The 144179-nt window shown below is 37.9% G+C and overlaps 2 protein-coding genes across 13 annotated transcripts; one reads left to right on the forward strand and one right to left on the reverse strand.

Moving 5' to 3' along the window:
* Nucleotides 1-30407: 30407 nt before the first annotated feature.
* Nucleotides 30408-94070, forward strand: NSMAF (neutral sphingomyelinase activation associated factor; the record flags this gene model as incomplete). 8 transcript variants are annotated; one of them, XM_084230905.1, is made up of 31 exons in its annotated part: nt 30408-30466; nt 46651-46740; nt 51932-52010; nt 52093-52160; nt 52247-52283; nt 57499-57549; nt 62532-62603; nt 62931-62978; nt 63081-63133; nt 70694-70823; nt 72938-73030; nt 74503-74611; nt 76327-76503; nt 78401-78480; nt 79076-79166; nt 79261-79324; nt 80173-80224; nt 80322-80442; nt 80798-80929; nt 81934-81976; nt 82280-82443; nt 83878-83977; nt 85722-85780; nt 88537-88604; nt 89386-89453; nt 90125-90248; nt 91108-91191; nt 92121-92271; nt 92665-92767; nt 92898-93007; nt 93976-94070. In XM_084230905.1, 31 exons carry the CDS (start codon nt 30408-30410, stop codon nt 94068-94070), a joined length of 2775 nt encoding a protein of 924 aa, XP_084087031.1. The 8 variants fall into 8 exon arrangements, with proteins under 8 accessions (XP_084087031.1, XP_084087030.1, XP_084087032.1 ...); XM_084230904.1 differs by having other exon boundaries at nt 72959-73030; nt 74503-74616; nt 76305-76503; nt 83869-83977; XM_084230906.1 differs by having other exon boundaries at nt 72959-73030; nt 80322-80446; nt 80784-80929.
* A 2313-nt stretch (nt 94071-96383) lies between these two features.
* Nucleotides 96384-117396, reverse strand: SDCBP (syndecan binding protein; the record flags this gene model as incomplete). 5 transcript variants are annotated; one of them, XM_084229808.1, is made up of 8 exons in its annotated part: nt 96384-96438; nt 99051-99142; nt 101254-101425; nt 103425-103600; nt 105846-106004; nt 110472-110581; nt 112496-112574; nt 117343-117396. In XM_084229808.1, the coding sequence occupies 8 exons, from the start codon at nt 117391-117393 to the stop codon at nt 96384-96386; spliced, it is 894 nt and encodes a 297-aa protein (XP_084085934.1). The 5 variants fall into 5 exon arrangements, with proteins under 5 accessions (XP_084085934.1, XP_084085933.1, XP_084085930.1 ...); XM_084229807.1 differs by having other exon boundaries at nt 105846-106007; XM_084229804.1 differs by having other exon boundaries at nt 105846-106007; nt 117361-117393.
* Nucleotides 117397-144179: the final 26783 nt, after the last annotated feature.

Consider the following 144179-nt stretch of genomic DNA (forward strand, 5'->3'; position numbering starts at 1 on the left):
CGGGGAGCAGCCGGGGATCGAACCGGCGCCACAGAGGCCGCGGGCAGCTTCGCAACCCCGCGCTCAACAGCTGCGCCACCTGGGAGGCCCCCCTTTTAACATTTTTTAATGGGAGATCTTACTCGCAGCATCTCCTCGCCGCCATGTTGCTCCGCCCTCTCCATAATATATATTTATAATGTATAATGCATATGTTGTATAATGAGTGTCAATTAAAAATCACAGTGGAAATAAGTTCAGGTAATAGCATAATTCTCTACTGCTGAACTTCACTAAAATTTTATTTTTTATTAAAGATTTATTTACTTATGCATACAAGAACTGGGGTACAGGCCAGAGGTGTGGGGCTGAGAGGATTCACCAGTGACAGAGCGGGGAACAGAACAGGCAGTGCTGTTGAGGGGAGCAGTGGGCGAGTCAGGAGAGGTCTGCCATGACATGTGGGCAGCTCACTGGCTGGCTGGGGGATCGAACTTGTGCTACAGTGGCTGCAGACAGCCTCATAGGCTGCATCTCAACCCCTTGTGCCACAGGGGAGGCCCCTTCACTAAAATTTTAAATCAAGAAACTGGGGCATTACTAACATAGCAAAAATAAACACTTGACTTCAGTGGCCCACTTGTATTAGAATTATATGCTGCTAGCCTAAGGAAAACAAGAGGAGGGAAAGATTCAAGACCTGCTTAACTTTTTCATTCAACAAATGCTGACTCTGTGCTTTCTAGATGCTGGAACTGTCCTAGATATAAGCAGGGAAAAGATGGCTTTACTGCCACAGGCCACAGGCTACAGGCCACATTCAAGATGGGTGAAAGAGTCTCTGAAGCCCTCTTGGGACTCTCTGTCTTCTAGTTGCCACCCAGGAGAATTGGGTCACTCTTTCTCCTCTGCTTGCTTCTCAGGCAGTTCAGAAGTTTGCTGTGGCTAGTAATGTTTTCCTGTTCTAAACAGATCATTTTTTTAATTAATTGTTTATATTTTTACATCATTGTTCATTTTTAAACAATATTTGCTTCCCTCTACCCCCTCAGGTGTAGTCCCCATAGAGTCTCCTTAACCGATGCACCCGTGCACCATCACCACAGTCCCCTGTGCTCCTCCTTCCCTCCCTCTGACCCCTCTCCCACCTCCTCCCCTGCAGTATGTCTCTCATTTATAATTGTCTGTTTTTGCTTTGTTGTGTTTTGTACTGTTATTATTTTTTTACACTGATGTCTTATTTGAACTCTCTATATTCCTGCTATAAGTGAAACCATCCGATATTTTTCTTTTTCCTTATGGCTTATTTCACTGAGCATAATTCCTTCTAGCTCCATCCATGTTGCTGCAAATGGCATGAGTTTATCTTTTTGATTGCTGAATAATATTCCGTTATGTATATATACCACATCTTCTTGATCCAGTCATCTGTTTTTGGGCATTTTGGTTGCTTCCAGGTTTTACTTATTGTAAACAGTGCTGCAATAAACACAGGGGTACAGGTGGTCTATTGAATCAATGTTTTTATGTCCTTTGGGTAGCTCCCTAGGAGTGGAATTACCAGGTCATTTGGTAACTCCATTTTTAGTAGACTGAGGAAACTCCAGACAGCTTTCCAAAGTGATTGGACCAGTTTGCCCTCCCACAAGCAATATAGGAGAGTTCCTTTTTCGCCACATCCTCACCAACATTTGTTGTTGCTAGTTGTTTTGATATGTGCCATTATTACTGGTGTAAGTTGGTATCTCAATGTGGTTTTGATTTGCATTTCCCTAATTATAAGGAATGTTGAACATTTTTTCATATGCCTGTTGGCCATTTGCATTTCCTCTTTGGAGAAATGTCTTTTAAGTTCTTCTGCCCACTTCTTGACTGGATTGTTTACTTTTTTGTTGAGTTGTGTGAGTTCTTTGTATATCTTTGTGATCAGTCCCTTATCAGTTGAATGGAGAGCAAAGATTTTTTTCCCAATCAGTGAGATGTCTCTCTGTTTTGGTTATTGTCTCTTTAGCTGCACAGAAGCTTTTCAGTTTTATGTAATACCAGGTGTTTATCTTTTCCTTGACCATTTTTTCTTAGGGTGATGAGTCTTTAAAGTTGTTATTGCTATGTACCTCTTATGATGTTTTACCTATATTTTCTTCTATATATTTTATTGTTTCAGGTCTTATGTCCAATTCTCTTATCCATTTTGTGTTGATTTTTGTGCATGGTGAGAGGTAGTGGTCTAGTTTCATTTTTTTGCGTGTGGTGGTCCAGTTTTCCCAGCACCATTTATTGAACAAACTGTCCTTGTTCCATTGCATATTTTTTGCTCTTTTGTCAAAGATCAGTTGTCCATATAAGTGTGGTTTTATTTCTGGGCTCTCTATTCAGTTCCATTGGTCTGTGACTCTGTTTTTGTTCCAATACCAAACTGTTTTAATTATTATTGCTTTGTAGTATAGCTTTAAGTTTGGAAGCATGATACTTCTTTTTTCCTTTGTTTTTATCAGTAGGGCTTTGGCTATTCATGGTTTTTTTGTGGTTCCATATGAATTTCATCAGTATTTGTTCTATTTCTTTGAAGAATGTCATTGAGATTTTTATTGTAATAGCATTGAATCTGTATATTGCTTTTGGGAGGATGGACATTTTAATGATGTTAATTCTTCCAATCCATGAACACGGGATGTCTTTCCATTTCTTTGTGTCTTCTTCTATTCCTTTTAACAGTGTTTTATACTTTTCTTTGTATAGGTCTTTCACCTCTTTTGTTAGGTTTATTCCCAAGTATTTGATTTTTTTGTGTATCAATTATAAAAGGGATGGTTTTCTTGATTTCTTCTTCAAACTGTGTATAGGAAGGCTACTGATTTTTATGTGTGATTTTGTATCCTGCTATTTTACTGAACTGGTTGATTATTTTGAGTAGTTTTTCTGTGGAGTTTTTAGGGTTCTCTATGTATATTGTCATATCTTTTGCAAATAGTAATAGTTTTACTTCTTCTTTCCCTATTTGGATTCCTTGTATGTCTTTCTCTTGTCTTATAGCCCTGGCTAGGACCCCCAGTATTAAATTAAAGAACAGTGGTGAGAGAGGATATACTTGTCTTGATCCTGATCTTAAAGGAAAGGCCTTCAGCTTTTTACCATTGAAAATAATATTGGCAGTGGGTTTGTCATATATGGCTTTTATCATGTTAAGTTATGTTCCTTCTATCCCAAGAATTTCAAGGGCCTTCATCATAAGTGGATGTTGGACTTTGTCGAATGCTTTCTCAGCATCTATTGATATGAGCATATGGTTTTTGTTGATGTGTTGGATTACATCGATCAATTTTCTATGTTAAACCATCCTGTGCCCCTGGTATGAAACCCACTTGATCGTGGTGTATTATCCCTTTGATGCATTGTTGAATTCTGATGACAAGGTTTTTGTTGAGGATTTTTGAATCAGTGTTCATTAGGGAGATGGGCCTGTAATTTTCTTTTTTGTGTGTGCTCTTTGTTTGGTTTTGGTATTAGTGTAATGTTGGCTTCATAGATTTGGTAGTATTCCTTCTTTTTCAATTTTTTTTAAAGAGTTTGTGTAGGATAGGCACTAATACACTGCTGAATGTTTGGTAGAATTCATTTGTGAAGCCATCTGCTAAATAGATCATTTATTTCCTTCCTTGAAACTTGAACACCAGCCTGTGTTTTTTATCTTATTTAGTGGTATCACCATCTGCTCCAGGACATTCTATACTGATTGTGTCTGCTTTCTTCCAGTGTCCCTTTTCCATTAAGTCATCTTTTTAAAATATAGGATTGATAATTCACTTGACTCTTTTTCAATCCAAAACTATATCTAAGCTCATCATAGCCAATTACAAAAAAATGAAGTAATTATTGCACCTGCATCCATGCCCACATGCACACACCTTCACAACTGTGCTCTGCCTTCTAACCACTGTCAACTTCTCACTTCTCCCCAGAGTAGAACAAGATCTTTCATGAATCTGTCATTCTAAACTCTCTCTGTGTTTCCTCTCCTTAAGATGCCTCCCTTTCCCTCTCTAACTGGAAAATTCAACTTACTTTAAGGACTAACTTTTTGCAATCTTGACAGAAGGAAATTGCTGCTACTGCAGGTGCTGCTGCTGCTGTTGCTATGGGCTCCCACCATCCTTTGTTCTTACCTCTATTATACCACTTTCCACATTGGTCCTATTGAATCTTGTACATGTCAAATTATCTGTTACATTAGAAGTTCTTTGATGCAACAAGCAACTGTTTTTTTCTTACCTCCATAATTTTGATGTCTGGCTCAGGGTTTAGCATTATTTGTAGCACAGAGTAAGTGCTCAGCTATATCTTTTGTTGTCATGGACACTTGAGGTGTTTGAATGGACAGAACTTTGGTTTATTCAAGCCAGTACATTCTAGCCTGTTCTTTAGCAGGTTGAATTATACCAATGCACATACAGATATTTGTTTACATAGAGGTTCTTTGGGCCCAAGTGAAAACTTTGTTGTTTAAGCTAGGGTTAACTTAACCATAAAGGAATTTTTTGGAAAGAAGTCAGGAACACAGAGAATCAATGAGAAGACTAGAGAAGCAGGGTTTTTATGGTTAGAAAACAAGTAGCTCCAGGGACTAGTGAACAAGAGCAGTAGAATGGTTGGCAACAAGAACATTTCCCAGCTAGTGACTCTGGCATTTACCTGTCACTCTAGATAAGATTTAAATTTCATGAAAGGTGCATTATATCTGGGTCATGTGCCCAGCAATTAGCTTGCTGATACAAGAACATTTTATTAGCTAAGAATTCCGCTAGATTAAATCCAATAGAGAATAATCCTCACAAGGAAATTAGTATTCTATAAGAAAGGGGCATGCATGCTGGCTGCCAAAAGCCCACAAGCATCTTCTACAACTGTGCCTAAAAACACTGTGACAATTGCTACAATGCAATTATTACTTAATCACATCATTTTTTTACCTGTGGATTTTCATTCAGAGAGAATAAACTCTTAATCTAATAAAAAAACTTTATCATTCTTTCAAAAATACTAACTTATGAGACACTAGATATACTATGACAGAACTGAGGTGAATAAGCAGTCAAACAAATGGCCAGTGGGACAGCAACATCAATAAGCTCTAGTCATCATCATCCATCTGGATCACCATCAAATTGTTGTCACTGAGGCAGAACAGTGTGTAGCTGGAGCATTTCAATAGCCCTTTCGGCTTGTGCTATGTTACAGCCCATTTAGCTCCTGTGTGTAACTAGTGGAGCCTCTGTTAGGGGAATCGTTGGCTCAATTAACTAGCATTATAGTACTGCACCTCAAGAATCACAACTAGAGGAACATGATCATTTACCCTGGAAAATATCTTAGATATTTTCCTGGCTGGGTAGAAAGAGAAAATTAAATTACAAAAAATAAATTCCCAATTCTCTATATGTGGGTTGTCCATTCAAGAACTATTCTGTGTTACTATGGCCATGATCACAGCCCAGCTGGTCTGCAACATGCAGCTGAGAAATTAAATGCATAAAAATATGCTTTCTGTGGTTATTTACATTGATGGTACACTTTATAAAAACTACAGAATTAAAGAATGTTTTCTTGAGGTTTTATTTCACCTGGACTATTACTCTTCTTATTTCAAATACCTATTCAGCCAAGTTAAAAAATTCTAGTTTCTCCAGGGGCCATAAGACTTTATCATTAAATTTCTTAGTGACTAATTTTTCTAGAATGACACCAAAATTCACACCTTCTTGTTACAATTTCCATTCCTTTTTTTTCCTCCCTCTTTAATAAAGTACCACTTTTTCTTGTAGCAAAGGACCAAAATGTCTTCAAACTTTTGCAATTTTTATCTTTTATAGTAAAGTAATTCATTTAAAATTCAGTTTATTGGGAACTCCCTGGTGGCGCAAGTGTTAAAGACACAGTGCTATCAATCTATAGCCCACCACTACAGCATAAGTGCAATCTCTGGCCGCCCAGGGAACTGACCCACATGACACAGCAGACCTCTCCTGACTTGGCCGCTTCTCCCCTCAGCAGTGTATTTCAGTAGATCCACCTGTTCTGCTCCCCACTCAGTCTCTGGTGAATCCTCTCATCACCCTGGCCCCACACCTCTGGCCTATACCCCAGTTCTTATATGCATAAATAAATGATCTTAAAATAATAATAATAAAATTCAGTTTATCACAGCAATCAGAAATCTTAGCAGTCTTGTGGATAAATGTTGTTAGAATTGTGGTGTTGTTTTTTTTTTTTTTGCCAATTTTGTGCAGTTGTTCATTGTTTGCTAAATTAACATTTATTTATAGATTAAGGAAATTGTCTTTTCTATATATATTAAAACTGATTTCCATAATTTAGTTTGCTTTACAAAAGTTTTGTTAACAGTGAATCATTTAGAGTTCTTGTACCATTTAGAGTTTATTTTAAGAAAGGTAAGAATTCAGCTTTTTCCTTAAAAAATAGTTATCCTAATCCAATTTATTGTAGAATTGTGATATTTTTAACTCTTTGTGAGGTGATGTGTATCAAATAAGCAAGAAATTTCCACTTCACAATTTTTGTAATCTCACTGTCAGAGTTGTTGGATTCTGAAGCCTCCTGATAGTTTTGTTTATCTAGTAGTTCTCAAGCATTTTGGTCGTTCAAAACTGTTACACCCTTAACAATTACTGAGAACTTTTATTTATATATGCTATGTCTATTGATATCACTTCTGAAATTAATAGTAAGTTTTAAGATAGCAATGATAAAACCATTTTATAATCAAAGATAATTGATGCTCTAAAGCTGTTCCCCCCCATTTTCATCTAAATTAATTACAACTCATACAAATTTCCATTTAATTTTCTTTCTGGAAAATATTTCCACTGCCTATTAATACTCTGTTAGTTTCCTGTGACTGTTATATCAAATTACAATAAACTTAGTGGCTTAAAACAACATAATTTATTATCTTATCATTGCATAGGATCTCACTGACCTAAAATCAAGATATAAGCAGGACTCTGTTCTTTTCTGGCGGGTCTAGGAAAGAATCTTCTTTTTTGCCTTGTTCACTTTATAGAAGCTACCCACATTCTGTTTTTTATGGTTCCTTCCCTGGTCTTCAAAGCCAGGAGTTTTTGTTTGTTTGTTTGTTTTAAAGATTTATTTATTTATTTATACAAGCACTGGGTACAGTGAGAAGCCAGGAGGGTGAGAGAATTCACCAGAGCCAGAGGGGAGAGCAGAGCAGGCAGAGCGACGAAGTACACTGCTGAGGGGAGCAGCGGGCCCAGCAGGAGAGGTCTGCGCACCATGTGGGACCCTCGTTCCGCGGCTGGGGATCAAACTGGTGCCGCAGAGGCTGCGTGCAGCTTCACAACTCAGCGCTGAACTGCTGCGCCACCAGAGAGGCCCCAAAGCCAGGAGTTATTGGAGTCCTTCTCACTGCCGTCTCGCTCATTCTCTCTTCCATATCCACTTCTCCCTCTGACCACATGTAATTAAATTGGTCAGACCCAGGCAAACCAGGATAATATTAACACTCAAACTCCTAATCCCTTTAAATGAATGTATTAAGTTGGCAAGCTGCACAACCCATAGTCATTAAACGAAATGTAGTCTACTCTGCAATTAAAATGTCTTTAATGTGAATGCCCTGTATACAGAGACATTTTTCATGTCATTCACGTGGCACCAACCAGGCCTGTTTTTCATCACGTTTCCAAGTTGTTCTTCAAACTTTGTGAGACTATTTCTTCATCTTAGGGTGAAGCTAGCCCCACATTTTAAGGAAGAAAATCAAGGAAGTTTATACTGAATTGCAAGGAGAAAGGCGATCAAAGTGACTAAAAGAGAAACTTCATTACAAGAACAAGCACCTACTGTGGATTCTTCATTTCTTCAGAATATAAAGCAGAAGTATGCATACACACAAAATACATACAGTTCTAAACCACAAGATAAAGATGAAATGTGCTCGTCAGCCTCAAAACAGTAGGGTAAGTGGCATTTTCTGAACTTTTTCATTTTCAGAAATAAAAATAGGACCTCACAAAGCAGGTATTAGAGATCCTGCTCTTATTCTTTCAAGGCACAATCACAATCCTCATGTCCCATGAGGAGATATTCATACTCTGCTAATTTCTAGGATTCAGAAATGAGTAACATAATCTCTGTCCATAAGGACTCCTGTTAAAGTAAGGTAAACAAGCATGTAAACAAGTGATTACAGTATAGTATGATCTAAAATTAGACCATGGACAGGAACCGATGACAATGTTGGTGGGTATGTATTTACTTTGTTTTATTAGGGTATGAGTAGGTAAAAATTATGGTTAGGGATGGCTCAAGGAGGAAGTGAAATTTGATTTGATTTGTGAATGAGAAGTTACTGAGTCAAAAACAGTTTTGCAAAGCCTTGACTATATGAACAATTTACTATATGAACATTTGACTATATGAACATAATTTGACTATATGAACATATTTATGCAGGACCATATTTGTTCATATAGTCAAGGCTTTGCAAAACTGTTATCAGTAAATTCCTCCCTCTGAGGCTTTTGAGTCTTCAGGAGATGCAAAAATGAACAGTAACTAGAAGACATTGAGCCATGTATTTGAGAACAAAGACTACCATTTTCCTTCTATTCGCCCATTCATCATCTATTTACATGTTATGACTAGAAGCCCAGACTCCAGTCAAGCATTCCCTATCTGAGCCTGTCTCCCACTGTCCCCTTTCTTCCTAAATGCTCATTTGTAATCCTGAGTTCTTATACCCCAAGTAATTTAGTATCAAGAAATAACTACCTTCCTTGCTCCACTTTGTTGTATGCAAATGATATAATTTCCTTATTGAAACACCAGAATTCTTTGGAAGCTATGCTATCAGGCAATATTACTTAATATCCATGCTTGCTTTTATCCTCTACTGACATCTTTTGCCCTGGTCTCATTGAATTCCTCTCATCCCTATCCCACCAGTGTTCCTGATGATGACTACACACGTATAGCTGACCCATGCAACATCATGCCTACAGGGCCTTTGATTGTCACATATCCAACCGTGTTTTCCTTTACCTTATGGTAACTAGTTAATATGATCTTATCTCTTTCTTTGTAGCACTCATGCTCTACAATCATTTTATATTTTTGTTTTTTATAGTCAGTTTTACACATTAGATGCTCTTTAAGGACTGGCACCACATCTGCTTTGCTTATGCTTGTTCCTGGCCTTAGGATTGTTTTGGTGCCCAGATGTCGGCTTAAGAAATGAAATGAACAGAATGCTGGGGCAGAGAGGCTCCCTGGTGGCGCAAGAGGTTAAGCGTCAGCACTATGAAGCAATCCACAGACACTGCAGTAGGAGTTCAATCCCTGGCCAGCAAGCTTCCCATATGGCACAGCAGACCTCTCCTAACTCACCCTCAGCAGTGTATTTCAGTCAATCTGCCTGTTCTGTTCCCCACTCCATCTCTGGTGAATCCTCTCACCCCCTGCACCTCTGACCAGTACTTGTATGCTTAAATAAATAAATAAATCTTTTTTTAAAAATGAAATGAATAGACTACAAACTTTGTGTAGGAAAATATTTAGAGATACAGTGGGGAAGGTAGGCAGAGGAAGACCCTTAGAAGACATATGTGCTATGCTAAGAATAGGATTTACCTGAGGACATATTGGAACCTTAGGAGATGAGCCCCAGAAGATAGGAGAAAATATATATTCCAAAACAGACTTGAGCTCAAATGTCAACAGAAGCTTCATTCACAACAGATGAAAACACTGAACACAACTCAATTTTTGAAGACATAAATTGTGGTATGTCTATATGATGAATTACAGCTGAGCTATGAAAATGAATGAACTGCTACTCCATGTAATAATGCAGATTAGTCTCAAAAGCACTCTGCTAAGTGAAGGCAGTCATACACAAATTACTACATATTGCATGACTCCATTTATTCTAGAAACGAGATATGTATAGTGACAGAAAATAGATCACTGTTTGCCAGAGACCAGGAAATGAGGAAGGGATCCCTTACCACAGGGAGCAAGTAAAGATTTTGGGGTGTTGGAAATATCCTATATCAAAATTGTGGTGGTGATTATATTATTACATGCTTGTAAGAACTTATCCAACAGCAATTTAAAATGGATAAATTTTAAACTTTGTTGGGCCTTCCCGGTGGTGCAGCGTTTGAGCACTGGGTTGCGAAGCTGCCCACAGTCTCTGCAGTGCCAGTTCGATCCCCGGCTGCTCCCCAGCCACCGGAGGAGGGTCCCACATGGCGCGCAGACCTCTCCTGCCACCCACTACTCCCCTCAGCAGTGTACTTCGGTCCTTCTGCCTGCTCTGCTCCCCGCTCTGGCTCTGGTGAATTCTCTCACTCTCCTGTGCTTCTGACTGTACCCAGTGCTTGTATAACTAAATAAATAAATCTTTAAAAAAAAAATTTAAACTTTGTTATATTATATTATGCCTCAATAAACTTAATTGGAAATAGACTTGTGGATTTACAGCTCTACAAATGCTACAAATGGCTACTCAGAGAAACTAAGAAAAAACAAATTTTAACACTGATATCAAAAACATTGAGCTTGCCTTTCCTCTTTCCACTGTCTCCATAGGAAATCACCACTTTCAAGGAAAACTTTTGAGATAAGCTTGTTCAGGAGCAGCTCATACACATAAGTATTTTGGCATATAGGTTATGCCAAGGACCTCTCATGGGGTCCTTTTGTTAGGGGGAAAAGGATGTCCCAAAGCTAATTCCATATAGGCTTTGTGGACTCCACCCCCACCCTAGGTCAAAGTCAAAGACACTGGGAACTCCAAATCCCATCATCACCAAAGGAAGGTGGCTGGGACTGTAACAGGGTGGTCCCCAGGAAAGGGGGAGGTTCCCTGCCCCACCCAAGGGAGGGTGGAGCTGAGCAGGAAGAGGAGAAGCTGCAGAAGAGAAGGAGGAAGGAGCAGGATGGAGCCAGAAGGAGACCTGGAGGAGGCGCATGGAGCCTAGAGACACGTGAAGAAACTGCGCTTGTCTTTTGGTCGTGGACTGGGTGACACAGATGTGGGTAAGAGCCGTGGGGAGGTGACAATGGCAGCTTTTATCTTGATGTTGATTTTGCTCTTTTCCTTCCGGGCTTGTCCGGTTGTTTGTGACCCTTTTCTGTGGGTCCCCACTGGAAGATGCTTTAGACTTGAAGCAGGCTTTGGGGCCTTGTTCTGGGCCGATCCCATATGGATGGAGTTTTACCCACGAGGGGACGGGTAACTTTGGGTGCTTCATTTAGAAACTAGACTCTTTGCCTTACCTGTATTGTTTCCTAGTTTTATTAAAGTTCCTTCCCATTAAAGTCTCATGTGTTTTGTGTTGATGTGGCGGATGGCAGAACCCATTTAGAATAGGCAGGTTTGCGGGGTTTGGGCTGCCCCTCTCCCTGTCCTATAACAGGACCTGAGGGTGGGGTTAAGCAGCCAGGTGGATATAAAAGGCAGACTCGTGGGCTTTGGGGGTCCCCCATTTTGGCTCTCCGCCAGCTCGCAGCGCCCGGCCAGCTCTGAGAGTGACTTTGGGTTTCCAGGTCGTCGGATCGGGTAGGACGCATTAAAGACTTTATTTCCCTATTTTTTCCCTGAGTTGTACATTTTCCTTATTTCCTTTTGTCTTGTAAATAAACCTTTTATTAACCTTTTGTGTGTGTGTGTAGTAGAGTATTCATAAGTCCCTTTAAAGCGCGCGGGTGAGGACCCACAGCCAGGAACCCGTTTTAATATCGGGGTTGCTCTATAACACTTTAAAGTTTTGCTACAAGTAATGAAGACTTCTAATTCTTAGCAGTTTTCCTTAAAGACCTTAAGTGTTGCCACCAGAAATGTATAATTGCAAAGAAAGTAGACTCTAAATCAGGCAGACATGGGATAAAATTGAGTGGTCATTGGGCAGATTATTAAACTAGTCTCAGTCATTCTTTTGCAAAGAATGGAAATAGTAGTGTGATTTCATATAGTGACCTTAGAGATTTAAGAAGTCAACCCTAGGAGTGACAAATAACAGATGCTAGAATGGCTTGGAAAATACCCTAGATTTGCTGGAATGGAGATAATGAGCCCAAATGGTTATAGAGAGTGTATTGCTTGTGGTAGAGCAGACAGCATGAGCTTAGAATTAGTCAGTTTCATTTACCTCTTAAATCCCTTGGAGGAGAGAGGAGGGGCCGGTTGGCTACTATGCACACAATGGTTCTGTGTGTGACAGCTGACAAATACTGAGCTTAGCAAACTCCCAGGATTCCACAGGACTTGCTGGCAAGTTTACCCATTTTATTCTCTGGAAAGAGATATACTTATTGCCCTGAGATGTTAACAAATCTTCCCTTGGAGGGGAGAATAAGGTCTTTAGGCATGCTATCCTGTAATGTCTCCAAGAAAAGAGATACTGTTTATCTTTACCATCCAGAATAAAGATAAATCTGAACAAATTGACTATGGATGCCTGGACATGGAGAACTGTGAGCAATTCATGATAAATTACTTCTAACAGGATTAAAGGGTAGGCTGAATGTAAAGTATGGACCTAGTGCTTGCTGTAGAGTAATCCCCTAATAAATTCAGGTAGCACCCAATGTTACCTCAGTTAAAAATAATTAATTAATCAATTAATTAATTACAAATAAATCCAGGTAGCAATAATAGTGATAATGCTGATGAGGAAGTGAAAGTTAAAAAAAAATCTGGCACCATCATTTCTTTTAAAAAGGGAACTGTACTTGTTGGGGGAATATGCTGATAAAACCTACAATAAAATATGCGCTCCTGAGGACATATGTATTGCCTAACACCAAAGAGCAGGGGATGTAACTGCTCTCTTTGAGCCTTGGAAAGGAATTTGTTCCTCTAGAGCAGTATTTCTCAAAAGTAATTCAAGACCAATATCAGTATCACTTGGGAACATAATGGAAATGCAGATTCCCAGAGCTATTAAATCAGAAATTCTGTGGGTGGGGTCCTGCAATCTGTGCTTTTAACAAGCCTCCTGGTGAGGGAAGGGAAAAGGCTAGAGTTGAGAAGGGAGGAGCGAGGAGAGAGCTAGAAAATGGGAAGAGTTGAAACTGGTCTGTTCGTAAAAGAATAACATGAGCATGTAGGGTAAGTGAAAAAGAATCAGGCTTTTCTGCCCTCCCATTAGGATAGATGATGGATCGTTGCGGTCCCGAATGCATGCCTGATGGCGGGCACCTGGAGTAGGGTGTGGGCATAGGTAGATGGGATTCACCTGGGCTGAGACTGGTCTTATAAGTGTGGCGTCATGGGGATGCCAGTAGAGCAGAGAAGCAGAGACCATCAGAGAACGCCTGAGAGCCCAGGAAGAGTGAAGACTTGCTGGGGGCTGGGAGGCCTGCCAGCCTCCTGGTCTCCCAGCACCCCTGCCTGCCATGTAAAATCCCCTGCCAGTAAAATCCCAAAAAAGCCTGAAAAGCCACTAAGGGCTCCAGGACTCCTTCTTTACCCATCTGCTCAGGTCATAGAGATCCTGCTTCCTCCCTGTCCTGCCTCTACAGAGCAAACTTCAGTGGCAGACTTTAGGTGACTGAAATGACATTAAAATGGATTTTTAAACAGTCTGCTTTGATGTCACACCTCTCAGGACTCCTGGCTCTCCTGCAAAGACTGTAATACTGTGGGGTGGGACAGCAGGGAGTAAATGGGCAGGTAAAGGATCCACGCGCAGTGAAAATAAATTACACATGGAAAGAAGCAGGACACCAGGAGACAGAGGAAGCCAATAGAACAGAACTCCTGACAGAAATGAGGGACATTACCGGCAGGGCTTTTAATTCCAGCCCTTAGAGCCAATTTTATCTACAAGGAAATGTGCTGAAATAAACCTGCCCTTTGGATATAACTAACATCTCTGTAGTCTGTGTCATGGAGAAACTTGCTTGGGAAACTTGCCGGTGCTGGTGAAAGGGGAGCTCTGGTGAAACTTTTCCCAGAGTGAGCCCAAGGACCCCACTTTCTGAACCCAATAACTCCAAAAATGACTTCAGTTTCAGGACCAGTACTGTAAGAAATAAACAAAAGAAAAAAAAAAAAAAACATATGTCAATGGATTGGGGGGAAATAAGTAAAAAGTAAAGCCAAAAACTTCTCTCTCTCTCTCTCTCTCTCTCTCTCTCTCTCTCTCTCTCTCTCTCTCTCCCCCTCTGTGTGTGTGTGTGTGTGTGTGTGTGTGTGTGTGTGTGTGTGTGGTTAAGCTTGGAGAAAAATGAACCCCAAGGGATAAAGTGTGAGTTGTGAATGATAATTAAATAAAAAAAAAAAGGAAACTAAGCTGAATTCCCAAGACTATAGCAAAAGGCAAACTGGGAGGCAGGATGAAGACCCGGCCTGGGGAAATGATCCTGGGTCCTTAGTAGCTCTTTGTCAATGATTCCCCAGAGTACAGAAGAGGAGAAAGAAACATATTCAGTAATGGGAGTGCTATTGACTGGACTCTCTTCACTTAGAGATCTCTCTGTCTTGTCTAAGGATTTTAAAGCCCACATATTCAATCTTTATTAAGTTCTAAGAAAGTGAAAGACTGAAGCAAGCTTTTCCCAAAAGATTGGTAACAGGAGAGCTATATGGGCTGTTTTTAATGTAATCGCAAGAACCATCATGAAAGAGAATCTTTGTTATAGAGAAGCAGTGCCACCGTGACCAGCGGGTGGAATCAACATTTCATGGATAAAAATAAAAAGATAGGGCCTCCCTATCTTCAATATGTCTCAGCACTATGAAGCTATGGGCAGCCACTGCAGCACAAGTTCAATCCCCAGCCAGGGAGCTACACACGTGAAGCAGCAGACCTCTCCTGACTTGCTTGCTGCTCCCCTCAGCAGTGTGTTTCAGTAGATCTGCCTGTTCTGTTCCGCACTCTGCCTCTGGTGAATCCTCTCCCCACGTGTCCCCCCAACCTCTGGCCTATGCCCTAGTTTTTGTATGTGTAAATAAAATAAATCTTAAAAAAAAAAAGAGAGAACATACACAAAGCCCATTCCAAAGGACCTGAAAGTCTAGTATTGCTAAGAGTGCAATGTTGGCAGGAGAAAAATTGGCATAGTTTTAGGGCAATAGTTATAAGTACTAATGTGCTAGAGCTGGCTGGACAGACCTGGGAAAGTCAATTTTTATTATATTTTCCCATCTCTGCACCATGTGACTTCACATCAGTAGCTTGAAATTGATCCTGTTGGGTGGTTTGACACCATGGAAATAAAGATTCCAAACTCAGGCCTCCCCCACTCCTAAGAACCAATTGTTAAATATTTCCTAGCATACCGCTGAATTAAATTGTTAAACGCCCTTAAATTGTTCAAACTCTAAGCCAGTAACTCAACATCTAGAAATATTTTCTAAGAAATTATTTCAAAATCAAGAAAGGATTGGGTGGTACTAGGAGAAGAAAGGGAAGAAGTTTCACACACAAAGATGCATCTAGTAGTGAAGATTTATGAGAAAGACAAATGTGAAAAACTTGGTAAGAACACCATCATATTAATCTATTGAAAAGCTTATAACATAATGTGTAATACTATTATGCATGGATAAAAATAGTAAAAAAAAAAAAAGGAAGAAACACATTTAATGATTTTTCCTTGTTCAGAAACTGACCTGAGAAAATGGAACAAGAGTATGTATTAGGATCTAATCACCCCAAATTATGTTCATTATGATAAATGCTATTCACTCTCCCCTGCCTATGGGTTATTATAACCTTTCAAATTAGTTCAGCCAGGAAAACTAAATGTAAAGAATCCATTAAATGTCCAGATGTATTAGTTATGTTTGTAAACAGGACATGACCAGTGCTGTGAATAATCTGCCCCACTGAGACTTCCAGTTAAGGATTTGGGTGAGGGCTGATATCCAGCCCACATCTCACTCACCAAGCCATGCACCCGGGCTTAGATTTGTATTGACCTAAAGGAAGGGGATAACTCTATCTCATTCTTACTAAAGCCCCACGTGTATTCACAAGCCAGTACTATGCAATGTAGAGGAGATTTTTATCACACACAGATACTATAGAAGTAAATCAGTTAAATTTTATTTCAAGTGTTCAGTCTAAAAGATATTAAGATTTCCCTGCTATTTGAAGGTAGAGTGTTTCTGTAAAACCTTCGTATAAGCTAAAATGATATGAAGCAAGGAAAATTTACCATTAATTTGAATGGAGATTTTTTTTATGTATGCATACAAGAACTGGGTTACAGGCCAGAGGTGCAGTAGTGAGAGGATTCACCAGAGACAGAATGGGGAGCAGAACAGGTGGATTGACTGAAATACACTGTTGAGGGGAGCAGTGGGCAAGACAGGAGAGGTCTGCTGTGCCATGTGAGTCAGCTCCCTGGCAGGGAATTGAATTCATGCTGAGTGACTGCTGATAGCTTCATAGTAGAGACTTAAACCCTTGGGCCACCAGGGAGGCCCCAGAATGTAGAATTTTTGAAGCTTTCCCACCCCCAAAACTAACCTAGAAATTATATCAAATACATATAAAACCTAAAGTCATAATATTAAGCAAAGAAGAAATGCTGTGATACATAGAAGCCTGTATAAAGTAGTTCTCAGGGAAGGAACATGGTAGGGCCATTCTTGCTGCACTGGGTGCTGCTCTCTCTAGAATGGGCACTGCAAAACAATTAACCATTCAGTGATGTCTTTGTGGATTCATCTCCAACAGCAAAAGAAACAAAAAAGAATATAACAATTGGAGTTACATCAAACTAAAATGCATCTACACAGCAAAAGAAACTCACTAAAACAAAGACACTACTGAATGGGAGAAAATGTTTGCATACCATACATCTGACAAGCGGCTGACTCGCGAAATGTACAAAGAGCTCATACAACTCAACAAAAAGAAAACAAAGAGCCCAGTCAAAAAATGAGTAGAAGAACTAAATAGATACTTCTTCAAAGGAGACATATAGATGACTAACAGACACATGAAAATTGTTCAAAATCAATTATCAGGAAAATGCAAATCAAAACCACAAGGGTCATATAAAAAAAACAGAAACAACAGTGTTGGTGAAGGCATGAAGGAAAAGGAACCCTCTTATACTGTTTGTGGGAATGTAGACTGGTCATAAAGTGGAGATTTCTCAAAATGTTAAAAATAGATGTACAATATGCCCCAGCAATTCCACTCCTAAGTATCTACCCGAAGAATACAAAAAAAAAAAAAACACTAATTTGAAGGGATATGTGCATTCCTGTGTTCACTGCAGCACTGATGTAGGTAAGTGGATTAGGATGTGCTCTCTCTTTCTCTCTCTCTCTCTCTAGTAGAATGCTACTCAGCTATTAAAAAAAAAGATAAATTATTGTCATCTGCTGGAAAATGGATGGAATTAGAGAGTATTTTGCTAAGCAAAATTAGCCAGAAGGAGGAAAACAAATACTAGATATTGTCATTTAATATGTGAAATATAGAGATACTAAACAGTGTCAGATAAAACCGATTCAATAACAAACTCTAAATATCTGACTGCAGAATTGAGGCCACCAGAGGAGAAGGGGGTAGTGAGGAGCAGAGTGTGGTAGGGGCGCAATAGATTATGGTGTAGGGTGCCTTGGTGGTGGGTGGGTGGTGGGTGTGGTAACATACACTGGAATGGTGTGATCCTATACCTCTAAATCAAATACAGTCTTGTAAAACAATGTTGCCTCAATCAATTTTTTTAACTGAATACTACTCACTTTCCCCTTTTGTCATAACAGCAGAAATTCCCCCTTATGGTTAGTCTTGACCAATAAAAATAAAACAGTAATGAATATTCATATAATAAATATTTGTATAGCTGGATATTTCCTTAGGAATAAATTCTCAGACAAAAATTTTGTAGGTCATGCTAGAACCCATAAAGACAGCTTCAAAAGTTCAAAAGAGTCAGTAACTGGCTTTTTTTCCTTTTACTTCTTGATGGAATCACAGGAAATATTGAGCTCGGTACAAAAGCTTCAGAGTTTCTTGAAACAGAGTTTCTTGAAACAAATTTCATCTCTATTGGACCTTCAACATCCACTGTTCCTCTCTCCACAGAGCTGAAGAGCAATTGCTGGAAGCAGACAAGCTCTCCAGAGGAGATGGCTCATATGTGTGTCTCTTCCCAACTCTGCATTCAGTGATGTCATATTGATAACTTGAAACTGGCCATGGTAGGAACATTTACACCATAGAAATTGGAAAACACAGGCCCCCCCGGTGGCGCAGGAGGTTGAGCGCTGCGCTGTGAAGCTGTCCTCAGCCTCCGCAGAGCAGGTTTGATCACAGCCAGCCAGTGAGTGTCCCACATGGCGCAGCAAATCTCTCTTGTCTCGCCCGCTGCTCCCTTCAGCAGTGTGTTTCATTAGTCTGTTCTCTTCTCCACTCTGTCTCTGGTAAATCCTCGCACTGTCTTGCTCATCTGGCCTGTACCCTGATTCTTGTATAAACAAATAAACAAACAAACAAACAAACAAACAAATAAATAAATCTTTAAAAAATAAAAAAAATTTAAAAATGTAAAAAAAAAAAATTAGAAAACACTATCAGTCTGTTTTCTCCCAACTTGCTAGTTACTAAACCTTTAGCAGCACACACTGCAAGAATGCACCTAATTTGACTTCTATAGGTAATGTTTAAGAGTGCCTTCCACATGGGTGAGCACTGGACCAATACTTAAAACAGCACTGATGATTTTGCTCATTTGACAACTGAACATGGCATTCCATTTTGTTTTAATTTTCATTTATTTACTAGTGAAGCTGACTTTTTTTTTAATTTTTAAATTTTTTTTAAAGATTTATCTTATTTATTTATTACATTCAAGAGCTGGGGTGTAGGCCAGAGTTGTCGGTGGCAGGTGAAGGATGGTGAGAAGATTCACCAGAGACAGAGTGGGGAGCAGAACAGGCTGATCTACTGAAATACACTGCTGAGGGGAGCAGCACAGGAAACAGGAGAGGTCTGCTGTGCTATGTAGGTCAGCTCCCTGGCTGGGGATCGAACTCATGCTGCAGTGGTTGCTGATAGCTTCATAGTGCTGAGACTTAACCCCTTGCACCACTAGGGAGACAGAAGCTGATATTTCTGTGTTAGAAAAAACACAATGTATATATTTAAATCATTGCTTTACTTATCATTTCCTGCTTCTGATCTTGTCTATAATATTCTCTGTTATCCAGGAAATATATCTGGTAAAACATTCTTGAATTTATAAAGTACAAGGGAGAAAATCCTAAATGAAGGATGACTAGCAATGAAACGCATCTCTACTCATGGAGGGAAGATAAAGTGTGCAGGTGACAAGTATCAGGCACTCACTGACAGCTGCATACTAAGGAGGTAAATGTGATGCAGATGTGTGAATATACAATTCTGGAGACACATAATTTCTATTGCTCTTTTGCAACTAGACAAAAAATAAGAATTTTAGAAACAATATTAAGTATGTAGAAAAAATTTAAATCTAGCTTATAATAATTGCCTGGAAAAAAAAAAGTATAAGTTTTTATTCCCCCACTAGCCTCTCAGTACTGACTCAAGACTGGATAAAGAGGCATTAAAGGGAGAAGAAGAGAGACACACCCGCATTGCCCAAGTGAGAAAATGCAGTGGTTACATGCAGTGTCTACTCTGGGTGACCTACTTAGCATCTATTCCTGTCCCACGGTTTGGGCCCTCTTGTGCACATATTTTCATCAATTTTCCCTTCTTTTTTCACTTAGTCCATGTGCTTTGAAGAAAACTGACCCTCTTCTTCAATTTCACAGATAACCTGCCTAAATCCCATAGAGTATGTGGTTTCCCTTATCAAAGTCTTTGATGCAGGGTAGTCTTGTGCCTTAAGATGTCACATCCATGTGAATCTCGATTTTTTTTTAAAGATTTATTTATTTATGCATACAAAAGCTGGGGTACAGGCCAGAGGTGTGGAGGGTGAGAGGATTCACCAGAGACAGAGTGGGGAACAGAACAGGCAGACTGACTGAAATACACTGCTGAGGGGAGGAGTGGGCAAGACAGGAAAGTTCTGCTGCGCCATGTGGGTCAGCTCCCTGGCCGGGGATCGAACTCATGCTGCAGTGGCTGCAGACAGCTCCTTAGGTTGCGTCTTAACCCCTTGAGCCACCAGGGAGGCTCCGAATCTCAGTATTATTGCCGGGAATGCCAGGGGGATTTGATCTCTTGACCAGAGGGAGAAAGGACACAGCTAGTTTGCCACCAGCAACTATCCCTTAGTCCTCTGTGGAAGGAAGCCAGACTTAAGGGGCAGCTAACAGTGCTGAAAGTCTAGCAAACATGGAAGGAAGGTGTGTCTTAGATAAAATTTTTGAACCTCTACCTCTATAATCCCTGAAGCCTATTGTACTGCTGATTTCCAGGTAACTAAACTGAAAAAATCGCTTTGTGATTTCAGCAAGAATTGAAAGGGGAAAGAGCCAGTCCCTGTTCTTATTGAACTTTTCAAGCTGCCCAATAGGTAGTAAACATTAAAATTAAAAGTGTCACTGCCTTGTGCTTATTCCTCCAGTGGCTTCTGCCCCATATTAATAATGATAATAATGGCAACAACAATAATAATAATAGTCCAGCATGCTTCCTGGTTCCATGCACTTCCTGACCCACCCCTTCAGTGTGGTCATGTTACTGCAACTTTTCTCAGAGCTATTACACTTAGAATGCCTTCTCTGTGGAATGCCTTTTTGCAAGATATGCACATTCATGTCTCTTTATTCATTTATCAGCTGACATATCAATCCTCAGAGGGAGCTTTAATGACACCCTTCTCCAAAGGAGTCCCAGACCTTCTTCACATTTTATCACTTACTATGCTTTATTTTTTTTCATGGTACTAATTACTGCCTGAATGTATGTCATTTGCTTTTTCCATCCTTCAGTCTCAACAGAACATAAGTTCCATGAGGGCAAGAATTTTATTTTATTCACAACTATGTCTCCAGCACTTAGAACATTTCCTGGCATATAGTGAACTGCCAAAAAGATATTTATTGAAGAAAAAATAGAGAAGAAAGTAATGTTCTCAGAGTGGTCTTCCCTAAGAAGTACTGCTAATGTCTAGCCCTGTGCTGCCTTCATTCTAATAATGCAGTGCTTATTATCACTGGTTGGGTGACTCAGGAACTATTACATACCCTCTTCTACCTGACTGCTTCCCACTGTGGTGGCTGCAAGAGTTAAATACTTGTTTTCTTAGGCTCTACTGCTGCTATATGCTTGCCTATGCTACAGTTCTGCCTGATGAGATGTAAGCGGAAGTCTGGAGTGGGCTTCTGGTTTGTCCTGGTAAGAAGGACAAACAAGACTGACTCTACCCTTCCTCCTTATTTCTGCTCAGAAGCCAAGTACAGTCATGGTGATGAAGCCGTGATCTTGTGACCAGATGGCCACAGCCTAACAGAAAAGCCTTATCATCTGACTGAGCTGTTGAAACAATGATGAGAAAATGAACTCATCCTGGGGCCTGAGTTTCTGTGCTTACAGTATTACAAATCGTAACAGACATGGTGAAAAAACAAAGTACAAAATTGAACAAATATTTTTTGAGTGATGAGTGATAAGGCGGATATAAAAAACCAATGAGTCGCTGCTCCTGTTCCCAAGAAGTTTCTCATCTAAATTAGGAAACAGACCTTAATATAAGGTAGAATGGTTACAGGGCAGGGTGAGGGGCACGCCAGAGCCCCTAAACCTGCCCACTCTAAATAAATTCTGTCATCTGCTGCATCAAGACAAAATATACTTTAATGCATAAGGCCTTCAATGGAAAGGAACTTTAATGCAATTAGTGTGCAACAAAGAAAGGACAAAGAATAGAGTTTCCAAGTCTAGCCCCCAAAGTTATCCATCCCCTTGTGGGTAAATGCCCAAATAGGGTTGGCACAAAACAGGGCCACTGAGGCCTGAAAGCCTGTCACAAGTCTACAGCATCTTCTGGTGGGGACCCCTAGAAAAGGGTCAGAAACAGCCAGACAAGTCTGGAAGTAAAGAGCAAAGTTTAAATCAAGATAAAAGCTGCCATTGTTAACTTCCCCACGGGTCTCTCACCCACATGTTTCAACCAGTCCACGACCAAAACCAAGTGCAGCTTCTTCACATGTCTGTCTGCTCCATGTGGCTCCTCCAGGTCTCCTTACTGCTATTCTTCCTTCCTTCCTCAGTCTTCTTTCCAGCTTATCTCCTCCCTGATCAGCAACATGAAATCTCCCCTTTTCCTGGGGACCACCCTCTTACTGAATGACATTGAAGTTATCTTCTGGAGATGTTCAGAGAGTGGGGTCCTTGGTTCATTCTGGGAAAAGTTTCACCAGAGCTCCCCTTCCATTGGCACTGGCAAGTTTTCCAGGTGACTTCCTCTACGACACAGAGATGTTAGTTATAGCCAAAAGGGCAGGTTTATTTCAAAAGGGAGAGAAAAATAAAAGGCACTTGCATAGACACAAGCGGGCAGAAACGGCTGCTCCAAAATGGACAGGTTTGCTAAAAGAGAGGCCTGTTTGGGCACAAGCAGGCAGCCTTGAGGAGAGCTGCCTCTGTTGAGGGGTGTCAGTGCAGAGAAGCCCAGGCATGATACAGGTCACAGGCAGGCAGGAAGGCTACTGCCCTGGGTAGGGAGAGAATTGTCAAAAAGCAGCACTTGCATAGATAGTCACAGGTGGGCAGAAAGACTGCTGCTCCTTGCCACTGCAGAGATTGCGCTGATATAGTCTTCTTCTCTTTGGGAGAGACTCATTCCTTCATGGAGCGGTTGGTTTGTTGTTGATTTTGGATAAACTAGAATTTGAAAGGGTCCAGAGATTCTGCAGTGGCCATCAATTTCCCTATCTTTACCTCTGGTCTGGTCTGTGCCCTATGACATTAACAACAAACAGTCTGACACTGCTTGGGTCTGTGCCTTGGCACCTAAGGATTTTTAGTTCCCGTAGCTGGGTTAATGGTTATGTTAAATCTCTTCTACTCCCACCTTCAGCTCCAGGTACTGTGTGAGCTAGGTTTCTGGTCTTGTGGGGCCTCTTTTCCAACCTCTCTATTCTTCTCCTCCATCAGGATCACTGTTAAAAGTCCCATGCAACTATGAGCTTTGTTAAGTTGCTACCCAGTGCCCAGCTTGATGTCTGGCACACATGACATGAAATAAACATGTAATGAATGAATGAATGTAGTTGAAAGACACCTGGATGCATCAGGGAAGACTTTAAAGCCTTGAGTGTCATCTCAAAGGATGAATAGGATTCCAACAGGTTGAAATGGTGGTAGAAAGTAAAATGGCATTTTTGGCAACGATAACAGGAAGTTTAAAGGGCATAGAGGGCGGGTATATAAGAAAAATGGTGGTTAATTATTTCTTTTGGTAAAAAATGTGTGCTACCACTTCTTACTTTCAAAGGGATGATGAATGTTTATGCTTTCATAAGATTTTTAAAAGCAAATTAAGCAGATATTCAGAAATATGCACTAGTGAAATATATTTTACATTAAGAATAAAGACAATGTTGGTGTTTATACTATTGATTGATATCTTGCAAATGAGAGGTACATAAATTTACCTATCCTTCTCATCTGCAACCAAATACAATTTAAAAAAAAATCAGTACTAAGTTCTTTGAATTTCTAAGAGTTCAGATTGTGAAGTGAAAATAAAAAATGTTAGGGAGAGCTGAAGAATGTGTTTTGTGCAATTGTTTCAAGACAACATTCTATGAAGAGGAGTCTGGCTGGGCCTTTTCCAGGTCTTATCACACTTCCTGGGATGTGCGGGCCACCTTCCTTGAAGGAAATATCACCTCAAGCTATCATTTTGGGCTTTGTTGGCAACTGAAGATCAAGGTAAGATTTGCTTAAGCCATTACTCAATCATATTGAAAGGCCAATGTTCTATCTCAAATTTCTACTTCCAAAGAGACATATTGATAGATTTTGAAGTAATCTTTCAGACTCCACTGAATTCTTTTACTTTCTGTATATCCTGACATTTTCCTTCAGATCTTTCCTGTGAGTATCTACAGGCTAAAACCTTGGAAATTTGCTATTCAATATAATTCACACAAAAATACACATCTGAACAGAATATTTTACAGTCCTCTGCCTTCCCCTCCAGTCAAGGTAGTGGTTGAAATGACCAAACAGGCAAGTGGGAAAAAGTTAAACATGAGTGACAATAACAGAGACTAAAAGGAGTCAGAAGCAAGGTAAGACACACAGGGACCTGGAAATAACTGGGGTGGGGCGTTACTTCAGCAAGTGGCTATGATGGAGGACAAGAATAGAAAAACTGGAAAGGAGGCCTCACAAGACTAAAACCTGACTCAAACAAGGAGGTGGGGGTTGAGGGGAATAACATGACCATAAACCCAGCTGTAGAGATCTTTTTTTTTTAAATAATAAATTTTATTTTTATATTCCCCCATACAATTGCAAACCCCCATTTTGACCCCAATCCCTCCCCTCTGGCCCCCCACCCCCCAAAAAGTGTCTCTGGTTCATAGTTTTTTGTTGATTTTGATTTTCACTTTCTTTTTTTTTTTTTTTTTTTTTTTTTTTAAAGATTTTATTTATTTATTTATACAAGCACTGGGTACAGTCAGAAGTGCGGGAGGGTGAGAGAATTCACCAGAGTTAGAGGGGAGAGCAGAGCAGGCAGAATGACGAAGTACACTGCTGAGGGGAGCAGCGGGCGGCAGGAGAGGTTTGCGCGCCATGTGGGACCCTCGCCTGGCGGCCGGGCATCGAACTGGCGCTGCAGAGGCTGCAGGCAGCTTCGCAACCCAGCGCTCAACTGCTGTGCCACCGGGGAGGCCCCGATTTTCACTTTCTTATAGTTATTCATTTTCCTGGTCCCTTATTTAAGTTTTCTAGATTCCTGCTATGAGTGAGACCATCCGGTATTTTTCTTTTTCTTTTTGGCTTATTTCACTGAGCATGATCCCTTCCAGCGCCATCCATGTTGCTGCAAATTGCATGTGTTTATCTTTTTTGAATGCTGAGTAATATTCCATGGTATATATGGACCACATCTTCTTGATCCAGTCATCTATTTTTGGGCATTTGGGCTGTTTCCAAAGCTTAGCTATTGTAAATAGTGCTGCTATAAACATAGGGGTGCAGGTGTTCTTTGGAATTGATGTTTCTGTGTCCTTTGGGTAAATACCTAGGAGTGGAATTGCTGGATCATATGGAAGTTCTATGTTTAGTAGGTCCAGAAATCTCCACACAGCTCTCCATAGTGGTTGGACCAGTTTGCACTCCCACCAACAGTGTAGAAGAGTTCCTTTTTCTCCACAACCTCGCCAGCATTTGCTGTTGCTAGTTTTTTTAATATGTGCCATTCTCACTGGTGTGAGATGGTATCTCATGGTAGTTTTGATTTGCATTTCCCTGATTACAAGTGATGTTGAACATTTTTTCATATGCCTGTTAGCCATTTGCATTTCCTCTTCAGAGAAGTTTCTTTTTAGCTCTTCTGCCCATTTTTTGACTGGATTATTTTCTTTGTTGTTGTTGAGTCTCATCAGCTCTTTGCAGATTTTTGTGATCAGTCCTTTATCATTAGTGTTGTGTGCAAAAATGTTCTCCCAGTTGGTGGGGTTTCTCTTTGTTTTGGTTATTGTCTCTTTTGCTGTGCAGAAGCTCTTTAATTTGATGTAGTCCCAGCTGTTTATCTTTGCCTTCACTATCACTGCTTTGGGTGATGTGCCAGTAAAGATGTCTTTGATATGCAAATCATGTAGTGTTTCGCCTATATTTCCTTCTATGTATTTTATGGTTTCAGGTTTTATGTCTAGTTCTTTAATCCATTTTGAGTTGATTTTTGTGTATGGTGTGAGGTAGTGGTCAAGCTTCATTCTTTTGCATGTAGCAACCCAGTTTTCCCAGCACCATTTATTGAACAAACTTTCTTTGCTCCATTGCATAGTCTTTGCTCCTTTGTCAAAGATTAGTTGACCATAAATCTGTGGGTTTATTTCTGGATTTTCTATTCGATTCCATTGGTCTGTATGTCTGTTCTTGTTCCAATACCATGCAGTTTTGATGATTATGGCTTTGTAGTATAGTTTGAAGTCTGGGAGTGTGATGCCTCCATTTCCTTCTTTTTTTTTTCAGTACCGCTTTGGGTATTCGGGGTTTTTTGTGATTCCATATGAATTTCATCAATAATTGTTCTATTTCTTTGAGAATGACATTGAAATTTTGATTGGAATAGCATTGAATCTGTATATTGCTTTTGGTAGGATGGCCATTTTAATAATGTTTATTCTTCCAATCCATGAGCAGGGGATGTCTTTCCATTTCTTTGTGTCTTCTTCTATTTCTTTTAATAGTGTTTTATAATTTTGCTTTGTATAGGTCCTTTACCTCTTTTGTTAGATTTATTCCCAAATATTTTATTTTTTTTTTTGTTTCGATACTAAAAGGGATTTTTTTTTTATTTCTTCTTCTTCAGATTCATTGTTTGTGTATAGGAAGGCTACTGACTTTTGCGTGTTGATTTTGTATCCTGCCACTTTACTGAATTGATTGATGAGTTGAATTAGTTTTTCTGTGGAGTTTTTGGGGTTCTCTATGTATATTACCATATCATCTGCAAATAGTGATAGTTTGACTTCTTTTCCTATTTGGATTCCTTGTATGTCTTTCCCTTGTCTTATTGCTCTGGCTAGGACTTCCAGTATTATATTGAAAAGCAGTGGTGAGAGTGGGCATCCTTGTCTTGTTCCAGATCTTAATGGAATTGCTTTCCAGCTGTAGAGATCTTGACCCTTAGGCACCAGTGCCTTATCACAAGGCAGGAGACCCAAGAGGGGCCAGATGCTACAGGGAGTGGAGCACATGCCTAAGGGTAAAGATATGGCGATTGGGCCCACCCTGAAATCTCTGGTCCCTTTCTTGTGTTGCCTGTTACCCAACATCAGCAACAAGCAGCCACTCCATGGAGGAGTGACCCTTCCCAAAGAGAAAAGGACTATATCAGTGCAGTCTCCGCACAGGCTCAGGGCAGCACTCCCACTGCCCACCTGTCACTATGCAGGTGCCTCTTTTCACCAACTCTCTCTCTTTACAGGGCAGCAGCTTTCTGGCTGCCCATGATCTGTACTATGCCAGGACTTCTCTTCACTGACCTCCCTCAGCGGAGGCAGCTTTCCTCAAGGCTGCCTGCCTGCAACCAAGCAGGCCTCTCTTAGCAAAACCTGTCCCTTTCCCTTTCCCTAATAAACCTGCTCTTTAAATATAACTAACGTCTCTGTCTCACGGAGAAACTCGCCTGGGGAACTCGCCATGTGCTGCTGAACCGGGACCTCTGTTGAAACCGTTCCCAGAGTGAACCCAAGGACCCCACAACTCCACAAAACGACATCAGCTACATCAATGCTATATTCAACTATGCTAGATTTTGCTGAGAATTCAGAAAAGTTGAAGCCAGAAAAGTGAACAATGAATGTAGTTATTTGATCAGAACCATTACAGTGAATTGGTAGAAATGGTAATCTAATTGGATGGGTTGAAGTGACTGCACGGTGAGAAAAAGGAGAGAGCATGTGTAGGCAGATGTTCAAAATTTTTTGCTGAGATGGATAGTTAAAGGGAAATGTGGGATAAAGGAAACATTTATTTAAAATATATGTATTCAGATGTGAATGATTCAATAGTAAGAGAGAAATAGACAAAGCAAGAGAGAGATGCGGATAAGCAAGAAAGGCTAAGTTCTTGTGAAGGAGCAAAATTTGCTCTTTTATAAGAGCGAATATGCCTCAAAGTTTTAGGAATGAGGATAACAGATGCTAGTAGGCTAGATGATTTGGCAGTGGAAGGATGAAGATGTTCCTTCTCAGACCTCCCTTAATTTCTCCACAAACACAAATTCTTTAACAGTAGAAGTATCTGTTTTTGGAATTATTTTCAAGAAAATCCTTTGAATGTGTTTGTTCTCTCATCTTTTCAAAGAAAAAGCTGGGGAAGTGAAAAATTACAAAGGGTGGATCAATATGAATGTGATGAGACCAGCTCTACTTGCTAGCTGGCAATTACCTTCCTATAGAGACAGGGAAACAGAGGCCCTGTCCTTTTTGATGATTACATTTCAAAGGAATGCTTTCAGGTCCTTGAGAAAGACATTAGTGAGTTGTAGGAGATATGTACACAAAAGCACAGAGAAAGAATTTACACTTTGAAGCTTTAAGAAACAGTAGTCTAGGGCCTATGTCAGGTGTCTCGGCTAGAACAAATAAGTTTTTGGTAACTGTGAGCTTTCTCAGTTAGGGATTTTAAAGAAGGGGGGCATGCTAGTGTCTTCTTAGGGATGTAGGGTTGAACTGTTAGAAACTATTTGTGTTTAAGTGGGGGAAGAAGGTGGTGCAAAAATCACTAGTGCTAGACGTGCAGTTTTTTAGGCCAAGATTGAGGCCTAGTGAAGAAGAGGGCCTGACTAAAGTCTGGTCAATGAGAGAATCTGTCATTCTCCAACTACCAGGATCACATCATCCTTTAATGTTTAACCAGAATAAGAAAATGCACATTTTTGTTTTCTCATCCAATTTCAAGCCAAATGATTTGTCTCTAAACTCACAGCATTTATTGTAGTATTTCTCATGTAGAAAGCTATTGTGTTTTACTTCTTGGAAAATTTTATTATCTTATTTCATGCTATACTTGCACATGTGTATATATTGTGGCTAACCAAATGGTTCACAACTTATTATAAGAATATTTGGTTGATATGTTTTTATCAGCTATAGAGTCTATAAAGTGCTTAGATACACCGACACAATTCATTCCAATCACATGGTATTCATGCAAACTTCATTCATTTCAAAAAATTTTAATTGGTGTCTATATATCGTATTTTTCAATGCTGCTAGAGATCAAGTTCAATAAAACCCAGTCCCAGCTCTTATTCTGGTTCTGTCACCTTGCTACCAGAGTCCTGTCACCTACTAGAGGGCTGAAATATACATTCACCTTGCAAAAATAACCCTGCAAATCCAGGTCTGTAAGACAATATTTGATCTGTGTTCTCAAATACACATATTAGAAATTTGTTATTCAAGAATCCCCCAAAGATAAACAATCATAGGTTCATTCTCAGGATATATTTAGAAGTCATAATCACAATGAAATACCACTTACACCCACTAGGATAACTATAATGAAAAAAAAAATCAGATAATAACAGGTGTTGGTGAGTATGTGAAGAAATTGTAATCCTAATACAATACTGGCATATACTTTGGAAAATAGTTTGGCAGTTTCTCCATCATTTAACAAAAAGTTACTATATGAGTAGGCTATTCTGTTCCTAGGTATGAAGTCAACAGAAATGAAAACATATGTCCATATAAAAACTTGTGCACATGTTAATAGCACCATTGTTCAAAATTAACTGATGATGGACATTGGAAATATCCGTCAACTGATGAGTGGATGAGCAAAATGTGTTATACTATGGAATACTTTTCAGCAATAAAAAGGAATGAAATTCTGACATACAATGAACCTTGAAACATTATGCTAAATGAAAGAAGCCAGATTTCGAAGGCTACGTTTAAAAAAAAAAAAAAGGCTACTAAAATGACTGTATTTACATGAAATGTCCAGAATGGGTAAATTCATGCAGACAGAAAGTTGATTAGTGTTCGCTGGAACTTGAATTGGGGGGGCATGTGTGTGTATTTGAATGAGAGATAACTGAAGGATATTATGGAGGGTGGGGGGTGTAAGGGGGTTAATAAAGGATATAGGTTACTTTCTGGGGTGATGAAAAGATCCCAAAACTGTAATGATAGTTGTATACATCAATGACTATACTAAAACCCCCGAACAGCACCATTTAAATGGGTGAATTGCTTGGTATGTTATATATTGTTAGAAAAAGCTAAGCAGTCAGGCGACCGATTATTTCAAATACCAAGAGATTGAAGGCCCCAAACATTTATTTCGAGTCCCTGTGGCCAGAAAGTGCTATCTATGGTTGATGGGCAAGCATCTGTTTTCCTGCATAAAATATTACAAGAGGCGCAGCACGGCGGCCAGTGCAGTGGGAAGGACACATCCCAGGCCGGCCTCTCGGCCAGCACCTGGGCTTGGCCTGAGTTTCGGGACGCCCTGGGTCACCGCGCGCCCCTCCTCCGGGCCTGAGTCACGGCGCCGCCGGAGTCCCCACGCGAAGATGCTGCGGTGAGGCGACCCGGACGCCGCGGGCCCTGGGGCGCAGCATCGGGGGCCCGGCCGCCGAGCGGCGCCGCTCGGGAAGCCAGGCCGGTAGCTCGCTCTCCTCGCGGCCGGACCTGCCTGCGACTCCTCCAGACTCCTCGGCGGGCGGCGGCGGGGCCTGAGCCGTGCGCCCCGCGCCCGCCCGCGCCCGGCCCTCCCTCCATGGCGTTTATCCGGAAGAAGCAGCAGGAGCAGCAGCTGCGGCTCTACTCTAAGGAGAGGTGAGCGCCCAGCCAGCGGGCCGGCGGCGGCGGCGGGAGGGCCGGGGTCAAAGGCCGGGGGCCCGGCTGCGGACTGGGAGTGGGGGCCCAGGCGGGAGACCTGAGGGACCGGAGCCGGCGTCGGGGAGCCCGTGGGGAGCCTGGGAGAGCCCGGGGCCGGAGCGGGTGCGGGGCCCAGGATCCGGGTCAGAGGCCAGGGGCCTGGTCGCGGCCCGAGAACGCCGGGAGCCCGAACCGGAACCGAGGGCGAGGCCGAGGCCTGGGTCCATTCCGGATCTCGCGGCGGAGTCCGGCCGGCCCGCGAGCCCCAGGCGGGTCACCCGGAAGAGGCCGCGCGGGGCCCGGGACCGACCCCTCGGGCGGGCTTGGGGCCAGGGGCGTTGGGGCGCCGCCTAGCACCGGAGCCCCGGCCTTCTCTGGAGGGGCTGGCAGGGTGGGGTGTAAGTTAGCGGGTTCGGCGGACGCCCCCTACTCCCGCAGTTAACCCGCAGCGGGTCCCGGCAAGCCAGGCGCCATCCCCACTTGTGGGGGTAGACGGGGGTGACCCACGGCACCGCGTCTTTTTTCTGCAAACTTTTGATACAACGCAAATGCCTGACTAGCTCCCTGCCCCACGGGCGGGCCGCGGGAAAGCTTATTCTGAGAAAAGCAGACGTTTGCTTCCGAGCCACGGACCAAATTATAAGTGTTTGGAGGCTGGCGTGGGGAAGCACTGTGAGGCGTGGCAGTCCTTATCACCGGTATCTGGGGATTTGGGGTCCTGGAACAGCAGCGGTGCTGTTTCAGAGTTTGGGATGCTCAGTCTCCAAGGGAATGATATGAAACTCACTTCTGCTCTGAGTGTACTTCCCAGTGCTTTTCTGGTGATGGGGACTAATTGTTGAACCTTGAGTCTGTTCCCAGGTGTGAAAATGAACTGGGAATTAATCATTATACAAATATTATTTTGGTTGTGCAAGCCACTTTCCTAGGAGTGCTGTTAGCAGCAGATGGTCAAGTGCCCTCATATTGTATGATTGGGGTGTCAACTTTCAAAAAAGTAAACTGAGGCAAGTTCAAAATTTAAAAATAAGCTTGGGAATAGAATAGGAACCGCAGTCCTGGACAAGCAAACTATAGCAAACTGTAGGCAATTTGAGGGTTTCTTTTGAGGATTTGGGGTAGTCTGTATTTATGTAGGAATGCAAAAGGTTGAGTTCAGTTAGAGCCTGTTAGAATCAAAAACAAGAGAGCACCTTTAAAAATTTTGGGAACAGGCAAAATCAGCCCAGCCAAACGAAGCTTAACGCAGCCTGTTTTGCAAGACCAACAGGACCTGCCCTTTTTTCTTTATGTCCTTGGATCAGACATTGGAAATCAGCTCTCAGTCCTCAAGTTTTTTATTTTCCTGAGGACACATGCTGGAGACTTTCCATTTTATATAATTGCATTCCATTTCAGTTGAAGTTCTTTCACAGTGGACACATCAAAACAGATTATACATGGAAACACAAATGCAGACTTTACAGCTTGTGTGATCTTGGCAGCATTCACATTTGTTTATAGATGTTTTACATACATTTCTTCCAAACAGTAATATTCTTCTGTCATCTCTGATGTTAGCCTGGCTAGGATATCTATAGTCTGGAAATTTCATTCTCCTACTGTAGAGAAGGTAAGGTACACCAAAAACTATAGCTTGGATATTGCTCCTAAGAATAGTTATGGTGTGTGATTAGATTTTAGCCATAGAAAGACTTGTTTAATAAATAATAACTGAATCAACACTTTTGAGTCTCTTCTGAGTTAATTTGAAATGCTAGTTCCATGTGAAAAGAGTCCCCTTGTTCAGTACCAAGAACATTAAGACACGGTAGTATTTTGTATTAAATAGATGAACTTTCAGTTTTACACTGTAAGAACTTTGAAACACTTGAATTGCTCATGTTCTATGATGTGAGGCTCATTTGTAACAATTCTGTGACCTCCTTAATATACAGTAAAGCCTGTTTTCTTTCGATCTGCTAGTTATTTCCATGGAAATAATTTGCATTTCGTTTGGTTAGCTTGTGCAGTTCTGCATTGTCACATAGACCTTAAAGCCTGCACCTGCATTCTATGTATAGTCTGCTTTGTAGGCATCTATTGATCATTCAGTGTGACAGGCGGGCGGTCAGCACTCTGAGATAACTGTAGCTTTCATAACCAAAACATTTATTTGTCAGGCAGGAGGCAGCAACTGTTCTTGGTCAGCAGTCATCTGAAAAGTTGCATTCTGCTTGCTGACTGCCCATCTTCTTTATTGCTTTTTCTGGTGACTCTGCAATCTTGGGCTGATGGGCATGCTCTACTCAGGATATTATCCAAGCACATCAATTTGAATGACAGGACTTTGAGAGTCAGATAGGCTCAACCAGTCTCTTTACAAATCTTAGCATTCATTCTGAAAGACAAGAATATTTTAAAACAACTTTATTGAGTCCCAAATTTATCATTTCTGTACCTTTTGTGGGGGCTGGAGTGTCATTCTTTTGTGGCAATAAACATCAAAGCAAAATAATTGATATAGGTCATTGGCTGCAGCATGAAGAAAACTTTCCTTGGGACTGTTTCAGACATCATTCATGAAAGGCTTCACCTTAACAGAGTTGTGAATTCATTGACCCTTCTCATTGCTACTTTAAAGATTTTAGATTTCCACAGCTACCAGATTACTACCCCAGAAAAGAAGAAACTTGAGGTTAGCATTTATTTTGTTCAGTATTAAAATACTGCTGCATTTCTATGAAGTGGAAGCAGAGAGACTAGTTGGGAGTTCCTTGGATTGGTGGCTTAGACCTAGCTGGTGGCAAAGGTGTGGAGAAAAATGGATGGATTTTAGGTGTTTTTAGAAGGTAGAATTGACAGGTCTTGGTGTGGGAGATTACATGTAGTAGAGGTAATAGAGGATGGATCTCTGGTAGAGTTGTCAGATAAAAGGCAGAACACCCAGTTACATCTGAATTTCAGATGAACAATGAATAATTTTTTGTATAAATATGTGCTATGCAATATCTGGTACATAATTATACTAAAACATTTTTGTAATTGATCTGAAATTTAAATTTCACTAGGCATGTAATTTTTTTGGGGTAAACATAGCAGTCCTACTTTCTGGTTTCTTGTTTGAATAGTTCTACAGTGGTTCTGGTAATAGAGGATGTGCAGAAATTCTGTGGTAGAACTAGAAAACCAAGAGATACTGGGCCATTCATATTAAGTACACTTGTACCCTGGTTAAGACTTAATCACAGGAATCACATTGATTTTACTGGTTAGGTAAAATATCCTGTGTAAGTATTAAAGTAAATGGGAAAAAATTAAATAGATAATTTATGTAACTTCTTTAGATTTGTTGGAAACAACAGCTGTTTACTGTTGGTTAGCAGCTGAGCTTATTCTACAAGCTGCTGCTATTGAAGATAATTCTATTTTAAGATTTAGGAGCAAGCTAATTGTTAAATATATTTTCTCTTCATATCTAGGAATGGTGTGGTTGGATGATGACAGCTATTTTCTTGTCGGGTGATACAGATATTTAGATAATGGCAGCCTGTTCCTACTCTTATAATGTAGAGCAAGTTATTTAGTAGTGGCTTATAAGCTCTCATTTCAGGAGAAAATATAAATCTGTATTGGAGTCATACTTATGTTGCCTCTTTTCTTTATAGGCATTTCTTAGATTTCAGCTTTACTCTAACCATACCATGTGTGTATAATTTTCTTGGTTATGCAAAAACTAAGTTTCTTGGCTGATATTAAATATCCATTAATGTGTTTATCAATTGATGTAAAAATACTTATTGAAATGGCAAAGTGAGTTGTTTTACTCCTTTTTAATCGTTCTTAGATTGAGCATCCCATTCTTTTGATAGTGACATGGGAATTGCCAGGTATTGAAAATGAAGATAATCTACCCAATCAGTAGTCAGTAGTCAGGAATGCTGATGGGTCAAAGAAATCTATCTAACTATAAGTTAAATTGATAAAGGCATATTTTTCTTACACTATCAGAAAAACAGTGGGAGAAGAAATAAATGTTGTAAATATTTTCATTAACTTAGAATTTACCTTGACTTTACTCAAGATGCATTACTAGTCTATGAACTTATTTCCCTCTCTCTCTCAAATTAACTTCTGTTAAATTGGCCACCTTTTGAGAAGACACACAAACCTACCCATTAATGCATTCTCAGTGTGTTTGCAGTATTTTAATTAAAAATTTTTAACATGGTATAAAATGAGACTAGCCAGTTAATTGATTCATTTGCCTGTTTGCCCTTAAATATTTTGATTTCATCATATGCCCATCAGACATTTAGAACTATCTTAATATTTCTAACCCATAGATTTTGAAAATTATGTTTTATTTTTTAATTTGTATTTAGAGAATAAGGTTAATATAGTACTAATTCTTTGAAGTTATCTATGTAGTATACCATCAGTTTTCACAAATATTTGATGTGAGTTGAAAATACATGTATACTATTAATACTGGTATAATATTCTACATGTCTATTATGTTAGACTTGTATTTAGATCTTCTGTTTCCTTAAGGATTTTTTTCTGATTGACTTATCAGTATGCTTTCTGATACAACCTTTGCCTTGTATTTGTCAGTTTTTGCTTTTTACACTTCAGGGTAAGCTATTAAAAGTCTATGTAAGTTTAGAATTCATATCTTCTTAACAAATTGAATCTTTTAGCAATAATGGTGATGTTTTTAATTCTAAGTAATGATGCATTTTCTATTTTGTTTTATATTAACATAATTACATCAATTTTCTTTTGTTATTTACAGTTTATAGAATTTTCCATGGTTTTACTTTGGTTTTGTCTGTGTGTCTTTAGCTTTGAAGCATTTTTTAAAAATATTTATTTTTATTTATTTATGCATAGAAGAACTGGCTTCCAGAGGTGTGGAGAAACAGAGTGGGGAGCAGAACAGGCAGATATACTGAAATACACTGCTGAGGGGAGTAGAGGGCAAGTTAGGAGAGGTCTGCTGCACCATGTGGGTCACCCCCCTGGCCAGTATCGAACTTGTGCTGTAGTGGTTGTCACTAACTTCAGAGTGCTGAGACTTAACTCCTTGAACCACCAGGGAGGCCCTGAACATGTCTTTCTGTTGCCCTTGTTTTGTTAGACGTATAAGTTCTCTTAGCATTTTGAAGACTGTGCAAATGGCCAGGGAATATGTGCCAGTCTTGGTGGAGCAGCAGGGGGAAACTCAATAGAGAAAAGGTCAGTAACTGGTATGACATACTCCCCAGATGTAGCACTTAGTTACCTGGCAGGGTCAGGCTTCAGATTCCAGGAGACACCAGGATCTCTTGGAGTGATCAAGGGCCAGAATGCAATAGAGCTTACCTGTGATGGAACTTCGGTTCACCATTTTTGGTTTGAGGCGGAGCCTGTGTGATGTAGCAGGATAGCAGCAGGATTTGTTGTCACTGGTCATGGTTAGAGAACCACCAGCTTTTTCTCTGGTATGATTTAAGTACTGGGTTCCAAACCTTGTGGTTGAACACAGTAATGTGACTTAAACACAGACCATAGTAGGTTTCCATGGAGCTTTGTGGGAGGCCAGTCTGAAACAAACCAATAATATTTTAAGTCTCAATTGTTCTTTGTAAGTAACCTGTCTTTTCTATGACTGTTTTTAAGATCTCTTCTTTGTATTGTTTTACTCTTTGTCTATATAGAGATTTCTTTTTACTCCTCTGCCCTGATTGGGGTTCCTAAAACAAACAGTTTTGCAAACTTTGGCCCAAGACTTTAACTCTTGGACTGTTGCTTCTGCCCCATTTTTTCATGCCTCATAATGACTCTTTTAATTATCCTTATTTTCTGCACTGCATTGTGGGTTAAATTGGTCTTACAATGTTCTCATCTTCTCTCTAGTTACCTATCCCATTAAGTTAATTTCAGTTACTGTATTTTTTAATTAATAGTTCTGTTTGGATCATTTATAACTGCTGTTCATTCTTGAAAAAAGTCTGTTCCATTGTCATACCTTTGATGTTCTTTTCTCTTTTTATTTTTTCAAAATATTTATTTTTATTTATGCATGCAAGAACTGGAGTATAGGGCCTCCCTGGTGGCGCGGGCGGTTGAGCGCCGCACTGTGAAGCTGTCCGCAGCCTCCGCAGCGCGGGTTCCATCCCGCCCGGCCAGTGAGGGTCCCACTTGGCACCGCAGACCTCTCCTCTCTCGCCTGCTGCTCCCCTCAGCAGTTTATTTCGTCAGTCTGCCTGTTTTGTTTCCTGATCTGACTCTGGTGAATCCTCTCACACTCCGGTGCATCTGGCCTGTACCCCATTCTTGTGTAAATAAATATTAAAAAAAAAAAAGAACTGGAGTACAGGTCAGAAGTGGGGGCAGAGGACGTGGGGGCGTGATGAGAGGCCCCATTGGCTGGCGATAGCTTGATAGCGCTGATACTTTACTCCTGTACCATCAGGGGTCCTCTTTTCTCTTTTTAAACATACCTTTCAGAATAAACAAACACCAAAAATAAATTTGTTGTCTATACTGACCATCATTCACTAATTTTACTCCCTCATTTGCTTTATGAGTATCAAGAAAGACTTAATTGCTCCCAGCCCATAATCAAGATCCAGCCTACTACCTCTAGGGTAGGTGGGGTGGTTGATTTTATTTCCACCTGACTTTTTCTCCATCCTATGCCTCTTCACCCCCCTAACTCTCTTCAGGGGGCACATGGGCCCTAATGAATTTAGGAACTCTACTACTCAAAGTATTGGGCAAAGTTCCCAGGGCAAAAGACTGCTCCACTGTTGGTTGTTTGTGTTTGTTTCTTTTAAGACTTTCCCTTGCTTTTCCATCCTCTCAGCCATGCATTTGAAAAGTTTTTTTTTTAGTAATATAGCCTGCAATTTTAGAGATCTGTACTGAGATTGTTTCTCTGAACATTACTCTGAAATAAAGCCTGAAATGGAATGCCTACTCATTTCTTTAAACCCAGGTTTATTTAATAAATCTATAAACTCAATGGTTAAGAAAGAACCTTTGAGATCATCTATACCTCCTTCCCCTTAATTTTATAATTGACTCCTAAGTAAATAAAGTAAATGGACTGAAAGTCCAATAGCTAATTCATAGCTTAACTAAGGCTAGAACAAATGTTCACTGATCTAAATCCAAACCCCTTTTCCACCATGACATGCCACTGCTGTTTTCAGTACTAGACTAGGGCTTGCTTTAATGTTACCTCTGAAGTTTAAACTGAGTCAGAAATGATTGGTGCCTGAGTTTTGTGGGTATTAAACTCTGTTCTCTAAGTGTGACCCTGGGGCAGCAGTATCTGCATCGCCTAAGAATTTGTACAAGTGCAGAATCTCAGGCTCCATCCCAGATTTACTGCACCAGAATCTGCAGCTTATCAAAATCCCTACATGATTGTGCAGACGTGAAAGTTTGAGAAACACCATTTTACATAATGTGATTATACATTCGTCTTTTTGGTTTGTTTTTTTTTCAGAGTACATTCTTTATCTTCTTCCTGGTATAGGCAAAGTGCATGAAGCATCACCTGGGGTTATGACCCTTGATGAGGAGGAAATTGAAAGACTATGAGAGTATAGGTGATATTTTCGCCATTTGTTCTTGTTGTTAGTTGAGACTTGAAAATAGAAACAGCTGGCTTTATAGATAGTATCTATGAAAGGGAATTCAGTATCTGAACCATATTTGTCAAGAAGTAGCTGCATCTCATAGCCAGAGGATAATGTAATTTCCTAGAGTCTGAGCTGGTGATACAGAGAGCTTTAAACTTACTCCTAAGTGATGAGATCAAAAGGCCAGATGAAATAGTGAAATTGGTTACACTGGAGTATAGCAGGCAAGAGAAGAAAAGCTTTTGGAGTGGGGGAGGGCAGAAATTTACATGAGAAAACAATTTGTTCAGGGACTAGAAATAACATTTGGTCCCACAGATGTTTCTATGCAAATGTGTAGAACATGGATAATAAAATGATTTAATACGTGCTACTGAAGTTTTTTTTTTAGGATGGTCCTTAAGATCGGCATCTTGTGATAAAAAGCTACAGACCTATTCAAAAGGAAAGACCTGCTAGGGGAGGCTGTGGGCTTTGCATGTAAAGAAGATATATATGGGCAGGCAAATCCATGAACCAGAGGGAGAAAACCCAGAGAACTTATTGGAAAGAGGAACAGAGATAATTGTGTTCATTTTTCACAGGCCACCCAAGTGGGTGGAAAGACACGTACCTGATGTAGATTGAAAACAGGAAGTGGCAATACAGAAAATGACAGAGACCTTAATGCTCAGTAAGATATAATTACAGCTCCTTGACTTCCCTTGCTGAAATTTTAATGTATTTTAGGCAGAAAACACAAAAATGTTATTTAAATTCTGAATATTAAAGAGAAATTAGTCAAGTAGCAATACCAAAAACCTTCAGAAAAAGCAGTCAGATGAAGCTATTTATTGTTGAAACCCGGGGGGGGGGGGATTAAGGAGGATTCTGTTATACAGTGAATCTAGATTTTAAGAAGATAGATGTGGAAAGTTTTGGAAAAAAAAAAAAAGATAGGTGAGAACTGACAGTTCTAGAAAGGCTATTCACAGAGGAAGTTTGTGAAACTGTCAGAAATATAATTTAGAACCTCCAAATGATCTTTGATGAAAAGTTACAGAAAATTAGACTAGCAAATAAATTTTCAGTGGTTGCACAGGTAGTGTTTCCTGAGCTTATAGTTATTATCTTTTTAAATACAAAGGACAACAACCAAGGACAGAGTAAGAGGGTGTCACAGACCTATGTAATTTGCATAATAAAAGTTAAAACCCCAAATAGTTAGTGGCTTAAAAAAATACTATAAATTTTTAGAAGCTTAAAGTTTCCTAAAGTTGTGTTTAAAACTAGGCTGTGCTACCTAGATAGTATAAATTTTACTCTGCCCAGTAGTGTAAAATTGATCATTGACAGAGGAAGTGGCTCTAATTTTCTATCTGTCAGTGATACTGACCATCAGACTGAAGATGACAGGATGCACTTTGATGAGATGTGTGAAGCTGCAGCGGTCATCCATGTGCTTATGTCTCTTGCCAATAAGCTCCCGCAAGAGTTTGAGTGTGGAACCACAAAATTGTTTCAGTGATCTAGGAAATTTGAAAGGTTCAGAAAAAATATGTGAATAAGGTTTGGTGTTGATTCTAGATCAGACAGATTATTTATAAACCACTATGACAGCAGTTGTTACCAGTCTCCTGTATGAATTCAGTGTGAAGTCATGTCATGCTAATCTAATCTCTTTGGACAGAGTTCTGTCTGGTAGTTCAAAAAGGCAGTAAATTTAGTTTATCTGAACATTAACAGAGAATAAAATAATGTTTGTTTTTGTGGTGTCTGAATAGCAGAATTGAGAAGACATTAATTTTAATATTAGGTGAAATAATAGTTTCGATGACTATTGGAGGTTGCTGTTCAAAATGTCTTTCTAAGGGAATGTTTCTAATGGTGGTTCACAGGACTGTTCTTACCCTTATCTGGTCAACATTTTAAAATATTTTTCATTGTTTCAGAGATCATTTAGGAAGCTTATAAAAAATACCCAAACATATTAAATCAGGTGGTATGCTCTAAAGTCAGTCTTTATCCAAGAATGGTGTTGGGTTACTTGAGTAGAGATGTGTGCCCTCTCCTATGTCTGTGCATGTGTCACGAAGCACTTGACCCCAGCCAGCCCACATCACAGTCCTCAGCACACTGAAGCCTGTGTTAGGTCTCCAAACTGGAGAAATGATTCACTAGCAAAGTCTTTTAGATCCATTATAAGTACTGTTAATCAACTGTATGCTGAGCAATTGTTGAGTGGCTTTGAATGCAAGTGTGAGGGCTGACCCACGTTGTTGGTTAAGTGTTGAGTAGAATGCTTTAAAATGTGGGTGACATGACGATGAGACAGCATCTTCTTAGGAAAGTCGAGTTGCTGAATGAGGAAATTTATTTAAAGAGAATGCCACCACATTTGTAAAGATGGAGAAAACTAAGATATACCAGGGTCAGAGCCTCCTGGTAGTCTCCTAAAGAAATAATGTATGGTTTGATACAATACTGAGAAAGATCATAAGATTATAGAAGTGTTTATAATTTTTTTTAAGTATGGAACTTTTTACTTCATAGAAGTAAAATCATTTGTAACACCATGAAACTTGAAAATCATTTGTAACACCATGAAACTTCATTGTAATTTTTTAATACAAAATTTAAAACTTTTAAGGTATAACATTTCAGCACAAAGAAAAGGACTCAGAAAATTTCATTATTCCATTATTTCTTTTTTACTATGGTTTGTTTTTATCCCTTCATCATATGTTTTACATGTCTTTCCAAATAAGGAAGATTTAATTAGTTTACCAAATAGTGACTAGCTATAAAATAATTGATATAATAATCTTTCTTATTGTGGTTAAAAAGCATATAACATTTACTATCTTAAACATTTTAATTTTTTTAAGATTTATTTTTATTTAATTATGCATACAAGAGCTGGGGTGTAGGCCAGAGGTTCAGGGAGTAAGAGGATTCACCAGAGACAGAGTGGGGAACAGAACAGGCAGACTGACTGAAATACACTTTTTTTTTTTATAGAGGCATGTTTTTATTTATTTATTTTATTTGTTTGTTTGTTTTGTTTATACATGCACTGGGTACAGTCAGAAGCGCGGGAGGGTGAGAGAATTCACCAGAGCCAGAGTGGGGAGCAGAGCAGGCAAAAGGACCGAAGTACACTGCTGAGGGAAGCAGTGGGCGGCAGGAGAGGTCTGCGCGCCATGTGGGACCCTCCTCTGGTGGCCAGGGAGCAACCCGGGATGGGGATTGAACCGCCGCAGAGGCCGCGGGCAGCTTTGCAACCCAGCGCTCAACCACTGCGCCACCGGGGAGGCCCTGAAATACACTTCTAAGGGGAGCAGCAGGTGAGACAGGAGAGGTCTGCTGTGCCATGTGGGTTAGTTCCCTAGTCAGGGATGAAACTCGCTGCAGTGGCTGGTGATAGCTTGATAATGCTGAGACTTTAACCCCTGCACCACCAGGGAGACCCTCTCAAACATTTTTAAATGTATAATCCAGCACTAAGTGTGATTACATTGTGTGCACATTTTCTTTTTTCTTTTCTTTTTTTAAAAAGATTTATTTATTTATGCATACAAGAGCTGGGGTACAGGCCAGAGGCGTGGGGGGGGTGAGAGGATTCACCAGAGACAAAGTGGGGAACAGAACAGGCAGATTGACCGAAGTACACTGCTGAGGGGAGCAGCTGGCGAGTCAGGAGAGGTCTGCTGTGCCATGTGGGTTGCTCCCTAGCTGGCCGGGGGATCCAACTTGTGCTGCAGAGCCTGGGGACAGCTTCACAGTGCTGTGTTTAATCCATTGCACCATCAGGGAGGCCCCACTGTGTGCACATTTTCATCTTGCCAGTACCCACTGAACAGCTTCACTCTTTCTACTATCTCCAAATCTGGGCAACCACCATTCTGTTTTCTGTTAGTAAGAATTTGACTACTTCAGATAATTCATGTGAGTGGAATCATGTAGCATTTGTCTTTATGCAACTGGCTTATTCTACTTAGCATAATGTCCTCAAGGTTCATCTGTGTTGTGCATATGACAAAATTTCCTTTTTTTTTTTTTTTTTTTTTTTTGTGGGACCCTTGCCGGTGGCCAGGAATTGAACCGGTGCTGCAGAGGCTGCGGGTAGCCTTGCAACCCAGCGCTCAACCTCTGTGCCACCAGGGGAGGCCCTCAAAATTTCCATCTTTAAAAAAAAAAAAAAAAAACAAAAATTTCCACTGTAGGTGTAGTCATGACTTGCTTAACAACACCAATTAGGTGATTTTGTTATTTGTGAAAACACCGTAGAGTGAAATTATATGATCCTAGATGGTATTGCCTACAACACACCTAGTCTACATGGGATAGCCAACTGGGACCACCATGGTGTATGCAGTCTGTTGTTGACCAAAACGTTGTTAAGCAAGGTATGACAATATAAACCATATTTTTTTTTGTCTTTTCATCAGTGGATAGACATTTAGGTTGCTTTCACCTCTTGGTTATTGTGAAGAGTGCTGCAGTGAACACATGGATATGCAAATATTTCTTAGAGATCCTTTTTTCAACTCTGCCTTGGAAGTGGGACTGCTGGATCATATAGCAGTTTTATGAGGAAACTCCATGTTGTTTTCTATAGCAGCTGTTCTATTTTACAATCCCAGTTTCTCAACATCCTTACCAATCTTTGTTATTTTCTATTTTTGTTGTTTTCTTTATTTATTTGTTTGTTTATTTATACAAGCACTGGGTACAATCAGAAGCACAGGAGGGTAAGAGAATTCACCAGAGTCAGAGCAGGGAGCAGAGCAGGCAGAAGGACCAAAGTACACTGCTGAGGGGAGCAGCCGTCGGCAGGAGAGGTCTGTGGGACCCTCCTCCGGTGGCCGGGGAGCAGCCGGGGATCGAACTGGCGCTGCAGAGGCTGCGGGCAGCTTCGCAAGCCAGCGCTCAACCACTGCGACAGCAGGGAGGCCCTGTTGTTTACTTTTAAATAGCATATGAGGTGATATCTCATTGCTATTTTGATTTTCATTTTCCTGATGTTCAGTGATGTTAAGTATTATTTTATATACTCTTTGTTCATTTGTATATCTTTGAAGAAGTGCCTGTTCAAGTCCTTTGCTCATTTTTTAATTGAGGTTTTGTTATTGTTGAGTTGTAGGAATCTTTATGTATTGTAGGTATTAATTTTTTACCAGATAAATGGTTTGTAAATATTTTCTCTTATTCTGTAGGTTGCCTTTTCTCTGTTGATTTTTTTATGCATAGAAGTTACTACATTTGACATGGTCATGTTTGTTTATTTTTGCTTCTATTGTCTGTGCTTTTAATATCATATACAAGAAATCATTGCCAAATCAAATGTCATGAAGATTTTCCCTGTGTTTTTTTCCTAGAAGTTTTATAGTTTCAATCTTTCATTTAGTTCTTTAATTATTTTTAGTTAGTTTTTGTATGTGATGTATAGTAAGGATCAAGTTCATTTTTTTTCATGTGACTATCCAGTTTTCCAATCACCATTTGTTGAAGATAATATCCTTTCTCCATTGTGTGCCCTAGGATCCCTTATCAAAAATCATTTGCTCATATACATGAAGATTTGTTTCTGGGTTGTCTGTTGTAGCCCATTGTTCTATTTTTGTCTCTGTTCCTATACCACACTGCTTTAATTACTATAGCTTTGTAACATGCTTTAAAATCAGAAACTGTGAGATTTCCATCTTTGCATTTCTTTCTCAAGATTGTTTTAGCTATTTATTGTCCTTTGAGAGTCAATATGAATTTCAGGACTTTCCTATTTCTCCAAAAATGTTACTGAGATTTTGATAGGGATTGTACTAAACCTGTAGATTGCTTTTGATAATACGGGTATCTTAATAATATTAAGGATATGGTATATTTTAATAACTATATGGAAGAACTAGTTGTTTATATAGGTCTTTGTGCTTTGTATATTCTGTTGTCTTATTGAAGAATACTTATTTTACTTTCTCTCTAAGAGAAGGAGGGGGGACATCAAAAGGGAAAAGGAAGAGCTACATTGCTTCAGCTCACACAAAGGGTATTGAGTCATTAAGATAGAAGCTGAAAATAAGGGACAAGGTGATCCGTAAGTATCCCTCTGATTTATAACTTCCTTCAAATTACCTGATGCATCAAAGGGCTACTCCTAGCAATCCTAATTCTTATGATTATATTGAAATTCAGAATACATAATAGTGAGCATTTTAGATTTAGTTGTGACAATCATAGCTTTCGATGATTAATTCCAGTTCATGGATTTTAAAATGAAAGCGCGCCTAATAAAAGTTACCGATTAAGATACTAAAGTTGGGCCTCCCCTGGTGGTGCAGCGGTTGAGCGCTGGGCTGCGAAGCTGCCTGCAACCTCTGCAGCACCAGTTCGATCCCTGGCCACTGGCGAGAGTCCCACATGGTGCACAGACCTCTCCTGACCTCTCTTGCCATGCCTACTGCTCCCCTCAGCAGTGTATTTTGTCAATCTGCCTGTTCTGTTCCTGCTCTGGCTCTGGTGAATTCTCTCACCCTCCTACGCTTCTGACTATACCCAGTGCTTGTATAAATAAATAAATCTTTTTCAAAAAAAGAAGATACTAAAGCTGGTTTCTGCTATCAATGTTTTAAATCTATGAGTTATTTTACTTTGGGTTCAACTTTTTTTTTTTTTAAGGATATTTTATTTATTTATACAAGAACCGGGGTGTAGGCCAGATTCATGGAAGGGTGAGAGGATTCACCAGAGACAGAGTGGGGAATAGAACAGGCAGACTGACGAAATACACTGCTGAGGGGAGCAGCGGGCACTACAGGAGAGGTCTGCCACGCCTTGTGGGACCCTTGCTGGCCGGCCGGGATTGAACTGGTGCTGCTGAGGCTGTGGACAGCTTCACAGCGCTGCGTTCAACTCCCTGCGCCACCAGGTGAGGTCCTTGGATTCAGTTTTTTTAATGAACAATTTCTTCTTATTTTATGGATCTAATTTCTTCTTTGTAAAGATATTAATTAAAGCCTTTTGACCTTTTCCTCTATTATCTGCATGCTCTCTATTCCTTCAGATTGTGTTCTCGTGTTTGTTTTGTTTTATTCTTCATGTAACTGAGTGGTGATCTTGAATTGTTCATTGACTTGTAAGTATAATTAAAACATGCAATTTTTTTCATTGTGGGCATGCCTCTTCTCTAACAGATGATGTAGAGGCCTGACTCTTTCAAATACCAATATCTGTAGCCCTTTTCTGTGGGGCTGTTTTTGTTTTTTCCAAAAATAATCCATGAGATTACTGCTTAAAGTGGTATATATCTTCCTGATAGTGTTCATGTATTATTTTTTTCCTGCATAGTCACCCTCTTTTCACACTTGGATCCTTTTTTTAAGTTTTTAGATAGACAAACCATGCACCAGAGTGAGGCAAACATAGCTGTCAGGGGAGGAATCTGAGCCGCTGCTCTCATTAAGACCTGGAATCATCTCCCTGCACTTCGCCCCGGCCTTCTTAGTATCAGATAGCTATAATTTGGGAAATTTTTGGAAGATTGTGACTTGAGTTGACTTTCTCTTGGTTATACCTTCTTTGGAGGAGGTATTTGCTATTCTGGTTTCTGAACACGGTTGCATTCTTCCACCTGCTTTCCTTTTCTTACAAATTTGTTGGTATCTGTAACCTGTTTTTATGTCTCCCCAACTTGTTTTGTTCTGTGGGTTTTACCATTTAAAAATATTTTTGCTTACATTTAATAATGTCCCCAGAAACAACAGAAATAAAAACCTATCTTTAACCCGCCATTTTTAAGGTAAATATCTTTCTATAGCACACAGGACCTCAAGACCCATCTCAAGTCCCACCCATTTCATGAACACTTGCCCTTATAACTCTAAATGTATTGGTGTTTCCTGGTCCTTATCATGAAACAAACAAAACCCTTGTTTTCAACTCTTTGTTCTAGATTTGTTTCTGTGGCCATGTGACTAAATTAGTATTTTAAATTGTCTTTAAATTTTAAAGGAGTGAAAACTTTAAAAAGAAATAGTTTAAATGCCCATTGTGTACAAAGCATTAGATTTGGTTATTGCAGGGAGGTATCTAAAGATCTGTCTCTCTTAGAGGCATGTGGCTGCAATAACCCAATAACCCTGAAAAATGACATTGGAGGGTAGAATATATGGTGGAAACAGGAGGTGGGGAAGCCTCGTGTGTCATTCAAGGGAAACAAAGGATAATAATGTAATAGGAGGGAAAGTTCCAAGCTTTGTTCAGGCAAGAATAAGTTTAAGTTCATGAATTCTGGTGTTTCTGTAAAGGAATAATAAATTAAAAAAAAAACAAAACTGTAAATCTTCCTGTTTTGGGCATAGTGGTTATTAGTCCTGCTAGGCAGATATTTCTGTAGCCTCCTCCCCACCAACATATGATAATGAAGGCTTAATAAGTACTTGGCGAATTAATGAATGGAAAAGCACTTTGGGAAGACACTTTTACTATACTATATCCTTATACTTTCTAAGAACAATAAACATTAAAGGTTTTTTTTTTGTCTAAATTTAGATTTTCCTTGCTGCTGCTTAACTTGGAGGAGTACTACTTTGAACAGCATACAGCTAATCATGTTCAACATAGGGGCAGTCAGGATGAAAGGTAAGGAAGATTTTGGATTTCCATGGACTAAGAAGCCTTTTGATGTCTAAGATTTTAAAATTAAACATGTCCGATATTAAAATTATTAGAATTAAATATTGTCTGATATTTTAAAATCATGTAAATACCCCTTTCTTCCTATTTGGAATGAGAAGAGGGGATTTATAATTTGTTGTTATAACTTCAAATCTAGGAAACAGTGTGTTCTCATTTCTTTTTTTTTTAAAGATTTATTTGTTTATGCATACAAGAACTGGGATACAGGCCAGATGTGTGGGGATGAGAGTATTCACCAGAGACAGAGTGGGAAACAGAACTGGCAGACTGACTGAAATACACTGCTGAGGGGAGCAGTGGGTGAGACAGGAGAGGTCTGCTGTGCCATGTGGGTAGCTCCTTGGCTGGCCGGGGAAAAAATTCGTGCTGCAGAGGCTGCAGACAGCTTCACAGTGCTGTGCTTAACCCCTTGTACCCCCAGGGAGGCCCTGTTCTCATTTCTTTAACTGTTTAGGTATCTTAAATCACCTGAGTAGGTCTCTGATTCATTTCATCACTTTTTTTCTTACATCCCATTTGTAATTACATTCTCAAATATTTGGGTTATGGTCTTACAAATTAATGACCATAAAACACAGAGTGGTATAAAAATCAGCACTTTCAAAATGAGTAACTTAAACTAGAAGAGAAATCTGCTTTCTTGCTATTTTAGTAACTACTACTCATTACTACAAAAACAGATGTTTCTTTGGTCGTATCTTTTGCAAAAGAGTGTAATGAAGTAATGAAGTGTTTTGTTTGTTTAAAATGCCAAGTTGGAATGTTTCGTTTTGTTAATGTTAATGTTTTGTTTGGTTAATGTTTTGTTTTGTTAGTATTTTGTTAAGACAGAAGTTGTTTCAGCAAAAGTGTATCTGTTAATAATTTCCTTTGAGAGGCCCTTTGGCAACTGTTGGCCACAACTTGGAAGTTGCTTTCATGTTAGAGAAACTCTTTAATTTTGTTATATGAGTTTATCCTAAAAGATAAAGACTGAGTAGTATTTATTTAAATAAAAAAGTAAAAATTATTTAGCTTTTTTGTTCAGGAACTCGGGACATATCTGTTTCCATAACATTTCAATAAGATTAGATAGTTACTATTCCTTGAACATATTCTTTTTCCTACTTCCATAACTTTTTATCTCGTATCCTCCGTCCTATATTGTAAAAATGTGTTGCTTAAAATTAAATACGTTTGTTTTTAAAATGCAAATATAAGCTAGAAAACCATAACCTGTTTTTGAGTTTAAAAGTTATTATTAGTGTGAATGGTACATTCCTATGGAAGTGAATTTGTTAATATCTAGCAAGGTCTTATATGTATCAATCTATTGATTTAGTGATGCAATTTCCAGGAATATTTCAAAGATACACTGGAAAATATGTAAATGGTCATACACAAAAGGTTATTAATTACAGCACTACTTATAATATCAAAATACTGGAAACATTTCAGTAGGGAACTGATATAATAAACCATGGTTGTCTACATATGGTACTGTGCAGCTGTAGTATTGACATGAAGAAGTTCTATATAGAAGTGCTCCCTGGTATATATTAATTGCAAAAAATAGGGGGCTGAATACTGTGTATTTTTATGCTACCTTTCTTATAATAGAAAGGGGGGACAGTTTTTTTAGTATATTTAAAAAAATTAATAATATTGTATATTACATATTTTAGAAAACATGAACTTTTCAACCCAGAAAAGGGAGGGATTGGGGGGATAACATGAAGACTCGGTTTCTCTAAATTTACTTTATTTTGTAATCTTCACTTTGGAACAACAAGTATTTTATATGTATCTTTTAATATGGAATTAAATTTTAAGAGAAATAGTACATATTAAAAATCAAAAAGAAAATGAGACAAATGAACTTAACTCCTCATAAACTTGGAGGTTAGCCACGGAAAAGAATTGTAGTTATCAACATCACAACACAGTATTTTAACTGTGTCCCTGGTAAGATATATCCTAAAGTAGAAAAGAATCGAAAAGATGTGGTAAATTGCTTTGGTAGTCATATTATTATTAATAATTATTGGCATTATTATTTTGAAACATATATACATGCACATAGATTTATATAGTTGGATAAAGCAGATAATATGTTAATTTCAGGAACAAACTTTTCCACATAAAAGAGACATAAATCTAATAATAAAGGAATTAAGTAAAAGCCTTATAATCTTCAATTTGAACTAGAATTGCTTACATGGATTCATATACTTTTTTAATAATAAAGGAGTTAAGTGAAAGCCTTATAATCTTTCATTTGAATTCAAAATACTTACATGGATTTGTATACTTGTCTTCTAAGGGAAAGTATTTTCTAACTCTATCCTCTGGAAAGGCCTAGAACTAACCTGGTAACAGTGAGCACAGTGATTATGATCTCTGAATACCACTTTCCACTAAAAGGAATGAGGGCTCTTTGGAGAAATGACTAAGTCTGAGTCTGAGGCAGAAAATGTGTGAGATGACTCTGAAACATCTTGTCATACTGATAAGAAAGGAAGCTATCAAAAGCAATTGAAAATTGAATTAAAAGGTCACAAGGGCCAACTTGAAGAGGTTAACAGGCAAAAACTGGATAAATTGAGCATAAAAAAATAAGTGCCTTCAGTGAATTAAAATGTATCAGAAGTGCTAAAACCATGAATTCACACACACACACATACCCAATGGATACACATACATACACTAAACAGTTACCTTTGAAGGACATTAGGACACCAACTCATTTTTCTGAAACTTGACAATTAAATGTAAAAAATGAAGCTTTTTTCCTGTTTTGCTAATACAAAGTGTACTTCAGGGTAACCAAATTGTAGGTAAGTAAAGTTCTTCTTTGTTGACAAATTCTAACTAATAAATATAGAAAGAATGTTCAAGATTTCAATTCCTAAAGAATAATGGATCTATAGTATATCAGGGGTCTATAAGCCATAGTAATTGCAGTAGCTGGGTGATTGATACTTGGGAATTTTTTATTCTTTCAATTTGTATATGCTTAGAAATTTCTATAAAATGACTTATTAATAATTTGTAGTGTTAGAAAAGTATTCAATAAATGCTGTTAATGGTATGGAAAAATTATATAAAATCAGCAATTTAAAAAAATCCTCTGAGGAAGACTTCTAAGTTAAATGATGACCTTCAGCATAATGAGTGTTCACATTCTTTAAGTATATCTATATTGAGCACTGAAGCAAGAAAGCTAAAGTAAATACTTTCTACCCATAAAAAAACAGGGAGGATTGCTCTGGTGGTGGAGGAGATGGCCAGTGCTCTTATATTATAAAATTGAATTCCTCAGTGTGATTTTTTTAAATACTGTGTTTCCAAATACAGCATGTGAATTGCAAATGCCAATAGGAACCACTATTTTGTGTTTAGTTTATCAGAATTAATCCACAGAATAATCTGAACTAAAGCCCCATTTTCTCCTCTTACCCCACATAATGATTTCAAAAAGTATTATCATATTGGGATAGAGGAGTGAATTTTTCAGGGATGAGGTATTTGAACTAGAGCTTGATAAATGATTGGTATTTTTCCAGACAGTGGGGCTAGGAATAGCATATACAAAGCTAAAAGGTCTAAATGAGCAAGATTATTTTGATTAGATTATAGAGTTAATATATCACAAATATTGACAATGAGGTGGAGAGGCCCAACCCAGATTTTGTTTTGGATTTATCCTGTAGGGCAGGAAGCTATTGGCATATCTGTAAGCAAGGAAGGATATCGATTTTTTTTTTAAAGATTTATTTATTTATTTATTTATACAAGCACTGGGTACAGTCTGAAGCGCGGGAGGGTAAGAGAATTCACCAGAGCCAGAGTGGGGAGCAGAGCAGGCAGAAGGACCAAAGTACACTGCTGAGGGAAGCAGCGGGCGGCAGGAGAGTTCTGCGCGCCATGCGGGACCCCCTCTGGTGGCTGGGGAGCAGCCGGGGATCGAACCGATGTTGCAGAGGCTGTGGGCAGCTTCGCAACCCAGGGCTCAACCGCTGGGCCACCGGGGAGGCCCTAGTTTTTGGGTTTTTTTTTTTGTTTGTTTGGTTTTGTTTTGTTTTTTTGGTAGAGGAAGAATTTACATGAGTTGAGGGAAAGTAAGAAGGTATAGAAGCTAGGAAAGCAGTCAGGTTCTTTCTAGAATATAAGTGAAATAAATGCTTCAGTTAAGAAGATTCTGTGTTGTTTACTAGGGCACCGAGGGATGGCTAGAATAAAATTCCAATGCCATAAAGTTATTTTAAAGAACCTAAGAGTCTTGAAGTTCTATTTGTAGACAAAATGTACTATTGAATGTTAATTTTTAGATGATTTTTTAATAAGTTAATATTTGCATCACATGTGTTCTGATTATGAACTGTTGCCTTGATTTAATCATTAATAAAAGTCATACAATCAATAAAAAAGTATAGATTTTTATTAGCCTCAGGCAAATGATCCATATTGGTTTCAATTAATAACTGTCTCTAAAATGATAAACAAATTTTACCAAAAACTTATGGAAACCATATAAACATCCCAGGAAAGGATGAAAATGGTAAAGTCTACAACTGATTTACTTGATGGTCTAGCATTAGGCAGTCTTTAAAATTGTTACCTTGGAATTTTTTTTTTTTCCTGAATTCCAACATACCCCAAAATCACCATTAAAGTATTTGATGTGCTAAATTCAAACTCTGTTGTTTTTCCATAATTATAGATTTAAAAAATTCCTTTAATCAGCATTGTCCTCTGAATTTTAGATATTCATTATTGCCTTTTGAATAGTCCTTTCAGATTTAAGAAGCTAAAAGTCAACAGTATTTCTTAAAAATCAGTTTTCTGATCCTTTGTTTCTTTCTCAGAGTAGTTATGTGGTACAAATGAGGTAATAAAAATAAAACGCATGAGATGAGCTCAATAAATGAAACCATAATTACAATCTGTGCACATTTCATTAACCTCTAGAGAGGTAAAGGTAAGGAAAATTATTTTTCTATATTTTCCAACCTTTCATACTTTTCTCTTTAATTAGGTTTTTCATCTTTTATTAGTTGATGTTTTAGTCATCTACTTTCTTGTTAAAATGTATTATTCTTTGGTGACTTTTCTTATGTTCATTGATAATAATCCATTGTACTTTGATCTCTAGGAAAATCAGAGGTTCCTTAAAAATATGTTCAAAATCAGTTATTTTTGAACCGGATGCAATATCCCAGCCCATCATTAAGGTAAATGCATTTAAGTATGAACAGAGATAGTCCTACATTTTACCTTTGCTTTTTTTAAAAAAATTTCCTCAATGTTTTCCAGATTCCTTTGCGAGATTGTATAAAAATAGGAAAACATGGAGAAGATGGAGCCAATAAACACCTTGCAAAGTATGCCATTGTTACTAATACTAACTGTTTAATTTTATTTCTACCAAAGAATTGTATGTATTTAATCACTTTTATCTGTATTTTAGGGAGAAATCTGGGGGAATTTCACTTATTTTCAGTCAGGTAAGAGACATAGTAATTATTTTTTCCTAGCCTGAATAAACACAGATACACACAATTTTTTTTTTGCAAGATGAAGTTATTAATTTTATAGAGCTCTCAATGAAGACCATTGGAATAGATGGTTAAATGCTTTAAAATTTTAATAACTGAGAAATAAAAAATGTTATAATCCCTGATGAGATCCTTAATGTTTATTACATATGTGACTCCTGAAGGCTTGTGGTTTTGTCCTCAAGAGTGTACTGATACTATGTGAGGGCTGGACTGTAGTTCAATAGGACTGTAGTTCCCCTGGTGGCCTCCTAGCCATTTAGAAGGGGAGGCCTGTGCAAGCCTCCTAAATTGATTTCAGGTTAACTCAAGATGACAGCTAGCTACTCATGATGTGTAGTCTCTAATTATGTCACTTGGGGCCATGACCTTTTATTCATTTGACATTTAAACTGTGTACATTTATGTACCCAGTGCCGTGTTTAATGCTACAATACAGAGGTAAATGAAAATATGGTTTTACTCCTGTTCCATAGTTAAGGACTATAGATTTTTAAAACACTATAAAAAATGAGTTGAGACTGTCACCTGCCATTATATTCTTCATCTTTAAAATGAAAGGGTTGTTATAAGAAAGAAAAAATCAAAATCAACAAACAACTATGAACCAGAGACACACTATGGGGGGTGGGGGGCGGGGAAAGGAGGGATTGGGGTCAAAATAAGGGGGTTGCAATTGTGTGAGGAATATAAAAATAAAATGAAAAATAAAATGAAAGGGTTGAGGAGGTGAATGTTGTCTCAACTCTCTGCAGAGCTCTAATTCCTTGAAGTGTTCAAAGAAAATCCTGTGACATATTAAATGTGGGAAAACCTATGGGAAACAAAGATACAAAGATTTCTTTACTTCTGGGCTTAACATTGACAGTGCATTGAGGGCCTCAAGGAGGGAAATCATTAGGAGCAAAGTCTCTCCAGGGGTATTTGGATCACTGAACTTTTAGTTCATGGAGGATTTTTTTTTAAGATTTATTTATTTATGCATACAAAGGGTGAGGTGTAGGGCTGAGGTGCGGAGAGGCAAGAGGATTTACCAGAGACAGTGGGGAGCAGAACAGGTGGATCTACTGAAATACACTGTTGAGGGGAGCAGTGGGCGAGACAGGAGAGGCCTGCTGTGCCATGTGGGTTAGCTCTCTGGCTAGGGATCGAACTCATGCTATAGAGGCTGTGAAAGCTTCATAGTGCTGAGACTTAACTCCTTGTACCACCACGGAGGCACCCATGGAACATTTTTTAATGATAATAAAAATTATTTTGTGAAAGCTAAGAGTTACCAGATTAGGTGATTCTGTTTGTTCAGAGAAAGGTACTATTTCTGTTTCTTTTTCACTTCACTTTTTTTTAACTGACATATGAAAACAGTTACAGCACCTGTATCACCTTAGAGAAGGAACCCCATTATTAACAATTATTGTCCGAACATGTGCTGTCATTTCTGGTATCATTCTTTACCGGGGCCTTGTTCTAAGAAAGTCCATGTCTTGAAAGGTTTCAATTTCAGTTCCATTAAAATACATACATTTAGTAAAATTTTAATAACTTTAGGCTTAGAAATAAAGCCTCCTAACCTCAGCTACTTCTGATAGTTTATGGAATAGGTCTTATATTAAACTGGAAATCAGGTTAATGTCAAGGGTGCATAGACACAAGCTACTCTTTCAAGTATTATTTTAAGCTTCCTGGGTTAAGTACACAACCAGAAAATGCAGTTTATGTGTTGTTGGTTTTTTTGATTGCTTACTAGGTTACAATGTTTCAGAAATGTTACCTCTAAGTTTTAGAGTTTTGCTTTAAAATTGTGTTTGTGTGTGTGTATATGGGCACAGGGGTATGCGTGCGTTTGTGTGATCATGTGTAGAAGAACTGAGGTGTAGGCCAGAGGTGCAGGGGGGTGAGAGGAATTGACCAGAGACAGAGCAGGAAATATAACAGGAATATTTACTGAAATACACTGCTAAAAGGAGCAAGTGGGCAAGACAGGCAAATTCTGCTGTGTTGTATGTAGATTAGCTACCTGGCTGGGGGATCGAACTCAGGCCATAGCAGTAATAGCACTGAGACTTAACTCCTAAGCCACCAGGGAGGCCCCTGAAACTTTCTTTTGTGAGTAGAATAAACAGGGGGTTTTGCATGTGTGTGTAAACAAAGCAGTTTTACTTATTTTTAAAGATTTATTTTTATTTATACATGCAAGAACTGGGGTGTAGGCCAGAGGTGCAGGGCGTGAGAGGATTCACCACAAACAGAGTGGGGAGCAGAACAGGCAGATCTACTGAAATACACTGCTCAGGGGAGCAGCAAGTGAGATAGGAGAAGTCTGCTATGTCATGTGGGTCAGCTCCCTGTCCAGGGATCAAACTCAGGTTGCACTGGCTGGTGATAGCTTGATAGCGCAGAGACTTTAACTCCTGCATCACTACTGAATATTCATATATTCAGTAAGTGTTATATTCAAGGCTTTGTATATGTTGGGAAGGACAAAATCTCTCTCCATAGACTTTACTTTTAAATGGGGGCAACAGATAGTAAGCAAGGATCTCCTATAATGTCAGTAAGTGGTTAATGCCATGAAGAAAATGAAAGCAGGATAAAGAACAGAATATCAGGTTGCCTTTCTTAATCACTTGAAGACATGTGGGAGTAATCCATGCAGTTATTCCGAGTGTGATGTTCCAGTTACTGAGCATGGCAGGGGCCACAACTCTGAGATGTGAACATCTCAGGTAGAAGGTGCAGTGAGATGAGTACACCTGGGCCATAGCCATAAGGGAGAGTGCTAGGAAGAAAGTATAGAGCATGGGGTGTTGAACACAGAGCTGTAAAGCTGTCCACAGCCTCTGCAGTGTGGATTTGATCCCGGCCAGCCGGCCGGCGAGAATCCCACATGGTGCTGCAGACCTCTCCTGTCTCACCCGCTCCTCCTCTCATCAGTTTATTTCGGTAGATCTGCCTGTTCTGCTCCCTGCTCTGTCTCTGGTGAATCCTCTCACCCTCCTGCGCATCTGGCCTGTACCCTGGTTCTTGTATGCATGGGTAAAACATGACAGGGACCATGTCATGGAGGACCTTGTGGGTCAACTGTAAGGAGTTAAAACACAAAAGAAGAAAACCATTAAAGAACTGAAAGAGAGTGGGCCCAGTCTGACTTGTACATGTTTGTAAATCTCTCTGGAGTATGAGTTCAGAGAACATACTTCATGGAGTCAAGTGTGGAAGCAGGAAGACCTTTAGGGGTGTTCAGAATCCAGGTATTGTGGACCAGGATGGTAGCAACAGAAGGATGAGCTGTGAGCAGTGTCTGGATGTATTCTGAAGAAAAGTCACTCTGATGGATTAGTTCATGGTATAAAGGAAAACAGAATCAGGAATTTGCTTCTACTGGGTCAATAGTAGTGCCTTTTATTATAGTAAAGAAGCTTAGGGAAGACTAGGCAGGGTTGAGAATGCAACCTCTGCAAGAAGTCTGGCAGGCATTTAGAAGCATTAGTGGATGGGGGTGTCTGACAGGAGGCTGAGGCTGGAAAGATGGATTTTTTTTAATGCCCTGGAGCTGGATGAGCTTTCCATGTGAGGGAGTGTGGAAGGAGAGGTCAGAGGACTAAGACCCTGCAGCATTCTTGTTTTTTTTCCTAAAGATTTATTTATTTATGCATGCAAGAACTGGGGTGCAGGCCAGAGGTGTGGAGGTTGAGAGGATTCATCAGAGATAGAGTGGGGAGCAGAACAGGCAGATGTACTGAAATACACTGCTGAGGGGAGCAGTGGGCAGTCAGGAGAGGTCTGCTGAGCCATGTGGGTAGCTCCCTGGCCAGCCGGGGATTGAACTCATGCTGCAGAGGCTACGGACAGCTTCACAGTCCTGTGCTTTACCCCTGATACCACCAGGGAGGCCCAAAATATTAGAGGTTGGGTAGAGAGCGGTTCTGCAGGAGAACAGAAGGAACAGCTGGTGAGGTCGAGGAGAACCAGGAGAGAGTAGCGGCTAGACAGCCAAGTGGAAATCTGCTTTCGGAAAAGTCATCAACTCTGTCACATGACCTGAGAAACAGGGTTGATCAAATCTTGAGACTTGGCCAGTGGATAAGGCAACATGGAAATACTGTGCACCTTTTATGCCCCTCACAGGGATGGTTTCAGTAATGTGGTGAAAGGTGAAGGGTAAAAACCTGTTGTGGGTTCTGGAGAAAGTACAGTGAGCTCTTTCAAAGAGGTTTTTGCCACAAAAAAGGAACAGAACTGCAGAAGGAGAATGAGACCAAGGGAGACTTCTTATCTGTGATTTTGTTTCAGTGGGAGAGAACGCAGTATTTAATTGTAGAAGCAGAGTTTTGGGTGGCTAGTCTTGAGATCCCAGCAGAATTGAGCCCAAGTCCATTAGAATAGGAGGGAAGGCAGAGATAAATTAGAAGGTGTTGGTGGCTTGTGGATGGTGTTGCTTGTTTGATATAGTTATTATATATTTATATTACACAGGTCAGTACATGAGAAAATACCATATGAAAATACCAGAGAGCATCAAAAGAAATATCTTTGTTAGTGAATATATTTCATATCACAGTGACTTTGTTTTACCCAATTTTAAAGATTTATTTATTTATGCATGCAAGAGCTGGGGTGTAGGCCAGAGGTTTGGGGTGGAGATAAGGGGATTCACCAGAGACAGTGAAGAGCAGAACAGGCAGATTGACTGAAATACATTGCTGAGGGGAGCAGTGGGCAAGACAGGAGAGGTCTGCTGCACCATGTGGGTTAGTTCCTTGGCTGGGGATTGAATAACTGCTGCAGTGGCTGCTGATAGCTTCACATTGCTGAGATTTAACCCCTTAAGCCACCAGGGAGGCCGCTGTTTTACATATTTTTTTAAGAAAACTAGCACTAAGACTAGGCTTTCTTATCTATTTAGTACAAGGAGATGACATTCATAAAACTTCTTTGATGTTTTATTCATCGGTAATGTTTGCTGCTTTGTTGTCTTGAGTCTCTTTTTAATTTAATATTTATTATTTTAACATTAGAACTTTAAAAGTCATAGTAACATTAATGCAAATAATTTTGGAAGTAGAATTTGTGATTTAACGTCTATTTGTAATACCCTGATTTATATTTTATTCATAACATGAAAAATTTTGGGTTTTTACAAGTGTTGATTTGTCTTTATCAGGTATATTTCATTAAAGAACACAATATTGTTGCACCATATAAAATAGAAAGGGTAAGTAAAGCTTTTCATTTATTCCCAGTAATTTATATTGTAATTTTGAGAAATAAGGCTTTGTGACTCCATTAACATCTTTAATCAAATATAATAACAATGGATATTTAAAAGCTTGTTATTTAGCAGTTATAACAGAATTACCCAGGAGAGCCACAGATTTTAGTCCAAGAAATTTCAATTAACTTTTTGACTTCAAAAAAATAAATGTGTCTAATAGGAAAAAAACGCTAAATGATTACATTAGAAATTGCAGTTAGAATATACATTTATAAGATTATGTATTGAATATTAATGATAATTGACTTTTTAATGTTTGAGGAATATGGGTTATAAAATATTTCAAAGTTCAATAATAATTCATTAATGTATAATTAGGTAGAAGCTATGGGTAGAGTTGAATACAATATCTGTTTTTCCAGGACTTGTCAAGAAGCATGGACATTACATTTAACCACTCTGTGCTTTATTAAATCCTTTATGCTTCAACATAATGTAGATTAAATGGATAACTACTTCAAAAAGAATGTTCTTACAGAACCTAGGGACTAGCCTAGAGCTCCTAATGACACCTTTATGATTTAGGAAAACCTACCCTCTCTGGAAAAATATCATCCCACAGGTTGAATTTCAGTCCCAGCACAAGCAAGCTTGTGGTTTCTCAGCCTGCAACTTGTGGAATTCACAAACTGCATGAAGTGGCCTTTTAATTTTATGTATAAGAAACACTTGCATGTGCCAGTTATTCAGAAACTACTAATACTGAGATTTAATTACTCTCAGGTGGTGCTGTTGGCTTTTGGAGCAACATAATTCTTCATTGTGGGACCATCCCCTATATTACAGCCATTCCTACTTGCTAATGACCCTACTACACTGTTCTCCTCTTTGCTGTAGTAACCCCTCTACACATTGACAAAAGCCCCGCCTGGAGGCAGTCGCACACCCCTCCCCCAAGTTGATAAACACTGCCTGGGGTGTGCCCCCTCTAAAGGCTATCTGGATACCCACTTGAAGTGTAAAGCTGCACTCAGTCTGTTGAACAATTATGTAAAAGAAGATAAGAGTGATTGAGCAAAGAAAAGTTCTTTTGTTCCACTGTGAATTAGAACAACAAAGGATTCTCAGATCTTAAAAAGGGAGGAAACATGACATTGATAGTGATGAGAGAATAGTAAGCCCCAGTCCCTCCTTCCTTTCATGGAGATACTGATTTTAACAATACATGGACCTTTGTGAGAAATCCAGAATCCAATTAAGAAGCCCCCTGCATTGTAGGTGGACAAGAAACCAGTTGCCTCAAAGCTAGTGAGAAAATTTGTGACACCCTTTCACTTTAGTCCTTACCCCCAGCACAATGACATGTAATTAGAAGCAGCACTGAGCTGCTTCCTAGGGAGGGAAAGAGAAGATTGGATCCATTCATCCAATGTTTTGATTTTTCGGTGTGCTGCTTGAGGAACTGACTTCAGTCTTACCTTCCTTGGCGCTCTGACAGGGATTGGCATATTCCAGATGCCTTGGTGCCACTAAAACAGGAAGAAAAAAAATAAAACAAAACACAGTGGCTGCATTTTCAGAGGACCTGTGGCACAGTGGACAGAGGTGGATACAGCAGGGTCTACTGCAGGGGAAAGGAAAGAGAATCTGTATTCTGTGATTTGGCTTTTCAGGTGGTCAACCAAGGGACTGGTTGCTGCTTCACCTTTCCTGAATTCCAGATAGGATTAGCATACTCTGGATTCTACAGGCTGCTGGGAACCAAAAAGAGTTGGATAGCTCATAGCAGCTCAAAAAAACCTGCAGAATCGCAAATCAATACCAGAGAAAACAAGATTATGTGAGCTCTTTCCCAAGGACATTGGCTAATCCTTCTCTGTGAATCTACTCGCACAAGTTCAGAGAAAAGTCAACTATAGAAAAAGTTTGAGAAGCCCCCAATTGCTAGCTGAACTGATTGGTGAAAATCTTTCCCGTTTTGAAGCCAGTTCATAAAGACCAGGGGAGGTAACTCTTTTCAAATGAATGGATACCAACACAGAGTTACAATGCATCTGAAGAAACAGTAGAAATGGCCCAATCAAATACACAGAATCCTCTCCAGAATGTGAGATGAGAAAGAAATGGAGATTTATAAATTACCTGACAAAGCAAACATCATAAAGTTACTCACTGAGCTCAAGAAAATAATGTTTGAACAAAATGAGAATTGCAGCAAAGAGACAGAATATACTTAAAAGAACTAAACAAAAGTTTTGGAAATGGTGGAAGAATGCAATAATTGAAATGAAAACTAACCAGATTTCAAGAGCAGACTTGATCAAGGAGAAGAAATAACCAGCAAACTCAAAGATGTTATTTGGGTTATGCCATTAGAGGAACAGAAAGGGAAAAAGAATGAATGAGTGAAGAAAACCTAAGGGGCTTATGGGACACTATCAGGTGGGAATCCTAGAAGAAGAGAGAGAGAGGCAGAAAGCTCACTTTAAGGTATAATGGCCTAAAACTTCCCAAATCTGGGAAAAGAAATAGGTATTCATGTTTAAGAAGACCAGTGGATCTCATAATTCTAAAGATGTCCACACTGAAATACACTATAATCACATGGTCAGAAGTCAAAGACAAAAAGAATTTTGAAAGCAGTAAGCGAAAAGCAACTCATCTCACACACATAGACAGAACAGACGTTGTAAGATTTTCATCAGTAAATTTCTGAGCAGAAACCTTGTTGGCCAGAAGGGAGTGGGATGATATATTAAAAGTGCTGAAATAAAGAACTGCCCACTAAGAATGGTGTATCTAGCAAATCTGTGCTGAGGAAATGAAGACAAAGCAGTGACTTCCCATATAAACAAAAGCTGTGGGAGTTCACCACACTAGAACTGTCTTACAAGAAATGATAAAACACGCCCTTTAACTTAAAAAGAAAAAGACTTTTAGCAGCAACACAAGAGCAATAAAAATATAAAATTCACTGGTCAAATGCAGTGACTACAGTAGTCCCCCTTCCTCACAGTTTTTGCACATGGTGAGCAAAAGAGATCAGTTATATATGTGTGTGTATACACAATTGTGTTAGACAAAAATAAGCTTTCAGTTGAAAACTGTCACAAGAGACAAGGACATCATGTAGTGATAAAAGGGCTAATTTACGAGAAAGATATAAATTTCTGTACTTGGGTTCTCCAGAGAAACAAAACAAATTGTGTGTGTGTATGCATATGTGTATATGTATTTGGAGAGAGACATTTATTATAAGGTATTGGCTCACATGACTATGGAGGCTATGAAATCCATACCTATGATAATTGATGTTGTAAGTTATAGTTCAAGTTCAGAGACAAAAGAAGACATGTGTCCCACCTCAGTGACAACTGGGCTGTGAAAGAATTCTTTCTTGCTCAGCTTTTTAGTTTTTCAGGCATCTACCAGATTGGATGAGACCTCCCACAATGGGGAGGGTAGTCTACGTTACTCAGTGTTCCAATTCAGATGTTACTCCCATCCAGAAACACCCTCACAGACACACGCAGAAATAACTTTTAACAACTACTTGGGCATCAAATTAAAATAGAAAATTAACTATCATGTGATATATATTTATATATATGCTCCCAACCTCACAGTACTTAAATACATGAAGCAAACATTGTGACAGAATTGAGGGGAGAAATTGACAGCAACAAAATAATATACTTTAAAGCACCACTTTCAATAGTGGATAGAATAACCAGATAGAAGATCAGTTAGGAAACAGAGGATTTGAACACTGTAGACAAAATTGATCTAATAGACACATACAGGTCATTCCACCCAACGTCAACAGAAAACACAATCTCCTTAAGACACATGCAACTTTCTCCAGAATAGATTACATGGGAAGTCACAAAACAAATCTTAACAAGTTTAAAATTGAAGTTATACCACCTGTCCTTTTTTCATCCACAGTGGAATGAGACAAGAAATCCGTAACAGAATGAAAAATCACAAATATATCAAAATTAACACTCTTGCACTCCTATTGATTGTAGGGTAAAAAGGAAATAAAAAGGGTAATTTAAAAATATGTCCAGATAAATAAAAACAAAAATATATCATACTAAAACTTATAGGGGCAGCAAAAGCAGTACTCAGAGGAAAGCTTGTCATGGTAAATGTCTATATTACAAAGAAGTAAGAGTTCGAATTTTAAAACCTAACTGTATGAGCCTCCCCTGTGGCGCAGTGGGTTGAGTGCCACACTGTGAAGCTGTCTGCAGTCTCTGCAGCGCAGGTTCGATTCCTGGCAGGCCAGGGAGAAACCCACATGGTGTGGCAGACCTCTCCTGACTTGCCCGGTGCTCCCCTCAGCAGTGTCCTCAGTCCGTCTACCTGTTCTGCTCCCCACTCTCTCTGGTGAATTCTCTCACCCTCCCGCACCTCTGACCTATACTCCAGTTCTTGTATAATTAAATAAATCTTAAAAAAAAAAAAAAACCTAACTATATATACACTTCCAGGAGCTAGAAAAAGAGCAGCAAACTAGGCCCAAAGTTAAACAGTAGGAAGGAGATAATAAATACAGCACTAAATCTGATAGACCATGCCTCCCTACACCTCTGTTTGCAGGGTGGAGTAAGGAAGGACACACGAGGCAGATGTGTTCTTTTTTTTTTAAAGATTTATTTATGCATATAAGAACTAGGTACGGGCGAGAAGTGCAGGGGGTGAGAGGATTCACCAGAGACAGTGGGGAGCAGAACAGGCAGATTGACTGAAATACACTGCTGAGTGGAGCAGTAGGCGAGGCAGGAGAGGTCGGCTGCACCATGTAGGTCGCTCCCTGGCCAGCCTGGTATCGAACTCCTGCTGCAGTGGCTGCCTATAGTTTCATAGTGCTGTGTTTAAAGTCTTTGTGCCACCAGGGAGGCCCCTAAAGAATTCTTAAAGTAATGCTATTTGACATTACTTCTCTTGTTTTGATTTGTTTCCCTTTTTGTTAGGGCAAAATGGAGTATGTCTTTGAATTGGATGTTTCAGGGAAAGTTGAAGATGTTGTGGAGACATTGCTTCAGGTAAGCATTTGCCTTGCTCACACCTTCACTGGGCAGAAAGTTCAATGCTAACTTGAAATTTTTTACAATGGAAACTTTTCAACTCAAAGCAAGTGGAAACTTTTTTAGAAGTTTTCACATCTTATCTAAACTGTGATCTCCTTCTAAAAAATCAAGCGAATCTACTTAAATATGTTGTGTTTGGAAACTACTTTATAAACAAGCTATATCGGAATCAATCTTAACTGTTAATAAATCACAGAATGATTGTATTTTTCATTGCTTCTAAGGAAATATCTTCATATCATCTGAGAAAAAATAATTTTATGTATATTTATAATATTGTAGCTTCACAGAGCATCCTGCCTTGACAAACTAGGGGACCAAACTGCGATGGTAAGAGTTTCTGAAGATCTGTCTCTTTTGTGAATTAACTTGTATTGGTATTTTACTTATAAATACTTATGCCCGTACTTTTTAAATGGTTCTGTTTAATAGATAACAGCTATTCTGCAGTCGCGTTTGGCTAGAACATCATTTGACAAAAACAGGTAAATTTTTAATGGTTTTGTTTCACACAAAATGTTCACACACTGACCATTTTCATCTGTAGACCTCATTTAGCATGTCCAAAATTAATGTTATCATCTACCACCACCAGCCCCCCGCCAAACCTGCTTATCTTTTTTTTTAGATTTATTTATTCATGCATACAAGACCCCGCACAGGCCAGAGGTACGGGGCGTGAGAGGATTCACTAGAGACAGAGTGGGGAACAGAACAGACAGACTGACTGAAATACATTGCTAAAGGGAGCAGTGGGGGAGACAGGAGAGGTCTGCCATGCCATGTGGGTAGCTCCCTGGCCGACCAGGATCCTACCCGCACTGCAGAGACTGCGGACAGCTTCACAGCACTGTGCTCAACCACCTGCGTCACCAGGGAGGCCCTAAACCTGCTTATCTTAAGGAATGGTCCAACCTTAGCGCAGGAGCAATCTCCAGGGCTCACTGGGTGCTCTTCATCCTGACAGCCGTCAGTTAAAAGGGCCTGTTGACTTATGTTCCCTCCTGTCTTTCTGGTCTGTCAGCTTCTCTCTCTGCACACTGTTGCTGCCTCATTTTATGTCACGGGCCCCACCCACTCAAAGCACCATCACGACTTTTAGGTTGTCTAAAAGTTGACTCCAGTCTCCTCTCCAAAGTCCTCTTTTCTCCACCATACCTAATATCCTTTTAAAAGGTGAGCACACCTTGGAGATTCACTTCTAGACCACTGTAATGAAAAGAATTTTGTATTACAGCAAGTCACATGAATATTTTGGTTTCCCAGTGTGAGTAGAAGTTATGTTTGTACCATACTATATAGTCTGTTTTTAGCATTATGTTTAAAAACACAAAATACATATCTTAGTTCAATGTGACACAGAAACAAGTGAACAAGTGCTGTTGCAAAATGCTAATAGACTTGCTCAACACAGGACTGTACAAACCTTCAAACTGTAAAAAAGTACAGTAAGGTGAAACAATAAAAAGAGGTATGCCTCTGTGTTGTTCTTTCTAAAGAACTTAATTACATCACTTATCAGTTTAACACTCTTCCAGGCAACCCATTGCATTAAGGATCAAGTCTTAGTCTTGATGTACACAGACCATTTATGTTCTGTCCCTGCTTCTAGTCAATGATTGCTTTTCTTGAATTCTGTGCTCCAGCTCTTTGCCTAATAGGCAGTTCTTAATTGTGCCAAGTCTCTTATCTTTGAACCTTTGTACATATTCCCTGTACCGAGAATACTAAACATTCTTTGTCTTTTGCATCTGATTAACTCTTATTTATCCTTTTCAGTTCAGCTTAGCGATCAGTTCTTTTTTCTGAGCTATGATTCTGAGATAGGAACCCTCCTAAGGTACCCTGTAGGGACCAAGAGTTTGCACTCCTGTTCCAATCTTTTTTCATTGATTTTCTTGTCTTTTTTAAGTCCAGAATAATTTTTCTATAAATAATTATATTTTAATATCTGTTCTCATTTTTGCCTTATATTAATTAGAACTGGGCTATCTGTCTCTATCTACTTCTCCAACAGCACTGTACTAATTACTCCATCTTTATGGTAACTCTTGACATTTGGTAGTGCAGGGTTGTGCACCTTGTTTCCCTTCTTAACATATGTCCTCAATGTTCTTGGCCTATGGGCTTCGATACACATTTAGAATCATTCTGTTAATCTCCATGAAAGAAAGCCTGCTGGGATTTGATTGTTAATGCTGACAATCTGTGGTCTTCTATTTCTTTAGGTCTTCTTGAATGCCTTCCCTATAATTTTCCCTATAAAAGTCATTCTTCTTTTGTGCTAAATTTATTTCAATGCTTCTTATTTTTGCAGGTATTGTACATTATATCCAAATATATTTCATTTTCTTTTTATTGTTGATATGTAGAATGTGATAGATTTTTCTGTACTCATTTTTTTCAGCAATTCTGCTAATCTCTGTAATGAATTCCATTAATTTTTTACCTAGATTCTTTAATATGACAAAATGTTATATATATGAATTATTGTAGTCTCTATTCATTAGAAATCATTTTCATTTTGGATTTTTACATTTAAAATAATTCTGCTTAGGACAGAGTAGTAAATGTTTGTTAAATAGATTCATTTATGGATTATTATATATGAGGCTTTTGCTAGAAGCTTATGTTTATAAAGGAGATTAGTTTGTAATATTTTATTGCTACTCTTTGAGATCATCCTGCTTCTTACCTGGCATTATTTAATTATTCAGTCCTTACAACACTGAAGAACTTAACAGTAAAGCCACTGGACCAATGTTTTTTGTGTTTATGTTAGTTTCTTTTTCTGTTTTATCTCTGTAGCATTCATTTTCTTGGTGACAAGATATATTAGGTAAATGAATTGCTAGGGGAGGGACAGGTTCCATGTTAGGAATGAAAAGAAATAAGCAGAATTAACTTCTTTTGATCACCTCAGACTACATAAATTTTCTAAGTAGCCATTTAGATTTTAATTTGGGGCTACAGCATGACTTTAACTTAAAGTTAAAAGTTGAAACTATAAAAGTTTTAATTTATTCAGACTGAAATGGTGTGCTGAAAAGATTGGTGAAGGAGTTTTTGCAGTACTAAATGAGATATTCCAATGTTGTATATACTTCCTCAAAAGAAAGAAGATAAACCTTTGCTAAAAGATAAAACTCATATTTCTGAAGAAATGCATTTTATTGAAGAAATAAAGGGGAACTATATTTTTCTGTACTGTTTGTTCTGAAAATTCATATCCTTACAAGTTGAAAGAGTAATATAATGAACACAGATACCCTGTGAGTCTCCAGGTGGTATTAACACTGTCAAATTTGCCTGCTTATACTCTTGCTCATTTGTTTGTTATTTGTGTATATATGTTATATGTATGTGTTCATATAATATGTAGCCTGTATGTATATGCGTGTAGATAATGTGTATACAAGTGTATATATGTAGTATATATTTTGGGGGGATCATTAAAAGATATTCTTCCAGGTCCACCAAACTATTAATACTCAATTAGCAATAATTTCATAATATCATGCAATATGTAGGCCCATAGTAATGTTTTTCCATTTTTACCTCAAAATGTCCTCTTTAAAATACTTTATTTTATAATAACATGAGACTTAAAGAACACATGCGAAGATAGTATAAAAGGATTATTTTTTAAACCCACCATCCAGTTCTCTCTGTTGTTGTATAGTTAGTATGTAGATGCTGCCATCTTTTTGGCCACATTCTAGATATGTGATTTTATGGTGCTTCTGAAATTTTATTTGCCATTATTTGTTATTGGTATATAGAAATAGTTTGGTTTTTCCATTGAGATACATACATATATACATACATCCATATACACATATATAAATATTTAATCATTTAATATGAATAATCACAATTTCATAGAAATCCTCATCGGTTTTATTTCTATTTATTGCCTCATCGTACTGTTTATTTAACATGAGATTGGTGGGAGCAGACAGCCTTAGCTTATTCTTGATAGATGTAAAGGGAAAAGATTTAAGGTTCATCATTAAAGAAGATGTTGTTTGATCTAGATTTTTTATAGATACCCTTTAGCAGAGTGAGAAAGTTTCTTTTTGCTACTGGTTTGTTCAGAGTATTTTCAATAATACGTTTAGAGTACTTTTTCTGCATTTGGGGTGATCATATTTTTTTTCTTTTGTTAATATTATGGACGACATTGATTTTTCAATGTTAAACCAACTTGATCGTGATAGATTATCTTTTTTATATAATGTTGGATTGACTTTGCTGGTATTTTGTAAAGAATTTTTTGCCTATTTTGGTAAGTTTTCTTTTAAAAAATCCTTTTCATCTAAATTGTTAAATTTATTGGTATAAAGTTTTAAATATCCTTTTAATATCAGTACAATTTGTAGTGATGGTCTCTCATTCCATATCTTGATGCTTTCTTTTTTTCCTTTAATGGTATTGCCAGTGGTTTACTACTTTATTAACTTTTTCAGAGAATCAACTTTTGACTTAATTGACCTTTTTTCCTTTCTTTATATTTTATAGATAATTAATTTCCACTTTTTTGTACTTCCCACAAATTCTGATGTGTTATGTTTTCCTTTTCAACTTGTAGTTCTCCTTGTTGTTTCTCCTTTCATTCATGGATTGAATCCATGAAGTATGTTGGTTCACTTCCATGTAGGAATTTTGTTATTATCATTACTGATTTCTAATTTGATCTTCTCTTGGTTCAGAGGATATACTGTATATATTAGTCTTTTGATATTTGTTAATATTTGTTTTATGACTCACCATTTGGTCTATCTTGGTGAATGTTCCCTATGCCCTTGTAAGGAATGTGAATTCTGCAGTTGTTGGATATAGTGCCCTATAAATGTCCTTTAGTCCCATTTGGTTGATGGTTTTTCAGGTCATTTGTATTTTATTGACTTTTTCTTAACTTGTTCTATCAATTACAAGAAAAGGGCATTAAAATTGTCAATGATGATTATGGAATTGTTTATTTTCCACCTAATTTTTGTCCATTTATGCCTGTGGATTGAGAATAGGCTTATATGTTGGGTTGTCGGAAAAATCATGACATATTCTATCTTTGAAAAACATAGGAAAAAATGCATCAGGACTTTCCTGGCAACTCAGTACATTTAGATGCTTAATGTGTACTTAATTAATTTTTTCATCATTTGTGAAATATCCCTCTTGATCCATATTCTTTGTCTTTATTTTTTCCTAATGTAGCCATGCTGGTTTTCTTATGTGTTGTGGTTAAATGTACATCTTTTTCTGTCCTTTTGCTTTTAACCTGTCTTTATTTTGCCTCAAAAAACATGTACTTTACATGTATAGTTGAGTCTTGCTTTTTATGTAGTCTGATAATCTCTGCTCTTTGGAATATTTATTTTATAATTATGAAACTATTGATACCCTTGGTTTTAAACACACTACCTTAGTATTTATGTTTTTTAGCATCTCATTTGTTATTCATTTCTTATATACTTTCTTCCTGCCTTCTTTTTGCGAAATACAGTATTTTTAAGTATTTCATCTATTCTGTTTACTGTTTAGCTATACTGCTTTTTATCACTTTTATTTTTTTTTTTAAAGATTTATTTCTTTATACAAGAACTGGGTACAGGCCAGATGAGCGGGAGGGTGAGAGGATTCACCAGAGACAGAGTGGGGAAATCGACAGGCAGATGACCGAAATACACTGCTAAGGGGAGCAGCGGGCGAGACAGGAGAGGTCTGCCGTGCCATGTGGGACCCTCATCAGCCGGTCGGGATGGAACCGGCGCTGCAGAAGCTGCAGACAGCTTCACAGCACTGTGTTCAACCGCCTGCACCACCGGGGGAGGCCATGCTTTTTATCACTTTTAGTGAACACTCTTGAAAATAAAATATGGCATTATACCACAGCATACCTTCACATAATATTATAATATGTATATATATTTTACAACAATATAAGAACCTTCCACCAGTATATTTCTATTTAGCACTTTGACCCATTATGGTCTTTTGGGCCTATGTTAAATTTCTACATATGTCATAAAACCCATAGTGTGTTCTTTTTTTAAGGATTTATTTTTATTTATTTATGCATACAAGTACTGGGATATAGTCCAGAGGTGTGGGGATGTGGTAAGAGGATTCACCAGAGATAGGGTGGGGAGCAGAACAGGCGGATCTACTAAGATACACCACTGAGGGAAGCAACAGGTGAGACAGGAGAGGTCTGCCGCACCATGTGGGTTAGTTCCACGGCCAGGGATCGAACTTATACCCCAGTGGCTGGCGATAGCTTTATAGCACTGAGACTTAACCCTTGTACCATGAGGGAGGCCCCTGCATATAGTGTTGTTATTTTTACTTCAGAATCACTAGCTTTTTATAGGATTTATATTATATATATTTGTAGGTAAATTTAAAATATTGAAAAATCCTTTCTCCTTATTCATGTATTTAAATATTTATACTTTCTGGTATTCTTTTCTTTTTGCAGACCCAGTGTTTCATTTGGTATTATTTCTCCTCAGTCTAAAGAACTTTGTATAGCATTTCTTACAGAGCAGATCTGTTCAAGATGAATTTCTTCATCTTTGTCTCTAAAAATATTAATTTTACCTCATTTTTGAAGGGTACTTTTGTTGGATATGGAATTCTAGGTTGACGTTTTTCTCCACCACTTTAAATATTTTTATTTCACTTTGTATCATTGTTTCTATTTTTAAGGTATGATTTTTCTTTGTGCTTATCCTGCTTGGGGATTTCAGAATAACAGGAGCCTACGAATTGATTTCTTTCATCATTTCTCAACCATATTTTCCTTCAATATTTCTTCTGCCTCGTTTCTATATTTTCTCCTGTAATTTTCCGATTACACTTATGTCAGTATGTTTTATGTATTCCTTCAGACCTCATTGTACATTCTTTGTTTTTTTCATTCTTTTTTCCATTAGGACATTTTATTGACCTATTTTCAACTTCACTGGACTTCTCCGATGAATTCCTTCTGTTGTTAAGCTTGTTTAATTAATTCTTCATTTTTGTTATCCAGATTTCACTTCTAACAATTCCTTCTGTTTTTTGTTGTTTGTTTGTAATTTCTGTGTGTCTGATGAAATACCCCTTTTCTTCATATATGTTGTCCATCTTCTAGAATGTTTAGCTTATTTATTATAGTTACCCTTAGATCTCCTAATCCAACATCTGCATCATCTTCTGTTGACTCTTTTCTTATGAGTATAGGTCATATTTTCTTTCTTCTTTGTGTTTCTTACATTTTTTTTTATTGTACAGGTAGTTTTAAAAAGGAATACAGACTAAACTAAGTACTATTTCAGGACAGAATACACACCCTTTATTTTGTAAGTCTACTTGCACTGCAGGCTCTGTCAATATAATCTGTAACAGAGTTAGTTTGAAGCTTTGTTGCAGCTTTATTTAAATTTATGTCCACTGCCTACAACTCTTGAGGGGAGTGATCAAAACATTCTTCAACAGGGCTTGCTTGGTATATGAACACTTGAAGAATCATGGTAATATTCTTGTGTTTTATAGCTGGGTAACCAGCTTTTTGAACGGGGGAAATTTTGCTCTGCTTTCTGCCCCAGTTAGCATTTTTGTGTCTCTGGGAGTTTTGCTTTCCAGTCCTGACTCTCTCTACTTCTCTAAAGATGTCTTTTCATCCTGCAGCTCTTACCCCCTTCTTTGAAGGTTACTTCTCCTGTTATTCAACCATTGGTTGCTTGACTTAGGTTTCTTTGCATCTTCAGCTTTCTGATGGGTTTTTAAAAATAATGAGGATTGTGTAACTTATCTAGCTGGTTTTTGTTAGAATGACAGCTATTCGGATCTCTTTCATATCCTAACTGGAAGTGGAGACTATTCCTATGTTTTTTTTTCCTGTTACTTATAGAGATTTCTTTTTGACTCAGTTTATTTAAGTAAGTACTGATTAGAGGAATCTTATACAAGGTCACACTTTATCTTCTTAAATAAAGTTAAACCTGGAGAGTGGATAGCCTTCTGATTTTTCTTGCTTCTGTTGAAACATATATTCTCAGATTCCAAAGTGTTTCTGAAAAGCTGCACATGGAATGCAAAGCAGAAATGGTGACCCCTCTGGTGACGAACCCTGGACACGTGTGCATCACCGATACAAACCTGTATTTTCAACCTCTCAATGGGTACCCAGTAAGTAAAATCTACAGATTCAGATAGAGAGCTACGTAAGCACTGCTGTACTCATCTTTAAGTTCTCTTGCCTGTAAACTTCACAGTTATAATGTCCTCACATTTTGGTGAGGCTCAATATCACCAACCACTTCCCCAGCATCTGAGTATTTAACAGAACCCCTATGTAGTCCTATGCACACTCACCTGAGTTCGAGTAACTATGATCTATTTTCAGTCTTTTGGGACCACTTACTCATTGTTGTGAAAAGAAACCCTGTTCCTCACAATTTTATTTTTTTTTAATTTTTATTTGTATTAGTCTTTTAACTGAAGTAATATTGTTTAACAACACACTATTTAGGAGTATATAAATGCACACTTCTTCAAATGTATTTTATCACACCACATCCACCACTAAAGCACCAGTAATCCTCTACCATAGTCCTTTGGGGCTCCTCCCCTTTTTGCCCCCCATCCTCTAATCTCCCTCTTTTGGTACGCTCAAAGGTTTGTTTTGGTTTGTCTTGTCTGTTTCTTTGTTTTGTTTTTGTATATTCTACATATAAGTAAAATCATTTAATATTTGTCTTTCATCTCCTGACTTATTTTGCTTAGCTTAACCCCCTCCAGGTCCATCCATGTTGTTGCAAATGGCAAGATTTCATCTTTTTTATAACTGACATTCCATTGTGTGTATTTCCCACATCTTCTTAACTCATTTGTCATTGGGGACTTAGGTTGTTTCCATAACTAGGTTATTGTAAATAGTGCTGCAGTGAACCTAATAGTGCATATTTCCCTTTGAATTAGTGTTTTTGTATTCTTTGGATAAGTACCAAGTAGTGGAATTGATGCAGAAATTCCACTTCTTCTGATTTTAGGGTCATTGAAAGTATGTATCTTTATACTAGGAAGCACTTCTAGAAGAGACTAATGAAATATACTAAGATTGAAAAAACATGGATGTTTTATTTATATCTGCTATATGTATCCTACATGTTAGTATTTCTGTGTCTTCTTAATTCCAAATGAAACTGGTAGATCTGAATCATTCCTGAATGATACAAGCAGCCCTCTTCTAGATGGGAGAAGTGCGTTAGAGATGCTGTAATGGGCAGCTGTAGAGCAAATACCATGAGGGTGGAAACAGTCTTCTTCTTCTTCATAATGACTTTAGATTTACAAGGGCAGAATGTAAAGATAAACTCAGACTTCTACTAAAACGTGCAGAGTTTTATTGTCTGTCTAGATAAGGCCCCATTTTGGAATGGTACATTAAAGAACAAAATCCTAATACACTGTGATATGCAGCTGGACCATTTGGCAGTCGGCTTAAAGAATAGGAGTGTGTTCAGTGGTAGAAAGCTACAGCCTGGAAATTCTCCAGGTTGGTCTGTGATTATAATCACTAAAACATTCAATATTTTCCCAAATGAAGGATGATGCTAGAACAATTCTGTCCACCAGGTGGAGGGCATTCACTAGTGGTATATAAACTGGCGTGGCCACTGCTGTTACTATGACTTGAGTAAAAACTTTTGGAAAAATATGTATGTGCCATAGCTTCAGCACAAATAGTATGTGCATTTATCATTCATTTCCTCTGCCCCCCTCCCCCCAGGTGAGGCTCCTCAACCAATTTCAAAGCAGGAGGAAAGTGAATGTGGTGCCTTTTAGCCAATCTCAGTGCCTTTTCTAACCTCATCCTTCTCTTACTAGCATTTTAAGACTCTAGAGAAAGAAGAAAATTTTCCTCCTCATAATGAAAGAAAAATTTGAGAACCCAGCTTTATACTCTAGTCATGAGGTTTGAAACAATGTGCTTTTAAGAAGATTAAAAACAGGATTCTAAGAAAACAATGTGTCAGTACTAAGCACATCACTAGTCTATTAAAAAGCAAAAATCCTGAGAATTTATATCAACCCTTTAATATCCCTTGTTGTTCAACAGCTTTGCAAAAACTGAAAAATGCAAAATTGCATCTTTTTTTAACTATCCAGTAGGGGTTTGGGGGACTTTTCCAAAATCTTGAAAAAGGGCAGACCAGAATGAAAAGTACAAATGCCTGTTCTAAGACTTCACTTGTAACTAAAAGACAGCTTCTGTTTGTGTCAGAATGTTGATGTTTGAGACTGTCTTTTTACTTTTAAAGAAACCTGTGGTCCAGATAACACTCCAGGATGTCCGCCGAATTTACAAAAGGAGGCACGGTCTCATGCCTTTGGTGAGTTCCATTGGAATGTCAGTTCTACATGGACACTTGTCAGGGCTTCATTTTAGCCAGTGATTTACTGACATATAGGACATGTACTGAAAAGTGCATGTATGTTGTTTTACAAGCAAATGGACTCTGAGTTTTTCTGCTCTTTCTTTTGGGTGGTTCAAAATTTATAAAGGAGTAACTCCTTTCTATAGGTAAGAAGGCTGTTGGGAAAATGTTTTTGGCTCCAAGAGCAAGGGGATTTGAGTGCCTTCAAGTTTCTCACCTCTGTGTTCTCAGAATTTCTGAGCTTCTCTGGGGTGATGTATGCAGAATCAATCCAGTCCTACTTGCCACTACCCATTCATAGCAGATAAGTCTCAAAGTAAGGTTTGGAATATATTCTAAAATTAACTCTTCAATGGAACTATAGTATATTTATAGCTAACATATTAATTCAACCTTCAGATTCGATGAGAGAGAAATGGATAACATACCCTTTCAAATCATATGGCTAGTTCTTCCCACCATCCCCCTTAATAAACATATATATACACTAATTTACACCGTAGAAATGAATCCCCACATAAGGGGTGTTTCTAAGGTGTTGTAATTTAGCATTTATATGAATTTATTCTGTGAAGAGTAGCTGATAACTTGGTGTCATTATTAAGGCATTATGGAATTTTAAGCGTCACATTTTTTATGTTTTTTCTTGTAAGATGTAACTATTTTGCTCCATTTTTTTTTAGAAGGTGACTTTCCAATGCTAATGGAGGATTAGGGAGACATACTATTAAGAATCTTCTCTTTTGGTCATGGAAATACAATTAGAACAAAACAGAAGAAATTAACATTGATTAAGTGTCTACTGTGTACCAATCACTTTATAAACAATATTTCACTTATTTATCATCACAGTCACTGTGAGGTAGATTATAGCCTATGTTACTAAGACAATGAGGTTCCAAGAGTTAAGTTCCTGTGTTCCTGCTAGCTAGTAAATGGTGGAAGTCTGTATTTGAGTCTGTATTTGTGCTTTCAAATTTTCTTTGTCTATTCCTGCTTTTCCCAGCCTTGCCAAAACAACATTTCACAATTAAAAGAATTTCAAATTATTTGTTGGATGGGTTATTCAATTATCATTTTGTTAGGTCGACATAATTATTTAATTTATAAAGGAAAACTAAATATTTGTGTTTGAAAAAAGGATGTGATCACATGGACTAATCATTTTTTGAATTTCAAAATTATAGATTTCGGAAAGTTACTATGAATGAAAATATTCAGCAGCAAAAGGGATTTTCAAAGTTTAGCTAAGATATTCTTGGGGAAAATTGTACAAATATGCATCACTGAGTCAAATTTCTAGCTGGAGAATATGAACATAAGATCTACAAATATAAAATCTACAAATGTAATTGAGAGATTTTTGTTAGTTAGGTAACTTACATTGCAATTACAAGACACTTTTTTTCTTCTTTCTGCCTTTTTAGGGCTTGGAAGTATATTGCACAGAAGATGATCTGTGTTCTGACATCTACCTGAAGTTCTATGAAACTCAAGATAGAGATGACCTCTACTTTTATATTGCTACATATCTAGGTTTGGTGTTTACCCTTCCTTGTATCTATCTGTTCATGTGAAGGCAAGTTCAATTGAGTAACTGGGATAAGAGACAAGAGGAGAAAAATGCTATTTCTAGAATTCACCCTTCTGTGGTTCTGCTTATTTCTTCTCATCAGTAACTATAGTTGCTTAAATAGAATTTAAAAACTAAGAAAAATATAAATGAATTTTGATAATAGTTCACTCCAATTGTGTGCTTTTAAAATGTTTAGTAAATATAATTTCACTTAAAATACTTTAACAACCCTCATTTTAATAGATTATAAAGAATTCATCTAATTACTTTTATGTCCATTATATCTCATGTTAGTTTATGAAAAACAAGGCTCAGTTTCTTAATGTGAGGCAGTGTTATCTCATATGCTTGTCATCATTCATTGTAGCCTTAATAGCAAACTTAAGAAATATCAATAATACAAAAGGAGCACATGAACCTTTTGTGATCAATATGAGACTCCATTTGTTTTAAATTAACATTATCTCAGTTTTCCATGAAAAATATGAATTTCCTACTTTATCAGATAATACCTACATTTTTCTCTTCAGGTATAAAAATATTAAGTTGTATGGCTAAATTAAATTATTGTTACCAGTCACAGGTGAATGGAATGATTTTTTAAAAACAGATGTTCGGAATTAATATCTTAATTTTGTTTACTGTTCTAGTGTATAATGAAACCATTTATGAGATCTATAGTTAAGTACATCTTCTCTTAGAAATGAGATTTTTTCCTTGAGGAATAGCCAATTTTCATTAAGGAATATACTTTATTTTAGAATAGGTTTAGAATTTTTTTTTCATTTTATTTTTCTATCTGTAACAAGATAATCATTTAAAAAACTCAACTTTTATGGTGAGTCACAAAATCTCAAGTCAAAGACTTACCATGACCTAAAAGGTCTATCTCATATAAAATCCATTCTTTCTGAGTTTAAGAGAGTTCTAACTGAGCAGAATAAGTGTTTTGACTTGTTTAAACCTTTCCTAGTAAGTGAATAGAGAAGAAACTTGTTAAAGTGGAATCAACAAACAGGTGAATGAGTAAGTTACTAGATATAGCCAGTAAAAAGTTGAAAACAATTTTCCAAACAAAATGGAACAATTGATGCAACCTATACTCTGAAAGAAAAGTTAATCATTGGTGCCATGTATTCTGAGATTCAGTTTTTCCTGTGGTATCTCTGGGGATCATTCTGGTTCTTCCACCTTGAGAGATCTTGTCCTCCTGCAAAATACGTTTTTCTTTGACAGTTTCTTTTCTGATCCTTATTTCTAACATGCATAAGTAATACATAGTACACCTTTTTTAGATCTAAAATTAGGAAACTAAAATATGGTGGTGTTTTAATTTCGTAAAAAATGGGACAAGTCAAACTTCACAGGGATCTTGGTTTCTGAATGACTTAAAACTCCAGCACATTTGGAAGGATTCGTTTCATTTTTGTTTTATATTATACATTTAACCTATGTGATATGATTTATATCATACATATATATAATTTTCACTCTGGGTCTTGGAGATACTCATATATAACGGGACAACTATTTGGTGAAGACAAACATTTTTCTTGAAATGTGTTTTCAAAAATGCATTGGAAGGTCTACATTTAAAGCATCTAGTTTTTATATGTTAAATGTAATTTAGCTAGAACTATTTGCCAAGTTCAGCGGCAACCTTGTGTCTCCTCAGAGCACCACGTGGCTGAGCGCACTGCGGAGAGCTACACCCTGCAGTGGCAGCGCGGCCACCTCTCCAACCGCCAGTACCTCCTGCACCTCAACAACCTGGCAGATCGCAGCTGCAATGACCTCTCCCAGTACCCGGTGTTCCCGTGGATAATTAGCGATTACAGCAGTCCAGAACTCGGCAAGTGCCACAGAGTTGCTTCCCAAAGGGAATAAATTCCATTTTAGCATCATGATAATGTTGTCATGTGAACAAGTTAGAACCCATTTTGAATTTACTGCTAAAGATTGTCAGTTTTCCATTTCAATATAGTGGATGTTATGGAAAGTCTGTGTTTTATTTTTCTCCACCATCTTTAATTTTTTTTTAATCTGAAATAATGGTAATCCCATCGTTTTTGAAGGATGCTCAGAAAATATGCACATGATTTTAATCTGGTGTTATTACCTCTACATACCATATTTTGAAATATTTAAATTTCTCACTTTGAGATTTATGTTTGTTTCATTTTATTTTTAAATTCACATTAAACTGTGATTACATCATTCACAAATATTATGTTTTAAACATAACAGAAAATGTTACATAGAAAAAAAAACTTCCTGAAATATTTTTTTTATTTATGCATACAAGAACTGGGGTCTGGGTCAGACTTGCGGGGCCAGACTCTCACTGGAGTCAAAGTGGGGAGCAGAAAAGGCAGATTGACTGAAATACACTGCTGAGGGGAGCAGTGGGTAAGACTGGAGAGGTCTGCTGTGCCATATGGGTAGCTCCCTGGAGGGACTGAACTCTTGCTACAGTGAGTGCAGATAGCTTCATAGTGCTGACACTTAACCCTTTGTGCCACCAGGGAGGCCCCTGAAAGAGATATTTTAACTTAGTGGTACTGTCAGATTAACCAAAATGTGATTTTATTATAAATTTGTTTTGTAATATTTTAAAACTATATATTGTGAAAGATAAATTCCTTTTGAGAAATTCACTAATTAAGCCTTTGTCTTTGAAAGAGTTCAGGTTTTCCAAATGTGATAATATTTATTTCTCTGATAACATATTTAGGTCTCCAGGCCTCAAATTATGCTGTTACCACAAAATAATTATCGGGCCTCCCCGGTGGCGCAGCGGTTGAGCGCTGGGTTGCGAAGCTGCCCACAGCCTCTGCAGCGCCGGTTCAATCCCCGGCCACTGGGTGAGGGTCCCACCTGGCGCACAGACCTCTCCTGCCGCCCGCTGCTCCCCTCAGCAGTGTACTTTGTCAGTCTGCCTGCTCTGCTCTCCGTTCTGACTCTGGTGAATTCTCTCACCCTCCAGCACTTCTGACTGTACCCAGTGCTTGTATAAATAAATAAATAAATCTTTAAAAAAAATAATTATCACTTTAATAAAAATTTAAAAGTAAATCTTGATATGAAAATTTAGTTTTTTATTGTTGCTTTACTTGTAATACAGTTTTTGAGTTAGGTCTTTTAAAAAAAAGATTTATTTATTTACACATAGAAAAACTAGGGTGCAGGCCAGAGGTCCAAGGGGTGAGAGGATTCCCAGAGACAGAGTGGGGAGCAGAACAGGCAGATTGACTGAAATACTTTGCTGAAGCGCAGTGGGTGTGACAAGAGAGCTCTGCTGAGGCAGTGGTTAGCTCTCCGGCCAGGGATCAAACTCAGTCCACAGCCGTGATAGCATAATAGTGCTGAGACTCTAACTTGCACCACCAGGGAGGCCCAGGCTCCCTTTTTATAGGTGTTCTTGGGGTCTCTCTATTGCTCTTATGAGCTCCCGGGGCTTTTTTCTGCTGTGTGGTACTTTTCCACTGCCCCACTTTGCCGCCCCCCTTTAGCAGTGTATTTCAGTAGATCAGTCTGTTCTGCTCCCCACTCTGCTTCTGGTGAATCCTCTCCTCTCCCACAGTTCTCCCCCCACCCCCGCACCTCTGGCCTACACCCCAGTTCTTGCATGCATAAATAACTAAAAATAAATAGTTTTTTAAAAGTGTGCCTATTAATGAGTTTAGGTCAGTGTTCCTATGTCTGAATTTGCTTGCTTTATTTTTCGATTTTTATATTTCTTTATATAGATCTGTCAAATCCAGGAACTTTCCGGGATCTTAGTAAGCCAGTAGGGGCCCTAAACAAGGAACGACTGGAGAGACTACTGGTACGTGGGTTTAGAGATTCTTGGTTTCTAACCTGCATCATGAACCATGGACTGTTTTTTTCAGTTGCTGAAGATCATGTCTCTAGACTTAGGCAGGTGCATCAGGAATGGCACAAGGATCTATACCATGTTTTTTTCTAGTTCTCCCACTACTGGCCCTCATGAATTTAGCTGCTCACCATTTGCACTTTGCCTATATGGCAGGAACTGGGAGACTTGATTGTACTACAAATTTACTGACTTATTTTCACAAAAGTGCTTTCCAGTAAATTCCACAAGAGACACACAAAATTGGATCTACTTAATCCAACCTAACATTACTACTACTGAGTCAAGAAAACCAAATACATGTCACAGGAGGCTTTATGGATGAAATTTTGTTTTTCCTCTTTTCATCTCATCCTATTTCAAGTTAAGAAAGAAATTAAGAAATTATATATATACACACACACACACACACACACACACACACACACACACACATATATATATGCCATGATTTCTTTTAGGCTACATGATTTCTTTTATTACTACTTGAGCCACTTACTATATTCATAACCAAAACTTAGCTGTATTTTTCTTCCATACATCATAGACACGCTACCAGGAAATGCCAGAGCCGAAGTTCATGTACGGCAGTCACTACTCTTCCCCTGGCTATGTGCTCTTTTACCTTGTTAGGATTGGTAAGATTATTTATCACCACCCCAAGTAAATGTCATTCATGTGAATTCTTTCACTGACTCTGTGATTTCACTTAACTGATCTTTCCCCCTCTAGCGCCAGAGTATATGCTGTGCCTACAGAATGGACGATTTGATAATGCTGATCGAATGTTCAACAGGTTTGACATACATGCTTCACTTACTATTTTTAAATTCTCTAATTATAAGAATTTTTTTTAAGATTTATTTATTAATGCATGCAAGAACTGGGGTACAGGTCAGAGGTGTGGGGGGTGAGAGGATTCACCAGAGACAGAGTGAGGAACAGAATAAACTCTCTAATTATATATGTGTAATGTTTAAAAAAATTAGGGATAAGCAAAAATATAAAGAAATGTAAAAAAATCACTAATTATATCTATACCTTTCAGCCTTTTTCTAGTCATTTGTGTGTCTTTGTGTATGTATAAATGAGAATTTTTAAATGCAATTTTTTTAATTCTACCTTTTGCAACCTCATATTAGATTTTGTTCTTTAAAACTGAGGTATTTTTGTATCACTTCCCAACCTAAGCAGTAGTTCATTTCAACTGCTTATTTCTCTATTGTAAGAATTTAGGTTGTTTCTAATATTTCATTATTCTAAATAAGTCTGCTATGATTTGAATATAACTCACCGTTATATCACCTTTGTGCCTTAACTTTTAAAGCACCTTTGTGCTTTAACTTTTCAGTGTTAAAGCACATGCCTGTTGTGGCTTTGTGATAGGACAGTGTGTGCTTGGAGATCCTGGCATGGATTTGGAGTCACTTCATCTGGGTCCATGTCCAGCTCCCCACCCATTCCAGTGTGACTCCAGAGTAGTTTTCTCTAATTACATGATTGACATGTTATGAATTAATGAGACAGAAATAAATTAAAAAGAAGAATGAGGTAGTATAGAACAACACTGAGGTGCAGAGGGAGCACCACTGTTGCTGTTTCCACCCCCTAGAGTTGAAATTGGTTGACTTTTTTCTTATTTAGCATTGCAGAAACTTGGAAAAACTGTTTGGATGGCGCAACAGACTTTAAAGAGGTAAGCAGTTGACAAAGCTAATGACTCACTGGTCTTGTGTTTTCTAACTCCTGTAAAAAAAATGTGTTGTCATTTTTTTTTTTCCTGTGACTTTCAGTTAACTCCAGAATTCTATGGTGATGATGTAAGCTTTTTAGTTAATAGTCTGAAGTTGGATTTGGGAAAGAGACAAGGAGGGCAGATGGTTGATGATGTGGAGCTTCCCCCTTGGGCACAGAGTGAGTACCACCTTAGATTAAATGATGGAAATTCTTTACTTGCTAGCACAGTTTCAGTATTATTAATTAGTTACCTAGATTTAAAAAAAAAATAGCAGTATAATTCTCAACCTGAGTCCTATTCCATATCGAAGCATTCTGTGAGTCTGTGATGTCAAAAATCAGTATGTGAGAGACCTAAATGTTTCCTTTCACTTTCCTCCTTCAATAATTTATATTAAAGGGGGACAATCTCATTAAGAACTATAGATGTATCCCTTGCCTGTTCTAGAAGCTTTCTCTACAGATGGATAGACAAAAGAAAAGTGAGAATATGAAATGGAAACTCATGTTTTAATCAAGTCTGATCTAATAGGTCCCGAGGACTTTCTCCAGAAGAGCAAAGATGCCTTGGAAAGCAGCTATGTGTCGGAGAACCTTCACCAGTGGATTGACCTAGTATTTGGCTATAAGCAAAAGGGTGATGATGCCGTTGGTGCCCATAATGGTAGGTCATCTTCACTGAAATTGCATTTAGCATATGATGAAAACAATGCACCCTGAGTAGCCAAGCTGTTGCTTCAGAAGTGTATGAAATCAGCAGTGTCAGTGGGCTCAGAGACCCTGGATTAGACCCTGAGTAACCGAGGAAAAAGTACTTTAGCCTAAAGAATACCAACTTCACTATGGTACCAAAAGTCTTTTTCTAAACTCTTCTAATTTTAGTATGTACTCTCCATCCCATTCAAAAATTTCAATTAAAATTCAGTCAGAATAGGGGCTTCCCTGGTAGCGCAGGCAGTTGAGCTCAGCGCTGTGAAGCTCTCTGCAGCCTCTGCAGTGCCGGTTCAATCCCCGCCGGCCTCGGAGCAACCCACATGGCAAGCAGACCTCTCCTGTCTCACCTGCTGCTCCCCTCCGCAGTGTATTTCAGTCCGTCTGCCTGTTCTGTTCCCTGCTCTGTCTCTGGTGAATCCTCTTACCCTCCTGTGCATCTGGCCTGTACCCCGGTTCTTGTATAAATAAAATAAATCTTAAAAAAAAAAAACTCAATCAGAATAAGGTTAAGCAGTGACCTGAGTTCCTCTGAAGGGTCTCAGAGTTTCTTTTTAGTTGAGCAAAAAGCATGGAAGAAGCCAGCAGCAGTACACCTCCCCTTCAGTTTCAGCTCTTACCTGCCTCCTGGTTTGTCAGCATTGCCACAGAGGAGTACAGCTGCACATTCCGGTGAGGTTCCTCACACAGAAGTGCAGAGTGGTTCTGCTTCTCCTAAGGGGAAATGATGCTGACTAAGGAGTACACTGAGATAGCAGGTTGCCGAGCTACCTGCTCAGCAAGAGATAACAATTTAAACGGATATTTACTCAAGTTGGCTGTTAGTCTGCTTGCAAAGTGAAAATCATTTTCTTTGAATAAAGGTTTAAAGTGTTTGAATTGTTTAAAATCTGAACAGCGTATGCATTATAACTAAACAGCACATCTTTCAACTGTGTTTTATGTCTCTCTTTTCAGTGTTTCATCCCTTGACCTATGAAGGAGGTGTAAACTTGAACAGGTACTTATATATCTCTAAGGAAATTCTACTTGGATTACAAAATAGCTCTTTATTTAAGTTATATTAATGCAGTTACTTGATGATGTTAAAATGTGGAAAGTTTATAATTCATTATATCTTGCTTTTACCATTATTGACGTTACTGAGCCTCAGGAAATTATTTAAAGATCGATGATGAGGCTTAGAGTTGTTATTACTGTAGCAGGGTCAGTCTCTTTCCTATGATCTGTGTTATTGGAAATGCATGTTTTCAGGGAACTTGAGCCCAGTAGTTCACTGCATTATTTGTGTTCTCTCCTAAAGCATTGAGGATCCTGATGAGAAAGTAGCCATGTTAACCCAAATCTTGGAATTTGGACAGACACCAAAACAACTGTTTGTGACCCCACATCCTCAGAGGATCACACCAAAGTTTAAAAGTGTTTCCCAAACCTCCAGTTATAATACTTCCATAGCAGATTCTCCAGGTAAAGTTTGTAAGGAGAATAAATGTGAGCACCTTTTGTCTTTTTTGTGATAAAGATGTTTCTGAACTTCTGAAGCATGAACTGCTGTGCTAAGAGATGATTGTGTTTTCCTGTCTAATTGTGGTTTTCCTGGGGGCGGGATGAACACCTGTCTTATTTTGTTGTTTTGTTTGTTTTTAACTATTGGCTTTAAAGGAAATCTAATCATTTTCATTTTCCTGTAATCTATTATGCAATGTGGCAGAATTTTTTGTTACAGTTCTTTCTTTTTCATTGTTTTTCCAAACTGGTGATTGATTCTTAGCTCTTCACTTTTTCATATTGACATGTCCCAGCTATGGCTGTTTTTTTGTTACCATCCTCTCCACTCTTTCCTACTCCTGCCCAGAAATTCTTCCATCCCTAATTCTCCTCTCTCACCTCCACATACAGATCTTGAGCTAATGGGGTTCTTCTTTCTTTGATTCTGTTTTCTTATTCAATCATGTAACAAGTATTTACAGAGTATCTGTTCTGTGCCCGTCATATGGGGGGTACTAAAATGGAGCTTGACTCTGTTTTCACACCTAGTATTTAGGAAAGGGGGAAAGCACACACACCTTCATCTAATTATCCATGTTTTTCATTTCACTTAAGACTCTCATGGAAGAAATCTCACTCTGTATGGAACCTTGGGACAAAATCACTTGATCAGTAGTATCTCCTATTCTGCTATCTGTTCCAGACACATGTGGGCTTCTTCAGCACACATGACTAAGCACTCTGGCAAGCACAGAATAGTTTGCTGGAATCAGTGACCCAGGGCTAGCTGGGAGTACTTCTCTAGGAAGTAGTTGTCCTAAGGGGTTAAGTCACAAAGACCATACCTTGTGATGCCACTTAGACCGTGGTCTGCTTAGTCACCAGCCACATATCATTGTCTTGTGATGTTTTAAAAAGGTGATTGTTATAGCCCTTCTTAAATCACAAGCGATTAGATAGTCCTATCCAAAAGTACTTACAGTAATTCATTTTATCTCTCTTTTTTTTTTAACTCCCCCTCAAAACTGAAACAGAACTACAGCCTTTTTAAGCAACTGTTAGTTTTTTTCTGAGATTACCAGTGAGGAAATGCTTGCTCATTCTTATAGTTCCAGAATTTCCTAAGTTAAGGACCAAGTGAAAACATCACAAACATTCATAAAAGTATGAAAAGAATGTAGTATTTACAGATACTTTTTTATCTTTCTCCACATGATTGCTTTATTAAATTATATACTTAATGTTTTTCCTTGGCCACTATGGGGCTATATAACAAGTACATTTTAAGTCATTTATATCTTGGTGGGGGATTGTTTTCTTGCTTGTTTAAATTTAATAAAAAATATTGTGCCTCTGATGCTTGTGAGTAATTGAGTTGACTCACTTAGCAACAATCTAATGTAGTCTCTCCAGGTGAAGAGTCATTTGAAGACCTGACAGAAGAAAGTAAAACCCTGGCCTGGAATAATATCACCAAACTGCAGTTGCATGAACACTATAAAATCCACAAAGAGTAAGAATATCTCTGCACCATCCTCACAAAAATTAGGGTTATGACTTTGGGTGAAGCCATTTTAAGTTAAGGGAAAGGTTCCTTTTCAGTGTTGTCTTATTTTCTGCCTTCCAAAATATCTATAGTGATTACTCAGCTGCAGTCCATGTGGTAAGGCAAAGTCCACAAAAGGATTTGAGCTGACCTGCCATGCTGTCACTGCCACATCTGCTGTTCTAGAGCATGAGGTGGGGTTTACAGGCATAGCAGGTAGTTTTGTGCCTCTCAAATTGGGGTACCTGCTCTCTTTGATGGTGTGAGGCCATGGGAGAAATATGGTATAGTTTTCCCAACTTTTGAATTTATGGACTGATATTATAGGGAAATTATATCTTTTAACAAATGTTAACAAACATAGAGAAGGGAGTAGATTGCAAAGTTCATGAATTTTTAAAATAATACATATAACATCCTATAAATCAGGCTTGCTGTCTGTCCCAAAGGGGTTATGAGTGTTCCCTGTCTTCTATCCTTAAGGGTGATGATGTACTTTGATAGAAAGGCTTGAGAAGCACTGACATCGCCTTCTCGTTCCGGTTACAGATAAGAAAACCCAGGTCCAGAGACAAGACCAGTTGTACTGCTTCGACAGCATAGCTTCCTAAAAAGAAATGAGTAGTTCCCTCTAATTCATTATGACAATAGTTTTTTTCTTCCCAATTCTTTCTTTTCTTCTTTCTTTTTTTTTTTTTTAAAGATTTATTTATTTATGCATTCAAGAACCAGGGTACAGGCCAGATGTGCAGGAGGGTGAGAGGATTCACCAGAGACTGAGCAGAGAACAGAACAGGCAGACTGACTGAAATATACTACTGAGGGAGTAGCGGGCAAAACAGGAGAGGTCTGGGCCTCCCCTGGTGGCGCAGGCAGTTGAGCGCCGCGCTGTGAAGCTGTCCGCAGCCTCTACAGCACTGGTTCAATCCTGGCCGGCCGGTAAGGGTCCCACATAGCAAGCAGACCTCTTCTGTCTCGCCTGCTGCACCTCTCAGCAGTGTATTTCGTCAGTCTGCCTGTTCTGTTCCCTGCTCTGTTTCTGGTGAATCCTCTCACCCTCCCACGCATCTGGCCTATACCCCGGTTCTTGTATAAATAAATAAATCTTTGAAAAAAAAAGAGAGGTCTGCTATGCCATGTGGGTAGCTCCCTGGCCGGCCAGGGATTGAACGTGTGCTGCAATAGCTGCGGATAGCTTCACAGTGCTGTGCTTAAACCATGCCACCAGGGAGACCCTCTTCCCAATTCTTTAAATGGCACATAGAAAGGAGCCTTGTAATTCAAGTCAAGGAAGGCATGAATTTTAACCTTTCAGAGGACGTGCTAGAATGAGACAATGATATCATGGAACAGAGCTAGGTAAATTCAATTCAGTAATGAAGCAAGTGATGTGATTATAAAGAGGATTTTTAGTCATTTTGGTGTTGTCCAGTAAGGTGGAATTGAAGAAGCATTACTAGTTTTCCAACTACCAGAGTGGTAAATTGGCATCTGGCAAAGCTAAGAGAAGGAATGTTTTCTGGCCACAGTTATTGCCAAAACATGAGTAGAAGTGACCAAGCAGTGATATATTGGCAGGTATATGCAGGGACAGAACTGGCAGACAGCTGTGAAGAAAAAATTGGTAAAATTAAATACAGCATTTGAAACAGACCAGTGTCCTACCTAGTATGTGGTTGATAATAATTTATAAAACTTTGTTTATAAACAGGGCAGTTACTGGAATAGCTGTCTCTTGCAATGGGTCTTCAGTCTTTACAACATCTCAAGGTATGTGTTTCTACCTAAAGAGTGATTTACCTAGAATCATAAAGTGTGTGATTTCCACTCAGTCAAGTATTAAACTTGCATGTGCTGCCTCCATATAAAACAAATTTTGAGCAATCTGTGGCATATTACATGCTATTTTATTTTACTTTGACAAAAACAATAATGAAATGCCTTTCTGTTGCTGATAATTCCCCCAAATTTAAGGGCTATGACAGAAAGATCTTGTCTCCCAATCTCTTGCTTGTAAGGGCCTTTCCCCTTGCTGGGAGAGTTCTGTGTGCCGGCCGCAGTTGTCTGTGAGCAGAGAGAAGGGGCAGAGGGTGGCAACAGCTTTGTCTGACATGGGCACCTTAGACAACGCAGTGTAGAGGGTAAACATGCAGATTTGCTGTCTAGTTTTTTGCTTCTGTTATTCAGTATATAATTCAGGGTGTCTATGGTAGACTGCTCAAAATCTAATTCATACATTGTTCATATGCTTATACATTATCAAAATAATGAAAAACTCCTATAGTAGCTAGTTGATATGACTTGTTTCTGACTGTATTGATCTTAAAAAGGACTAAGCATAAAACTTCTCTTACTATATAGACGTCATTGCTTTCCCTGATAGTCTATATCATATGTTAAAGGATATCTTCTCCCTGTTACATTCAGGTCACCGTGGTAGGGCTCTTGAAGGTGTGAAGGTGAAGAGTAATGTCTCAGCTCTCCTGCTTAGGTTTTCAGACAGCTTGTTTTGACAGAGTTAATAGCTGATTGTTTCTGGGGCTACTTGATGTTTGGTCTTTATCACAGGCAATTATAATTTTTAGCCAGTAAGTTAAGAAATGGTGTTGATCCAACTAAGCACTTCTAGTTAAGTCAGTTATCCCCTCAGATTCTGTAATAGGTTTATTATCTGCGACATAGATTCCTTTCTCTTTGAAATGTTATCTTAGAATTCATGAAACAATTTTCCACAAAGAATAAAAAGTCATTCTACTGTGGACCAGAGTAAATAATTCACACCCAGTTGAGTCGGGGTCACTAAGATGATGTTCTGAAAGAAGGAACACCCGTGTTTGCCAAGATTCTTGTTGGGTTTGCAAGCATAATACAAAGCAGAATGCTTTCTCTGTAAGCAGTCTGTGTTCTTAGCTGAATTTGTCTGTAGCGCGGTTTGTTAATCCTTAAGTTTGTCGTGCTGTATAACCTTGTAAACATGAGATCTGGAAAATTGGGGCTTTACACCCCTGAGACTTACTCAGCATTGTATTGCTTTTTTATGAATTTGCCAAATACAAAGAGTTGTTTTCTTTTTAAGATAAAAACTTTTTTTTTTTTCTGTTCTTCTCACTTGTAAATTTTAATACTTCACAATACTGGTTTATATGTATTGTGATCATCACCCCAAGTTACATTTCTTCCTCAGATCTGCAGTTTCTGTTTAGCTAGGAGAGCAATTGTGGGGACGCACCGCCTGAGACTAGCACTCGTGGCATTCTTCGATAGGATCCCCACTAGCATAGGGACGGAGTGTGATTTAAAGGAAAGCACCTTTACAGACTGGGCTGGCGTACGGTACAGTAGGATGCATGCCCAAAGTTAATAAGCTTGTGGTAAATACTCAGAATTGCCTAGTAGAAAGGACATCTATTGAATCAAAAGCAAAGTTAGGAAGAATATCAGAATTCATCATACCCACTAGAGAAAAGCTTAGGTGATATTGTACTTATTCTCCTGGTGTTTTTTTCAAGCTAACGCTGGAGAATGTCTTATTTAGATTGATGTTCAAGTCTCAAGACTTTGTTGGTATTATAAAAGTTAGGTTAAACTATTAAATTTGTGCAGAAGAAATTAAAGTTTGGTTTTGATATTTTACTTATTTGTATGTACAAATTTAGACATGTATTATTGTATATTTAAAATGTGGAATGTTTGGAGCATATTGTGATTTGCAAGACTTGATTTTTTCATTTTAGTTTTTTATTGAATTATCATTGGTTTACATCATTGCTAATATTTTGGAAGTATAGGAACCCCCACTTCAGGTACATACATAAGAGTTGAATTGCTGGGTCATATGGCAGATCCATTTTTAAACTTTTGAAAAACCTCCATGCACCTTTCCATCGGGGCTAGACTAGTTCATATTCCCACCAGCTGTGTAAAGGGGCTCCTTTTTCTCCACACCCTCACTACCCCTTGTTTCTGGTCTTTTTGATATGGGCTATTCTCACAGATATACGATGGTATCTTGTTGTGATTTTGAGGTTGTAGTGAACAATATTGAAAGCCTCTCTTAGGCCAGGACATTAAAAGCTTTGACATTTTGATTGCTAGTTTATTGTCTACAAAGTTAGTGGTTTTTTTCCTGTAAATGCTAATTCAGCATAAGAATTGGACGGTTATTGTTTAAGGAAAACTTACATTGCCAACATCTTTTTGTTTTCCTTAATATTAGAATTGCTATTTTATTCCTCCAACCTTTGGCTTATATCAATTATTTAGGCTTACCTCTGCATTCATTCATGATGAAATATCACCGGTACTCCTTGTCTGTACAGGATTTGAGATTTATTTCCTTGTAATACAGAGACTAGATCATGGAGTTCTACTGTTGGATGAGGCCTTAGGTCATCTGGGCCCACCACCCCCAAGACTCCTCAGGAGTCTACTGCCTGTTGTCCTAAAGAGCAAGATGGGAAGCCATCTGTCAACTCTAGGGCTCAGGAAGTCTTTCTGATATATTTCCTTTCTCATTATTAAATTAGATTCAACCTTGAAGATGTTTTCTAAAGAATCTAAAATGCTACAAAGAAGTATATCTTTTTCTAATATGGTAAGTTTATTTTAATTTTAAATGTGTTATCAAAGAAATTCATGTAACTGTTTTATACACACACATATAATGATATTCTGCTTCTTCCAAAACAATTAGTTTATTTCTTTGTGATAGCTACAGAATGCCTTAATTAGATCACCTCTACATAAAATTTATATTTTTGTAGGTTGCCTCTTTCTCATAATATTGTGATTTCCCTTATAGCCTAAATGGAAGAGTTACCTAGTAGAATTCTCCTCAATAAATCATTCCTTTTTTGGAACTAACAGACTAAATGTTTATGGGCTACTTATACTACTTAACACATGTTTGCGTTGGTAGGATGCCTAATGTAGAAAACCAATTTCTGAAAAAACACGTTAATATAAATCATCTGAGAGATCTTGAAACTCCCTAAAGCATTTTGGAGGTTTTCCTTACCCACATAGGTCTGTGAGCCAGAGAGGGTCTTGCATTTGTGAGGTTCACCCCTAGCCCACTCTCCCCCACGAGAAGTACTCAGTGTTGATAGGAGTCCCTCCAGTGCAGGGCAGGAAGGACCTGGAAATCCTCAGGCTAGATCCTACTGCATCTGGCACACTTTGACCTTCTTTCCTACATTTGGGAGACGACTAGGCATCTGAAATTAGCCAGTTGAGAAAACTTGGCAAAATATGAGGAATGCCAATATCTCCAGAATTTTGAGCATTAATTTTAGGGGAACTGAAAAAACAGCTAGTTTTACTACATTAGGAATTTGCTAATGTAAATTATTAGTGTGGAATCATTTGTATTTCAGGCTCTATCATCCTGTTTACTTCTACCAGGAGATGCCACTGTCATTAGTTCTTCGTGGGATAATAATGTGTATGTATCTTTGTCTGCACAACTTTGTAATTGCACTTGCAGTGTAACTACTATTGTGGATGTGAGGCAGGATAAGACAGAATCATTGGCAGGTTACTGTATTGTTTTCAAAAAGGAACAGATAATAGGAGATGAGGACAGTACTGATGGATTTGAATATGATTATTTGAATCTACAGTCTCCAATTGGAGTTTTTTTCTTTAAGTTTTAAATGGAGTTAAACAACACAGATGAACCAACCAGACCTGGAAACGTCTAGTTTTATTTATTTATTTTTTTAATATTTATTTATTTATACAAGAACCGGGCTACAGGCCAGATGTGCGGGAGGGTGACAGGATTCACCAGAGACAGAGTGGGGAACAGAACAGGCAGACTGATGAAACACACTGCTGAGGGGACTAGCGGGCGAGACGGGAGAGATCTGCTGCGCCATGTGGCGCGGATAGCTTCACAGTGCAGTGCTCAACTGCCTGTGCCACCAGGGAGGCCCACTTCTACTTTTAAATTCAGATTTTGAGTATTTTGGTTTAATAACATGACAAGTAATATATAATTCTACTGATACCTAGTAAGTATAGAATTGATGTTTCCTGAGTATGTGTTTTAAGAGTCTTAAAATTGAGCTGGAATCCTGTTCTGATCATTCTTTTTATCTTTTATTATATTAGCTATTTCTATTCCATAGCATTTGGAAGATGCCAAGACACATTGATGGGACATGATGATGCTGTTAGTAAGATCTGTTGGCATGACAACAGGCTATATTCTGCATCATGGGACTCTACAGTAAAGGTTTATATATAATTTCTAACTTAATACAAATTGGGGTTATACAAATATTATAAATCATTCAACTACATATTATTGTATTCAGTCACTTCACTGTATATGACAAAGATGTTAAGTTATATGTAAGAATATTGAATTTTATTGCCTGTGTTTTTTTTCAATATGTGCTCTTGCTATTAAGTTCATTAGACATTAGATAGCAGGGTTACAGAGAAATGTGTAATATCAGTCCTTAGGTAACATGATTGGAACTAGTAGTTGATCAGAAAAATTCAAGTTAACATGGGGAATCAATAAAAGATGGAGCATTTTATTTAACGTTAGAACATACAAATGGACATCCATTCGCCATTCTATTATGTAGGGACATTCTTACCATTTTCTTTACAATCCTACACAATTTTCCTGCATAGACGACACATGCATTCATCATCTTCACTGTCTGATATGTGTAAAAGAAAACCATTAAAATTTCTTAGTTTTTCAGAATCTCTCTCCCATTGTTCTAGATCTTACATATATCTGATTTCAGTAAATTTTTGGTAACTTGCCATTTTTTTAGTCTTCTGAAAACATTGACACTACACTTCTACACACATAATCCCTCATCCACACAAAAAACTACATGATTACAATAGCAAGTACAAGTAATAGAAACACACAGGTACAAATGGTGGACACTTGCTAGACACGTGGTGGCAGCCATGTGCCAGGGGAGGAGCCAAGAGTACACGGCAGCTGCTTTTTGTTGGCAATTATGTTAAATGCAAGTTGGTTAGTCAAGAGAGTTTTTCCTGAATGTGTGAGAAATGTTGTTCTTATAAATGTTTGAAAATGGCCTTTGCAATATGTTCCAATCCAGGTGTGGTCTGGTGTTCCTGCAGAAATGCCAGGCACCAAAAAACACCAGTTTGACTTGCTGGCTGAGCTAGAACATGATGTCGGTGTGAGTATCAACAACAAAACCTTTCAAAAGCTAAGTTTAAGTGTGGGGTGACAAGGTGGAGATTCTTGGTTTTGTGTATTTATGATCTTTTTTTCAAATTTTGCTTACTGGAAGCTATCAAATACTCTGTTTTGTTGAGTTGACTGCATTTCCAAGTCTTGTCTTTTGTTCTGCAGTTTGCTTTTTCTCTGAGAATTAGCTACTATCCAACTAGATTTCCAGAACCAGTTTTTGAGCATGACAGTGAATAGTTGGATATCTTAAAACTATTTGGGGCAAGATTGGGCACATCATCTGTCCTGTGTTCTGACACCGAAGGTGAAAGGGACCATCTGTGTAGGATGACACCCACCCAACAGCTGAGGACACTGACTTGATACCCAGGAAGCAGCCTGGGGCAGAATCAAGGCTGGCACTTTGTTCTTTTCACTTGTTCTGTTTCTACAGGGTCACATTGTTGGATTTTCTGCAGTTTTCAGTACTGCCTTTCTCTAAGGTCACAAATTGCTGTCTAATTTGCATTTTTGATAGACTGAGATTGAGAGATAATATTCAGTGTGTGATTCAAGATGGGTCTGCAGGTATAACCTGGAGAGATTTCCCTTATCCCCATAATCCCTCAAATATCATGGATCAGACTTGACTCCAGGAAGTTTGGCTCCTAGCCACAAATTATTATTCATGAAGTTTTAGCTCTTTGAGACTGTGAATTTTAGGCTATTTTAAAAGTGTTTATTTATCATAGCAATAATTCATTATATCACCAACATATCAAGAATTTTATTTTTAAATAATCATTCAGTATGTGATGTTGCAATGCATGTGCAGTAACTGTACCACTGTATCCATGTATTTGAATTGGCCTAGGACAATATAGCTAATGACCATACTTCTAAATGCAGTACTTAACAGTGTGTTTTCTTTCTTAGGTAGATACAATCAGCTTAAACGCCGCAAGTACACTGTTGGTTTCAGGCACCAAAGAAGGCACAGTGAATATTTGGGACCTCACTAAGGCAACCATCTTGCACCAGATTTCATGCCATTCAGGGACTGTATATGATACTGCTTTTAGCCCAGGTAGTTTTTAGTACAGAGGATACCAGGGGAAATTGTAGTTATTTTCATAATCCAAACAACAAAAATGTAAAAAGAAAAAACACTCTTTGCTTATAAAAACTTTTGCCTATATCTAAGGCTGCAGAATTTGTACCTAGTAGAAAAGCTATGTTGGATAGTTATTAATTTGTCAACTCACTAAATAAATCTTAAGATACAAATGAACTCATGACCAAATAGTCATAGCATCCTAGTATCTCAAATATTTAAAGACAGGAAGTCATTCACTGAGTACAGATAGCTCAAGGAAATTGCAAGTGGCGATTAAGCCACTGAATTCAGAAATAAAAATTTCAGTCATCTAAAATACACATCTCAAGCTATAACCTGTATCTGCTTCACCTCGTGTTACAGATAGTCGCCATGTCCTCAGCACAGGAGAAGATGGCTGTCTAAATGTCATAGATGTGCAGACAGGAATGCTCATCTCTTCTTTGCCTTCAGATGAGCCCCAGAGGTATATCTTCTTGAGTTACTAGTGGTGAAGATGTTTACAAGTTCACAATCAGATCATGTCATCTCTGCTTGCACTGACATGTGAGAGAACCCTTTCTGCATGATAATTGTTTTTGAAAATATTCTTGCAGATGCTTTGTCTGGGATGGAAATTCTGTTTTGTCTGGAAGTCAGTCTGGCGAACTGTTTGTTTGGGACCTCCTTGGAGGAAAAATCAGTGAGAGAATACAGGGCCACACAGGTGAGCAGTTATGCAGTTCTATCTCATTCTAAAACACTGAACTCAAACCTGTCTCTCCCATCAGGGAGTAACTCCTCTGAGCAGAAACCATTCCCATGAGCTACCCGTGCTGGAACATTCCCTCCAGCATTGGTTGGCCAGGTAATCTGTATCTCTTGGGTACTTTAGGATTTAGATTTATGTTAACAAGACTTCCAAAAGGAATTTTCTACATAAACTTCCATGTGGAGAATTGAAAAACATTGTAAAAGCTGTAATCAGCTTTTTAAAAATATACACCCAGAATGTTTTGAGAAAAAACAATACAAATGTAATGAATTACAGTGAACACTAAATCTTCCCCCCACACCAATTCCTACTTCCCAGTTTTTCGACAACTTTCTCTAGTTTATTTTTGGGATGCATGTCCTTTTATTGAGGAGAGGATGTGTTTGTAGTGTATATAAATGTTCTGCCCCTTGTTTTTATCATTTTGAACATTTGCATATTTTCCTCCTATCTGGAGGATTTATGAATTTTAATTCTTCTGTTACAGTTGTAAGTAGTTACCTCCAGTATGAGCAGTAACTTCCCACCTTTATTTTCTTCCCCATTTTATATTTTAATATTAAAATGATATGCCTATGCTTTTCCCTTCAACTTACAAGTTTCAAATAACATTTGACCCTCCTTCCAATAAAAATGGAAATAGGAAAACTTACACTAATTCACTTGCTCCCTTCTTGTGTTTTTTGACTTTTGTTGCAGGGGTGCATAACTATTAGCATTTTGCTCTGTCCCCATATCTCCCAGTCATTTTGGCATTAGTTTTATGTTGAAATACTTTCTTATTCTGTAAATGTCCCTTGTAATAAACAACAAAGTTTTATTTATTGAAAGAATGAGACAGTACAACATAGTATTTACCAGTGTATCTTTGGGGACCTCCTGTTAACTTACTACCTAACCATAGTGTCTCTTTCTCCCAGGTGCTGTGACATGTGTATGGATGAACGAACAGTGTAGCAGTATCATCACAGGAGGGGAAGACAGACAAATCATGTTCTGGAAATTGCAGTATTAAGTGCCTTTTCCTTTCAAATATTAAATTGAACTCTATTTAATGTATTTTTAAGCCAAACTTTTAAGTGAACTGGTGAATGTGCAATGATAGTAATTAGAAGTTTTACCACTGTGGTTTTAAGCCGTCTAAACCACGATGACTTCATTCAAAGCCATTAGTTGCCATCCTTTAAGACATACAGCTATGGCAGTGTTAAGGAGAAAACATCGCATCTGTAAGGCAGACGATCATCCCAGTACAAGGCTGATCAGAAGTTTGGGTGGCAAAGAGAATATCTGGAGAAACTTTCAGAAAGCACTGAAAAATTTAGAATTTTCCAAGAAAATGTGCAGTATTCTCTACTAATTCTGAGTCACTCTATTTTGTTGTCCTTATCTACACAATTGCTGCCCATTAGGTTTTTGGGTATGTGTTTCATGGAGTGGTTACTTTCTAAAACCTGCTGTCCTCAGATTCTAAGAACCTGGGGAAGGACTAGCCGTTCTTGTAACAGTAAGTTTGCTGTGTATAGGGACAGTTTATTTCATTATAGTTATTAAATGCTCATCTTTTCTACGACATTAAAAGTATTTTTCTGTAATGAAAGTAGTTTTCATTTTCTTATTTAAACAACTAGTACCTTTTAAGCAAATCAAGTATTGATCCTTCTAGAAAAGTATACTTAGTGATGTAAATACTCTTCTAATAGTTTTAAAACTCTCTTCAGACCCAAATCCAGATACCAAGGTAGATAAACGGGAAACGTTGCCTTGTTTGCTTTCCTAAATGTTAAAGAAGGTAAGCTATAGAGAAATAACACTGGTAGCCTTTTTATAGTCAGCTTCTGAACCACATTAATTATGTAATTTAAAATATTTCTATTATCTTTTAAAAACACTCCTCTATCTTGTAGGCAGTGTGGCTGGGGGGACCCTTGAATGATACCAGGCAACAGAATTTTCAAAGTCAGTTTTAAGTGTCATTAAACATGCCTAGCTCTCGGGTGTTGCCAGGGAGAATGAATAGCTGCACTGAACTGCTGCTGTCTCCTGCAAGTCAAGGCTGGGCTGAGCTGGCAGCACTTTTCCAGACACCCTCAGCAAGAGGGCTTTTCTCAGGGCCCCTGGATGTCTGCTGCTCTGGGACATGAATTTTATATACCTGTTTTCTAGGTCATACATGAGTTTGGTGAAAGCTATGGAGTGTTTCCAAATGAAGCAATAACAGACAAACTAAAATTTAACTTTATTTATCATATTTAATTAAAATAGAATAGGCAAAAATCAGAATAAAGTGTCACTGCCATTCTGTGTGCAGGAAGGGGAGTCAGGAGATGGGACTGATTATTGGGAAGACATTATTGTAAGGTTCAAAGTAACTAGGTTACATAATGTTAAGAATAAAATGCCAAGATTAGGTATTATCCCACTTGATTGAAAAAAGGGAGTCAAAAGTTTATCCTACTTACTATAATTTTTACATTAAATAATACAGTGATATATTTCTGAGCAAGTGATACAGTAACTTGTAGAAGAAATTAAGTTTCCATTACACAATGACTAGAAAATCTCAAATGCAGCTAAGCAGCTATGCTAGAGCTCAGTATATAACACCATTACACTGTTCTGGGCTAGTGTACATGTCAGCTTAATCTAGAAGTGTATTTTAGGTTTCAGAAAGGCAGCAAGAGTTATATTTTGGCTTTAATTCTAGATGCTTAACAAAGTTAAGGCGACAGTTGAAGCATATTAAGTGAAGGTAGTTAAAATTTAATGATAATCAGCACAATCTCTTGCAACATACATACACTGTATAATGCTTATGTGGAATGAAACCAGTGCTATGTATTGGTGTTTTACGTACGCACACTATGCACATACACAGAACTAAAAACTATCAAAAGCAATCACTATTGTCGTGCTGTTGAGAGCACAGTAAAAATGCAAATGTACCATAAAACTAAAGTACTATGAACAGCACTACTGGCAATCTAGAATAAAGGTGACCAGTTCTAAACCAAAGCTAAGCCTGTATCATTCATCCTAATCATAATGGCTTATAAAAGCATCAGGTTTCCAGTAGAGAAACTATTCTATGAAAGTTAGTAAATATTTTCAGTTTCACATCTGTAAAACCCAGATAAGGCTACAACTATCTTGGAGTCTGAACAAGATATGAGATCAAACAGTACGGTTCCCAGCCATAATGTAAGACAGGAAGGTCCTCATGCAGCATATGCTCTCTGGCTCCTAGAAAGCTTCATGTGCATAATAAAGAAGTTGTCAAAGAAGTAAACTGGAGTAGGTCCGCGAAGGTTCCATTGTGCCATGACTTTTAAACTTCAGGAATGGAGTGATCCATCAGGCTTTTCATAATGCTTGGTGCCATCCTACAAGAGAGGCATTTTTATTAAATGCTGAAACTTGGCTTTCTTTTTCCAAAAATACTATGTGGAGACTAGAAAATTCCAATTCAATCTTGGGACCTATTAGCACCCAGTGGAGTGATGGGGAGGTTCTTTTTAGTGAGCTCAGATCTAAGGGTCACAGGTATATCGTAACTGCTTACTGATACCTAGTGTGAAAGGCTGTCTTGGCTAGAAAAATCAAGATACAAAGCTTTTCATGTTAACGATTAAAAAAAAAGAAAATGACGCTATTATGAACTGAGGAGAAAATGGGATGGGGAGGGGGGGAGGAGACTATCAATGGTTTAAGAAAACTCTCCACCAGAGAACTCTCCAACTAGTTTAGTCCTCACAGTAATTCATTCCCTCTCCCAGCTCCACCCCCAAGAGTAGTTAGCTATCAATTTTACCTAAAGCTGAACCAAAAATTTCACTACAAGTGTTTTATTTTTGAATCTCTTTGATTTTCACATGCAAGTTAGATTCTGAAAGAGGGATTCCAAATTGTCCCGGCAAAAATATCCATGATGTTAAGTCTGGCTTTTAAAAACAACAACTCTTGCAGCCCCTTTTCTATTCTTCCTATTCAGCTTTCCAGGTCACAATTCTGAACTAGCAATGCACCTGCACATACTTCCTGTTTCCCTCTTGATATGCTCCAGAGAACAAAAAATTAACTGCTAACAACCCACAGGCAAGAATTCTCCCATCGTAAATGATCATAAGGAGGTTTCTACTGAGTAAAGGAGTGACAGGCATAGTATAACCACAGATAATTTTACTGAAAAACTGAAAGCTGGAATGAAAGCCTACCCAATTCTACCTGTGCACCTCATTTCCTACTAGGAAGTGTCAAAATTTATAGGAAGCACATAGTGAAATTTATACTTGGGAAGTTGTGAGGGGTTAGCCTTACAAAACAATTCCTCTAAATAATTTATTTCAGATTTCTATAAACAGCAATTTAATCCCTTAGGTAAAAGGACTAACGATTTAGTGCTGAGAAACATTGATAGCCACATGCAAAAAAAAAAAAAAAAAAGCAAGATCCATATTTAACTCCAAAACCAAAAATTAATTCAAAATGGATTTAAGATTTGGACATAAGAACCAAAACCATAAAGCACTTGAAGGAAACACAGGGGACACATTATAGGACATCTACCACTAAGATAAATTTGGGAATACAATCCGAGCAGCAAGGGAAACAAAAGCAAAAGTAAACAAGTGGGAATATATCTAATTGGTTCTGAAAGAAACCATCACTAAAACAAAAAGGCAACCTACAGAATGGGAAAAAAATATTTGCATACCATACATCTGACAAGAGGTTGATCTCCAAAATTAACACAGTACTTACACAAATCAACAACAGAAACAAACAATCCAACTAAAAAATGGGGACAGGACCCCAACAAACACCTCTCTATAAAGACATTCAGATGGCCTACCAGACATCTAAAAAAAATGTTCAACATTTACTGTAAGAGAAATAAATACAAACTAAAGCCACGAGATACCACTTCACCCTTATGAGAATGGCCCATGTTTAAAAGAATGGAATTCACAAATGTTGGTGAGGCTGTGGTGAAAAGGAATTTTCATCCACTGTTAGTGGGAATGCAAGCTGGTAGAGTCTCTGTGAAAACAGTATGGAAATAAGAAAATAAAAATGGAAATTCTGTATGACCCAGTAATACCTCTGTTAGATAGTTATCCAAATAATGTGAAAAATATAATACAAAAAGATCTCTCTACATTGTAAATAGCAGCACTATTTACAATGGCCAAATCATGGAACCAGCCAAAGTGCGCTTCACCAGATGAAGGGAAGAGAAACTGGAGTATATAGTCAATGAATTATTACACAGCTGTGAAGAAAGATGAGATGGCATGTGGGGCAAAATGATTAATAAAAATGATTATACTGAGGGAAATCAGTCAAAAAATTTAAGACAGATTTTGGATGGTTTCACTCATCCACAGAAATATAAACACCCAAAAATTTACATGCAAACAATCCAAGGACTAATTTTTTTTAAAAAATATTTATTTATTTATTTATACAGGCACTGGGTACAGTCAGAAGTGCAGGAGGGTGAGAGAATTCACCAGAGCCAGAGCAGGGAGCAGAGCAGGCAGAAGGACCGAAGTACACTGCTGAGGGGAGCAGCGGGCGGCAGGAGAGGTCTGTGCGCCATGTGGGACCCTCCTCCGGTGGCCGGGGAGCAGCCGGGATGGAACCAGCGCTGCAGAAGCTGCGGGCAGCTTTGCAACCCAGCGCTCAACCGCTGCGCCACCGGGGAGGCCCGAAATAAAAATTTGAACTCAGCAAAAAGAAGACAATGGTTACCAGAGGAAATAGGAGAAAAGGATGAGGGATGGGGGAGGGAGGCAGAGGTATGGGCATGGATGGCTTGGTGGTGGATCTTAAAAAAATAAATTTAAAGTGCAAGTGTAAAGGATAGAAGAAGCTCTACCTACTGACATGTCCAGATTTTGGGGAAAAAAAAAAGATTTGGGAATTAAAAAGAAACGTGTAGTGCTTATATTAAGACACATGACCACAAGCATCAGGTTGAAGATTTACTTACCTTTTAATGATATGTTCAAAGATAAAGGCAGGCATAATTGTAATGGTAATTATAGTACCAGATGTTGACAGTATGTCTGCAATTTGAGAGTCCTGTTGAAAAAACACATAATGAAAATTAATTCTACTGAGGCTTATAAATGTGAAACTGTGTTATTCTCAGTAAAAAAATATATATACAATATATACACCCTCTTATGTATTACCTCTAAAATCTTGATCCTTGTTATTTATCATTTTGCTTACCAAATTTAATTCTACAGTCACAATACTTAGCTGACAATAAAACTGCTTACATAAACTGAGTTAAATTGCTAGCAAAGTCCTTTCATTAACAAAATGACTTTCCCAATATACAATATTACCATATCCCTTCAGTTAATTATGTAGTTTTTTTAAAGATTTATTTTTATTTATTTATGCATACAAGAACTGGAAGGTAGGCCAGAGGTGGGGGGTGGGGTGAGAGGATTCACCAAAGACAGAATGGGGAGCAGAACAGGCAGATCCGCTGAAATACACTGCTGAGGGGAGCAGTGGGCGAGACAGGAGAGGTTTGCTGCACCATGTGGGTCACCTCCCTAGCTGGGGATTGAACTCATCCACTGTAGCTGGTGATAGCTTGATAGCGCTGAGACGTTATTTAACCCCCTCTGCCACCAGGGAGGCCCAACTATGTATTCTTAAGTTTAGGAAATGAACAAGTCTTAATGAAAACCGTAAGTCCTTAAAATCTTTAGTAATTTGTGGAAGGAAAAAAAAAAACTATTAAAATGATGTACTTCAAACTGAAAAGCTTCTATACAGCAAAAGAGACATTAACCAAAACAAAGAGACATCCCACTGATTGGGAAAAAATCTTTACACTCCATACAACTGATTAGGGACTGATCACAAAGATATACAAAGAACTCACAGGACGCAACAAAAAAGTAAACAATCCAGTTAAGAAATGGCAGAAGAACTTAAAAGACATTTCTCCAAAGAGGAAATCTAAATGGCCAAAAGGCATATGAAAAAATGTTTAACATCCCTTATAATCAGGGAAATGCAAATCAAAACCACAATGAGATACCACCTTACACCAGTAATAATGGCACATATTAAAAAAATTAGCAACAACAAATGTTGGTGAGGATGTGGTGGAAAAAGGAACTCTCCTACATTGCTGGTAGGAGGGCAAACTGGTCCAACCACTATGGAAAGCTGTCTGGAGGTTCCTCAGTCTACTAAAAATGGAGCTACCATATGACCCGGCAATTCCACACCTAGGGATCTACCCAAAGGACTCAAAAACATTGATTCAAAAGAACACCTGTACCCCTGCATTTATTGCAGCACTATTTACAATAGCAAAACTTGGAAGCAACCCAAATGCCCAAAAACAGATGACTGAATCACAAAGATGTGGTATATATAAATAATGGAATAGTAGTCAGCAATCAAAAAAGATAAACTCATGCCATTCGCAGCAACGTGGATGGAGCTAGAAGGAATTATATTCAGTGAAATAAGCCAGAAGGAAAAAGAAAAATATCAGATGGTTTCACTTACAGCAGGAATATAGAGGAACCAAATAAGACATCTATGTAAAAAAATAACAACAGTACAAAACACAACAAAGCAAAAACGGACAATTATAAATCAGAGACATACTGCAAGAGAAGAGGAGGGAGAGGGATCAGAGGGAGGGAGGAGCACAGGGGACTGAGGTGATGGTGTATGGGTATAATGGTGAAGGAAACTATGGAGACTGCACCTGAGGAGATGGAGGAAGCAAATATTATTTAAAAATGAACAATGATATAAAAAATTTTAAATAAAATAAAATACATAAAATGATGTATTTTATGTATACATAAGCTAGTTTTCATTTCCTACAATTCCTGGATTAAAACTGGGCAATCAGTCATTTAGAATGTCATCCAAACATTCAGTGCCCCTCCTTTACAGAATTCTAGCTCCAGGGACTTCAGAGCTCATCTAGAGTCCAGCCCCTGTGTTATAGGAATAGATAATCGCCCACATAATTCCTGTGACTGGCCTGAGACTCAGCTTACACAGAGCACAGCCAGAGCCCCAGTCCCAGCATTGCTCATCCCACGGGGTTTCTATATTTGGAGATTGAATGAAAGTAGGCACCTGAACAGACATGAAAAAGACATCTGCTAAAATAAAACTGTAGCAGCAAGTCTATTTCTTACCTTCAATCCAATGACATTTTGCCCATTGATTTCACAGATGTTGTGTTCTGTGAGAAGACCATTTCTTGCTGCAGAACTATCTTTCACTATGGATGTTATTTTTCCGTTTTTAAAGATAAAGCCAACATGTCCAGTACTATCCTTATGCATGGTAATTGTGCGTTCAAAGGGCCTACAAATATAATGGATTCAATTAAAAATTTAAATCCAAGGTAAACATTTTAATGGATTTTATTCTGCCATACCAGATACTTTGTAATAATAAACTCTAAATGGCACTAATAACAACTTAGTTTGGCTCTGATACTGTACATTCACAAAGCATCTTGACATCAATGTTTTTGGTTCTTTTTTTTTTTTAATCTTTATTACTATTTGCCTAGTTCTAATCGAGGATTTCCTTCTTTTAAGTATCAAAAACACAAATCTTCATGCATTTTGAGTATGCTTTCCCTATAGAATTCACTGTAATTTAATATTAAGAATGAGCGAGGCTTTGAACAAAAATCAGTTTCAAAAACTAAATTGTATCTTTTACTAACTTCTAGTATTTCCTGGAGATGAATTATTCTTAGGAAGTATTTCCTTTATTAAAAACATTTGTAGGGCCTCCCTGGTGGCGCAGGCGGCTGAGTGCCACACTGTGAGGCTGCTAGCAGCCTCTGTAGCGCCAGTTCGTTCCCGGCCGGCCAGGGAGGGTCCCACATGACATGGCAGATCGCTGCTCCCCTGAGTGGTGTATTTCAATAGATCTGCCTGTTCTGCTCCCTGCTCTGTCTCTGGTGAATCTTCTTACCCTCCTGCGTATCTGGCCTGTACCCCAGCTCTTGTATATATAAATAAAATAAATCTTAAAAAAAAATGTAGTAATTCTTACATATTGATATTGGAAATTTTATAGAAGATATTTTTGCTGTATTTTAAAAGAACTGTAAAAGAAAGAACACCTAAGTTCCTGAGGGCCTTTTTGAAAGGAAGGCAACACAGCTACCACAGAAGGGAGCCAGACTATCTTCTTTCAAAAGCTGTCATGCCGGGTACGCTTGCTTATCTCTCTACAACCCTGCCATCATTCCTATATGAGGTTTCTGATAAATCTATGTTTACATCATACATTATAATTATATCTAAATTCAGAACAGTCATATCTTCCTGCTGGCCCAAGTCTCGCTTTGGAGACTTTGTAGCATTTACCTACAAAATATTAAATACTTACGTATGTGGGAAAATGGAAACACAAAAGTTTAAAGAAGAAGAATAAAACCGAAAAGCTAACTGTTAACAATGTGCTAAGGGTCTACCCTAAGCCTTGTCTAAGGGCTGGGGCAAGAAAACAGAGGGACTTCATGTGCTCAAAGTTACTGATAAATAAACTTTATTTATAAATAAAATGTCGTAACTAAAATGTCCCATTCTCCCACCTTGACAAGAGCTTTATAGCTACCCAAAAGGCCAGTTTTGGTTTTCAGAACTTGTGGCCGTCTTAGTAGTTCTGAAGAGACGCTGTGACTGTGCGTGAACACCCTCGGCTAAAGGGCTAAGAAGTAAACTGGAAAGTGAGGCCAGAGCTGCCATGCTGCTTACTGTTCCAAGATACATTTCCTATTTTCTAGATAAATGAAGGCAGGAAAGTATCTTCTTAAAGGATGAACTCTAGAAACTATAATGTTTATGCAAAACCACAGTGCTAGTAAAAAAAAAAAAAAAAATGTAAAAACTACTTAAGAAAAGCCTGCACCTCAGTAACTGAAAGGATATAAGGCTAATCAATAACATCTGATCAGGGTCTCCCATGGTGGCGAGCGCAGTTGAGTGCAGCACTGTGAAGCTGTCCGCAGCCTCTGCAGTGCCGGTTCAATCCTGGCCAGCCGATGAGGGTCCCACATGGCGCGGCAGACCTCTCCTGTCGCTCCCGCTGCTCCCCTCAGCAGTGTATTTCAGTCAGTCTGCCTGTTCTGTTCCCCGCTCTGTCTCTAGTGAATCCTCTCACCCTCCCACGCATCTGGTCTGTACCCAGGTCTCATGTAAATAAATAAATAAATAAATCTTTAAAAAAAAAAAAAATCTGATCATTTTCTACAACAAAATACTACACTCAAAAAACCCTAGAAGTCGAAAAAATTGGAAAACTAGTCTGGAATTACAATTTGAACTGTTCAGGAACAGCTTACCTGTCACGGATAGTCATAGTAATCTTCCCTCCAAAAGCCTGTTTAAGCACCTTGTGTGCTTTGTCAGAGCTCCAGCCTGCACAGTTTTCCCCATTGATCTGGAGTATTTGATCCCCAAATCTCAAACCAACCAATGAGGCCGGAGAATTTGCTTGCACTAGCTGAACAAACACACCCTAGAGGATAAGAAAACAACTAGTCATTTACCACAGTTTTTAAGTGCTGGAAAATTAAGATCAAATTGCTTAGGTTAGGATTCTATCCCTATTAAAAAAAGAAAAAAAAAACATGAGTCTCTATTGTTACCCCCCCAAAAAAAGAAACAAAAAATTTTATGAAGGTAATAATCCGAAGAAATTAGCTCACAAAATGAGATCTCATTGGTAATTTCTACCTCAAATCATGACCAACCACAACCATACCCTTCACCTTGGAATAAAATGGCTAAGAAGACTCAAGTGAGATTACTATAACAAAGGTAAGCTATGCATCTGATAACAATGTTTATTAGCATATGATCATTACCTGAGGGAAAGGAGTCAAGTGTTAGAAATTTTGTGATTTGTTTCATAGCTTACTAAATGATAGTACTTTAAGGTCATAGATCTATTTAAAGGTGAATGATTCCCTTCACCCATTTGCCAAATTACAAATAATCAAATAAGATTAGGGTTTATTTAGTAGCCAATAAAAGTGGGCACATTCAATACCACTTTGGTTCTTCTCAAGAATCTACAGTGAAATAAAGAAAACTCAAGTACAGTTCATTAGGAACCCACAAGCACACTTCTACTTGCATAAATTCTGAAATCAGATGTTGAACAAAATACAAACAAACAAGTATAAAAAGGAGTAAACTTGATAAAATATAAAAGCATCTACAAGGTTAGACTCTCTTGCCATCTCTAGGTGGGCCAGACATGATTTTTGTCATGTATCTTATACTTTAGTTTAGGGCAGTACCTGGAAATTAGGTGGCAGTCTGCAAAGTGGTCAGACCAATGACCTTTGGCCAAGTGGACCAAATCCCCTGCAAGAACGAGTGCAGTAGCAAGCAGGACCCTGTGAAGTGTATCCTGTCTCTTTAGGACAGAAAATGGAGCAGAGAAGAAACATTTGCATAAGGGGCAGCATATATTCTACTCACTGAAAAGGAAGGGAAGCACTGAAGTCAGAACTTCAGTGTTCTGTGAGTAACACTGTGTCCTGAATAAACCATGAGTGTGCAAATATTCAACCATCTGGGGAAGCAGCCAGGGTTAAGAGCTTCCTGCCAAAACTGGTCTTAACCACTGACTGCAGCGCACCGCCGCTCTCATGGTCATTTTTTATGTGAAAAGATTTTCACACTGAGGTAAACAAGTCTTCATAAAAAGGGATCTAACAGACAAAGGTATTGATCAAAAGCAGACATCAGGGTAGAAAAAGCATGTCCTTATACTATTCAAAATGCTTCCTCAGAGAATAAACCTGGCTTCATTACTTCAGTATAGTAAGGTGAGAGATAAAATAATTGTAAAGGCAAAGTAATGGTTGGCATAATGAGAAAATCACTGTTGCTTAGAAAATGATTAAATTCAAAGTGAAGGATGGAAATAAACTGCAAAAACATTTCACTAGTTTAATGACCATCATGGGTTTTAAAATGACCCATCAGATGCAGTATAGTACACAAAGCTATAAAAAAAAAAGATGAACTCTCACCATTTAAGACAACATGGATGTAGCTAGAAGGGGGTTTTATGCTAAGTGAAAAAAGACAAGGAGAAAGACGAATACTGAATGATGTCACTCAGAGGTGGAATACAAACAAAACAGGAGAAACCAAACTAAAAACAAACCCTATAAAGATAATTGTAAAATGGAAGCCGCCACAAGGGACGAATGGAAAGCAAAGAGGGGAGATAGTGCAATGGACTGTGGGCACCATGGTGGTGGGTATGGTGTGATATCTTATATCTGAAGAGATGGAATCAATGTTACCTCAAAAAAAAAAAGAAAACAAAATAACACATCAGACAACCACTGATTCTCACTAATCTCATTAGTTTTTTCTTAACTTCCACAAATGCCATATGTCCTCTTTCAAATGTCAGGGTTTCATTATACAAACATTACACCAAAAAAAAAAAAATTATACAAACGTGATACAAACGTGTATGTTGCAGACAATGAACACCACTAAGAGGACTCAAAAAGAAAAAGACATTCATTCAAGATAATGTTGGAAGTCCCAACTTTCCCTCTTCAAAACAGAATTTATCCCAGTGGACAGATTTAAGTTATTAGATTTAAAACACTCTCAATTATAGATGTACCACAAGAATTAAGGTTCTTTCTATTTCAAATTATTTTAACATTGGCCACTTAATATCCAATAAGCTATTTAGACAAAGTCCAATAAATATTAAAAATACTTACATTATCTACTGATTTAAGCCTGAGCCCAATTTTTCCATCTTGGTCTTTACACAAAATAGCTTCACGAATCCCTTGCTTAATTTCTGCTCTACGAATTCCAACATCATTACCAGTCACAGGAGCCACCATATAGTTCATACTAGAAGGTCTTGGTACCAACTGCTGACAAAACATACAAAATGTGTCAGTATTTGAAACATTCTCCATGAAAAAAATATTAAATAACTAATTTGAATGTACTCAATTGTGGTTTCATAGAAAATAATCTGCAAATTACTTCCTTTAGACAGTTTGATTTTTGCAAAAATGACCTTGGTTTTTATTTACTAATTCGTCATATTTACGCTTCATTTATTATCTCCAGATACAATGACTTACTTTGTCATCTTCTGAATTCCCAGCATTTGTTTCCCGTGTACTTTTAGCTAGTCTTCAACTGAAATGTTGCATGAGTGCTGGCACATGAAAGACAATCAAATAGTGTCTCTTGTCCTCTTTAATAAATAAATATGCCTTAGCCAATGAGAAGCACAGACCAGACCATCCTAAAAGTTATACTAGGGACTCATGGCACATACCATGATTTAAACTCTCATTTTTCCTTCAAGTTTTCTTGACTAAAACTGGTTTCTTGTTTTAAGTGGAACCTTTCTTCAACCAAAAAGTGTATCAAGGAAGAATTTACCAAAGTTTTTTAATAGGAATCTGTTACAGAAAGAGAAAACTCTCTGTTCTACCTTAAGAATTATGATACTATAAGGGATCAGGAAAAAAAATAATAAAAATACAAATTAATGGGCAACTATAAATCAGAGACATTCTGCATGGGAGGGAGAGGAATCAAAACGGGAGGGTACAGCACGGGGACATCATCACCCTGGTGATGGTGCACAGGTGAACTGGTGGTGGGAATTTTACAGGGAATACACCTAACTGGCAGAAGAAAGCAAACACTATACATAAATGAACAATGATGTAAAATATATACAAATAAATTTTTAAAAATAATTATGGCAAGAGAATCAATTGTACAAAAAGAGCTACACACAGACCACAGGTACACATACACAAATTTGTTTGTTCAGAATTCATGGTAATTAAAGTCAGCATAATCTAAAGGTGACAATATAACGGAACACACACACACAATTTTATAAACCAGAACACAATGCCAGAAATTACTGCAGTGAATGACTAAAGTTTAAAGACGAAATAAATACAACTATAAGAGACAGGAAAACTAGGGAATGGGACAGAAGATCTTCAGAAGCAAATTATTTTGTTTAGCCAGAATAGAGGACAAAGGAGAGAGAGTGCTTTGGAGTGGATTTTACTTTGGGAAAATAAATCTTTATTTTTCCACCAAGTATTTTTAAGTACTTACTATGTATTCTTTATGACTAATTATGACTAATACCACTTTACCTCTGCTTCCTCCCCCACATCAAGAGAGTAAACTAAACCATCTCTGGCAAAAGGTACTAAAAACACCTACCATCCCCCATTTCTACTCTGGCCCTCCTATTATCCATTCTCCACACAGCACGCTAGAAATCATTTTAAAATTTTTTGGTTAAATCAATTAAACCACTCCCACTACCCAGATCCCAATCCAGACCATGTGGCCCTGACTCCCTCTGCAATGCCATCCCCTACCACTTTCTGCCTTGCCTCTTGGGTGTACCAAGCTCATTTCTGCCTGAAGACACTTGAGTTCTCTGTCTATATTACATGCAATATTCTCCTACCGGATATTCACGTTTCATTCCCTTATCTGATTCAATTTTCTGCTCAAATGTCAACATTTCAGAGAATATACATGATCATGATGTGAAAATACAGCCCTGGCACTCTATTCACTAACTTTCCTTATTTGACATGTCATAAATACTGGTTTATTTATCTGGAACATGGGCTGCACTAAAGCTGCGGTGGGTGAGGTGCTCTGTGGATTACTACTTTACTAACCACACAGAGCACAGTGCCTGGAGCACTGCAGGTTCTTAAGCTATCGGTTCTCACCTCCATTCAGTGAAGGTGTCAGTGGGAGACAACATGTTGGAAGGCTGGATTCTATATTACAGGATACAGGATATGCTTTAAATGAGTAACCAAATACATGATGCAGCTGCCACCAAGGCTTGAATACAAGGTCTGAACACTAACTTGTGGCTGTGGAAATGGTTCTTCTCTCCCTGTTATTTCTCAACACCCACACACAAAACTCCAGCATCCTGTTCTCACTGAGCTCTGTAGTTTGGAGGTGTTATTTTCAGGGGAGGAATGCCTCCACTAAGGGACAAAGTTTTTCCCTGAATTAGAGGATCTCTAGCTAACTGTTTTGGATTCACATGCCACTGAAACAAAGCAAGAAAAGGTTACTAACTACTGGCTAGGTTGATTAATTCTGGTTACCAAGATTAACTGGGTTGCTTTTAGATAATACGTTCTAGATCATATTTGAAACCCAGAAATTTCTTTGGGATGTCTATTAGGTCTTCCATGTCCAACAGTAAAATTATGAGGAAAAACAGATTTCTGCTTACAGTTGGGATGGGACCAGATTTACCCTACTACCATGAAGAACTACAAAACTGGAAAAACAGGTGGTCACGATTTTTGGACTGTGGACATTAGGCGGTATAGGGCGGTGATTCCTAAGAGAAGGAAAACATGAGGTGAGCCCAGTGATCATCAGCTTTCTGCCGAGAGCACTATCTAGACTGCAGCAGAGAGGTATGACTCCTAACCAGAGCACATGCTCTCACTAAGTTGAGGAGACAAGGAGCAGGTTAGGAAAGCTGAAGCAGCTAGCAAGGCAGCTTGCATTTACAGGGCTAAGCCCCAGAGAACAGAGAGCTACACAGAGAAAGAGATCTAAAATCTGTTCACGGGACTCAAATCTACAGCTGAACACGCATACAAATACGTGTGAGGTGAAGCTCCATTGGCCAGGAAAAAAACACACTGAACAGTTCTTGGAAACCACAGAGGATTGGAAAGAATTCAAGTTCCCACCAGTAAGGATGGAGTATGCTGGATGAATACACAGGGCATTCAGTAGAGAACCAGAGAGCACATATTTCTTTAGCAGTCGGGCAACCCTACCCTTGTAAGAAAGGCTTTAGACCTACCCCAAAAAACGCACAACAAACCTCAGAATGATCACACTGACCATATGCAACTTAAATTCTTACCAGAAAGTGCCAATGTTCTTTAAATTACAGTATAATTTTACCTTACCATGTAAAATTCAGAATGTCCCGCTCCAACTAAAACAATGCATGCATATCAACAAGCACTATATTTTTAATATATTAAAAATATAACAGATCTTGAAATTAGCAGAAAGATTTAAAAATAGCAACTATAAACATGCTCAGTATACTCAAGGATTTGAAAGAAATGAGGAGAAATACAGAACAAAGAAAAACCAGATGGAGCATCTGGAGATCAAAAATACAGTATGTATAATGAAGAATTCATTGTATGTGGAAAGTTACCAAAAATCCCCAGCAACAAATTAAAATACACAAAAAAGGGAAAGGTGGGGTACTAAAGAGCCCTGTAAATTGAGGCATTTCAAAAATGAAGTTTTAAAAGGTATACCCTAAGTATAAAAAAAAAAAAAGATAAGCAAAAGACCTAGCCAAGGACAAAGGAGTGACATGGAGTAGAGTCATGTTAACTGTGGCCTTGTGACCAATTACCAAAGAATCACAACAGTTATGACTATCTTCTCTGCTTCTATCTGTAAATTGTAAATATAGCAATTAATCTTTTTGTTCCTCCCTGTTTTCTTCTGTCTTTATACATGAACTATTGGTGGTAATTAACTTTATACTTTTGTCTTTAAGTTAAAAATACTCAGCTGGGAAAGACTTAGAGGGATAATTTGTATCACAGAGTAATCAATACCATAAACCATAGCCCAGACAATAATAACTGGTATTACTGTTCCCTTTTGGGGAGAGAATTAAGAGTAACTTCATTCTATCAGAGATAACAGGCTTGATTTTGTGTACTTGTGAGTTACAAATGGTTCTTGTATTTCTGAAAGGTTGTAAAACAAAGAAAACAAAAGTAAGTAAAGCTTTAGCCCATAACCCCAGTGGCAGCGTAGATTCCACCCCACAGCTTTCACAAATACAGGCTGTCTGGACAGTCTCACTGCAACTCCTCCTAAGTACTAGTACCCCCCTGCAATTGCCCATTTTTCAAATGATTAGTGTAGCAGCGGTTTAGTACTATATGAAAGAAGTTACTAAAGGAAGAAAGTACTACAACAATCTAGAAGTACAGATATCATGAACAGGGTTATAGTACAACTGAAACGTGTAAAGTGAATACATGAAACATGGCAGAAACAGATCAATAGGTCTTAGCAAGACTAAATGTGGAAAACAAAGGATAGACTAGTCCAAGGCATCTGAATCTTTAATTGCTAATAACTTAGAAAAGTGGTGATAGTACAAAATATATTTAAGAAGTGATATCCCAAAGGCAGTCTAAAATTTCTGAAGAGAGAGATCAATGTTAAGGTTATAAACTTGTGTGCCACAAAAAGAAGACTCTATATGTAAAGTATGATTTTACATAATTCAAAATTAATTACATTATACATACCCCCTGAACTGGTGCTCCAGTTACCATGACCATATTTGCACGTATTTCTTCTTCATTGAAACTCAGGCCCATGTATTGTGAGAGCTCTGGATACAGTTTAGGATAGAGATCTAAAATAAATGAACAAATACATTAAGAAAAAACACTGATAGAATACTCAAAATGAAAACCTGTTGTCATGAGCTTCTACCTATGCTTTAAAATTGTATTTATTTATGAAAGGGTTGGCGCAATAAAGAAAAGGAGAGCCAAGCTAAATTTCTCAAAGGCAAAGTTCACTGCACCCCTGCGAAGTTCACTGACCTCCGCGGGGGTCAGAGAAGTCGCATCTCTCAGAGGATGATGGTAATCTTTTATAGGACAAGGTCTGGCCTTGGTGGGAGATGGAGTGAGGTTGTTTTTCAAAGAAGTTGTTCTCTCTTGCAGCTTATTGTTCTTTCATGGCTGCTTATAAGGTGTGGTGCAAACCGGGTAAAGCCAGCTCCTCCCTGGGATGGAAGTGGCCGCAGTTTCAAGTTCCTCCCTCTGCCTCATAGCTGCCCCGGCCTCTATCTTACAATTTATAAAATCTAGGATAAAGTTAAAGTGGCGATTTGGAAAGCATCCCTGAAAGGTCCATGCAGGAGGCCAGAATGCAAAAGCCTACCAGGAAGCCCACATGGGGGCAGGAATGTGGATACCTGCCTGGAGGATTCAGACAATGAGCCTCCCCCCTCCCACTACAAGTCTCTTTTCAGACAAAGAACCTCTACCTGCCCCACGAACCTTTTCACGCCCTACAAACATTTCTGGCCCTAAGAACCCAACTTCCCACCTGACCTCTCCTTACCTTATAAAACCCTGCATCCCCCTAACAACAGGAGCGGCTTCACTGACCCCCACCTTGGGTGCATGAGGTCTGCCCGGGCGCAATAAACTTTCCCTCCCTTTGAGAAATTTAGCCTGGCTCTCCTTTTCTTTACCGCGCCAAACCTTTCAATCCCCACCACATTTGTAATGACAATAAAAAAATGGAAATACAGAAAAAGTTTTAAGGCAAATCTCATATATATGAAGACATTTGTAATTGAAACCACCTCAGATTTCTAAATACTCAATAGCAGCAATAATTTTTCCAAAATCCTGCCTTTCCTTTTTCTTAAAATTAACCTGTCTTATTAGAAATTTTATACCACTGATCCTCAAATTCAGAAGTACCAAAAATGTCTAGTCAAGCCAGTTAATTCATAACTTTACTAAATAGTAAATATAACTGTGAAATAACTCTTGTCAGCTAACTACAATTGAAAAATAATCAAAGCTTATAAATTCAGTCATCTCATTTTAAGAACATTTACCACATTCCAATGAAATACTGGACACAGTGTACTTAAATATTAACAGTTTTCACCTTACTAATCAAGTGAGGTACCATTTCCAAAAGCTCTTTTTAACATTATTTTTTTGTGAGTTAAAATGCAAGAAAATACTTGTAATGAATATTTTCAAATACTTGTTTGATGACAGATTATAAAAACCTACTTAATATTCTTTTTGTATCTTGTCATATTATTCAGGAGTGCTGTTGTGAATCCCTATAAACCTAGAAAGGAAAGGGAACAAAGAAACGAACACAGAGACATAAAATCCAGGATTTGAGAATCTCCTCTCAAAATGAGATCCTCTGAAATTTCAATGGCCTACTCCCACATCTCCTGCTCCCACATCAGAAAGTTCACCACAGGGGCACAGTTCACACACAATGTTTTCTCATAAAAGAATTACTCCTAAGTTAGGGATTTATGAGGGCTGGAATTTAATTTACTTAATTTTCATAAAGTCATAAAACATATCTTCATACTCATAGTTCTTTTCTTGATTACAGGATTGCTTTTAGGAATAAACTCTTTTTCCTTCTTACTAATACAGCTTTAACCACCAATTTTATGCTGTCCATCAAAAAAAAAATCTCAGACTTCCTATTTCAGCAGAAGGCTTGACAAATATTTCTGTTCAAGAAGAATGAATTCAAAGTATAAACTTACTTCCATCTTGAGAAATGTGAGCAGAAGCTTCAGACAAAATTGCTGGGTTGGCAGGGTTTGCAGAAAAAGCAGCTTGCGCCTGAAAATGAAGATGTACTGATGACACTGTTATATATACCCTTAGTTAAAATTCTTATATAATTTATAAGTTCATTACTTCCAAAAGGAAACTAGAAAAATGAAATTTTATTTAAGAAAGTTTAATTTCAAGCATGTTGTGAATATATTTTTCAAAAGAAATCTGAAAATTGAAAACTTTTCACATTCCAAAATGTTAATACTATCATAAAAGTTCACTACATAACATTTTATATATCTTATAATAGTTCATAATGCTGCTATAAATTAATATTTTCAAATTCATTCATAAAAATTTAATTACCTATTATGTTACTATTTCATTTATTATTTTAGCATATCCCACTGAAATAGTCTTTATTTTCATTCTAATAAGCATAACAAAGGATTATGCTACACCTAATACAAAGTATGCAAAAAAGTATACTTTATCAATGACTATAAAAGAATGATAAAGTATTTATAACTGTTAAATAAACTTGCCAATAGCACTCTGTATACATTTCCCAAGGAGCTAATGGCCTGTGGATTACTTCTTGGATAATTTCTAGAAAGAAAAACACATTCATTGCCTAGCACTAAAAAAGAAAAGCAAAAACCAAAACATGACCAGGTCATGAAAAGACATGGAAGAAACTGAAAAGCACTATTACTAAGCAAAAAAAAAAAAAAAAACACTGAAAAGGTTGAATACTATATAACCCCATGTACATGACATTCAGGAAAAGGCAAAACTAAGAGAATATTTAAAAAGAAGTGGTAACCATGGGAGAGAAGGAGGAACAGGCAAAATATAGGATATTTTTAGGGCAATAAAATACTACATAAAACACTACAGTGGTGACTGCATATGCATCTGTCAAAGCCGACAAAGTGTACACCACCAAGAGTGAAACATACTGTAAACTATGAACTTTAGGTGACAACAAAAAGTGTCAGTGTAGTTTAATAAACTATAAATAAATGTACATCCAGGTGAGGATGCTGATAATGGGAGAAGATATTAGTGTACAGGGTCAGGGTAACTGAAAGCTTTTTGTGTTTTCCATTCAATTTTGCAGCAAACCTATAGTTGCTCCAAAGAACCTAATTTATTAATTAGAAAAAGTGTTCCTTTTTACATTGGCTACTACTTTCTATTCATTCATTCACTGCTAGTGTTCTTGTTCCAAGGAATTTTGAAGAATATATATAGGAAGGTCTTTGTAAACAAAGCTACATATTATATGTGATTTGTAGAAAAAAGATGGTACAATAAGGTTAAAAACTATATATGCCATTATATGTAGCAACTTGTTTCACAATTACTTGAAATTTTGAATCATTCAAAAAGGGGGTCAAGTGCCTCCCTGGTGGTGCAGGGGTTAAAGACAGCGCTGTCAAGCTATCAACAACCACTGCAGCACAAGTTCAATACCCAGTCGGCCAGGGAGAAACACAGCCTGCTGCTCGCCTCAGCAGTGTATTTCAGTAGAGTTGCCTGTTCTGCTCCCCACTCTGTCTCTCGTGAATTCTCTCACCCCAAGGACCAGGTGCTGACAAGGCATGTTGTTTTGTAACAGGGTGGTCCCCAGGAAAGGGGGAGGTTCCAGGTTCCCTGCCCCACCCAAGGAGGGTAGAGCTGAGCAGGGAGAGAAGCTGCAGAGGAGACTGACTAAGGAAGGAAGCAGGATGGAGCCTGAAGGAGACCTGGAGAAGGCTCATGGAGCCTAGAGACACGTGAAGAAACTGTGCTTGTCTTTTGGTCATGGACTGGATGACACAGATGTGGGTGAGAGATCCGAGGGGAGGTGACAATGGGCAGCTTTTATCTTGATTTTGATTTTGCTCTTTTCCTTCCGGGCTTGTCTGGTTGTTTCTGACCCTTTTCTGTGAGTCCCCACTGGAAGATGCTTTAGATTTGGTCAGGCTTTGGGGCCTTGCTCTGGGCCAATTCCATATGGATGGACTTTTACCCACGAGGGGACGGGTAACTTTGGGTGCTTTATTTAGAAACTAGACTCTTTGCCTTTCCTGTATTGTTTCCTAGTTTTATTAAAGTTCCTTCCCATTAAAGTCTCATATGTTTTGTGTTGATGCGGCAGATGGCAGAACCCTATATAAAATAGGCAGGTTTGTGGGGTTTGGGCTGCCCCTCTTCCTGCCCTATAACAGTTTCTGCCCTGAGAAAAAGTCCGCGGCGAGACCATGCTAGTGGAGTCACCGCTGTCAACTCTGGGTTCACTGTATAAGGAAATTGATGAGCACTGACTCGATATATCACTGTTTCTCTCTAGCTTATTTTGGATATATCTAGCATCTACAAGTCCTATGAAGGATTCAAAATGGATAGAAAGAATCAAGGATTATATAATACTAAAAGCCACAGCCTAATGGCTACTGTAAAGGAGTTTACGAAATGAAAACTGCCAGCTTACTGCTGCAATTTTAGTCAGATGATTAGAAAATGAATACCTTTGAAGTATAATCTCCTCTAGGAATTTATAAGAAAAATAATAAATATGGAGTCCAGGACTTTAGTTTAGGAATACTTTTATAAATCTAGTGAGGAAAAAAAAAAAGTATTTTTTCCTCCTTAAAGCATGGCTATACCTGAGCAGCTAGCTTTCTGTTAGAAACCTGAAAGGTGTTCTAATGGAAATAGCCATTTAATTTGCTTCTAAAAGAGGTCAGCCTCATGTAGATTTTAGCCTTCTTTATTTTCTAGTCCAACACTTGTCAGTAGTCAATATTCACTCTTTCCTTCTTTTTCCTGTTTTCAGAATCAAAAACCTCTGCTCAAATTCAACTATGGTTAATTCTGTGTTTAACTCCATAAAAAACTAACTAAAAGGATGAAAGCAGATTAGTTCATTCCTTCAGATCCATCTGCAAATCCTTAGCACAAGGTACTCTGGTGTCCTAGTAATGGCTTCATCTTTATTCTTGAATGCTAAATATTTGAGATAAAAGCTTTTTAAAAAGAAAGCATGCTGCTCAAAGTGTGCTGCTCAGATGAACTCTGTGGAAATAAAAACCGCATGAGAAAAATACTGAAGAAAGAAATGATGAAGCATTTAAGATGACTGAACCAAACACTTGAAAGACAGCAAAGTCTTGGCAGCTGAACCGTAAGTAGATTTCAGAGATTTGACAAACCACATTTTTATATCCACAGTGGATCTATGATGGGAAATGTATGTTCAGGATCGTTCCCATATTTATCCAATCACCCCAGTTGCACAACACTTATTAGTGCCACGTTTCTTCCACCTTCAAAAAAGGCCAACATTTTGCCTGAAAAATTTCCTGAGGTATGTTGAGGTTGCTTAAGACTTTTCACAAGTTTGTAATTAACTTTTGTAATAAGTGAGAAGTAAATCTCACTTATAGTAAACTAAATCAAGGCATCAAGTTAAATAATCTTTAGGGTAAGAACTAAACAACTCAAAAGAATTTCATCATACCATATTAAAAGACTTAGGAATAAGGAAGTACAACAGCCAGTTTATCATGTCAAATTGAAAAAATAAACAATAGGGAAAAAGATTCTGAGTTTACAAGAGAACAAGCTGAGATAACTGGAAACAGATGGTTCATTATAAACTCCAAATTATCTCCAGTTAAAAAAATAATAAGGTTTACAAAATAGCAAGATGTGATCTCAATCCCAAACTTTCTTCTTAAGCATAAGCATCTGTCTTCAAAACTAATACTTAGAGGAAGGACTAAAAACTTTTGTTTTTTTTTACTTTTTAATATTAGAAATACAATAATCTCTAACCAGGTCATTTAGCATGTGAACAAGTGAAGTATCTGTTGCTTATATCTAAAAGGAAATAAATTACTACGCTTTCACGGTGCTTTTCTACAACTGCTCTCCTAAAAGTAGAAAGAACTTTACTGTTTTATAATAGTAGAAAATTACTTTAAAAACTGGTAAGACTTGAGGATCCAAAAGAACAATGTACGAATTGTAAACACACCTATAAATAGCTAAAAAGTTGGGCTATTTTGCCAATTTAAATATGCCTTATTTAGCTTAAATTTTAGTCAATCAAGCTATGTTAAAGCGGTTAAGTCCAATTCTTAAACAATAACCCATGCCTACTCACTCACAGTGGAAAGAAACACAATCATTAACTTTTCAGTAAATTTTTAGTTTGCAAGTGTAGGGTAAGGTAAAAAAGTATCAGGCTTTTCTGCCCTCCCACCATTAGGATAGATGATGGCTCTGTGGTCCTGAATGCATGCCTGATGGCGGGCACCTGGAGTGGGGTGTGGGCATGCATGCGAAAGTGGATTCACCTGGGCTAAGACTGGGCTTATAAGGGCAGCGTCACAGGGACACCAGAGGACCGTAAGAACAGAGTGAAAGAAAGTGACAAGAATGCGAGTGAAAGGAGCAGAGCAGAAAGAAACCACCAGCAGAGAAGCAAAGGCCACAAGAGGACGTTGGAGAGCCTAGAGACGGTGAAGACTTGCTGGGGGCCGGGAGGCCTGTCAGCCTCCTGGCCCTCCCGGCACCCCTGCCTGCCATGTACTCCGTTAAATCCCAATAAAAGGCTGCAAAAGCCACTGAGGGCTGCAGGACTCCATCTTTACCCAGTCCGCTTGGATCATAGAGAACCTGCCCGGGCTTCCTGCCCCTACAGCAAGTAATGAAATAAAAAAGGTTTACAAAGTGTAAAAATAAACAAATGCATTGTGATTTAAATGTCTTGCTTCACTCATTTCTAACTACAGCTGAAAGACAAAAAACAAAAAGTGCTTAAACAGCTTAAACATACCTGAATTACTTTGTCTACCTTCAGGTCTTCAAGAGATGGGTACAGAGCCATTGTTGCAGGTTTTTTCTAAAGGAAAAAAAAATCGGTTTCTATGATTCAAATTTCATTGAAATTTAAACAGCATGTGTAGTCAGCAACAAACACATAAAAATATATAAATGTTTAACACAGGTAAGAAACATTTACACTGGATAACATATGGGAAAATATGAATACCTAGCCTGTACAACAAATGTTAACTTAGTAATGGTTACCATATTTTGTTAAAAGGGTTTCCCCTGCCTGAGGCCTAGCTCCGACGACTACGACGAGGCAGTTTCTGCAAGGATGAGATGGTGCAAGCTGAAGTGGAGGGATTGCGGGGTGGGGAATGAGGTAGATGAGGTAGTGAGGAGGCACCTGACACTTGATCAGGGTGCAAGTATCTCCTACTGAGGGTCTCAGCAGGCCTTTATTTATACATCAGAAATTCTTTATGTGATCATTACATCAGGCAATCGTGTGATTTCACTTTTACATTGTTTCAGAAATTATTAATGATCATTAACAGTGCACAGTCCTTTTTTTTTTTAATTTTCCTAGTCTATGATTAACTTGGTCACTTGGTCACATATTTTCCTGGGTGATGTATGTTATTCAGAAAGTAGAAACAGGTGCTATATGCAATGTGATTTTAGGCAGTCAAGCTAGGTGACTAAAACAAAGCTAAGCAGGCATTGTAAAGTCGAGGGTGGCTTTCTATTTCCTATATAGAACCAAGAGGTCCCGATGCCATGGAAACAGTATGTGGTGTGTTTTTCTCAGACCATTTTGCCTCCCGGGGCGCCTCAGGGCCTTCTCTTGTGGGACTTCTACCGGGCTCAGTTCCATCAGTTCTATCAAGTGTGGTTTATTAGAGAACTCAATGTTACTAGTGGTAACTGAATTACAAATTGGAGGACATGGAGAATTACCGGAAACCGTTTCATTATCAATCATGTTGGAAGGTACATTTTTTTCAAACTACTGAGGTGTGCATTCCCGAAACTGGCATCGATGCCAACACTCATTGTGTTAGTCTAAAGCTTATAGAAAATTTCCATGGTTTCAATAACTGGCACAAACAAATGAAAGGAAGTAGCAGGAGCCAGCTATGGAGCTTTCTGACTTTTCAGAAATTTCCCCCATGCCCGGACCTTGTCAGACAGCATGGGTAGCATGGCCCGCGCCATTCCCCCTTTTCCCTCCTTTACTACTGTGACACTAAATCCATCACAGATCTTAACCTTGCCATCAAGTAAAAGTCCCTTTAAATCATAAACTTTGAAAATCGGACAGAATAACTATGTGACTGTGTGTACACAAGTGCTTAACAGCAACTGAGGTTTATATCCTTGTAACAGCAACAACAACAAAAACAAAACAAAACAAAACAAAAAAACCCAGCTCATATGCACGATCTATAAAACCTGTGTATTACCACAGGAAAAAATATATTCATGTACACACACATATGCACATAGAAAAAATACATAAACCAGCTGTTAACAATAGTCCTAATCTTCAGGAAATAAGAGTAAGAAGGTAAGATGAAGGCTAATAGAGAAATTTTTATACTTTAAATACTTCTATATTGTTCAATATTTTTAGTGATCATGAATTGCTTTTTATAGTAACTAAAACAAAGTTCTCTAAAAGGACAAGAAATTTTGAGATCTGGAAATTTTGTTTTGGTATTTTCAGAACACCTAGTACTCTCTTTCAATCCAATAAAACAATATATCTTAAACTAGTACAATGCTTGACACAGGTTCTTGAATTAGCTCTCAATTTATCACCTCCTTCTCCCAATCCACCCATTATTGGGTTCTCTGAGAAAACTGACTTGGGCCCTTTAAATACTGCTTTTTTGCCAACTAGCATGATGCTAAATTCTGTCAGTAGAGGGAGCTGGAGGTACACTGGAGGAGAAAGGGTTTTGTCCTTCAGGTTCCAAAATACTATTCCCACCAGGCCTCTGCAGTACCAGCTTCTAAGCATCTGGCCCTGGGGAGCAGTTTCTGATGATCTCAGCTCCTGCACTGCACAGCAGCCAGCACTCCACTAAGCAGCTGCCTAACATTATACCAACAGTAATGCATAAGCCCACAAGCAGCTTTCCCCAGCACCTGTCTCGTGACTGTGCAGCCAGTTCCAAGGGACAGCACCTCCATGTGAATGGCCTTCCTCAGCAGCACAAAGAATTTCTGTTAAGTTTCATGATCAGTAACTTCACCATCCACTGAACAATGGCTGCACCTGCAGCTCAGATACAGAAAGAAGGCAATCTCTTCCCGGGGCACTCTTCCTCCCTCCTGGGGCACAAATGGACACTTACTCAATTTGTTCTTCCTGTATTTATTAAAGTTATCTTTACTTCTTGATAGTGAACCATTTCTTCAATCATGTTATAATTAATTCTGTATTTTACTTTCGTTGTTCAAATTTATTATGTGGCTTCTCTCAGGGGTGAGAGGATTCACCAGAGACAAAGTGGGAAGCAGAATAGGCAGATCTATTGAAATATCTGCTAAGGGGAGCAGCTGGCAAGATAGGAGAGGTCTCCTGCACCATGTGGATCAGCTCCCTGGCCAGGGATCAAACTCAGGCCATGGCAGTGGGCCAGAGACTTAACCGCAATGCCACCAGGGAGACCCCCTCTCTCTTGATTGGGTGCTGAATTAAGTAATTTTTTATATTAATTGATTTACTTCACATACCATAAAACTCATTCTTTAAAGTAACTAAATCGTTCTTAGTATATTTATGAAGTTGGGCAAACATCCCTACCACCTAATATTAGAACATTGTCATCATTCCAAAAAGAAATCCCACACTTCCTCATTTCCCCTTCCTTCCGATTCCAGGCAACTATGAATCTACTTTCTGTCTCCTGGTTTGCCTATTTTGGACATTATAGAATTACAAAATATGTGGCCTTTTGTATATGGTTTCTTTCACTTGGTATATAATGCTTTCAAGGTTTCATCCATGTTACAGAGTATGTACCAGTTCTTCATATTTTTCATAGCTGAATAAAATCTCACTGTTTTAATATGCCACATTTTTTTACCCCTTCAAGCAGCTGATGACATTTGAGGATGCTTACACTTTTTTGACTATTATTAATAATGCTGCTAATGATACTAATAATGAACACTTATGTTCAAGTTTTTGTGAAAACAAACATGTTTATAACTTTCTTGATTTATGTAGAATCTTTGGGTCACATGGTAACTCCATGTTTAACTTTCTGAGGAACTGCCAAGCTGCTTTCCAAAGTGATTATACCATTATATATTCCCACCAGCAACATATGAAAAAAGGTTCTGTTTTCCCCATGTCCTCACTAATAACTTGCTTTGTCTACAGTTTTCACTTCAGTCACTTCAGAGGTCACATCCTAACAGATATGAAGAAGATATGTAGCTTTCCTTTGGATTTCCCTAATGACTAATTATGCAGAGCCCTAGCCCAGAACTGCCAGTAAACATCAGACAGTAGTGGTCTGATACAGTTTTTAAGAAGAAAATTGGATCTACATTTGTGAATAAAGTGAAAATTCTTGAGAAAACAAATCTATTGTGGCTTAATTCTATTAATCCAGGGTAGCAAAAGCAGTGCCTTTCTGTATCTCAAAGGATCACTTCCCTAGGAGCCTTGCCCTTAAACACACTTACAATTTTAGCCATTTTATCAACATCATAAACAAAACCATTTTAAATTCACTGGAACAAATACTGACTGGTAATCTAGTACTATTTCTAGTTTTGGTTCTGCACTAATTATAAGATCCAATTTCCCTCATGAAAAGTTAACTGGATGAGTGACTCATTTCAAAACTGAATGAGTAGTTTTCTTAATTTTTCTCCCCAGAGAAGCGTTTCTTCAAACAAATGTTAAAGTTGTCTGAACAGCTCTAAAGTCACTCATACCCACACACTCAAGTCTAAAGGACAAAAGGGTTTTTCAGAATTTTTTAAAAATAAAAAGTATCACCCAAACTTAGCATTTCAAAAAATTTAGTTTTAAGTTTGTTCTAAATAACCTTAAATAGATTTGGAAACAACCCAAATGCCCAAAAATAGATGACTGGATCAAGAAGATGTGGTACATAAACACCATGGAATATTACACGGCATTCAAAAAAGATAAACACATGCAATGTGCAGCAACATGGATGAAGCGGGAAGGGATCATGCTCAGCGAAATAAGCCAGAAAGAAAAAGAAAAATACCGGATGGTCTCACTCATAGCAGGAATCTAGAAAACTTAAATAAAGGACCAGGAAAAATAATACTGTAAGAAAGAAAATATCAAAATCAACAAATAACTATGAACAAGAGACACTCTATGGGGGGTGGGAGGCGGGGAAAGGAGGGATTGGGGTCAAAATAAGGAGGTTGTAATTCTATGGGGAATATAAAAATAAAATTTAAATTAAAAAAATAAATAAAAACATTGAATGACAAAATAAATAAATGACCTTAAATAACTCTCACCATTCTTCTTAAATACAAAGATTTCCTAAATTTTACTTCAAATATTTTTCTTGACTTCATTTCATGCCATTTGTTTTAATCATTACAATGGTCTAGTCACAAATTATTTGCTATTCCCCTCAATTGCTATACCACCTCAATTGCTTCTGTGTCTCCACTATCTTTGCAATGTCCTTACAGGATTTATCTTCCTGGAATGTACTTACAGGATTTCTCTATCAAAATCCTCATTAAGTAAGCCTTGAGGCCTACTTTAAAGAGTCAATTCAGTGCGGACACATTTGAATAGCTCAGCCTGACATTATGTTAGTCTTAATATGGCAGTTTCACTCTCTTACATTACAGCAAGTATGTATTTACTTATTTCTGTTACTTGAGGTAAAAGTCCACATTTTATTTCTGATGCAGTGTCTCACTTATTTCTTATCTAACATGATGCTTTATGTCAGAAGAAGTCAAATGCTTATTAAATATTTCTAGCAGCATTATCAAAATAAGTGCAAATATTCTTATTTTGCATTCCTATAATTTTGAATAACACTGATAAAAAGCATTCCAAGAAAATAACAAATGCTTGTATTATTTTTCAAAGGTTTCTGTGAACTCACTTATATACATATTTAAAATTTTTGACCTGATGTCAAGTGTCAAAGCATTTATTACTTTTTGAAGAACCACAAAACTACCCTTGAAAAATACTTTCAATTATGGTTGGAATTTCAGAACGACCACTAATGAGACTTAAGGGAATTCAGAAAATAACTACTACATCAATGTGAGAATTCTCGTTTCACGCTCACCAAAAAGCATACAAAACACTATTATTATACCAACTACAAAATTTTGTTTCAAGGCCTTCCCTTTAGCTGAGTGATCAATAAGAAATTATAGTTCCCACTGCTCCTGAGATCAGTAGACAAAAAACCTTGCCAATCTATCAGAGTTTGATCAAAATATTCCTGGTTATAACAGGTTAGTTTCACTGGCCTAATTTCTGGAAAGAACTGGTGCTCTGCACTTACTCCTAAACCAAGTTTGACCCATTCTTTGCTCTTTGCAACCTCCTTGACTCTCTTCATTCCTTATACAAGACCTCCGCAATCAGAAAATCCCTATGCCTTAGAAATAACCCCCAAATTAGTTTCTACTAAGTTTTTCAGTGCTTAGAAATTGGTTCAGGATTTCCTTACAATGACTTAAGTTGCAAACAACCAACCCTTGACAGTTCTGCCTTGTTTGAAGTTTCTAATTTGACTATGCACCCCTCAAGACAATGTCAGAGTAACTTCCCTTGAATCTTTAGATTGCGTACAAGCAAAAGCTCCATAATGCAAATATTGTATGTAATACTTTGAGACACTAACTTAATTTACTTCATGGTGGTGATACATCGATTAATGATGAAAGTAACATACTAGTAAAATTTTCCTGCTATTATCACCTGAGAATGGCAATATTCATTATTTTCTGAGCTGTAGAATTCATCCTTTCTCTCAAACCATCCACCAAACAGCTCTCCCTTAACAGTAACACGTGACTGTTTTAAGTTGAAAAATGTTCTTCTTTCATTTGAATTACTGGAAAAAAAAAAACCTCTTAGAATAGTAACTCAGAATTGCAGAATCACTGATCTTTAAAAAAAAAAGTATAGCACAATGTATCTGATGTTTTGATTTTGCAGTTGCTACCTAAGGGATTGTCTGGTTTTGTTGGTCATAGGATGGTTCAAGGTTCCCATAGGATAGTGAGAGAGAGAGATATCTTAAAATACTACAGGCATAGTACAAGAACAGCAGGATGAAAGAACCCCACCCCCCACCTTTGCCCCTTAGATCTTTTTGCCTGGTCCCAGATCAGTTGTTTCAGAAAAAGCATTTGTTGCTGCTGCCCAAAGTGCACATCGCTTGATAGTCTGGCTTTAGAGACCAGGAGGGCTTGTGTTCATGTGTTCCACAGAAAGCAGCATACAAAGAAACAGCTCTTAACTAGATTATCAACCTAAGGTTGAGTGTAATGGAAGTAGACAGAAACATTCATCTCAGTCTTTCTCTGAAAGAGGTATTTGCATACTTCAAAAGCTCTCCCTGTGGGTCTGACTTCCATTCAGGCTGAATGAGGTGTGCAGTGACACTCTCCCCTTTGGGACACTGACACTAACAATACGGTAGAGTGGACAATTACAAACAATTAAGAGACAAGCAAGAGCTAGAGCAGAGTTGAATAAGGTTCATCTCCTATAAAAGGCCACTCCTTCAAGGCTAGGAGATATGACTGCTTCATGTAATCACTAAAACCAACAAAGAGTATCAAGGGAAATGAAGAAAGAGAGGCTTAGTCCCAAAGGAAAGGATATAATAAAACCTTAGAAAAAGACCCACATTAAAGAAAGACATTTACTTGATAAGGGGTTTAATGATCATAAACATACATATTCTTTTCAAGCATCCACAGAAACATTTTCCAATATAGATGATATGCTAGGCCACAAAAAAATTCTTAAAAAGACAACAGATATCACGTCAAGCCTACTTTCCTACGACAATGGTATGAAGCTAAAAATCAGTTACAAGAAAACTAGGTAATTCACAAATATGTACAGATTAAACAACAAGCTACTGAACAACTGAGTAAAAAGAGAAAAAAAAATACCTTGAGACAAATGAAAATACAACATACCAAACGTATGGGATGTAGTATAACAGCTTTAGAAAGAGGTTCATAATGATAAAAGCCTACATTAAGAGAGAAGAAAGACCTCAGATAATCTAATTTTACAACTCATGCAATTTAAAAAAATTAAAAAACAGAAACTAAGCCCATTTATAAGGAAGGAGACCAAAAATCAAGGGTAAAAATAAATTAAAGACACTTAAAAAGTCTACAGAAAAAAATACTGGCAAGCTAAGAGCTGGTTGTTTGAAAAGATAAACAAAATTGACAAACTTTAGTTAGATCCACCAAGGAAGAAAAAGAGAAGACTAAAGTAATAAAATCAAAAATGAAAGAGAATGCATTACACCTGATACCACAGATATGCAAAGGATCATTAAGAGATAATGTTATATGTCAACAAACTGGACAACCTAAAAGCAGTGGATACATTCCTACAAACAATGCACCAAGACTCAAACATGAAGTAAAATATCTGAACAGACTAATTACCAGTAAGGAGATTTTATCAGAAATAGTAATGAAAAAAAGCAAAAACCCAATAAACAAAAGTCCAGGACCAGGCAGCTTTACTGGTGAATTTTCCCAAACATTTAAGGAAAAATTAACAGCAATTCTTAAACTTCCAGATAATAAAAGAGAAACATTTGCTAACTTGGAAATTTTACAAGGTCAGCATTACACTGATGCTGACTAGACAAGAAACAAAAGAAAATAAAATTACATGACAATATCCCTGATGAAGAGATGCACAGATCCTCAACAAAATGATAGCAAAATGAATTCAACAATATATTAAAAAAGAGCACCAACCAAGATGAAGTGGGATATATTCATTCCAGGGATGCAAAAATTATTCAAAATCTGCAAATTAATATGATACACCGCATTAACAAAATGAAAAATAAAAATATCAATAGATGCAGTAAAAGCATTTCGTAAATAAAATTCAACATTCACCTGAAAGTTTTCCCAAGATTGAGAGCAAGTCAAGGATGTCAACTATTTCTTTTATTCAAATAGTATTAGATGTCCTACTCAGAGAAATCAGGCAAGAAAATAACATGAAAGGTATCCAAATTAAAAAGAAGTAAAACTATTCCCATTTGCTGATGACATATTAGATGTAAAAAATCCCAAAAACTCTAGTAACAAATGTTAGAGTAAATTCAGTAAAGTTATAGCGCACAAAATACACAAAAATCAGTTGCATGTCTATATAATAACAAAATATCAGAAAGCGAAATTAAGAAAAAATCCATTGACAATTGCATCAAAAAGAATAAATTCTACCCGTTCTGTTTCCCACTCTGTCTACAGTGAATCTTCTCATCCCCTACACCTCTGACCTACAACCCACTTCTATGCATAAATAAATAAATCTTTAAAAAAAAATACCAAGGGATAAATTTAACTAAGAAATAAAAGACCTGTATACTGAAAGCTGAAAAACACTGAGGACAGAAACTGAAGAAACACAAATAATGGAAAGATAGCCCCGTTCATGGATTGGAAGAATTAACACTGTTAAAATGTCAACAATACCCAAAGACATCAACAGATTTCAATTCAATCCCTGTTGAAATTCCAATGGCATTTTTCTCAGAAATAGAACACTCCTAAAATATGCATGGACCCACAAAAGACCCTGAATAATCTTGAGAGAAGAACAAAGCCAGAGGCATCATGTTTCTGAATTTCAAACCATAGTACAAAACTGTAATAATCAAACCAACATAACACTGTTATAAAAACAGACTTATGTCAATGGAACAGACTAGAGAGTTTAGAAATAAATCCAAGCACAAATGGTCAATTAATTTATGACAAAGGAGCCAAAAACATACAGTGGAGAAAGGATAATTCTTCAATAAATGGCAATGGAAAAACCAGGCAGCCACATGCAAAAGAATGAAAGTAAAATACTATCTTACACAAAAATCAACTCAAAATGGATCAAAAGTCTTAAATATAAGATCTGTGACCATGAAATACATGGAAGAAAAAATAGGTGATTAGCTAATGGATCTCTGCCTTAGCAATTTCTTTGGATACATTTCCAATAAGAGGGAAACAAAAACAAGTAAACAAATAGGACTGTATCACACTAAAAAGCTACTGCAAAGTGAAAGAAACCATCGTTAAAGTGAAAAGGTAAGAACTGTGGTTTCTAGGCTGACATGAATTCCATGGAAGGAGTTAGGAACTCTTCCTTTTAATAAATACCCAGATTCTTATTTATTACCATTTCTTTTTTTACTCCCTCTACCAAATGACCCATGCCGATACCCCATCTGCCTCTGTCCCCCTATTCCCTTTGATAACCTCCAGAGAGTCTGCTAAGTCATTGAGAAACATGGTCATATGAAATTCACTCTTAAGTACTGTAATTTCTTCTTACCCATAAGATTCCATTTCTCACCTACAAGCAGGGCTGGCAAAAACACAAAGTTTAATAACTCTGAGAGTAAAGCTTTGCAAAACATCCATGGCGTAGCAGAGTAGGAGTGTAAACTAGTACAATTTCACAGAGAGTCTGTAATATCTACCAAATAATAAATGCAGATATCCTCCAACCCAGCAATGCCACTTTAGGTCTTTACTTTGTATATAGGAAGTGACATATATAAAAATTTATTCACTGAAGTACTGACTGTAATAACAAAAGACTTGAAACAAAGGAGGAAGTTCTATGTATACTAATATTGAGTATTATCTTTAACTGGAAAAACAAAGGCACGAGGCAAACAGTAAATAAGGAACTTTCTGTTAAGTATTTGTGTTAAAAGCAAGGAGAGAACTTAAGAAATTAGAAAAATAATATAAATTAAACACAAAGGTAGAAGTGTGGGAATAATAATTACCCAGAGACATGTGTATAGAAAAAAACAGAAGTCAATGAAACCAAAAGTTGATTCTTCAAAAAGATCAACAAAATTGACAAAACTTTAGTAAGATATCGTATGAACACTGATGTGAAAATCCTCAAGAAAATATTAGCAAACAGAATTTAATGAGGATTACATACCTTTCAACAAGTGTAATTAAATCCTAGACTGTCAAGGATGATTCAAATACAAAAACCTGTGTTATATACTACATCAACAAAATAAAAGGGGAAAAAAACAGACATATTGGAGTTGTTGAGAATATAAAATTTGTTTATCAAAAGGCACTATCAACAGAATAAAAGTGCAACCCACAAAATGGGAGAAAACATTTGCAAATCATACATTTGATAAGGGATTAACATCCAGAATATTTAGAGACCTCCTAAAACAAAACCAAAAAAAAAAAAAAAAAAAAGAGCTGATTCAAAAATGGACAGAGAATTTAAACAGACATTTCTCCAAAAAAGATACAGAATGGCCAATAAGCATATGAATGTTGGTGAGGATAATGAAAAAGGAATACTTGTGCAGTTGGTGAAAATGTAAAACGATATAGTTGCTACGTAAAGCAGCATAGCTTTCCCTAAAAAAAAATTAAAGATAGAATTACCATATAACCCAGCAATTCCACTTCTGGATATATGCCCCAAAGATTTGAAAGCAAGGTCTGAAGAGATATTTGTGCATCCATGCTCACAGCAGTAACAGATAAAACACGGAAGCAAACCAAGAATCCACTTACAAATTAGCAAAATGTGGTATATACATACAATGGAGTATTTATTAGTCAGCCTTAAAATGGAAGGAAATTCTGCAATAACATATATGAACGTTGCAGACATTACACAGAATGGTAAACCAATCATAAAAAAAAAAAAAAAAAGACAAACCCACTGGAAGATTCCACTTCCAGGTGGTAGAGTAATCAAAATAACACAAATCAAGTATAAGGGTCATTGCCAGGGCCCCAGGGAGGGAAGAACGGGGAGTTATACATAGTTTGATGGGCACAGAGTTTCAGTTTTACAAGAGGACCGATGGATGGTGGCAATGGTTTCACAACATCAATGTATTTATCACCACTGAGTTGCATACTTAAAAAAGGTTAAGCTGTCTTTCATGTACCTTACCACAATTTAAAAAAAGAAAAGAAAAGAAGGTATTTTTAAGTATGCGTGTATATGTTTGTATATGTATATCCCTGGGTAAATACCTAAGAAATATAAAACAATTGCCTCTACAGAAAGGAAACACAGTTGGCCGAAAGAACTAAAAGGAAAAAGACTTCATACTACACACCTTTTTTAGTGCTGAAATTTTAAGCATTGACTGCTTACCTCCTCAAAAACTATAAAAAAAATGTTAGCAGCACTTAAAACAAATAAATGTTAACTATTACTAAAAGTGTTCGATGCACTTTAAAGTTGTTTCTTTTTCATTGTGGAAACTCTTGGCATTTACCACCTTTAAAAAAAGTACTTATTTCTGGTAAAAACAGGAAAAAAAACAGTTGAGTCATGTTCAATTTGAGCAACTGTTTATTGAACACTACATTCAACTGCTACCTATTAAATAAATCTTCCTCTTTTGGTCATGAGTTTTATATTTTTCTAGGACGCCCAAACATAACTAAAAGTCAACACTGTCCACGTTAAATTTGTACTACAGTAAAGTAACTATTTCCTGAACATTTTAAGACAGTCCACTTCCTTATTTCTATTCTGTAGCACAAACCACTTGAACCATAATATTTATGCACTACTTAAAGCACGTAAGTTTATCGAACTAAGTTGGGAACAGAGAAAATTTAACAAGAGCTTTTTTTTTTTTTTTAAACTGTTTGCCCTTAATCTCGAATAGAAAAAAAAAAAAAAAAAGAAGAAGAAGACTGGACAAATCTGAGTTTAAATTAATCATTTATATACTTGAGATAAAGCTTATAAGCTGCAGCTGTTTTCAAAGATTTTCCTTTTTAATCTATTGGTTTTTCTTTGAAACAAGAGCATGCTAAGAATTTGGTTAAACAAATGTACTTCCTAAGTAACATAACTCAGGTAAAGGAAAAGAATAATAGTACATGTGTACGCAAATAATACGTACAAACTAGATAAACCAGGACATTTCTTTTTAACACTGGCACTTTAGTAGACTCCATCTTTAAATATTTCCACTTTGGTAAAAATGAAAACTTCACAATATGCCTTCACTTTCCACTACAAGGAAATCCTGAAACGAAACCTCTGAGTCATTAAATCTCAAGGGCTATTTCCTTCGAAACACACCCAACTGGTAATGTTTCTCCCTTTCCTCCAACTTCTCCAGAAAGAAGGGCAGAGCAAACAACCTCTCCCCCACTCCTTCCACAAAGTCAAGGATTCGCCCACTCTACAAACACCTCCTTCCTCCTTCCAAATCCAGGACGTCCCCATTAAGCCCCCCAGAAGGTGATGAGTGCAGCCCAAGGAATGCGAACGCCCGGCACAACAGCAGCCTGCGGCAACCTCTCCAGATTTCTGGGACTCGAATCCAAAAGGAACAAAAAAGGTTCGAAAGGGGCCGGCCCCACAAAGAGTCCCAGAGCTGCGGCGGGGGCTGCCGGCGTCGCCAGAGGCCGGGCCTCAGGAACGTGCCCCCAACGCCCCCGGCCCCCCACCCCTGGCCGGACCCGCACGCGGAAACCCAAGAGGCGCAGGCCAGAAGCGCGCGCAGCCAGCGCAAACTTTCGCCCCGGGGCCCGCGGGGCTCAAGGTGGGGCGCAGAGCCCACTCCAGAGAGGGCGTCGCCGCCGCCTGCCGAAAACCGCTGCGCTCCGGCCGCATCCCGCTAAGTGGCAGGAGTCCCCACACCTCCGCCCCCGTCCCCGCCGGGTCCCGACTAGGAAGGGCGCAGAAGGGTGTGCTTCTCCCCGGGACGGCTCACCTAGGCCGCAGGAAACCGCTCGAAGCCGCCGCGTTCTGTCACTGGCTCCGACTTCCGAGCGACCCGAAGGGAAGAGAGGAGCGCTCCGGGTCCGCCCGCCAGGCGCGTCACGCCGCGGCCCCCGCCTTCCGCCGGCGCAGGCGCGGAGCTCGGTCAGGTGACCGCGTCGCCGTGGTAACCGGGCAGCGGAGCGGGGGCGGGGGCGAAGGTGGGACCGCTCGGGGGTCGGGCTATGTAGCGCCCCTCTGGCTGCCCAGGGCTAGCAGGACGACCTTCACCACCGTCAGGGCAGTTCCTACCCAAGGTGGGGGTGCCACCTGCTCTTAGGTGTTCACCTCCGCTCTTGGGAGCTGGTTCCCATCACTTCCAAAACAAGGAGAGGCCGGAGAACCTATCCTGGGGAGAGTTCCTAACCCAGCCTGGGACTTTGACCTTCGCGGTCCTACACTCCTCTACTCCCCGCTTTACCTCTCCGCGCACAGGTTCAGAAACTTTCCTCCCACGTAACGCTCTCAACCGCCTGTCCTCTTTGTGTTACAGTTTTTTTCCTTTATCCTTTGTTATTTTTTGTCCATCTCAACTAATGGCCTAGCAATTGAAGGCTATGTTACTACAATAAAGCAGCAACTTTCCTGATCCAAAACTTAAACACTATATTTCTTGAGAGTAGTTATAGTTCAGACGTTGTCCTAGATTTATATAGTTTTATTTGATCCTCACATCAGTCTGTAAGATAGATACTACATCATTTAGCATGCAAAGAAGCAGAGACACTTTACCTAAGATTACCGTAGTTACCATATAGTCATTCCCAAAATAGCGTTAACCTAGATTTTATTTTCAGTTAAATTATTTAGTGCCACAATCATTTAACCTCTGGCAGAACTAATAAAAATCTGAGCATAAAAGAGAGAACAAGTAAATAAGATGAATCGTTTGGTCTTTAGAGTGTTTATGATCTAGCTGGTAAAATTATTACACAATAGATTGAGAAGGAAGAAATAAAATTATTACTTATTTTTTATGAATATGTAACATTACATTTAATTTATAAAACTGAAGAAAGTTTTTACAGATAAAAAAATCAGTTTTTATATAATTCTGACATAGCACAAAGAGATGAACTATATTAGATACGTAGATTTTATAAGTCTAGTAGGTCCTAATCATCTATATAGTAATAAAACTTAAGAGATAAGTGATGTGAACCCTCAGGTGAAAACCACTGATCTGGAAAATGCTATATTCAAGTTACAGAAAGTTGTGGCCAAGTTAACACTTCAAAAAATAAGAGAAATTATGACTGACAATACTATATTGTTGTCTAATATCAGACAAAGCAGCATGAAGACTGGTAAGTGGGCTTATTTGGCTAATTCTTTGGGATTATAATCACGTCATTAAAAAGACCAAGAAATTTGCCAAATAAATCCTAGAACTAATACGTAATAATAGCAAGGAAGCAGGATACAAAGTTATATACAAAAGCCAATTTCTTTCCTGTAAAACAGCAATGAATGCTTGGGATTTGAATTTAAAGACACACAATCATTTATATTAGCTCAAAAAGACATATTTGGGCATAAATCTAAGAAAACGTGTACAAGATTTATATAAGGAAACCCATGAAATGTTTTAAATATTTTTTATTTCTTTAATTTCTTCTAGGATTTTTTCCAGTTTTCTTGTGATATAATTGACAAACAGCACTGTATAAGTTTAAGGTGTGCAGCATAATGATTTGTCTTACATAAATCACAAAATAGTTGCCATAATAAGTTTACATCCATCATCTCATATAGATACTAAAAAAAAAAAAAAAAGAAAAACTATTTTTCCTTGTTATGAAAACACTCAGTATTTACTTTACATTATTAGGTGAACTTAATAAGTTTTATAGGTGCCATACAGCATTGTTCATTATAATCATTACATTGTAAATTATAGCCGTAGCACTTATCTTGCAACTGAAGTTTGCAACTTTTTTTAATATTTTATTTTATATAATTCCTACATCATTTTTCATTTTTGCACAATGTATGCATTTTCATTTTGGTCATATTCCCCATACAATTGCATTCCCCCTTATTTTGACCCTAATCCTTCCTCTCCTCGCCCCTTCCCTCCCCAGTGTTTTCTCTGGTTTATAGTTGCTTGTTGATTTTGATATTTACTTTGTATTAATTAATCTTTTTCCTGGTCCCTTATTTATGTAAATTCCTGCTATGAGTGAGACCACCTGGTATTTTTCTTTTTCTTTCTGACTTATTTTGCCGAGCATGATCCCTTCTAGCTCCATCCATGTTGCTGCAAATTGCATGTGTTTATCTTTTTTGATTGCTGAGTAATACTCCGTTGTGTATATGTTCCACATCTTCTTGATCCAGTCATCTATTTTTGGGCATTTGGGTTGTTTCCATAGCTTAGCTATTGTAAAAATTTTTGCACACAACACTAATCACAAAAATCTACAAAGAGCTGATGAGACTCAACAAAAACAAAGAAAATAATCCAGTCAAAAAATGGGCAGAAGAGCTAAAAAGAAACTGCTCCAAAGAGGAAATGCAAATGGCCAACAGGCATATGAAAAAATGTTCAACATCACTTGCATTCAGGGAAATGAAAATCAAAACTACAGTGAGATACCATCTTACACCAGTGAGAACGGCACATATTAAAAAAACTAGCAACAACAAATGTTGGTAAGGTTATGGAGAAAAAGGAACTCTCCTGCACTGGTGGGAGTGCAAACTGGTCCAACCACTATGGAGAGCTGTGTGGAGATTTCTTGACCTACTGAAGATAGAGCTTCCACATGATCCAGCAATTCCACTCCTAGATATTTATCCAACTGACACAGAAACATTAATTCCAAAGGGCACCTGCACCCCTATGTTTATTGAAGTTTGCAACTTTTGACCACTTTCATTCATTTTCCTATCTTCCCATTCCCTGATTCTAGAAACTGCAAATTTGATGTTTTTTCCTATTAGCTTACTTTATTCTTGCCTTTTTTTCAGATTTCACATATAAATAAGATCATATAGTAATTGTCTTTCCTATCTCAATTTCCTGAGTTATTTCAGTTAGCAAAATGCCCTCAAGATATGCGGATAGTTACAGGTGAAAGAATTTCCTCCTTTTAAGGATATATATATCTTATATAAATAAGGTTTTTTTACATATTTATATATAATAAATGTATATAAGGGTATAATAAATATATATATTATATATAAAACACCTTATTTACCCATTCATCCAATTACAGACAGTTGGATTGGTTTCATGTCTTAGCTATTGTAAATAGTGCTGTTATGAACATAGGGATGTAGATATATTTTTGAGTCAGTTTTTGATTCCTTTAATATCTAGAAGTGGAATTTCTGGATTGTATGATAGTTCTATTTTTAGTGCTTTGAGCAACCTCCATACTGTTTCCCACAGTGGCTGTACCAATTTCCATTCTGTCACGGTGCATAAATGTTCCTTTTTCTCTACATCCTCACTAGCACTTGCTACCTCTTCTCTTTTTTGAAATAGCTGTTCTAACAACTATGAGGTGATATCGTCATTTTGACTTGTATTTCCTTAATGAATAATGATGTTGAGTAACTTTTCATGTACTTTCTACTGTCTGTGTTCTATTTGTGTACTTTCTAAATACTCAAGTCCTCTGCCCATTTCTACATTATGATTGATTTTCCCCTATTGAGTTATATGAGTTCTTTATACATCCAAACAATGGACTATTATTAAACTGTAAAAAGAAATGAACTATCAAGTCATGAAAGGACAAGGAAGAACCTGAAATGCATATTACTATGTGAAAGAAGCCATTCTAAAGAGGCTACTGTATGTTATATGATGGCAGCCACATGGCATTCTGACAAAGTAAAATTATGGTAGCAGTATAAAGATCTGTGATTGTCAGGAGTTTAGGGAATATGGAGAAGAATAAGTAGGTGAAGCATACAGTATTTGTTTTTCAGGTTGATGAAACTATTCTGTATGATTGTTTAATGGTATACTTATGATATTATGTATTCATCAGAAAACATAAGGCAGTATGTGGCATAACAAATCTTGTGTGTGCAGTCTTTGTCTCTTATCCTGTATAAGAATTTCAGAAATACTTGGAGTTTCATGATGATAGTTTCATGAGTGATTAGAGATTTGAAATCTCCAGTCCCACTCTCCCACCTTCAGGGAGAGGAGGGCGCTAGAGATGGAGTTCATGCACATCATACCTATATAACAAAATCCCAAAATAAAAATCCTGAACACCCAGATTCAATGGAGCTCTCTGGTTGGTAGATGTATCCATATACATGAAAGGTGACACATCCCAACTCCACAGGTGCAGAGACTCAGGACTCTTCTAGACATTGCTTGATGTGCCTGCACATCTGACTGTTCATTTGAATCCTTTAAAAAAATTTTTTTTTAATTGTGACTATAGTGTTTTCAGCAAGGTATGTAATTATGCTAGAGAAGCATCAGCCTTAAAGGAGGATTCTGGTAAGAACCACCAAATTTGTAGCCAAGTCGAACAGAAAAGTAAATAGAACAAGAACCCTATTGATAACTTCTGTCCAAAGAGGGGCACCTTGTCCTTTAACTTATGAGATCTGACCCTAACTGAATAATTAGTGATAGAATGAAATTAAATCATAGGACACTCAGGTATTGATGGAATGGAACAAATTATACAACACGAAGACTGAACCCTAGTATAAGGTATAGAGTTTAGTTAATAATAATGTATGGATATTGGTACATCAATTGTAATATGTACCATAATGACATAAGATTCTAAATAGGATGTACTGTGTTTGAGGGTGGTGAAGGTACTTTGTACTATTCACTCAATTTTTCTGTAAATCTAAAACTATTCTAAAAATAAAATATATTAATTAAAAATTTAATTGCACAAGTAGAGGTGTAAAGGATGCTTGAATAACAAGCTGAGAAGATTATAGAAAGCTATTACATTGGAACAAAAATCAGTGTAGAATTTCATGGAACGCATACTTTAAGATGTGACTACTGGGTTGAAAAGTAAGAGTTAGCCAAGTGACAAAAGGAGGAAAAGTATTTCAGACTAAGAACAACAAATACAAAAAGCAAACATTGCATTTGAATTGAAGCTTAGTGCATTTCAGAAAGGCAACAAAAAAGGCCATTATGGCCAGAACACAAGAGTAAGAGAAGAAAGATGATGATAGAGACAGGGCTGTATAGAAACTACCAAAAAAGATAACACGAATAGATTTACATTTAAGAAATGAGTAATCCAGTTACTCCTTGGTGGATGGATTATGTTGATAAGTCTGGGATTAGGGGAGTCATACTAGGAGACTGCCACATCAGTCCTGATGTGGTAATTATAATAGTCATGAAATCAAAACCTATTTGTCTAAAAAATCAGAAAGACTTAGTTGTTCAGGTTTGATATGGTTTAAATACAGGGAAGTTTGTAAGATGTTGGAACATTAATATGAGATTGGATACACTAAAATGAACAAATATAAAAAAACCCAGAAAGTTGAGAATACTGCCTTTTGGTTTCATTAAACTTGAGGCAGCATGTTATTACTAGGTGTAGTGGACTAAATGATGACCCCCAAAGATGCCCATGTCCTAATTTGCAAAATCTATAAATATGTTACTTTACATATTTACATACAAATATGTCCCTTTACATGACAAAAGGGACTTTGCAGGTATAATTACATGAAGGTTTTTGAGATGAAGGTATTGTCCCAAATTACCAAGGTCAGTCCAGCATGATCACAAGGGTGTGTGTGTGTGTGTGTGTGTGTGTAGAGAGAGAGAGAGAGAGAGAGAGAGGAGCTAGAGGATCAAAGCTGGAGTAGAAGTGGAAGCAGAGACTGGGCCTTCCCTGGTGGCACAGCGGTTGAGCGCTGGGCTGCGAAGCTGCCCGCAGCCTCTGCAGCGCCAGTTTGATCCCCGGCCACCAGCGAGGGTCCCACGTGGCGTGTAGACCTCTCCTGCCGCGCCCTCTGCTCCCCTCAGCAGTGTATTTCGTCGGTCTACCTGTTCTGTTCCCCTCTCTGGCTCTGGTGAATTCTCTCACCCTCCTGTGCTTCTGACTGTACCCAGTGCTTGTATAAATAAATAAACAAAAATCTTTTTTAAAAAAGCAGAGACTGAAGTAATATGGTTGTGAGCCAAAGGATGTCTGGCAGCCTCTAGAAGTTAGACATGATAAGAAACAGATTCTCCTCAGGAGATTTCAAAAGGAATCAGATCTGTCAACACCTTGATCAGCGGAATCCCCTTGATCTACCCATCACCTATGCCTGCAGAAAACCGAAGACTTCTCGAGTAAATGAAAAAAGGGTTAAGTGGAAATCTTATATGCTAAATAGTGAAACCCCACCTCCTGATTGAGTTCAGGGACACTCAAAGTCAGATTTACATCTTCCCCTGCCCTAGTACAGGCACAGATTGATTCTTCCCTGTAGAAACTCAATAAAAAATACCTGAAGACACTGACATTTAACGTAATCACTCTTTACAGATGTCCCTCAGTTAACATGCCCTATTTTTCTTAGTCTCCTCTAAAAATTAGCAGATACCAAAGACTTCCCCAACTTTATGTAAGTCTCCAGCATGAAAAAACAAATGAACTCAAAAAAGAAGTGAGGAAAGATCTCTGACAAAAATTATTAAAATTATATTATTAATTTCTTCAAAGATAAGTTATTTTACCCATAAAAGAGGAAGAAGATGATGTTTTAAAGGAATATTTAAAATTTTGTTTTTAAAAATAAGACCTTTGAAATTAAAATTGACGAAAATCTAAGCAATTCCTAGAAAGGTTAGAAGAAAAAGGCAATGACATCTTCCAGAAAGGAAAACTAAAATTTAAAAAGATAGTAATCAGAAGAGAAATAATAGGATTGAGGATTGATCCAGGAAGTCCAGTATCCAAATATTAAAAGTTACAGAAAAAATAAAGAGGAGGAAATTAATAAACAAATGCAGCAACAGCAGCAGAGCTGGGGACAGATATTTCTGGATTAACAGAACACACTGAGTGCCCAGAACAATTCTTTATTTAAAAAACTCACAGAATAGCATATCACTGGGAAATATTTGAACATAGAGAAGATCCTAAAAGTTTCCAGATAAAAGACACAGGTCATATAACCATAATTGGGTGTCAGAATGAATTGAACTTCTCCGTAGCAGTGCTTGAAGCTGGAGGGCAATGGAGAAATACCCTGAAATTTGTCAGGGAAAGTTATTTCTAATCTAGAGATCCATACTGAGGCAAATGTTATCATTCAAGTGTGATAAAATAAAGGCTTTTTTAGTGCCTCCCTGGTGGCACAAGGGTTAAGCACAGCATTGTGAAGCTGTCCACAGCCTCTGCAGCATGAATTCAATCCCCAGCCGGCCAGGGAGTTACCCGTATAGCACAGCAGACCTCTCCTGTCTCGCCCGCTGCTCCCCTCAGCAGTGTATTTCAGTCAGTCTGCCTTTTCTGCTACCTGCTCTGTCTCTGGTGAGTCCTCTAACCCTCTGCACTTCTGGCCTGTACCCCAGTTCTTGTATCCATAAATAAATAAAAAATCTGTTTTTTAAAAAAGGCATTTTTATATACAGAGAGAATACCATTCTCCCTTTGTCAGGAATTTAATGAACATTTCCTCCAAAAAAAGTAAGAATACAAACAAAAGGAACACTGGATGATAGAGAGGGGTTCTCATAACAGAGACTTTAGTAAAACAGAGGTAGAATTAAAGGATGTTGAGGGAGCACGCGGCATGACAATTGTAGAAGAGGCCAAGCAAACAGCAATCCCATCTGAAACTGGATCATAGAGGGCTCCAGGAGGAAGCGTGAGTGATTCTTGCTGCTAGTGCAGGGTGGAGACAGGAGGAGAAAAATGAATGGATAATAAGGATTTAAAGTATGAATCAATAGGGGGAAAATTGACACAAATTGACCAAGAGATGAGCTCTATGTGGTTCATCAGAGCTAAGCTGTATATGCAAATGTAGCTATTGTTCAAAATGTGTAATCACATCAGGGCTTTTAGTTGTCTCATACAAAAATAGAGCCACAAATACGCACTAGCAAAATTACCACGGTAAATTATGACTAACCCAAGATATTACTGCATACTAACATCCCTTAATATTCCATGTTATGCTTAATGCAAAAAGTGCATCCTAGAATTCTTCTCAATATACAGTGTTGTTCATAGCAAGCAGTAAAGATATGAATAATCATCCTACATTTTTTATTCAATTTTCAGAACTGAGAATGTAGCCTTTTTTAGATTGCTGAAATATTAATACTGACTAGTGCTAGCATAATGAGCATTGTTGTTTCTTCTAAAACGTTTATTTTACCTTAAAAATAAAAGAGTTGATCACTCACAGGTCACTTGCTCTTTTGAATTATGTAACTTCCTCTTCCTTTTTGCAATCTCAGCCACATGACAAACCAGACTGCTCTAAACTCCTTTTAATGTCAGCCTTTATTCCGGAACACATTTCCCTCCTCGGGGTTTTATATCAGCAAGATTATGAATCATGTTTTGTTGAATAGTGAAACCACCACTTAAAATACTCTTCAGCTGACTTCCTTGTAACAAATTTGTTGATGTGCACTGTAGAGAACCTTACTTTAAAAGAACATGTTCCTGAAAAGAAAATGTAAATTATATTTTATCAATTCAATCATCTACTCAATGCACAAAGGATGCACCCTAGTTAGAAAGAACATTGAAATAAATCATTTTGTAAAACTATACACTTGTAAAAGTGAACAATTTATTCTTTAGTAAATAATAGTTTTTAAATTTGAATTTAGTATAAGTGGCTATTTTATAATAGAACACTCCTTGGTAAATAATAGTCTCTGTTAAACATGTTAGTAACTTAAAATTTTTACAAAGCTACTTCTAAAGTTCTTCCATGATAGGTTATTTTTTTATAGTGAAGAGGGCATTTATACTAAAGATCCCATCAAAGTCATTAGCCATGCCTTTGGTAAGTGGTAAAAATATTGTTGGTTGGCATACCAATAAGTTAAACATAACTTGTAAATCTAAATTAAATTAATTTTCAGTATAATATTTGACCTTCATTTCAAAGGTGTATGTTGAATTCTGCTTTTCTAAAAAATTAAAGAAAATTGGGCCTCCCCGGTGGCGCAGCGGTTGAGCACTGGGTTGCGAAGCTGCCCGCAGCCTCTGCAGCGCCGGTTCGATCTCCAGCTGCTCCCCGGCCACCGGAGGAGGGTCCCACATGGTGCGCAGACCTCTCCTGCCGCCCGCTGCTCCCCTCAGCAGTGTACTTCGGTCCTTCTGCCTACTCTGCTCCCCGCTCTGGCTCTGGTGAATTCTCTCACCCTCCCAGGCTTCTGACTGTACCCAGTGCTTGTATAAATAAATAAATAAATACATCTTTAAAAAAAAAATTAAAGAAAATTTTACCATATTTAGAAAACTTTCCTGTTTTGTGGAGGTGTTGAAAAATTTTAAAGCAAAGGTGAAGTGATTGGTGACTTTTAAAACAAAAGAGTTTCAGTTGTCAATTGGGATATTTGTTTTGTTTCAAGTTTCTATTTTCTACTTTCTACTTTCTCACACTGGCTATGAAAAATGATATTTATGTGGGGAGAAATATAAATATTAGCTCACTTGATGCAGGATTGCTAGAACACAAAATATACAGAAGTGATAGATAATATCCTTGGATTTTCTATAGTAGATTTGAAGTAGCCAAGTTGGTAAATGAATTTAGTTCTTTATACATCATTGTTCAAAATATTTTTTAAAGGAATACTAATTATAATATTTTGAGACCACATCTGTTCAGTTTAATTTTTAATAATATCTGGAATATTTCAGAACATCTGGGTTATATTAAGAAAGTAAATTCGATGACGTCTGAACTCATTCACATTCCACAGGAGTGTGTCTCATTGATTTTTGCACCACCCTGGGTTCCATAATTTATTGTCTGGTATTTATCAACCATGCAGGAAAGCACTCTTTCAGTAAGTTAAAAATTATTTTTGCTTTTAACTGTGAAATTCTATACGGGACTCCTTCTTAAATTGTGAATATACACAGCCTTGAAAGGGTGCCAAATGCTCTGTTACAAGTTACACAAGGCCAGCAGTGTTCCAGATGTTTGGAATCAATCATATTAGCTCTATTTACACAGCCAGGAAAATGCATATATTCTGAACTATGCTCATATGGAAATTACTATAATTTCTTTTGTTCATTTAGCACCTTGTGTGTGGATAATTGAATATTATATTAATTTGAACTTTGGGTCTCACCCTCATCATTCTGCTCTTGTTATAGTCCTTATTATATAATTTTACATGTAATCAAAAGTGGTCTTTTCTTACCTCTTGCTTCTTCTTCTTATTATTAGTCATAATTCCTCTTATAGAAACTTCCTGAGGACTGAGGCTATGCTCTCAGTGGCTTTTGATTCCTGCCACAAAGCCTGAGAAACAAATATTTGATTCTAGAACTACCTATTTTCTTGCTTCTAGTATCCACATTGTTTTTCTACACTTCAACAGCTCAGAAATTAAGAAATTCTGTAATAATCAATGTTAAAAGAATCTCTCAGTCGTTTGCTCAAATAGTAAGTTGAGTAAGTTTTCTCTTCCTGCTCACATGGATTCTCTAGCCAGTTGCATTGCTTGCCTTCATAGCACTTCAACTGCTGAATTTTTAACTCAAATTTGAATTCCTTATTGTTGATGAAAATGCCTTCAAAAAAGATTACACACACACACACACAAATACCTTCAAAAAGATTACACAATAGGTATTAAAAACCACTGAGAAGCAGATTATCTAAGGCAGTTAAAGGCAAGGAGATGAAACCAGAAAAAGGGGTTTCTGCCTGCCTATATTTGAAATGTTCTATATATATTGAAATATTCCTCTTCTCCAGTGATTTACCCTATGAGGATCCTCTTTCTATAAGGGTGGCCCACATCCCAATAAACCTAACATCTATTAAAGAGGTGTATGAAATTGTTAGGGGGAAAGGATGTCCTGAACTAATTCCATGCAGACTTTGTGGACTCCACCCCCACTCCAGACCAAAGCCATCAAGACATTGGGAAAAACAAATCCCATCACCACCAAAGGGAAGGTGGCTGGGACCTGAGGGTGGAGTTAAACAGCCAGGTTTGGTATAAAAACCAGACATGGGGCTCTCTCTCGCTCGCCTCCTGGCTTCACTGCTCCTGGCTCGTGGCCAGCTCTCAGAGTGCCATTTGGGATTCCAGGTCAGCGGATGGGGTAGGAAGCATTTAAAACTTTGTCTCCCACTTTTCTCCCTGACTTGTACATTTCCTCATTTACCCTTCCCTTGGAAATAAAACCTTTTATTAACCTTTCGTGTGTGCCTGCAGTAGAGAGTATTGATAAGTCTTTTTAAGCGTGCGGGTGAGGACCCACAGTCAGGCAACCCATTTTGTATCGGGGCTGCCCTGTAACAAAATAAACTGAGGAAGCTTTCAGGAGCAAGTTCTGGACTGGACATCAGGAACTGGGAGAAATACTGTTGTTATTTACTAACAAAAGTCTGAGTAAGAGGAGCATGGACAACTAGGATCCTGCTGTAATTACTAGGTTTTATGCCTGAGGGAGATTGCAGAGCTGGGGTCTTCAGTCCAGGATCTGGGGAGGGAGAGTACTCCTCTGAGCTAAGCCACTAGTACAAAAGCAGGAAGTGTTCTATTGTGCTAGTAAATCTCCTATTAAACGTGCAGGGTTGTTACTGGAACTCTTGAAAAGTAACAGGAAGACATCCTTAAAAAAAAAAAAATCCTTAAGTCCTAAAAGCCAAGTTGGACTTGTGATATACTCTGCATAGAGGGAGGCTCAAGATCTGTCATATCTCCTCTTCCTCTAATTCAGTTAGAACTCGTTTTCCATGTTTTTCTAGCTAATTCTTTCTGTGTCCCCCAAGACACTTGTTAAATACCTTTATTTTTTTAAAGATTTATTTATGCATACAAGGACTGGGGTACAGGTCAGAGGTGTGGGGGATGAGAGGATTCACCAGAGACAGAGAGGGTGGGGAACAGAACAAGCAGACTGACTGAAATACACTGCTGAGGGGAGCAGCCAGGGAGCAAGGAGAGGTCTGCTGCTCCATGTGGGTAGCTCCCTGGCCAGCTGGGGATTGAACTTGTGCTGCAGTGGCTGTGGACAGCTTCATAGGTTGCATCTCAAACCCCTTGAGCCACCAGGGAGACATGACTTTTCCACACACTGAAGTAGATCAGATATCCCTCCACTCTATTTCCCCTGGGGAAATTCTGAGCAATGTGATGTTCCATTAGCCTCCTCTTAGCCATCATCACAGATCTGTACCCTGCTGCTGAGTCCTCAAGCCTACCTCCCCTCACCTTTCTCTCCTTTCAGAAGCGCATGGCCTCTATTAGCTTCTTGATAAAGGGATCATGAAAGGTAAAATATTTAAGATTTCACATTACTCAAGATTGCATTCTCGAGGAAGCACACTGGAAAGCATACCTTGACTGAGGAATTGATGTTAAGAGGTGAAGGAAGAAATTTTATCAGACATAGTTTGTTCTGAAGCTATTCATACTTCTTAGTACAACCAATTATTTTTAAAATCGCCTATACTTTCATAGAAGGCTTTGCATTCTACAAAAACAGGCACTAAAAATAACAGGAAGAAGGGATAAATAAGGGCAAGGGCAGACCACGCTGTTCAACTCTTTAGCAGGAGCACCAATAAAAACCAATAAAAACTTTTTAATTTTCTTTCAAAAAATGTTCTGTCTCCACCAGCAGTCTGCTCTGTGCAGTTTTTAAACTTGGGGCCTTGTACCTTCTTCAAAGTACCAGAAAATTTGCTTTGAAGAGACAAGATTTATTACAAAAATAAAAAAATCTGATTCAGGAGCCTTCATCGCTCCTTTAAAACACAGAGGGAATTGTTTTTGCAACTCCTTTATTTTCAAATCTTCACTAGATAATTTAACATTAGGAAATGCACAGAAATCCTAAAAACTACTAACCTAGCCCTCACTAGGACATTTCCTCTGTAGGATTTTTTTTTTCCCCTTACAGTGCATAATATCAAATACTGCTAGTGTTTTTTCATTTTATTGAAGTAAATTCATTTATAACATCATATAAGTTTCAGATGTACAGCATTCTGAGTTGATAGATATTACATTGTGATCGCCATGAAAAGTCTAATTTCCACATTTTGTCATAAATTGAGTCTTCTTACTAAATTCACTACCCCCTTTCTTTTCGGGTAACTACCATATTGTTCTTAGAGTCCAAGGGTTTGCTTTTGTTTTGTTTCCCTTGTTTGTTTTGTAATTTTATCTTCCTCAATATTTCCTACTTAGATCTTCTGCCCTTTTTAATTGGGTTGTTTGGCTTTTTGTTGCTGTTGAGTTGTATGAACTCTCTAGGTTACAGCTTGGCTATTAACCCCTTATCAGATACACAATTTGTGAATGTCTTCTCCCAATTAATTATTTTAATCATAGAGTCCTGTGCAGAAGTTTTTTTAAAAAGCTTGATGCAGTCATATTTATTTATTTTTGGTTTTGTTTCCTTGCCATTGGAGACAAGTTTACAAAGACATTGTTTACAAAGTTTACAAAGACATTGTTTTGGCAACATTGAAATATTTACTGTGTGTGTTTTCTTACATGAGTTTTATGGTTTCCAGTCTTAATTTTAAATTTTTAATCTATTTTGAATGAAATTTTGTGTATCTTTTAAGATAGTAGTCTAATTTAATTCTTATGCATGTAGCCCAGT

This window comes from Talpa europaea (assembly GCF_964194135.1).
Source record: "Talpa europaea genome assembly, chromosome: 3".
Classification (NCBI taxonomy): Eukaryota; Metazoa; Chordata; class Mammalia; order Eulipotyphla; family Talpidae; genus Talpa; species Talpa europaea.